The following is a 139,912-nucleotide window of genomic DNA, read 5'->3' as shown; positions in this document are numbered from 1 at the left end:
TATTTTGTTTTTCTCCTTTTAGTTTCTTAAGGTTGGAACTTAATTGACTGATTTAAGACCTTTACTTGCTTCTAATGTGAGCATTTTGTGCTATAAATTTCCCTCCCAGCACTGCTTTAGCTGCATCCCACATATTTTGATGTCTTACATATTTACCTTCTTTCCATTGCTTATATTTTAAAAAATTTCTCTTGGAGGGGAGGGTATAGTGGTTGAGTGCGTGCTTAGCAGGCACAAGGTCCTAGGTTCAATCCCCAGTATCTCCTCTAAAAATAAATAAATAGATAAACAAACAAACAAACAAACCTACCTAATTCTCTCTCCCCACCTCCAAAAAGAAATTGCCCTTGAGGCTTCCTCTTTGATCTATGGGTTATCTAGAAGCATGTTGCTTAATTTCCCCATGTTTGGAGGTTTTCCTTTTGTCTATTTGTTACTGATTTCTAACTTGATTCCTACATGGTAAAAGCATACACTCCGTGTGATTTCAGTTATTTAAAGTCAGGTAAGGTTCACTTTATGGCCCAAGCTATGGTCTACCGTGATGAGTCTTCCATGGGTGCTCGAGAGACTTCTCTGGTTTTCTGATGGCATAGCAGCAGACAGGAGTTCAGACTTCTGCTCCCTGATCTCCTTAAATTCTCCTGGTCTCCATCAGTTTGGTTCTTCCCAAGCTCCTTGGGGTCAATGAGAATATACCAAGTACTTGGGGCGGAAATCAACCTGCTGGCAGGCCCACTGTCATGGCCCCATCGGGGGTTCAACTACTAGACCCCACCATTGTCAGGTCTTTGCATCCATGTGTCCCACCCTCCCCCGACCCCCGTCCTGCCCACAGTGAAGACAGTGCCACACTCGGCCTGTGTTTCTCTCCCCTCTTGCCTGCGGAGTGGCCCCAGCAGATGCAGCTGGTAGTGGAGGGAGTGTGAGAGACAGTCCGCTGCAGTCTCCCCTGCAGAAGGTTGAAGTTAATTATTTTTTCACATTCACCCAGATCATCTTTCACGCTAAATGGACAGTGTGCAAGTAAGGTCTTTGTGAGTCATCTAAATATAAAAACATACTTGGAATTAAAGTTTCAAGGAACATTTTATACATTCCTTACAGAACTCAAACCAACCAAATGGCTTTTGCTCAGACTCTCCAATGTGAATGTTTATATGTGGACATGAAGCATGAGAAACGTCAGACTTGGCTTAGAAACTGAGCAAATGGCAGAATCTCTGGTTTTAGGATGGAGTGGTTATTTGATCTCTGTGCAGACCTCAGCATATTTCTTCTTCTTTTTTCCTCTGGAAAGCTATAATTTGAATTTAAGAGCAGTAGTCTAGAGCAAAATGCTGATCAAAATCAGAAAACCGTGTATTAGGTCCTCTCGTGAGTGAGGCACCATGTAAAGCAGGCCCCAGCATCCATCTCTGAAGACTTGAAGCACGTTTTCTGACCCCAGCATCAGTCCTTCGTGTATTATTTCTTCTCGAAGATCTCAGGACCCCCCAGATTGCCTACCTTCTTAGCCATGACCAGCTGTTTTTTCTTCCAGAGCTCCTTTTTTCCCAAGATTAGCCTCAAAGGGAGAAACTCCTGCCATTTTTGAAGCCAGACACAAGCCTTTTCATTTTATGGGTTTCCATTGTTCCACATGGTTGAGTAACGGGGAGTTCAATGTAAACAAACGTTGGAAAAGTACAGAAGTTGAAGAACTTACCAAAAGTGCTTTTTTTTTTTTAACCAAAAGTGATCTGAAATAGTGTCCCTAGTAAAACGCAGCTGAAGCTGGGAGCCCCACCAGCCCCCGTCTTGGTTGTCATGGAGTGAGCCTGGCAGGGATGGGGAGATGAGGGGTGGGCAGAGCGTTGTCAGAGAGAGCCTGGGGGGCCTCTGCCTTGCTTCCGTCACTCACTCCACTGGCTCTGGCTCAGGGGGAGCTTCCTTTCCCTGCCCCCACCCTCGGCCCCTCCCCTCTTCTCTGGGGCTCAGACACCCCCATAATCTTACTGGAGTAAAACTTTGGGGCCCTGGTCACTCATCCAAAGGCCTGCAGGCATTTGAAGCTGGTCATTTATATCCCCAGATGAGTTCTGTGTCTGGCGCCTTCACACAGGACATGTCACTTGAGCTTATTCCCTAAGTGTCATGGACGAAGGGAGTTAACCGTGGGGGAATCGGAGTAGCTGTTGCTTCATTTGCAGGAACGATCAGGCTCACATGTAAGTCATGACTCCACATCAAGTGCAGTAACATGAGTTTGAGAAGAGGTTCAAAGAAAATTCAAATGATTACTAAAGGTCTGGAAAGTAAGACTATATTAACAAGTGCAAACACGCATTTGTTCGCCGCATAGATGAGAGAGGATCTTTTCAAGCTTGTCTACAACCCGTTTTTTTTGTTTATTAATCACTGAGCCAAATCAAAATGTGGTCAAAAATTTTTTTTAAAGACTGTATTTTAAAAGGTGGCAGAGTTCATCGATGTTGGTTTGGTACTATTAATAGTTTGGGATGATTCTTTGGAGGATAGTGTGCCTACGTGTCCGTGTCTGTGTGTGTGTGCGCGTGTCCATGTGTGTGTGTGTCCGTTTGTGTGTGTCTGTCTGTGTGTGAGTGCGCCTGTGTGTGTGTCCCTGGTGTGTGCGTGTCCGTCTGTGTGTCCCTGTGTGTGTGTGTGTCCCTGTGTGTGTGCTCTGTAGGGGGTTTAGCAGCAGCCCTGGCCTCCATCCACTGGACACCAGAAGCATTTCCTCTCCCCTCCGGTTGTAACAACCAAAAAAATCTGCCTGGGGTACAGTCACCCCCGGGGAGAATGACTGGGTTAAAGGAGTTAAGATATTCAGCACAAAGAAGAGCTTTTAATTACAGTGTCCAAATACACAAGGGGGTCTCACACTGGTGACAGTCAGCAGCAGATTCCTATTTCCACTGAGAACAGAGGAATTTCAGCCCATAGGGTTTGGATAAAACAGAGCTCATGAATTTCTTGTGAGGCTTGTTGCATACCTGCGTGGGCTGCTAGCAAGGAAGGGAACTCCGTCCTCTGCCCGCCTTTGGATGAAGTGATTCTGATGCGGTCATTCCTTAGAGGGGGGATGTGATGGCCCTTTGGGGGCCTCTGGCCTGAGTCCTTTCACTGGGGACAAGACAGGAGACTTCACGTCGTGTGCTCACACCAGCGATCAGATGGGACTTTTCCAGACAACGTGAAAGATGAGCGTTCTTACTGTTTGGATATTATTAGAAACAATACAGTAATCCATAAAATCGTCCTTCACTGTTTTCTTTTGAAAATACTTCATAAGGGACTTGGAGGAAGTTTGATGGGCTCTGTGTTCCATCTGGTTTCATCTTCCTCTGAATTATTTATTCACTCTGAGTGGGGAGAAGCACTGTGGGTGCTTTTTAAGAACCACAGGGTGAGACTATGAGTCTGAGAAAGGAGAGTGTGGCTTCCTAGAAAAGAAGCTGTTAACAAACAGAAAGAAAGTGCCTGATGCCTTTTTAAACTTATTTATATTCCCACCTCATTCCAGAAAGATTTACGGCTGAGTTCTCTATAATGACCAAATTTTTAAGCTCTTAATTCTACAGTAATAGTCGTTACTTAGCAATGCATGACAAAGAATTCTTGACGCCTGTAATCAGACAAGTGCTTCAGAGTTCTGGTGCAGTGCAGAACAGCGATGCTTTGTGCGTCTTGGCTGTCTGATAATAGCTCATTCATTTAAATATATGAACGAGTCAGATGCTTACTTGGTTTTTAATTATTTTATTTAATTTTTTAAATTGTTTGTTGTAGTGTTACCTTTAGGGGACTTAGAAATAGCTTCAAATGTATCATTTAGGTTTCTTTCTATTGCAAGTCACAGGAAACCCACTACAAACTGGTGTAAGGAGAAAAACAGAACAGAACGGAAATGGAGAAGAGGCTTTACTAGATCTTGTAGCTAAGAAACCCCAAACTTGGCTGGATCCCAGACTTTAAAAAAAAGTAGATTTTATGGTCATGCTCCACGTAGCAAGATGGCCCCAGAATTAAAGGAGAGGCTGCTTTTCTAGTAGCTGGAATGAGCCACGTGTCCAGCCCTGAACCAGTCACCACTGTCTTGGGAATGTGGTGTCCAAGGAATAGCTGGCTAGGCTTGGTCACAAGTCGCCCCTGGATGCAAGAATGGAGACCCCAGCCCCAACCACATGGACTGAGAGGAAGACTAGATTCCCAAATAAAACCCAGAATTGTGACTGGAGGTGGAGGGGATGGGTGTCAGGCACCCAGGGACAAACGTCCTTCACACACGTTACTTGCATTTGGGTATTTCAGCGATTAGGGTTAGATTTTGTGAAATGTGAAGATGCCACATTTCCTGAGTCAAATGAATATGGTGGGTGCAGATTTTCCTCACTTGCTTTCTATATATAGGCAAGTATAAGTTTGTATGTCTGTAATTTTTAAAACTTTCTTGTTTTGGGGGTGGGAGGTAATTAGGTTTATTTATTTACTTTTTTTTTTTTTTTTGTAGATGTACTGCTCCATTTGGAAGTTAAGGTTGGTGCCACCTATGTGGGTTCCTGCTGCAAGGAATTTGAGAGGGGCTAGACACGGACGTGATCACCAGTGGCCAGTGATGAAATCAATCGTGCCTACCAAATGAAGCTTCAGAAAGCCCTAAACACAGGATTTGGAGAGCATCTGGGTTGGTGAACACATCAAGGTACAGGAGTGGCGGGCCAGTAGCTCCGTCACCCCCCATACCTGGCCCTGGGTGTCTCTTCTGCCAGGCTTGTCCTGAGTCGTGTCCTTTGTGAGAAATGGTGATAGTCAGCGCGTCCCTAAGTCCTGCGAGTGAATTATCAAGCCGGGCAGAGGGCGTGGGAGCCCTGGACTTGGAGCTGGCGAACAGAAGTACCGGTACCCGGGACCGGCCACTAGCACCTGAGGGTGGGGGTGGTCTTGGGGGTCTGAGCCCCTAACCTGTCTGCACTGACGCTGGGTACCTACTGTCAGAATCACTCAATGGGATGGAAAGTCCCACACATCGGGCCTCAGAAGTGCTGTGAGGAGGGAGATGTAGCCCCATTTTTCCTTTGGGAACCAACTTGTAATTCTAAAAACTTAAAAAGGATCACACAGTCGTCTGTCTTTCCTGTGCTATACCTGACGGTAACCGCTACGCCATGAGAGGGTCTCCCTTCGTAGGGCTGGTCCAGCTGCGCCGTGAAGCAGGCCCACAGGAGCCAGACACTGCAGGGCTTCCCCCTCCGGTGAAAGGTGGGTGTGAGCAAAGACCGCTAAGGGCTCTGGAAGCCCCGGGGCAAAGCCTGGCGGAGGACTTCACAGAGGGCGGGCCAGCCTGGGAGTGCCTGACCCCGCGGAGCCATCCCAGCGTCACAGAGAGGGGCACCCGGGTACTGGGGCTTCGTGACGGAAGCACACAGAGCCGCTTAGTAGTCACACCAAACTGAGCCGAAGCCTGACTGAGCCTGCGGATGTGAGTTTACAGACCACAGAGGTGACAGAGGAGTCTTTTTAAACAACACCAGTGGCGTGCGGTGAGCGCAGTTCAGACTGCGGATAAACCCTCAGGAAAAAATGACTTCCATTTCAAGGAGAAGAAAGTGAGGGTGACAGAAGCAGAGGAGGAGCCCACAGCGTAGAAGAGACCCAGAAACCAAGTGTAATATGTGAGACTTATTTGGCTCTTGACTTAAACTGATTGTAAAAAAAAATTTTTTTTTAATTCTACAGCTGCTAAGAAGGCTGTCTCTACTAAAGGAAAAGACAGAATCACAGACCCCACCCCGTCTCTGACTTTTTTGGCATAAATATTGTAATTACAGAGGAGTACCTTTTAGTTAAACCCTCTCGCCTGCAGTTAACACCATTTAAGAGTCAGCACATCAGACCTCACGGATCACTGATTCTCAGACTTCGCTGAGTTCACGGGCTCGTCTCCCAAGGGCAGGCGTCAGTGAAGCACCGAAGGCCTTCGAGACTTGAATAGCCGTCCTGGGAGATGGGGCAGATTGCTCCCGGTGAGACAACGATAAAGCTTCCTAACTACTGTACCTGGCCACGTGTGGACCGGGGCCAGGACTTCCTGTTACTGGAGGCGTTTAGATAGAGAGTGGATGGTTACCTGTCAGGGATGTTGTTGAAGGGCCTTACGCCTTTCTGCCTCCTTTTGGATTTCAAGTGCTTGACATTAATCTGGAGAGTGAGCCTGGGAGACCAGGAGGCTGTCTTGTTGCTTTGCAGTCAAAACTGCACCAAATGGCTTCACTGGTTTGAAATATTTGCTCTTCTAAGCTCTTGGTCATTTATATTAAAACATGCAGAAAAAACAAACAAACACTCCAAAGACAAAAAACCAGATTGCCTCCAATCTGGCCAAGCCTGCCGCAGTCCCCTCTACCAACATATTATCTGGGATCAGCTCTGAGGAATCAGACGTGTAGAGACTGGGGAGCTCAGGAAACTCATCAAGTAGGTTATATTTTATTTCTGACGCCATTTCCGCCGGCCCAACCACTAGTAGGCTTTTGCCTTGAGTACAGTCTGGGGGCAGGGGGCTCTTGGCACAAATCCGGGCCGGCGCGCAGTAAACGCTCTGACACTGGCTGTAGCCCGGCTGTGGGTCTGCCTGCACCGCCACGTGGGGGCTGTCACTTTTCCACCTGAGAGTTCAGGGCAGGTCACAACCCACAGTTAATATTGAAAAGATGTAAACATTTATGTAAGTGGTCACTGAAAACCAGCTTTGGTTTCCAAGTTTTTTCTTTTTTCTTTTCTTTTCTTTTCTAGCCCCAGACCCTGTATTTAAGTGAAATCACCCTTCAGTATAAAGCTGAAGGCTTCTACCCACATCCCCGACTTCCAGGCAGTTCTGCAGAATTCCTACTGTTTTTCAGAATATTGACTTCAAGGATAAAAATTAAAACATAAGCAAAAACCTTAAACTTGACATTTCTTGTGAAGGCTTATGTTCATGCTCTTTAAGAACATACATCTTCTTGCTTCACATAATAATAATAATACCATATTTTATAACACTTTTAACTTTGGGTAGTGCTTTTCTATGAATTATATCAGATTTTGTGGTCTGTGTGCCCCCAATTTTAATGTAGTCATTTCTAATTTCATGGTCTATGTCTAAGAAGAACATTTGATATTATGACCTATTCACGGACTTTTCTGGCTGTTTAAGCAATGCAGGCTTTCTGCTAAGTAGATCTCTTTTAAGCAAGTATGAGTTGATAGTTATTTTCCTGAAGCCCTATTATCTATCATCTGTTACTGACTGACCCACCCACGTGCAACAAAGGATTACTCAACATATTAACATATGCTGTAATAAAGAGAAAAATCCCTAATTCTTTAAAATACTTTTATATAAGCTTTCAGACTATTTATAATCTATTTTAACACAATCATTTAAATTCCCACAGTATGTCATTACACTGCCAAATTGAATTTAAGATTTTTTTTTGCAAAATGCATTCATTGTTGCTTGTATTTATTACTATTAAGGGATTATGACCAAATGCTAACTGGTCGTGGAGTAAGGGAATGATGTGCTAAAGTGGATTAAAGTATTAAACTCAGTTTGTGAAATCACACTGAATGTATTACCGTCCAAATTAAGATTAAAAGTGCAGAAGGTTCTTGTGATGCAGCAAACAATGAAAAGTCAAAACTGGAAAGGCTTTCAGCCTGGAATGAATCACCGCACAAAATGAAAAAGGAAGAACACCCACAGATTTCATTACTTGAAAGAAAAAAAAAAACCCCACCCTCTTTTACAGCAGGTGCAGGAAACGGCACGGGAGATTTGGGCAGTTTTCTTCTAGGGACAGTGACTTACTTAACTTGAGAAAGGTCTTAAGCCCATGAACCTCTGTGCTTAATTCTAAGACGTTCCATTGCTGAGATGAACCATTTAAACGAGTAACTTTGCTTCTTTTTTCTTACAACCAGAAACACTTGTCCACTGTGGAAGATGCAGATGAACAGAAGACAAACATCAACATACGCTCACCTTCCAGAAACAGCCACTAGCAGCACGTTTTAAAGCTCTACTGAGATTCACACACCACACAATTCACCCACGTTACGTCTGCAATTAAATATTTTTCAGTACATTTACTGGATTGTACAACCATCACCACAATATAATTTTAGAACATTTCGTTACCCCAAAAAGGAGTCCATTAGCCATCACTTCCCATTTTCCACACCACACATCCCCCTTACTCAGCCCTAGACAAGCACGCATCTCCTGTATCTATAAATTTGCCTATTCTGGACATTTCATCAAAGTGAAGTCACAGTATGTGGTCTTTTGTGACTGACCCCTCTCACTCGGTTTAATGTGTTCAGGGTTCACCCAGGTTGTAGCATGAATCAGCACTTGACTTCTTACGGCTGAATACTCCTCCAGCGTGTGGACACGCCACATGTTGTTCATCTGTTCTTAGCGGACGATGGGTTGTTTCCACTTTCCGATTGCTGTGAATAACACTGCTATGAATATTCTCCTTCAAGTCTTTGTTTGAGCACCTGTCTTCAATTCTCCTGGAGTCTCGGGCTAGAATTTCTGGGTTGCATGGTGGTGCTACACTTAACACTCAGGGAACTGCCAGACTGTTCTCCAGAACGGCTGTGCACCGCCTCACAGTCCCGTCAGCGACATGCGGAGGTCTCGGTCTCCTGCAGGACACTTGTTACATCTGAATTTTTTTTTTTTCAACAGCCGTCCTGGTTGGTGTGAAATGGTATCTCCTTGTGGTTTTGACTTGTGTTTCCCTAATACCTAGTGGTGCTGAGCACCTTTTCTTGTGCTTATTGGCCATTTGTGTGCCTTCTGTGGAGAAGATTTAACCGTTTGACCTTTTACAAATGGGGTTACTTCTCTTTTTACTATTGAGTGGTAAGACTTCTTTCTACACTCTGGGTATAAGGCCTTATCGGATGTATGAATTACAAGTCGTTTCTCCCATTCTGTCCGTTATCTTTTCACTTTCTTGATGGCATCGTTTCCAGCACAAACGTTTTAAATGTATCTACTTTTTCTTTCGTCTCTTGGGCTTTTGGTGTCATATCTAAGAAGGTTTTGCCTAACCTGAGGTCATGAAGATTATGCCTATGTTTTCTTCTAGGAGTTTTAACATTTTGACTCTTATATTTGAATCTATCCACGGTGAGAGAATTTTTGTGTGTGGTGTGAGGTAGGGACCCACTTATGTTCTTTTGGACATGGAGATCTAGTTGTCCCAGCGCCATTTGTTGAAAAGACTACTCTCTTCCCTATTGAATTTCCTTGGCAGCCTTACTGAGAAACTGACCCTAAATGGAGGGGTTTATTTCTGGACTTCCAATTTTATTCCACTGATCTGTAAGTCTATCCTATGTAAGTACTGTTAATATTTGCCATGAATCCTTCCTCAAATTTTTTCCTCTCTGTTACTATTATTTTTTCAAAATAATTGGATCATACCAACCATACAGGTTTTAACTTACTTTTTAAAAAAGAAATCATTAATATCCTCTCATTTCAATAAATATTCAACATAACTTTTAATGGCTGCCTTTTATTCCATTGTTGATTAATTTTATTCCATTAATTAAACAATATTAGTTAATTCCCTTTTGTTTAATATTTAGGCTGTTCCCACAATAACATTTTTTCCAAATATGTAATTTAAAAACCCCAAAATATACCTTTATGTGTATCAGTACTTAGTTTATAAGGAAAACCTAGAGTGGGAATCGCGAGGCATGAATATGTGTAAGTTCTTGACACACCTGGCCGTTGTGCTGGCTGATGAACAACGCACAAGGGCCTCACTTCACCACACCTTCCCTGCAGGTGCGGATGGTCATTGTCAAGTCTTCACCAATTTTAATCCCCTTTTTACATGGACTTATACAAAGAGGGACATCTCAAAACTAATAGTTTTCTGATAGCTTGACTTAAAGACAAGTAACCATCTTTTCCCCATATCTTGAAAATCTCAAAGTTCACTGTTATTTTCATTTCCTGTATAAAGTATTGACTTGTATTGCTTCATAAGGTAACCTGCCATTGAAAGAGAATATTTCAAATTAAATAACCTCATGAAGCAGCCCATGAGACAGAGACCACAGACGTGGTGTCCACGCCGGCAGGGCAGTGGAGGTTGGGGGAAGGGGCCCTTGAGGCTCGGAAGGAGTCATGCTTTGGGTAGTTGCTCCTGTGAATTTAAGTGCGAGTGACCAGAGAAAAGCAACCGAGCTTTGGAGGATCCAGTTGTAGCTGATCATGAACCTGTAGGGTGGACGAGGCAGGTATGAATCGTGACTTTCTTGGATCAGATCCAGGATCCACCAGTAAACAACTGTCTTGTCTCAGCCAAGTGCATTAAACTTTGTTCCTCAGAGTGTCCATATTTGTAAAATGGGGACACATTCATTTAGTGAACGAATGTGTATCAAGTGTCCACTTGTACCAGGCACAGTTCTTGGGGGTGGAACCAGGGTGAAAAACACGAAGTCTCTTCCGTGGTGGAGCTGGTGATCCCTGCACCTGCCTCTTAGGGGTGCTGTGGGGGTGACATGAGATTTAAATTTCATCAGGCTTAAGATGCGTACTTTTTTCACACTTTAAATCTCTGAAATCGACTTGCATCTTACAATTAATTGGCAGGGTGTGTCTCTTTTTTAGTGCCACATAAAGTAATGGTGCATCTTACAATCAGTGGGGTTTCAGGTTCACTGAAATATGATCAAACTTGTAAAAGCCTAATAAAGTGTCTGAAATCCAGGCTGTACATTGCAGCACTGCTTTCAATAGCAAAGAAGTGGAAACGACTCGGATATTTGTCAACTGGAGGTGGAGCTGTCATACAAACGCCCAGGGGAGCACGGGGGAGGGTGAAGACCACTGTAGGTGTCTGGGATGCCAGCACCAGGACGGGTTGCTGAGCGGACAGAAGTTACTGTCCTGTGCTTCTGTCTACCTAGAAGGCAGATCTGCTGTTTGTGCACATCTATAAAACGTTCACTTACGTTTTCAGAAATAAAAGATAGACAAAAGTCTTTTGACACTTGCTTTTCCATCGCCATGTGATCTAACTTCCTCCCCTTTGAATTCCCAGAACACTACCGCCAACATCTTCTTTTGTCCTTAGCTGAAGATGGTGTTTAAAGTAAGGGTTTTGGCCCTTTTGGGGAGTCACTCAGTTTCTCTGGGTCTCTCCCATCTGTAAATGTTATTAAACTTTGTTTGCCTGTCACCTGTTAATCTGTTTCACATCGATTTAATTCTTAGACCAGCCAGAAGAGCCTAGAAGGGTGGAGAAAAATGTCTTCACCTCTGACAGTAGCTCAGAACTGGTCTATTTTTTTCTAACCATCCAATGACATCATTGTAAGTTCAACTTTTAGGGTTAATGTAAGGTTGTAAAACAGACTTAGTCTTAACTAGGTACCTCCTAACTTGGTGTCCCAAAACCTTCATTGTCAAGAATTATGTACTTCTGTGAATACGTCTGTGGCAGGAGTTCGGGCAGAAGTGATAATACTGATCACTGAGATCATAAACTCCATGATGTGTTCAAGATTCATAGGAAGATGTTTCTGAAATTAATAATAAAATATGCATCATGCTATTGTGCATGTTAAGTTCACCTGCGAAAGCTTTTCTCTCCCTGCTGTTTGGTGGTCAGTGCAAAGCCTGCATGTCAGCCACAGCTGCCTCCTCTCCCCGCCATGTCCAGTCCGTCAGGAAGAGCCGGTAACACCGCTTCCTACACATCTCCTGATTCTGTCACTCCTCTGTGTCTCCACGGCTGCCACCTTAGTTCAAGCCGCCATCTTCTCCAGCCTGGATTCCTGCCTCAGCTTCCTGCCTCAGTCTTACCCCCACATGTGGAGTCTTCTCTCCACACGGCAGCAGGAGTGAGGAGTAAGCCATGGTTGCCATGTGCCCCTGAGACGTGGGGCCTTTTGTTACCACGGCGTAACTCGGCCCACGCAGACAGCGCCCAACTTCTTTCAGTTCCTCGGACGTGCCAAGCTCACAACGGCCTTTCTCCTCCTCTTCCCCTTCCTGTTTCGGTGGCCCCAGTTTCCCTGCAGCCTTCAGTCTCAGTTTAAGCTTCACTTCCTCCGGAAGGCTGTCTTGTTTCCCCATGTCTGGGTTGTGTTCCCGCTCTCCACGTCCCTGTGGCCTCGCACACGTCCCTGTCACAGCACTTACCACGTACCTGTCTCCACCCTCCGCAGCAGGCCGGGTGAAGGCAGGGGTGGGGTCTTTCTTGTTCGTCTTTGTATTCCTAGCCTTGCCACGTGATAGCTGCCAGAAGTCCCCTCAGTGAGTAAATATTCAACTTTAGCACTCGAAGGCTTTGTCATGCTACTAGTAAGAAAAAGTCACTGGAGACAGAACATGGTAGGGTCCGCGTGGTGGCCGGAGCCACTGTGATGACGCGGGGTGGGGGGAAATCTCTCCGGCAGCTGAATGCTGTCAGCCTGTGCTTTCCTGTCTCCACCCTGATGGCAGTGTGCGCGGTCTCCCAGCCTCCCATGTTAAAGGAGCAAGGGGTAGCTCTTCACTACCAGGTGTGAGACAGACAGGCCTGGATGAAAGAATGACGGCGTGACTACTCCCGAACGTGTCTCCGCCGCACCAGAGAAGCGCCTGCAGGCCCGTTCACGTCCCTGCGGCGTTGCTGGTCCTGGACACAGCAGAAGGCAGACTTTCAGAATGACTACGCAGGATGTATGCATTCCACAGCTCTCGTCTAACTGAGTCACCCTGGGCATTGTCCCGGCCCTCCCTGCCATAAAGCCTAGTGCACAGCAGCAATGCATTCCTCACGCCATCTGCACTCTCCGCGTGAACTGTCCGAGGGGTTTCCGTGGTCCCACAGGTAAACAACCATCCTAAAGCGTGTCGGTGAAGATGTCTTGTGAAGAAGGCAGAAGCTGCAGCTTAGGTTAACTGGACAGGGTTCTGGTGAGACCTAAGAAGAAAGCTGAATCCGAGCTCCTTATTAAAGGGCACCCGGTGGGGTGGAGCCACATGGGACACGCGTGTGGTGTCCTGAGGCTGACTTACCAACTTCGAAAGATGAAGGGCTTGATGTTAAATATTAGGCTTCCTCTGGCGTGCCTCACTCACAGGCAGGTACGGGCTGTAACTAGGCTGCACATTAAGCATGAAGCATCTCACGTGTAAAGACAGACTAGTTTCCCGAAAGTCATAATAAGAACAGGCATGTACGTGGCAAGTCCCCAAAGCGCCTGTGAGAAACCGACGAGAGACGGGTAGGGCTTTGGGACACGTATCAGCGTGAACTATTTCTGCGGTTTCCAAAGGATTAGGACATGCTGGGAACGCTGGAAATGCTGGTTGGGACCAGGTCTCTTGATTGAAAGTTCTGGGATGTGGTTTTAGAGCCAACATAAAGACCCCAGGAGTGTAGTCCCGGCGATTTAGGAGACAGAGCTGGGCGTGAGCTCCTGCTGTTGCACCACTGCCTGTGTGACCTCGGGCGAGGTGCTTAATCACCTGTTTCTCCATTAGTGCAGTGGGGATAAAACACCCATTTATACGAATGAAACACGATCAAGTTTGTGAAAGGCTTTGCATAACGCCTGGCTTTAGAGAGTCTAATTAAACAGTAATTACAATCAAGCAGAGGTCTCCAATGAAGAAGGGGGCTGCCCTGTAAGGTAAGAAAGAAGTGCGCTGCCTCTGTAAGAACTTAATAAGTCAGCTGGCCCCGAAGCAGGGTGCTGCGCACAGTCCCCTCTGCCTGGCTGCGGGGAGTGCAGGCTGTGCCTGGGCCCCTGCGTGCATTCAAATCTAAGATTCTATGACATATTAATGCCTGATTGCTTTGCAAATACTGATTCCAAAATAAAATGGCCCCAAAACACGCATAACTAAAATTGCTGAAACTATAGGGAGAAATGGACAAATCCACCATTTTTTTTCTTTTTGAAAAATAGAAAAGGCGTTTATTGGCTTACACGACAGTGGACAACAGGGGGCCCACGAGTGAGAGGGGCCACAGGGCTGCAGACCCACTGTTCCAACGGCAGGTTGACTGTTTGATCCACTTTCTCTGTTAATGGGCGAGGGGCATACTGACAGGCAACTCTGAACATGCATGTTAGTAAAGAGACAGAAAATCTCAACAGCAAGTGTGACTTATTGCTGTACATCACTGCGCCTGTCTACCTGATGGTGGAATCGGTATTCTTCCTTGGCTTCGAACATTTCTAAAAATTGATGGACTACCTCGGACAGCAAATCTCAAGGATCTCTGATTCTCTGGCCACAATGCAACAAATATATATGCACAAAACATAAATATAAATATATTTTGAATTAAGAAAGTCTTTAAATAACTCATTGTTTAAAGAAGAAATAATAGACATTTTAAAATCCTGGAACTGAATAAAAATACCATATTCCCCATGTCATTCTTTGACGCTTGTATAACCACGAATCACATGAGAAAGGAAAGTTATAGGTCCATCTTATTTATAAACATACACTTAAAAACCATATGATCCAGCAATCCCACTCCTGGGCATATATCTGGGGAAAAGTGTATCAAAAAGACACGAGCACCCCAGTGTTCACAGCAGCACTATATACAACAGCCAAGACATGGAGACAACCTAAATGTCCAATGACAGGTGACTGGATAAAGATGTGGTGTATATATATATGTATATAATGGGGTATTTCTCAGCCTTAAGAAAAAATGAAATAATGCCGTTTGCAGCAACATGGATAGACCTAGAGATGATCGTATTAAGTGAAGTAAATCAGAGAAAGACAAATATTATATGATATATATATATTATATATATTATATGATATCACTTATATGTGGAATCTAAAAAATCTAAAAAAAAATGATACAAATGTTATTTACAAACCAAAAATACACTAATAGACTCATGGACACAGAAAACAAACTGTGGGTGGGGCAGAGGACAGACAGATTAGGAGTTTGGGATTAACAGATATACACATTACTATATATAAAATGGATAAACAACAAGGACCTACTGTACAGCACAGGAAACTAAATTCAATTCTTTGTAATGAGCTGTAATAGAAAAGAATCTGAAAATATACATATATGTGTATGTGTATGTATAACTGAATCATTTTGCTGTATACCTGAAACTAACGTTGTAAATTGACTACACTTCAGTAACAAAATAAGAACTTTTTAAAAAACGGCTACCTGAAAAATAATGATACAGATGTTATTTACAAACCAAAAATAGATTCACGGACATAGAAAACAAATGGTGGTTACCAAAGGGGAAAAGGCGGGGGAGGAATAAATTAGAAGTTTGGGATTAACAGACACACATCACTATATATAAAATAGATAAACAATAAGGACCTACTGCATAGCACTGGGAACTATATTCAATTCCTTCTAACATATAATGGAAAATAATCTGAAAAGAAATGTATGACTGAATCACTTTGCTGTACATCTGAAACTAACACTGTAAATCAACTGTACTTCAATTAAAAAATAGGAATTGAAAAAAAAGAAATACGTTTCTGTCGTTAGGGTAGGCAAGGATTTTTTTCCCCCTAATTTACTTTATTTTCTGGAGCAGTTTTAGGTTCACAGCAAAGTGAGCGGCAGGTACAGAGGTGTGGCATCTGCTCTCACACGTGCACAGCCCTGTCCTGACACCCCCCACCAGAGGGAACCTTTGCTGCCACTGATGATCCTGCACTGACACATCACCACCCAGAGACCGTCGTTTATGTCAGGATTCACCCTTGGGATCGTGCGCTGCGTGGGTCTGGACAAATGTATAATGACGTGTATCATGCAGAACTGTTTCACTGCCCTAAGCATCCCCTGTGCTCTGCCCATTCGTCCCTCCTTCCCCTCAATCCCTGGCAGGACAAGGAGTTTTTAAGACATCAAGGTTGCTAACTACAAAAAAAAAAAAAAAAAAAAAGAAAAAAGACAAACTTAATTACATTAAATTTAAGAACATTTATTCATCAAAACACGGTGTAGAAACAAAGAAAGTGAAAAGATCTTGGACTAGGTCCTGAACTGGGGGGAGCGGGTTGCTCTAAATGACATTACTGGAACAACTGATGAAATTTCAGTGTGGACTGATACTACACATCGGTATCAAATCACCGTTAAACTACCTACATCTGAAAATTATTCTGTGGAAACATGAGAATATCTGTTTTTTCAAAGATGGATGCTACAACTTACTCCCAAACGGTTCAGAAAAAATAATATATAGTCTCATCCACACAAATGCAGCAAATTGTGAGTCTGCGCAAAGGGTACACATTTACTGTGTTAGTCCTGTAAGTTTGATTTTTTTTTCAAAATAAAAAGTAAAACATTTTTTAAATATTTGAAAACACATAAACAGGGAGAAAATACAATCCTGACTGTTCTCACATAATTGACAGAAGATTGTTCTCTATATTATGGGTTTAAAACCATTAGAAAAGGAAGAGAAACAGGAATGAACAATCAGCATATGGAAAAATGTTCAGTGTTATCAGTAATTAGGGGATGCAAATTAAGACCATAATCAGGTACCAATTTATTCTCAGTAGACTAGCAAAAGTTAAGACGCTTGACCCATGACAAGGACTGGAGAGAATGTGGAACAACAGGAGAGGGCTGATGAGTGCTGGTGCAGGAGAGACTGGTACCGCCACTTTGAAAACACCTCAGCATCGTCTGGTAAAGCTGTACGCCCCACCCCTCTGACCCAGTCACGTTGCTCCCAGGTTCAGGGAGACTGGGCACAACCACAGTGGGCGTGCACAGGATTGGTCCTGCCAGTCTTGTCAGTCACCACCAGGAGAAGACTCAGGTTTTGCAGAGAACAATCCCACAAATTACAAACGTGAAAACACCCAGGAAAGCACCCTACTGTTTCCTTAATTAACTGTGTCACGCACCTCTGTATCTTGTTCCTTCGTAATTTGGGCTGCATACTCCATAAGCTCCTCTTCATATGACAGTGATTTCTGTACATTAGTTTCTATAGAGAGAATGAAAAGGTTATCTTTCTTTTAGCACGATTTATTGGACATTTTTTATTTTTAATATTTGGGATGTAAAAAACATGTCTTCACATCCAGGCAGACTCACTGTAGTTCTGTTATAGGTTTGTGACCTACAAACTCAGGAAGTCTGATAAATTTTACTTTGTGTGATTCTCATCAATGAAGAAAAAATGTAAAGTGCATTTATAATCATCTAAGAATGACTACATCCCTAATTAGAGAAGCTCCATCTGACTATGCACTGGTCAGAACTGGGTCCCCTGATACAATTTGCACATCTCGTGGGTTTTTACAGACTCGCTTCCAGCTCCTTTCTTTCACTCTGTTTCGCCCCCAACACGCACATACCTCCGGTGCTGGGTGCTGGAGAACACACGTCTGTTCCGGCGTCTTCCTACTCTGGGACGAAAAGCAAGAGCCTGGCAGTAAAGACTGCAACCCTCATGCGTACATCCCACCGAAGTGAAAATGAACGTACCTCCAACTCAGCCCGCCTTCGCTCCATCCCCAAATGCCTGCAGCCACCCATCAGCCCACCTGAGAGGTGCTGGAGGAGGGCACGCAGGATGTGGAGAAACTGGTCCTAAACCCATTTAGGTTTAAATGCCTTTCTTCCATAGATTTTACAAAATCATATGACCGTATGCACACGTTACCAGCCTCCTCTTTCAGGATAGAGGAGACCCACGGGCGTAAGGGGCCCTGAAACTCAAATTCCATTAGCCTCCAATACTACTGGTGACAACTCAAGTGTCCGCAGAAAAATGAATGAACAGCTATACACAAACTAATTTACAGACACTATGTTACAGTGGTGGAAATAAATGTTCTACTGCTTGCTTGCACTTAGCAACTTGAATGAATCAAGAAAACATGTTGAATATAAAGCAAATCCCACAAGGCTAGATATGTATGTTATTTTCACAAAGCTCAAAAAAGACACTATATATCGCTTAGGAATGCATCCAACGATGATGAAAAGACTAAACCGGCGGGGAGACACAGCTCAGGTCATCGGTAGCTGAGGGAAGGAGCAGGGGTAGAACGGGAGGTGCGTCAGCCCACGCTCCGCGCCGATCGTGTCGCGGAGTCACGGACCGCGGTTTATCAGCCTGCTTTCACAGGTGCGTATCTGTCCAGCACGTCACTTCGTACGCATCGAGCATCACATTGACAGCGTGTAAGTCATCCAGCGCAGGTCCCCGCTTCCGCTCCTGCACCTTCTCCCCATCGCGTCCCCACTGCCAGCGGCCCGGGGCCCGGACCCCCGGGGGCCCAGGACGGGATCGCCGGCCTTTCCTCTCGGCGCCGGGGTGCCGAGCGGCGGAAGCACCGGGGTGCCGAGCACGCACAGGAAACCTGCCCCGCCGATGCCACACTGACTCCCGCCAGGTGTGCGTACATCAGGGTTTCGGGCCGGCCTCCGCTCTCCGCGCCCCGCCCCGCCCCGCCCCGCCCCGCCCCGCCCCGCCCGGCTCCCCGCTCCCCAGCCCGCAGGTCCCGCGCCACCCTCGCCTCTCCCCCTTCCGCCCCGCCCGCTCGATGACGTAGTCCTGCAGGGGAGCCCCGCCCCCGCGGTGGCCCGCCTCTCCGCGCGCTGCGGCCCCTCCCAAAACCTGGAGAAGTGGATTCTGCGCTCCGCACCGCCCCCAAGCTGCAGGGCGGCCGCGCGGCCCGGGCGTATCGGCCGGAAGTGCCTGAAGGGTGGGCCGGCCCTGAGCCGGAGCGGAAGCGGCCGCCATCTGCGCGGGTGAGCGTGCACCCGGCCCCGCGGCTCGGGCCTGCCTTGCGTCCTGCTCCTCTCGCGAGGGACCCGGCCGCCTGGCCGCGGTGGCGGCACGGGCCCTGGGCAAACCCGCCCCTCGCGGGCGTCCCCTCCGGCCTCCGGGCCAGACCGCCCTGCCCACCGCCTGGCAGCGCCGTGACGTCACGCGCCGCTGCGTGCGGAGCCGGGCGGCGACGCCCAGGGGTGGCGTCGGGAGGAGCGCGGCGACCCCCGGGGTTGACGTGGGGGGAAGCAGGGCAACGCCCAGCGGTGACGTCGGGGGGAAGGGCAGGAGGGGGCACCGGCGGGAACCTGAGCCGAGCCCGCCCCTCCCCGCCCCGTGCCGCCCCGGTTCCGCCGTAAGGACCCGTGTCCCGAGCTGTGCGGCTCGCGTGCTGCCGCCCCTCCCCCACCCCGCCCCTGACCTTTCCGGAGACCTAAGGAGGTGACTCTACACCCTCACATTTTTTTTTGGATTTTTTTCTGAAAAACGGACTCTGACGATATATCCTAAGAAATTTTTTTGAGAGTAATGTTTATTAGTGTATTTGGCAGGCCTCAAATTAGGTTTAAGGCCTGTTTCCCAATTACTATCGTTTACGAAAGCCTGTTTTCGGTGTGAATGGAAAGAGCTGTGGCTGCGAGGCCGCCCTGGAGCTGGGGCGCCAGTTCCGTCCAGTCACTTGGCCTCCAGGTGCAGAGTCCTCCCCAGAACTGAGTCCGCCGTGTGACGCCCAGTAACATAAGCGGACCGCGCGCGTATGTCTGTGTGTCTGGGTATCTGTGTGCGTCTGTGTCTGTGCAGCTGTGTGTGTGTCTGAGGGGGGAGGCTGACAGCCTGTGCAGGCTGGTGCATGCGAGTTCCCCTGCGAGGTGTTCAGTCGGTGCCAGCAGCACAGTCACCACCTGTAGGTGTTACTGTTTGATTGATTGTGATTGATTGATTGATTTGTGAACATGTACGAGAAGGGTTTACGCAGAGTTTGGGCGATGTCTGGTATTCCAGAGCGCAGTCAGCCTCAACAAGCAGAGGTGAGCTGTGTGCAGGCGGGTGCAGTGTCCCATAGTCGTGCCCATGAGGAAGGGGCCTCCGTTCCCGAGGGAGGTGGTGGGTGAGTGAGCGCTGCTTTCTCTGTGCCTTTGAGGCAAAGCCCAGGTCACCCGACTCCACGGCACCCCCAGGGTACTTTGTTCGTGAACTCTGTGGAGGGTAAAATAAATCTCATATATAATTTCCTCCGCAGAGTGTTGAAGGATGTTTGTTCCAAGATCCCTGAAAGTCAGGAGGAGCGCTAATGATGACGGCAGAAGTTGCGCAGCCAAGAAAATTAAAGCCGAAGCCGAAGCCGCTGGACTGGATGCAGGCGGAGATGGTCCGGCCGACGCCCCAGGCACAGAAGGGGCCGCACCGCTAGCCTCTCAGGGCCCAGAGCCGGGCCCTCTCCCGGGCCCCGCGGGCCTGGCGGCCGACGTGGCTTTGGCGGGACCTGAGCGGGGTGTGAGGGACAGCGATCTCCCCGAGGAGCCCGTGAAGTCCTTCTCCAAAACCCAGCGCTGGGCGCGGCCGGGGGAGCCGGTGTGCGTCGTGTGCGGCCGGTTCGGAGAGTACGTCTGCGACACAACAGACGAGGACGTGTGTAGCCTGGAGTGTAAGGCCAGGCACCTGCTGCAGGTTGAGGGGCAGGCAGGGCAGGCGGAGCCCAGCGGTCCGCAGGAAGCAGGTTCTGAGCCGGCGGCTCCGCGTCCAGCCGCTTACGTCTACACCGAGCACGCCTTCATCTCCAGTCTCCGGGAGGACCAGATTGAAAACCTTCGAGGGCAGCTGGGAATCGTAGTTCAAGGGCAAGGCGTCGCCAGGCCCGTGGTTGACTTCGAGCATTGCGGCTTCCCCGAGGCCTTGAACCACAACTTGAAGGCCTCAGGCTACGAGGTCCCCACGCCCATCCAGATGCAGATGATTCCCGTGGGACTTCTGGGCCGAGATATCCTGGCCAGCGCCGACACCGGCTCTGGGAAGACGGCTGCCTTCCTTCTTCCTGTGATCCTCCGAGCTCTATTCCAGGTGAGTCAGAGCTCCGTGTGCCATGCTGGGGAAGCAGTGATGTATTTCCCGCATCATCCTCACCATGTCCGAATTGCAACCTGAAGCTGCATACTTGGGCCTTTGGTCACTAGTGCTGCTAGTGATTTTGCTTCTGTGGTAGTTTGTACGAAAAAACATGATTTTAGAGGATTTTTTATTGTATTGAACTAATGTCTTCATTGACGGCTAAAAGACAGCTTTCTTTAGAAAATATTTTTCTTTTTAATACATCTTCTATTCAAAGAGCAGGCTTTGGCTTTGGGGGGATCCCACTGACCAGATGAGCTGTGGTTTTTGTGTCAGTTTAGCCTCCTTTGCATTTGTGTTTTGAAAAACCTGATACTGAAGTTGGAACACTATTGTGGAGTTTGAAAATAAACCACTAAACGTGATCAGTAGTTCGTCCTAAATTGATGCTGCCTTGCCTTACTTGCTGGTTTAAGGTGTATAAAGCGCTCCCACACGTAATTAGTTTAGAGGACATCCTGAGCAGTTGCTTGCCAAGGATTAGTGAGTGTGTGAGGAAGGAGTGAGAAATGTAGGCAAAGGAGAAGAGAGAAAGGAGCAAGTTTTAGAAAACTGAAGAGTAGCAGAAAATAACATGATTTTTTAAAAAAGAAAACACTAGATGTTGGAGGTGAAACTTGATGGAAGCCCGGAACCTCACAGGACAGGAAACAGAGCGTTTATGCACGTGAGGTCTTTGGAGCAAGAAATGAGTGGCTACAAGAACGCGTGGGGGAAATTGCAGGCAGAATTCAGGTTTCAGCCAGGTTTCCGTGGCCACGGGCGTTTCTCTTCCCAGGAGGGTGGCTCGAAGTCACAGAGTCTAGCTGACGCGAAGCCAGACCTCGGCTTTCCCTCCCTGGTCGTTGCAGACGCCTCTCCCTGGCCCAGTTTTGATCTTTCACCGTGTATCTGCGTTATTTAAGAGCAGGGTGCAACTCGGATGTTTCTGGAGAAGAACTGTAGCAAGCAGAGGGCAGGAGGGCTGGTGGGACCGCTTTGAGAGGGAAGGGCTCCTGGAGCGGCTCGGAGGTTGGTCCACTGCCGCCTGCACTGATGGCGGTGTTCTCTTGTCTTTGCAGAGCCGGGCCCCGTCCGCACTGGTCCTCACCCCCACGAGGGAGCTCGCCATCCAGATCGAGCGCCAGGCCAAGGAGCTGATGCGCGGGCTGCCGGGCATGAGGACCGTGCTGCTCGTGGGGGGCTTGCCTGCCCCGCCTCAGCGCCATCGCCTGCGCCAGCGCGTCCAGGTGGGCTCCCTTTGACGGAATGTCCCTGAAGGGTGTCGCGAGCAACGTAGGAGCTAAGGCTTTCACTTGAGGAATTGGAGTGTGATTTTAGATAGCCTTTAGATTCTTTTTTTAAAAATTTTTTAAAATTTATTTTATTTTTGTCGGGGGTGGTAGTTAGGTTTACTTATTTATTTTTAGAGGAGGTACTGGGGATTGAACCAAGGACCTTGTGTGTGCTGAGCATGCACTCTACCACTGCACTGTACCGTGCCCCCACCCTAAGATTCTTGAAGTTTGTTTCCTCTGGGAGGAAAGGAGCGTGCTTTATGGAGTGCCTCCTGTTCGCCAGAGGCTGCGGGAACACCCACCGGCTGCTCCCGGAGGCGGGTTGGCGTAGCCCCTTTTCTGGGCCATGTCTGAGGACCACGGCTGATACACTTCAGCGTGTGATTCCCACAAAGCAGGACGTTACCCTTCATGATCACAGTCCAGTTCCCGACGCTGGCGTCACCGTCACCGCTTTGGACCCCTCAGGTCTTGCTCATTGTCCCCCCAGTGTCTTTCCTGGCACCAGACTAGAGTTCAGAGCCATTTATTGAGTGTAGCTGCCGTGTCCCTCTTGTCTTCAAATGATCTTTCCTTTTTTCTCGTGGTCTTCGCCCTTTTGAGGACTATAAGCCACTTACTGAGGGACATCCCTCAGCGGATCGGATTCCCATCTCTGACGGGAACGTCAGGGGGGGCCACTTTGTTCTTTCCACTACATCCTTTCACGTGGCACTCGTTTCAGTTTGGCCTTTTACTGCTGAGTAACTGTAAAAGTTATTTTTGCCCTTTGTATTGGACAGGCATTTTGGGGGGAGTACTTCAGGTTGTGACTTTACCGAGCGTCACCAGACTTCCTCCCTAGTGTCTGCATCAGCACAGACACATGGCTCCCTGTTGTATTTAAAGGGTCGTAATCTGACCAGCGGAAGTACCTTCAGGTCCGTTTCTGTGTCCTTTTGTCCTAGCCCTGTCCTTCCAGCACCTCTTACTTCCCTGCTAAGGGAGGTCCGGCGTTTACCTCGCCCTTTCCCCGCCTCAGGCCGGGGCTCTTCCTCCCAGAGCCAGGCCGGTGCTGTCTGTCCAGAGCAGCATTCAGAACCGAGACCCGGTGTCTCCCTGGGCTCGTTGCTGCTGAGCTGTGACTGCTTCCAGGGCCTCAGTGAAGAGAGGCAGGCGCCTAAGCGGGTGTATCTCTGTGTCTGCGTTTGTCCAAGTCCGCGTGTTCACGCTGATCCTCCGGTTCTGATTCGTCCCCAGATTCATGTCCGGCTTTCTGTTCTAGCCCTGGCAGTGAGCAGCCTGCCGCCCATTGTCCTGTACGTAGCTGTTTATTTGCCCAGCCCCCCTGGGTGCCACCACTGTCCCTCCCCCGCGGCGAGGCCTTCCTCCCTGGACCCCACCCTGCGCACCTGCCAACCCCCACCGCCCTGCTTTGAATCCCCTCTGGGTGCCCGGCCTCACAGACACCCACCCTCTGGGGGAAAAAGTAACAACCGTCTGCCTGCTCAGCAGAGCTGTCTTTCAAGAGTGAGGGCAAAACAAAGACCCACTCAGATGATCAAAACTGAGAGTTTATTGCCAGTGGACCATCTAAAGGAACTTCCAGAGCAGGGCTGTTCTGCAGATAAAGAAGATTCTAAAGGGGAAGGTGGGGGTGGGAGGAAGCTGTGCACCAGGACAACATGGGGCATGGGGCACGGGGCACAGCCAGACAGGGGTGGCCTGAGCGAACGATGTGACAGGAACACGGTAGATACCAGCCAGCAGGAGCACGGGAGTGTGGGAGAGGTGGGGTCGCCTTACAGCGTTGCCCTCGATGGTTAAGAACAAGGGAAAAGTGTCCACTAGCTTTATATTAAGTTATATTTTTGTTGAAATTCAAGAGAAAGCACTGAAAGAATGAAAAAATTAGTTTATAGCTTCCAGGCCATCAGAGGGGAAAATGGAAGAGAAGGAGGAACTCAACTCAGTCATGGAAGTTGACGTACTGTTTGTGGGTGTCTGAGGTCCTGGGGACAGACCCCTAGCCCGGACGTGTCATCACCGCAGCCATCTCACCATCACGCTGGTGTGTGCCTGGAAAGGGGGTGCAGCTGAACGCGTTAGATGGTTTGTAACTCTGCCAGGTCACCCCAAGCACGGCCTCGCTTAGCCTCATCGCTGTTACGATCCTTCCACTTTGTGAGGACAGAACAGACACTGTTATTAAATGCGGGCGCCAACATCCCTGCTGAAGTTCGTTGGACTCGAAAGCCCCTACTTTTAACCACGATGACTATATTAGAAAATTGTTAAGAGCCTTAATCAGCCTTAGAATTCATTGTGCCCAGGCTCTTAATTTAAAAATGAAACAGCAGACGGAGAGAGGCTGAGGAATTTGCACTTGTTCACGGAGCCAGATAGTGGTCAGCATGCTCAGAAGGCCCTCCTGGTCTGGCCCCAGCCTCGTCCCCAGGCCTCAGCCTGCCTTACTCCCTGCACCCCGCCCCCCATGTCAGCCTCCCGGCCTCCCAGCCTCACCGCCCCTCCTCACCTTTCCCGGGTGCCCTCCCCTCCCGGGACCCCAGTCTTGCTCGCTCCCACTGCTCCTTTGGGTGTTAGCTTATGTCTTGGCAGGACTGGGCAGACCCCCCGTCCTGGTCCCTGGGCTCGCATTGTTGTGCTTCTTCCTTGTGTCATGACTTTCATGAGAGCAGAGACAAAGCCTGACTTACTCATCACTGAGTCCAAGTACTTAACACGGTGTCTGGCAAATAGCAGCCTCTCAGTAAGCACAGAATGAAGAAGTGAATGAAGGAATGAACACTATCTAATTTTCTAATTTGCTTTTTCTCTTTTATTCAGGTTATCATAGCAACTCCCGGGCGACTTCTGGATATAATAAAGCAGAGCTCTGTGGAACTTGGCAGTGTGAAGATCGTCGTGGTAGATGAAGTAAGTAGTGGTGTTTAAAAACGTAATTTTATGTAATTTAGGAAAAGCGTTCATAGTTATATAATTGCATTGTGTATTCAGGCATTTTCTCCCCAAAAGGAAAACAATGTAGGGATTTTTTTTTAATTGGCAGTGGTGGTTCTTAAGCTGGTTCCAGTGTAACAGCACAGCAGAACCCAGGTACAGTGCACTTAACTTACAGCGGGGCTGTCTTTTACTAATTGATGGAAAACGTAAATTCAGCAGGTGTACTGTATTCTCAGTGATAAGTTTTTCAAACATGCTGCCTGTCATTTGTCTGCAAAAAAAAAAGCATCGGTGGCAGATGGCTGTGAGCAGGAATTTGGGGAGTAGTTAACGATGTGTAGCCTGACGACTTGTTTTTCTGTATGGACACCGGTGTCTGTGGTTGTGACTTTTCTGTGTCACATAGAGCAAGCAGGCATTTTTATACTTTGGGCATGCTTGATACGAAGTGCATGTGTTATTATCTGATGACACTCCACCCCGTGGACGAGCATGAGGACACACAGCCACGTGTCGGCCGTCCTGCCTGTACACGCGACCTGCTGGCAGTGGTGTGGCAGACGCCTGGCGTTACCCAGCACCCAGGAACCTGGGCGCCCGGTGCTGACCGCTAATGGCAGCCAGGCCTCCTTCCATGACCCCAGTAAGTCGCAGCGGGACGCCAGAGGGTGCGGAGGAAGACCCCCAAGAGGGGGCTTTGAGCCTCTACCTCACCTGCTGTGAGACCTTGGGCCGGTCATTTCGTGGCAAGGATGAAGTCATGACTGTGAAGACGTCTCAGACTGCAAAGTCCCATATAAATGTAGAATAATATTACTCAGTCCTTTAAATAGTGCTGCTAAGTCTGTGTTTTCCTGGCCTGGCTGTCAGTGGACCCGCTCACCCCAGGTTATCATCACTGCACCCCTTACCATGTGACGGGGCTTCCCTTTGTCGACAAGCCCGTGTCCTCGAGGTCTCCCTTCTCAGGAGCCTGTGGATGGCCCTTGGACAGACTTGGCTCACACACGCCTCTCTTTGCAGTATTTTCATGTGTTAATTTGTAGAGATACATATTTTACCAGTTAATCTTTTGTCTTTTGATGTTGTGGTATGTTTTTCTGTGTAAAGGGTTTTTGATTTTTTACGGGTTTTTTTTGTTATTGTTGGGGTGAGGTAATCAGGTTAATTTATTTAGTATTTTGTAACAGAGGTGCTGGGGCCTGAACCCAGGACCTGGTGTGTGCTAAGCAAGCGCTCCACCACTGAGCTGTGCCCTCCCGTCGCCTGATTATTTTATGTTCTTAACTGTATCAGCCTTTTCTTGGGTGGCTCTGGGTCTTCACGACTAGTGGGACTAACTTGAAAATGGTTTTATTTCAGGCCGATACTATGTTAAAGATGGGCTTCCAGCAGCAAGTGTTTGACATCTTGGAAAATGTTCCTCATGACTGTCAGACCGTCCTGGTGTCGGCTACGATTCCCGCCAGCATCGAGCAGCTGGCCGGCCAGCTTCTGCATGACCCCGTGAGAATTGTCGCTGGGGAGAAGAACCTGCCCTGCGCCAGCGTGCGCCAGATTGTTCTGTGGGTGGAAGACCCCGCCAAAAAGAAGAAACTATTCGAAATCTTAAACGTGAGTGGTGGCGTGGCCAGCCCTGCTCTGTCGATCGGGTTTGCAGGTCCCTCGTGCTTGAGAGAGTGTCTGTTAGCTGCAGCTTCGGGGGAGCTGGTGTCGGTATTTGATAGCAAACTGCTTTCCTTACTTCAGAATTCTCTAGGGTCCAAACAAATTCTTATTTGTGAAAACGCGGTGTAGACGCAGGGTTGTTTTCCTAATTATAGAAAGGCATTTAAATATTAAGATTATTGCTGAAGAATTTTTTTGTTTCAGAAGTTTTTAGTAGCTTTATGGATAAGGTAAAGACAAATTCCTTGCTGGCTGTGCCTTCTGTCCTTGAGAAATAGGGTTTTTTTAACACCAATTGGCTTAAGCAGAAAATTTTCAAGTCAATAGTATGTACATGCAAAGTTACTTAAAAATACAGTATTAAGTTAAATATAGTTTGTATTGACTTTTGAACAGTATTAGAAATTATAAATTGCACTTGAAGTTTTAGAATTGTTTTTGCAAGATTAATGACGTGGTGGAGAAACATGGGGGGCTGTCCAGCGTTTGGCTTCTCTCTGTGCATATTTTTTTTCTTGGTGTGTATTTTTATTGAAGTTTACAATGTGTCGGTTTCTGGTGTACACACAGTGCTTCAGTCATTCACAACATACATGTATTTGTTTTCATTTTCTTTTTCACCATAAGTTACTATGAGATACTGGATGTAGTTCCCTGTGCTGTGCTGTATAAACTTGTTGTTCATTGGATTTTGCGAGAATCCTCCTGTATTTCGAAGTGAGAGACCGTCTGCCAGCGCTCAGTGGGCTTCGTGCGGGCCCGTGGGTTTGTGGGTGTAATTCTCGGTGTGTTTGTGGGAGGAGGGGAGCTGTGAGACTGTCCTCCGCCTTCTTGGCACCTCCACACTGTGTGCGCATTTTAACAGAAGCTGCCTTTTTCCCTTCTTAACACTATTGATAAACCTCTTGGTAAGTGGCTTATACCAATGCTTCCAGAAAAACATCCCATTATAAATCGCATTGTGTGAATCGTTTCAAATACATGTTTTTAATTTTTCAGGATAAGAAGCTCTTCAAGCCTCCAGTGCTGGTGTTTGTGGACTGCAAGCTGGGAGCAGATCTGCTGAGCGAGGCAGTTGAGAAAATCACAGGCCTAAGAAGCACGTCTGTGCACTCGGAGAAGTCACAGACAGAAAGGAGACACGTGCTGAAGGTCTGACGTGGCATTCTGCTCGCTTCTCTTTGCTGTGAACCTGTTTTGCCTCGTTTTCAGGAATCACTGTGTTACCAGCTGTTTTAAGGCAGACCCTTCTCAGTGGCCGCGAGGACGCCAGGAGAGCAGTGACTGCGGTCTCTCGCTCCTCCTGCTCAGGCTGCTGTGTTTTGGGGGCAAGAACGGTGCTCCTAGGGGTCATCCACTACATTGATGAGTGATTCCCAAGCCGTCGTTTCTGGAATTAGGTCACTCTGGGCTGGGGCAGAGCAGTAGCTCACCTTTGGAAAAGGTTAATAAATTAATAGCAAACATTCTTGGCGGGGGCGAGGGGGTGAAGTCAGAAGGAATTTAAGTGCCATGCGTTTCTCAGGTGTACTGAGACCTCCACTTCCTGCAGAGCAGGTGCAACAGCAGGACTGAGGAAGGTGTGGGGAAGGAAAGGATAATCTAGTTACGTAAAACTGTGTAAGAGAAATCCTGAGTAATGAATTTGTTGCTGTTTTGGAAAGGGGCTACTTGAAGGAGACTATGAAGTTGTAGTGAGCACGGGGGTCCTGGGAAGAGGCCTGGACCTGGTCAGCGTCAAGCTGGTCGTCAACTTCGACATGCCGTCGAGTATGGATGAGTATGTGCACCAGGTAACGGAGTTTATTCGTTTCCGCTGTTTTGCTTATGAGTGTTTTTGGGTCAGGCATTGTCCGTGGAATGGTAAGTTGAAAAAAAAAAAAAAAACCAGGACGTAGAAGTTTATATATTTTTGCTTCTAAAATCTATACATATATAAACTAAATTACATTTTTCAAAACTGCATGGATGCCCGGACTGCATTACAAATTAGTTGGAAATAATAGCCTAAAATGTTTTTAAAAATGTAAGTAGTTCGTTTTTGGCTTAGTTTTATTTTCTTTATATTTTCTGTTTTCCTTAATGAGCGTATCAAATGGCTTTTGTAGTCAAAAGAAGAGGGCTTTGTTAAAAAGACTTCTAAGCCGCGGCCTCTGGCCAAAGGAAAACCGCTCGGTTGAAGTAGCTGTGTCTTAGGAGTCGACTCGTGCCCCGTATTTCACCTTGTAAAGTTCTGTCCGCTTCCCGTGCTGCCGGAGATCACAGTGGCTCCGCTTCCTGGCAGGACAGAGCCCGCCCTCGAGCCGCGTCATCTCACTGACCGCTGGCCGCCCGGCTCCTCCTCCGGCACCTCTTACAGACGCTTGAAGTGAAGCCTCCTCTGAGGTCCTTACAGCCACTCTGGGTGTCCCGTCTCCTGGGATCACCCCTGAAATGCTGCTGGCACCTGGCTGCACTGTGGCTTTGTTTTACTGAGACTTACTCTAGCAGGCGGCCCTCTCTCTTTTCTTCTTCTCACTTACCTGTGCGTCGGGGATTTGAGTATTCCACAGGACTTGATTGTTCCAGTAACCGAAGCTGATTTTCTTGCGAACCTTCAATGTAATAATTCTGGATGGAAGTCTTTCTAAAATACTTAAGAAGCATCTTTACACCTTTGAGCGTCCTGGTTATAGTCACTTGGCCGTTTCTTGCTGTCACAGGGTCGGCCCTGGGCTGGGCGGTGACCCACAGGCCCGTGCTGTGACGCACAGTGGCCTGGGGGGTGTCGGCACGTGTAGGGCTTCTTGCCTCTGCTCAGAGTGGCCCCGGCCTTCTGCTCTTCTAGTTCTGTCTTTGGGTGTTTTTTGTTTTAATAATTGAAGTACACACACATAGTGACAAGTCATGCCAATAACAAAAGACACAAAACGGAGTCAGTCTTTGCATGACAGCCCTCCTGCCTGCGAGTGGCCCCCACAGGTAACAGCAGGAGCCATAAGTGCACATGTGTGTGCACAGACACCCAGGTGACGTGCACACCCTGTCGCACTTCCCACGTAAATGGGACCACGTTACACCCACAGTTCTGGGCCTGTGTCTCTGAGACGTCTTTCCTCCTCAGCGCACACACCAGGTACCACTTAATCAGTGCTAACATGAGTTGAGTCTGGGCCAGGCTGGTTCTGAGCTCTTGTGTCTTCATTGTTGGATCCGGCTTGTTCTGTTACGGTGGCTCCATGCTGTGTGTTGTGTGGATGCGCTTGATTTATGTAACAAATCCTTTACTGCCAGACAGTCATGTTCCCGCCGTATTGCTACCGCACAGCGCTGCGGTGACACGCACGCACGCGGCCCCGGCGCCTCTCCTACAGGCGTGTCTGTGGGAGGTTCCTGGTGGGGAAGCCGCTGGGCCAGATGGCATGGGTATCTAAAATTATAGTACGTGTTCCCACGAGTCTGCTCTTTGATTTTAGGGCTGGCACGCTGCTGGGGACATGATTTTATATTGTTGACACTAGCTGAGAAGTCTTTCCGAATTTGGAGACTACCACGGTGGTTTTTCCGCAGCTTTGTATCTCAGTATGAAATGTCGAGCGTCAGTTATGTCTCCACAGGTACCGTGCACGTGCTTACAGTTCACCGGTTTAAAGTGTGCAGTTGACTGGTTTTTAGTGTATTTGTAGGGTGGTACAACCATTCAGTCAGTTTTATAAAATTTTCGTCTCCCCAGGAAGAAACCCCAGGCCGTTCCCCGTCGCACACACACGCCCTCAGCCTTAGGCAGCCACTGCCCCACTTTCTGTCCCTGGAGTTCTCTCTGCTGGGCTTTCAAGGGAATGCGGCCGCACAGTGTGTGCTCTTTGGTGACGATCTGCTTCCACTGAGCGTACCGTTTGCCAGGCTCACCCCTGCTGCAGCATTTTATTGCCGAGTAACAGCCCGTTGTGAGGCCATACTGTGTTTGTGTGTCCATTCCCTCGTTCCTGGACGTCTAGGTTGTCCCCAGTCTTCGGCTGCTACAGTCATGCTGCTGTGAACATTCAGGGACAGGCCTTCACGTGGACACGTGTTTTCACTGCTGTCAGCAGACGCCTAGGAGTGGAGTTGCCAGCTCACACAGTGGCTCCATGTTGAACATTTTGAGGAACCACCAGACTGTTTTCAGATTTGGCTTCTCGTTTTACATCCCCACCTGCAGACTGTGAGGTTCTGGCTTCTCCACGTCCTCTTCAGCAGTTACGTTATCCGTCGTTCTCAGTCTGGCTGAGCTGGGGGTTATGGGGTGCTTCTGGTCTGCGTTTCCCCGGTGAGCAGTGACGTGGGGCCTCATCTCATGTGCTCGTGGGCCGTTTGTGTGTCTTTGGAGAAATGTCTGCTTAAATCCTTTACCCGTTTTTAAACTGGGTTGTCGTTTTGAGTTGTGAAAGGTCTTTATGGATTCTAGGTGACCCTTGTCAGATACATGATTTGCAAATCTTTTCTCCCAGTCTGTGTGCTGCAGCTGTTTTTTATATTTATTTTTAGTTTTATTGGAACAACTCAGTAACATGGCTAAATAAATCAGGTGGCAGTAAAAGCTGATACGGAAAAACAGCATTTCCTCTCTTGCTTCTGCCCAGTATGGCTCCCTGCAGGCCGCCCTCCACTTTGTTAGCGGTTTCTTCTTTTACAACGTTAAAGATGTTCTGTATATTGGCAGGAGCCATCTATTTACTATTTATTTAAATAATCCGAGTGTAGACTAAGAAGCACCTTTGCGTCATTACCCCCCTATACTCACACACACACACACACACACACACACACAGGACTGAAACGCAAGCTTCACAAACAATACTCACTTCTGTTGTATGTGGTCATTTTCTTATGTGCTTTTTGGGCTGTCTCCCTAAATGAATCCCCGCGGCCGCCCACAACGTTGGTCGCACAGACATGCTGAGATGCACAGCACAGAAAGTGCTCCTGAGGGAATGTTAATCTTAGCGAAGCCTCTTTACATACCCATCTTCATTTTCTTTTGAGAGACGTTAAGATTTTGTAATCTTGGTTGTTTTGAAAATGTCCTTTGCATTTCATTTCAGATTGGAAGAGTGGGGAGATTAGGTCAGAACGGAACAGCCATTACTTTCATCAACAACAGCTCGAAAAGGCTCTTCTGGGACGTTGCGAAGCGCGTGGGGCCCACGGGCTCCCTGCTCCCCCCACAGCTGCTGAATTCGCCTTACCTTCACGAGCAGAAGAGGAAGGAACAGCAGAGAGACAGACGAACTCAGAGTGATCTGGTCACAGGAGCTAATCTCATGGACATTATTAGAAAACATGATAAGAGTAATTCTCAAAGATGATTTGTTGTCCCACTTTGAATAGTTTTTATTGTGTCTTGTCAGTGAAATGTCTGTGCAGTATTGCCGTTTGGTTTCAATAAATGAGACGTGTACAGGAAGCAAAAAATTAACATGATTTAAAAATTTTAATAGACTGTCAACTTATACGGAAATGTTGTATTTATTTTCCTGTTTAATTTTCAGAAATTAAAAACAGCGAACAGCGTCAGAAAGTGAATTACTAAATAAAATTAAAAATTATTCTCTCTGGAAAAATTCTTTTTTTTTTCAGTATATATCCCTTGTAGCTACTGTCAGAACAAGAAACCTGCACAACCAGGCGTCCGACTCAGATGGTGCTTGCTGTGTTTGACACACACTGTGCTGCACGCACGCTGGCACCTGGGTTATTGTTGAATCAATGAGTGTTAGGAAGGAAACAAATGATAAGAAGGGGAGACGTGGTCAGTGCTCCTTTTAAAAGAAGCATGAAATAATCTTTTCTTTCTCAGTTTTCCTTTCAGCTGGGTAAACATAAATTTAGTTCCTGTTTAACATGGGCTGCTGAGATTTCCGGTCAAGATGGGTGAGTAGTAGGGCCACGAGCTCACCTCCTCCCACGGACACAACAGAGCCACAGCCGACTGCTGGACAGCCGTCAGTGAGAAAGCCCAGAACCTTCCCCAGGCCTGCCCAGGGCCTGCCTGGAGCCTGCCTGGAACCTGCCCGGGGCCTGCCTGGAGCCTGCCTGGAACCTGCCCCGGGCCTGCCTGGAGCCTGCCTGGAACCTGCCCGGGGCCTGCCTGGAGCCTGCCTGGAACCTGCCCCGGGCCTGCCTGGAGCCTGCCTGGAACCTGCCCCGGGCCTGCCTGGAGCCTGCCTGGAACCTGCCCCGGGCCTGCCTGGAGCCTGCCTGGAACCTGCCCGGGGCCTGCCTGGAGCCTGCCTGGAGCCTGCCTGGAACCTGTCCCGGGCCTGCCCGGAGCCTGCCCCGGGCCTGCCGAGAAAAATCTGCAACTGGAAGCAGAGGGAGCCATGGCAGGAGGTCGGAGAGATGTGCTCCCGATATAATCGGGCCCCGTACACCCCAGGTGGGAGACCCACAAGCTGAATAATTAAGCCGCAGAGGCCCTCCCACAGGAGTGAGAGTTCTGAGCCCCACATCAGGCTCCCCAGCCCAGGGTTCTGGCTCTGGGAGGAGACCCCAGGACATCTGGTTTTGAAGGCCAGTGGGGCTTAGCTCCAGGAGCCCCACGGGACTGTGGGAAACAGAGACTTTACTCTTACAGAGTTTACAGAGAAGCTCATGTGGACCACATCCAAGGGCAGAGGCAGTGATTTCATAGGAATATGGTCCAGGCCTGCCTGCTGGTTTTGGAGGATCTCTAGGGGACATAAGGGACGGCTGCGGCTCACCCAGGGGACATAAAAGCTGGTGGCAGACATTCCGGGAGTGTTCATCTACATGAGCTTTCCTGGAGGCTGACATCTTGGTTTGCTCATTAGCACCAAGACCTAGCACTACCCAACAGCCTGTAGGGAAGCCTCAGGCCAAACAACATAGAGGGTGGGAGCACAGCTTCACCCATCAGCAGACCTCCTGAGCCACAAAGGCCTCTAGACAGGACCCTACCCACCAGAGGTCCAGGACCAAGCTTCACCCAGCAGTGGGCAGGCACTGGCTCCTCCTGCCAGGAACCCTGCATAAGCATCTAGTCCAGCCTCATCCACCAGGGGCAGATACCAGAAATAAGAAAACAACATCGCAAAGCCTGTGAAAGGAATCCACAAAAACAGGCCAGACTCTGCCCTGGGACCGGCTGGACCCTGACCCTTGGGTGACAAGAGAGGAGTGTACTGCTGGGACACATAGGACGTCTCCCCAGAGGGCCACCTCTCCAAGGTCAAGAAACGTAACTAACTTACCTTAAAAAAAAAAAAAAAAAGACGATATGAGGCAGCAAAGGATTATCTCCCAGGCCACGACACAAGGTAAAATCCCACACGAAGAACTAAGTGATGAGGAGATAGGCCATTTATCTGAGAAAGAGTTTAAAATAATGATGGCCAAGATGTTCAGAGAACTCAAGAGGAGAACAGATGCACAGAGCAAAATTTTTAGCAAAGAGCTGGAAAATACAAAATACCATAACAGTTGAAGAATAAAATCACTGAAATGAATAACACACTAGAAGGAACCAAGAATAGACTAAATGAGGCAGAAGAACGGATCAGTGAGCTAGAAGACAGATTAGTAGAAATCACTACTGTTGAACAGAAAAAAGAAAAAAATGAAAAGAAATGAGGATAATTTAGGAGAACTCTGGGACAACATGAAGAACACTAAGATTTGCATTACAGGGGTCCCAGAAAGAGGAGAGAGAGAGAAAGGACCTGAGAAAAATTTTGGAGAGATAATCACTGAAAACGTCCCCATCTTGGGAAAGGAAACAGTCACCCAAGTCCAGGAAGCGCAGAGAGTACCACACAGGATCAACCCAAAGAGGAACACACCGAGGCACATAGTCATCAAACTGACAAAAATTAAGGATGAGGACAAAACATTAAAATCAGCAAGAGAAGAGCAACAAATAACACACAAGGGAACTCCCATAAGCTGGTTTTCCAGCAGAACTGCAAGCCACAAGGGAGTGGCACGACATTTAAAGTGATGAGGGGGGGAACTTACAACCAAGAACAGTCCCCAGCAAGGCTCTCGCTCAGATCTGCTGGAGAAATCAAAAGCTTCACAGAGAAGTTTTTGTGTGTGTATGTGTGGTTTCACAACAACTTTGTGTGTGGGGGGGGCCGGTAATTAGGTTTATTTATTTACCTACTTACTTGGTGGGAGTGCTGGGGATTGAACTCGGGACCCTGCGCCTGCTAGGCATGCACTCTGCCACTGCACTACGCCCTCCCCCTCATAACATCCTTATGAAGAACATTGCCACCGACTTAAACTATGGCTCTCACTGATTAATTTACTTTAATAAATCTCAGTTGGCTTCATGAACGGACATATTTTCTGATAGAACTACACTGTTTTCTTGTGGCAGGCTGAGCATTATTCAGGTTGTGCCCTCCTGTGGAATTAGTGTCAACACATCCCTTACTGCCATGTTGTGTTTACTGCTTCCCACAGTCCACACAGCTCCAAGCACAGGGTAGGTTTGGTACAAGAGGGGACATGTCATTCAAGGTGACGTTCCTGGCAGCCACACGCAAACTGACTGCGGACAGACAGGGCTCTGCTGTCTCCCAAACACACTTAGGGGGACCCCAGAGACTCTGAGGTCACAGTGCGAAAACCAACCAACGATAATTGAGTCAACACTGCTCTCTTGTTCTGCTGTGGAAGTGAGGACCGATTTTAGAAGGGCACGTGTCGTGTTGTCCGACAGAATTACGAATGAACCTAAGACAAATGTTTACTGTTCCAGTGTGCTTACAGAGAGTCATTTGTAAAATGCTTACAAACAGTGATTTTAAAATTTGAATTTTGGCTTTCTGAAAAATTTGCATAGCCTTACTTTTCTCATTTCATCTCAGAAAGATAAAAAGTTGGCAAAGCCTCTTGCAAATTTTCCCTTTTAAGCAGGGAAATCAGTCAGTGCTGCTGATCCTTAGCTTGTCTCCTCTGTGAGGTGAGAAGGTTGGCTCTAAAATTCTCTGAACTACAATCTACATGTTCTGTGCTTCCTGCTTTTAAAACCCTCCTGTCTGGAATGTGCTTTGGAATCACACAGGGCGGCAAGTCTAGAGGAAGCTAGGTTGGCCGGGAGTTGCTCATTATGGAAGCCAGGTGCTTGGTCCGGGGAAATTCATTACTATCTGCCCTACATTTGATGTGTTTAAAAATGTCGTGCTCCGGGGGAGGGTGCAGCTCAGAGGTAGGGCATGTGCTTAGCAGACACGAGGTCCTGGGTTCCACCCCCAGTCCTTCCATTAAATAAATAAATAAACCTAATTACCTCCCCTCATAAAAACAAAAAACTTGGAGGTGGAGCAGATAAAATAGTGCAGTCTGTAATAAAAGCACGCGTCCCACCCTTCGCCCTGTGCCCCAGTGGCGTGTCTTCAGTTACCGCTGAGCCTCTGGCTCAGATCCCGCCTGTCTGGAGTCAGGCTGACCACTTTCCTCATCAAGAGCCGGTTTCGCCCTTTCCGACTCCCTGTTGCCTGTGTCGTGCTCATGATCAGGGACACGGTCCGCTCATCCTTTATTCTCCATGTCTGCTTAGTTGCCAAGTCCTGTTCTTGCTTCAAAACACCCACATTCTCACGCTCCCCCGGACGCCCAGGACCCCACTGCCTGGAACCTGGTTATTCCAGCCGCTTCTGAAGCTGGCTGTTCTGATGCCAGGACCCGCACTCGGGGTCTCCTGTGCAGAGCAGGGGGACATTTGTGAGTATCGTTTCGCTTCTTGCCTGATGTCTCCTTGCTCAGAAGTCTTCGGCGGCCCCTGGGGACAGCAGCACCAAGTCTGAGTTCCTCTGGCATCCAGATCCTCCTCCATCCGAGGCCCCGTTACAGCTTTCTTCCCTGGCTCCCAGCCTGGACCATCTGCTCCGCTTCCCAGGATGGCACTGGACACCACTGCTGGGGGATCACACGGCTCACCCCACCTTCCGGGACACGTCCAGTACCCATCATCAACGGGGCCGTCAGGAACTGCCGTGTCCCTGGCGTGCCCCCATCACCCAGCGCCATTGAAGGGAAGCCAGGATCCGCTGATGGAAGGACAGTTAAGTTAGAGAGGGGATGTTTCAGTGGTTTTTTTTTTTCTATTTTGTTTCCTGGTGGTGTTTACAGTGGAATTACAGAGGATTTTAAGGGCTTGGAGTCAGGAAATAACAGGAAAGCGAATTCTGGAACCAGGGCAGCATTTTAGAAGTGACCAAGCTGCCGCAGTGTGGGAGGCTGAGAGCCGCATGCGACCGGCCAGGGCTGCTGCTTCGGGGAGTGGGAGGGAAGTGGGGCCGTCTGCGAATGGTTGTTACGGTTTTTCAGACATTTCACACAATTAGCTCATGACTTTCATGAATTAAAACGTGTAAAAGATGCAGAAAACTAATTGAAAATGACATTTTACATATCCGTGTGTACACGTGTGTGTCCGCAAACGTGCACACACACACACACACACACAGGTGTCTTTGGAGGAACAGCACGAAGGCAGACGTGTAGCCTGTGGGGAAAGCTGGGACACGTCCACGTCACAATACGTCCTTTTTAAATAACGGGCATATTCCATATTTACTTCTTTATGGGTAACTGGGTACTAAGTTTCCTTTCATTCCTTTAGATTTGGGGATGGAGGAGGAGTGTGGAGTTCGTGTGCTTGTAAGTAGTACTACTTCAGTGTCATGTTATGAGGAAAGACAGCACCGTGCTAGTTAAACAGGTTGTACACTTGAGCTCTCATCTGTAGATGTGGACCAGCCCACGTGGAAGTGCAATTCATTCAGGCCTCGGGGAAACCAAGGACTTCAGCTTAGTGATGTTGGAGAGCTGTTACTGCGTGGGGACGCGCTTTGGATTTCTTTTTTAATAAGAGGTCATTGTAAATGATTCAAGGGAAATTCCTATGGGTTTTAAAGAAATGCCCAGACTGCACGTGTTCTGGGCACATCAGTCCAGGACCTGGAGAACTGGTTTAGGCTCCCAGGTAAAGGAGGGCGAATGGCTTTGACTTTCCTGCCGTCTTCTCCTTGTATTCAGTGTGCACTGAGGTCATGTAGTGTGAAGGAAAAGCCAGGCTGGTCTAACAAGACAACTCACAAATCTAAGAATGTGAAAGAAAAGCTGGGCTGGGCTAACAAGATAACACACAAATCTAAGTATCCGAATACTGATCTGAGTTCTGCTGGACTAACTTGTAAATCTAGGTTAATTAGTACTGGTTTGCTGTTCATGTTTTTTTGCTAGCCAGCTCGGTTTTCAAAGAGATATCTGGCTTTGGAATGTTGGTTTGATGCCTCCCTGCCTCCACTTTTGTGATAATGATGCTGCTAAAGCTGTTCTATGCCTATTGGCCGAATACCCCAAGCTTGTACTTGACCCTATAAAACCTCACGCGCACGTCTTGGAGGTGCCCAGAGCTTCGGAGCAGAAGCCCCTCTGAGGCGTAATACATCTGAGTACTCCAACCCTCTGAGTGGTGCTTGTTTCTTGGCTGGCCTGTCGTTTCCGTAACATTTCGTCTCATGGAACTGTACACATCCTTCTAAAAAAAAATCTATACAATGGGATTTGTAGGATTTCCATTTCCTTTAGGTGTAAATGATGCTTCTGAAGCTTTTTTTTGATTAATTTCTGAGTGTGGTTTCAATCTTCGGGTCATAATATTCTCAAAGAATAAATTTTTATTAATCTACATTCTGTTTTGCAAAAATATTGCTTTTTCCAGTTTTATTCTGCAACTGAAGGACTACATACCTTTTGTGAGACTAATGAATCCAGCAGATTTATGTTTTTTAAGAAATGCAAACAAAGAATCAGAGATACGTTTATAATAACCACTTTTTCCAAAACCAAAGTATGGATGCAATCTTAGTAGATTTCTTTCGTAATACAACACATTTATAGGATCAGTCTTGCACAGGTTTGAAGTCAGTAGTGTTAGCTATACATTCATTAAATTGCCAGAAAACCATTGCAAATATTAATGTGACCGGGACTTGAGTCTACAGGTTGTGCGGTGACCTGTTATGATTTTCTAGACCTTGTGGTCCTTCATGGCTGTGAGTAATGTACACAAACGTCTTTTAGAAAAAGTCAGGCTCCTTAATCTATAAGCTTCGGACCAAGAGCTTTTGAAAGCAGAGACCATGAATCAGAGGCTTACGTTAGCTTTCACTACCAGCTTTTCTAATCTTGAAAAAATGCTAGTAACTGGAGGGTTTTAGTTCATTGCTTTAAAATTTCTAGTCTCCCATCTCCCCGCCCTGGCTCAGAAACCCCCAGCCCCTCCCCTAGCCCCTCCTCATTGGCACCAGTGCCCCAGACCCATCTGCCCGTCTGGCTTCCTCACGATTACCTCTGGTTCACATCTGAAGGACTCCGATGAGTTCATTCTTACTGGAATTTGGGGAAAGTGACTTAAACTTTTTTGCACTTTTTTTTTTCTTGAAGAAACAAATGTGGTATTTTTTAAATTTTATTTATATTTTGGTAAACAAAGTTTATTCTAGGAAGAGCAACTCACTGAGAGAGACAGCCGTTTTAAAATTTACATATATGTGCTGTTCATCGTTTCTAAGAACAGTTCAGAGCTAAATGTTTTATTTGGATACATGATAAGGTGGTGGGATTTTGTGGACCAGGAAACATGGAAGGATAAGAGCTAAGTGCATGGAAGGCCACGTACTAGGGAAATGTTCAGCTTTCCTGACAACCCAGTACAGATAAGAAAACTGAGGCGCAGAGAAGGGAATGAGGTTGCCGAGCAGGTGCAGCTTCAGGGCCTCCAAAACGTGCTGTGAGCAAGGCAGCAGATGCCCCCTGCGCGAGCTTTCGCGGCGGCCCCGGGCTGGTCCCTCGGACGACCTGCCCCCCTTGGAAGGCTGGCCAGCACCCTGAGAAGCTTGTGATGGACCCAAAGCGCCGTCTCCTTGCTGAGGACAGAGCAGACATCCAGACGTCTGTCCAGTCACGTGGCTCCGGCCCCAGAGTCATCGCAGACCTGGGGGGCCTCCTGACACCTCGGCCACCCGATCAGTGATTGTCAGGTGTCACCTCCCCCACCCTCTTCCCACGTCTCAGTCAGTTATCAAATCGCGTTGATCCTCAGCGTGTCACGTCCATTGCCTTGTTTCTGCCCCGTGTCACCGGGTTCCTCTTGGCCACACACCTGCCCCCCACCCCCGTAGCCCCGCCCTCCCCAGGCATGCGCTCTCACAATCTCCTTCCGCGAAGGGGCTTTTATCTTGAGCGTGAGCTTCGTGAGGTCTGAAGGCCTGGTTCTGAGCTCGGGTTCCATGTCCATAAATCACTGAACAGCCCCAGCCGAGGTTTCACACAAACAGGTGGGGCAGGCGGGACGGGTTCAAGTTCAGCGCCCGGTACCGAGCGGGCCAGAGCATCACCGCCCCCCCCCCCCCCCCCCCCCGGGCAGCCGCATGAGGTCAGACTCTGGGGCAGGCAGGCCGTCAAAGGTGGTGGTTTTAGGTGCGCTGAGCAGAGTCAGGGGTCGGGGAGAGGGAGGTCCGGGGTGGGGGGCAGTGAAGAGAAAGGGGAGCCCCCGCCACTGCATATTTTGTTTCTTTTTCTTTCCACTTTCTTGTTTAGCTGGCGGGGGTGGGGGCGGTAATTAGGTTTATTGATTGATTGAATGGAGGTCCTGGGGTTTGAACCCAGCACGGCCTGCGTGCTGGGCATGCGCTCTGCCGCTGAGCTACACGCCCCCTTCTCCTTCCCACCTATTTCACTTCTCCAGGAAAGCCACTCCCCTCCTGGAAAAGGAAGCAGAAAGACTCCAGCCGGAGCCGAGGGGCACAGCAGGCTGGGAAAGCTGGCGTTTCCAGAGAGCTCTGTCTGTGGGTGTGAAAGGCAGCCTCCCCTCCTTCCTCCCCAGGACGCCCGCCGGGTGGGGGGAGAGTCGGAGCACAGCCGGGAGGGCCCAGGCCAGGCCCGGCCCCCAGGCCCGGATGCTCGCCCACCTCCCGGGCAAGGCAGCCCCCCTGCCGACCGTGCGTGTTCTGATGACCCCTTGCTGGTGCCCTTAACACAAAGGGAGAATGCGTTCACCGTGTCCCCGGGGAGGGAGCTGAGTTTACGGACGAGCCTGAGGGCAGGAGTGTCAGTGCCACCCTCCAGGAACAGGCCGGGTCACCAAAGAGCCTCCCAGTTTAGGGAAATGAGCAGAAACGAGGCTAATGAAATTCAGTCTCAGGAAGCCGCACGGTCACGTGTTAAGGAGACTCCATCACGCATTTAAATGGGGGCCTTGACCGGGAGAGCCGTGAGAATAATGAGGAAAACGCCCTGGGGCAAAAAACGGCAGCCTCCAGAGCGCTGTCGCAGACAGGACTTCCCGTCCTTCCGGAGGTGGGGAGGCGCCGGCCGGCGGTCCTTCTAGTCTAAAATCCGGCTGCAGGCCTGGGCTCGCGGCTCCGCGGGGAACCTTGTGCTGCGCGGACAGCAGGAGGAGCCAGAGGGGAGGTGGCCTGGAGCTCGGGGACGTGCTGTAATATTTTACAAGGCATTTTCACCCTCTTCCCAAGCTGGGCACAAGAAGAACATACTTTGGCTCCGGCGTAACCAGTTTCAGAGAGGGGTCCTCACCAGCCTTTTTAAGCTTTCGTCCTCTTGCTGAAGCGGTACTTATCTCTACTGTGTATTTTTTGCAACTAAGCTTCTAAGTTAATTGCAGGGAGAGAGCAGGGAATTTTGTGACTCCCCTTTGCCAGGCAAAGCAGTAAAGCTGCTCGTTTCTGGTTCTCCCAAATCTCTGTCTCCGGGTCTGAATTCGTCTTTCGGGGCACAGAGGCGGGGTTTCCCAGCAACAGAAGGAAGTGGGGAGGGGAAAGATAGGGGTAGGGGGTTAAGAGGTTATACAAATTACTGTGTATAAAATAAATAAGCTACAAGGCTATATTGTACAGCACGGGGCGGTAGCCAATAGTTTATAATAATTATAAAAGGATTGTGATCTTTAAAAATTGTGAATCACTATGTTGTACACTTGAAATTTATACAAGATTGCAAATCAACTATACCTCAATTTAAAATGTATGTTCACTATGTATTGAAATATTTCTGATATGTTGGGCTAAATAAAATACGTTATTAAAATGCTACCCTTTTCTTTTTACTTTTCTTAATAGCGCCACGGTAAGATTTGAGGTTCACGTGTGGCTAGTGTTACCTTGGACGGCCTTGCTTTAGACTTTCAACCATCCAACCATCCAGGGCACAGACTGATCAACCTGAAGTGTGTTTCGCTCTCCGTTTCTCGGGAATATCGTCTCAAACTGCTCAGGCCTAATTGTTGTCAATTGTTGTGGACTTTCGAGGCCAATGAAAGGTTGTAGGACAGAGATTCAATTAATAATATTGAAGAAATGCAGCTGGGAGAAATAAAGGACTCAGTGAACAGACTCATTCTTTGGGCACTATTTCATATGAATTAAATGAAACCCATGAAGTCCATCCAAACCGACTCCCCGGCCTGGGAAAACACTGTCACCACAGAAGACAGAAAATACCGTCATTATCCATCTCTGTGTGCTGGAGGGACCCGGAACCAGTCATCCAAACAGAACACTGAACTCTTGTTGTGCCCCAGACCATCAGATCTGAAAAAAAAAAAAAAAAAAAAGAAAGAAAGAAAGAAAGAAATGCAGAACTGTTTCTGATGGTGGATTTCTTTTCTTTCCTGAGTGAGTCAGAGAACAGTCTGTGGTCTAAACCAGAAAGAAAGGAAAAAAAAAAACCAATCCTTCTGCAAACAGGCAGAGGCATGTGGAAGCGTGTGGAATTGCTCATGAAGCTGCAAGGAAGTGACCCTCCCTTTCTCTGGCTGGAAAGGCTGATGATACATAATGCTTGCAGGCCAGGTGGCCTCTAATTTGACAGCCGCCTTCTTAAAGTCACAAATAAGAGAAGCAATCGCTTGGCACAGTCTTTTTAATACTGTTTTTAAATAAGAAATAATTTACATGAACACACAAACTAAAAAGTGATTATAAAAACTAAATGTCTATCAGTTTAGATAAGTCTAGACACTCCCGGGGTTACCATTTACCAGTATCTGATTATTCAGTGATTATAAACTATTTTGGGGTTCAGATGGACAGCTGAGTGATCTCTGCATATTCAATAGCCTTCCTAAAACCATCCAATATCTCTTTTTAAACTTGTTGAGGGAGGGTACAGCTCAGTGGGAGAGCACGTGCTTAGCGTGCACGAGGACCTGGATTCAATCCCCAGTGCCTCCATTAAATAAATAGATAAACCGAGTTACCTCCCCCTCCAAAAAAAAAAAAAGTTAAAATTAAATTAAACTTGTTGAAAGTTAAGAGACACAAAACTCTTTCATCCTCCCCTTTAGAAAAACTGCTACAATTCTACTTGGAAGAGTTGGCAATGTTTTTAGCAGGATGTCAGAAATGACCTTGGGCCATGTTGGCAAAGCACAGAGGGGAAAAGGCAGCTGATCCAAGGTCAACTTGGCCTTTTTAAAAAGTTGTTCTTCCTAAGTGTGCCGCAGAGCTCCTTTATGTAGGAACAGGTTACCCGGTAGGCTGTGGGGCCCACAGCAGTCCTAAATCTTACTAATCTTCTCTGGAATGAAACCAGCAGGATTCAAAGAGAAAAGGGTGTCTGGGACATTTCCTAATCCCTGAGTCCTTTCCCTTTTCTATTAAAAAACGATTGCTAGCTTAATGTCATTGTTTCTTTTTAAATTCCTGGCAGTGTTGCTAGATGTACGCAGGGTATGTCACTGAGTGATCGTAAAGATGTCATCAGCGCATCAGAAAGCACAGGCCTGTTACAGTGCCTGCTTCTAAGACTCTTGATCTAACGTGCACTAGAGTTTAGAAAGAAAATGCAAAATGTCACAGATATTAAGCTACCTTTGTGTTAGTTTAATCCTTGTGCTAATCACAGGGCCACAGAAATTTGAGAACCAGACAGAATCTTTGTAAAAACCACAGTTCAGGGTAGTGATGCAGAACACAGGCGATGGCGCCCAATTCTTTGAGCCCTCAGCTTGGCTCTATGACTTAACAGACCGGTAATCCCAGGCGAGGTAGCCAACTGCCTGGAAACTGAGTTTCCCTCATCTACAAAACAGCAGGAATCACAATAACTGACCCTGTCTTATGGGGGGCTGGGGGGCTGGGGATTGAATGAGAGGATGTGCGTGTCCTGCATAAAGAAGGGACTTAGCAGTAATGGCTGGTTTACTGGATTACTGAATCTGGTAGCTGAGGTTCCCGGGTGAGGGAACTGCACTGGGAGCCCCGCCGCTGTCCCCACCACTGAGCTGCGACGCAGCCTGGCTCTGACGTCTCTCCTCCACTTCCGCTTTGGACTTCAAATTAATGTCCATCATCCTGTTGCAATTCTTTGTTGTGGACCCCAAAATGCAGCCGAATATAATACCTACAAAGTGGGAAAATAATATGCTCAATTCAATAATTCAAAAATTATGAAACTGGATAAATTGTAATAGATTTGTATCCTGAGACCAATAATTAGAATGAGTTAATCATTTTTAAAAATCTGAACATAATGGAAGGCTTCAAGTGGGCTTGCTTGACTGCCGAACACTTTCTACGTTTTCTTTTGGTTTGTCGCCCTCTGATGGATCAAAAAACCACTTCCTTTTATTTTCAGAATAACTGGATTATTTGGGATAGGTTTTGCTCCTGTTAGGAGCTTATCTGTTGTCAGCCTGGTTCATGTTGTGAAATTTCTAGAAAACTGTCTTTCCTGGATGGGAATCTCTGCAGAGGCTCAGATTCAGGGAGGGCAGAACATTGGCTCTCTGGCGCTGAGAAGAACACGCAAAGACACAGGAGGCGTGTTCAGAAAGGGACAGGGGGTTTGGATGGCTGAGAATAAAGTACAAGAGACTGGGGGTGACAGGCAGTGGTCAGAGACCAAGTGGAAGAGTGAGCAGCAACCCAATCACAGGGCCTTTTAAGTTATGCTTGAATCTCATTTTGTAGGTAATGGGAATTGTATTAGTTAGGATTAGGCTGCAAAAACAGGAAACTCAAATAAGTGGCTTTTAAAACATAAGGTTTATTTCTGTCTATGTAACAGAAGTCAGGAAGTAGGCAGTCCAAGGTCTGATATGGAGCTCCCTGGCATCAGGGATCCAGGCCCCTTCCAATTCCTACTCCATCCTTAGGATGTGGCCTTCATCCTCATGGTCCAAAATAGCTGCCAGAGTTCCAGCCATCATTTGCATATATCCCATTGGACATATACATCTACACGCTAATCTCAATTTTCCCAGGAAATACACTAACTGATTTCTACCTCCTAGCCAGTATTTCCATTTTGTTCCCTAGCTCCCCATTTCATTAGAAGAACAAGCAGTGAAACGAGGCTGAGGAGGTGCAGGAGACTCTGAAACTGAGGAGAGAGTTCAGAAAACACCAGGAGAGTAATTTAAAATGGGGCGGTGTCTGGTCATCTAAATGCTGCACAGAGCTCAATTCACACAAGCTTGGCAGGTTGGCTTTTATAAGAGCCAATTTTTTTTTCAGATGAGAGAGATGCTGAAGAGGGAAGGAGGGGGTGGTGCCGCAGGGAGGTCTCCGGGGAATGTGGAAGATGGATCCAGGATCCAGGTGTGGGGCTGGCCCTGAGGAGCAGCAGGGACACCTGTTGCTCCAAGGCCAAGGGAGACAAGAGCTTAAATGAAGAAAAGTTTGCAGCTGATGGTGAATGAGATCTCAGACTAAGAAAGATTACCAACAGTGTTACCTTAGATGAGAGAAGTATAGTTGGTTCTGATTTTATTCCGATTTAGGGAGGCCTTATGTTCCAGGCTATGTGTGTTCAAGTTTCATACACATGATCTATGCTAACTCACAAATATCTGAGTTAACTACGCACAGTCAAACCATATTGCAATTTAAATTTACATACAGTAATGTGCCACATTTGAAACTGTTTCATGTGCATTTCACATGCATTACCTAATTTGATTTTTCTAGCTATTACTGATGTATCATCTCTTCAATTTACAGGTCAAGAAACCAAGAGTCAGGGAGGTAAAAGTAATCAGAGTGGCAAGCAGGTTTGATGACTTCAGATCCCCAAAGGAGCTATTGTTTAATGAGTCAAACATGAAAACAGGTTTGAACAATTGGGCATTTAAAAGAGCTGCTGCATTAGCAGTAAGGAAGGACTCTCTCCACCTGAGCTGGAGGGCAGAGCCCGGACGTCGTATGCGTGTGGTAGGGGGCGTCCTGGACTACAGGCCACCCAAGCTCGCGATGAAAGGAGGTTCACCCTGGCTGCTCACCCTTCAACCTCGTGTGGCTGAATCTGCATTTTCTAGATTCCTTTTTCTTCAATCAAAAAGTACAAAAGAGCTCAGTTCTAAGAAAGTTCTAATCAAATTGAAGCAAAATGGAGGTTAGGACTGCTCCCCCTTGGAGATAGTTTTTTCTTGCTCTCTCCTGATTTTTCATACAGTCCAGTGAGTCCAGTACAAAAGGACTCCCCATTTCATCTCGTGGTTATTTCTGGGGATTAAATCGTAATCCTCAGCCTTCATAAAGTCAGCTGCATCATTACCATCACTGACAGCCTATCAAATGCATGATCGCAGCCCCTCAGCGCTGGCCGTGAACAGGACTTTGCCACATTTTGGAGGTGTTATTAGGCGATGCAGTTGAGTGGGTTACATTAACTGAGTGTAACCCCATGCCCGGCTCTAAGCTGAGCACTTTGCATTCGCTGACTTAATCCTCATGACAGCCCTAGCATGCGCAGTCCCCAGATGAGGAAGCTGGGGTCCCCAGGAGTGACTTCTGCTGTGGGTCAGCTGTGGGCAGGATTTCAAGAAAGACGCACCATCTTGGTGTAATACATAAAAGAATAAGAGATACTGCTTTGGGGAAGACCCCTGGTTCTCCTTGCTTGCTGCAAGTAATAAATCCTTCCTTCACACACACACACACACACACACACGACAGAAATCCCTCTTTTGTAACCTGGAGGTGGCTCACAGACAGCCCGTGATTCTGTGCAGTATTATTCCTTTGGCTGGAATTAAATTGGGAGTTTCTAACAGAAAGAATGAGAAGAGGGAAGTGTGGCTGGTGCTCTAAGAAGGTCCTCTTGAGAGTTCTGTGTGGGGCCTAGGGAGACAGGGAGGCAGACAAGGCCTGGCTCCATCTAGGGCTCAGAGTCTGGGGCAGGGTCTGGTCTTTAGGCCATGCACTGTCTGGTTCTAGTTAATTGGTAATTGTAACTTTAATTTGTAATTTTTTAAACAATTAATTTGTAAATTTAATTTAATGACCCTTAATTGTTGTAATAGAATTATTTTTCCTTATTAAAAAAAATTCTTTTCTTTGCCGAAGACACTGGGGATTGGACCCAGGCCCTCATGCATGCCAAGCATGCGCTCTGACCAGGGAGCTCGCCTCCTCCCAACTCCTGCGGTTCCATGGTTTCCCTCATTTTGAACCATTTAAAACATTCTCTCAGGGTTGGCCATTGGGAGTTTTTTCCAGTTGGGGGTGAGGGGGCAGGGGCTGCATGCTTTTTGGTTTCCACTGAAATATTTTCCAAGAATAAATTTTTGTAGTGCAGTTACTAGGTCAAAGAATATGAGTATCTTCATGGCTCTTCCAATACAGTATCATGTTGCTTTCTAGGCGGACTTGCTATTTACTCAACAAATATTTGCCAAGTGTTTTTTCTATATCAGGGCTTACACTAAGCAGGCGGGGTCCACTATGAAAGGGTGGGGTCCCTGCCCTCGAGAAGCTCATCCATTTCTGTCACTAGAAATGTGTACTTTAAATTTTGATGCAACATCACCAGCACCAAAACTAAAAAGCATTTTTTTTGCTTGTACCTAATTTATTTTTTCACTTGCATTTAATGGCTGGATTTTCCATTCTATATTTTTCTGAATTATTTTTGTGTGTATTTTGTCCATTTTTATATTTTATTTATTTTATTCTTCTATTTGTAACTTTATTTTCCTTGTGTAATTGAAAGAGATCTTTGCATTTTCTGTCACATTTAGTGTATTTTTCTAGTTATTTACTACATTTTAGTTTTTTTGGGGGGTAATTAGGTTTACTTATTTTTAGAATTGGTACTGGGGATTGAACCCAGGACCTTCTGTATGCTAAGCATGTGCTCTACCACTTGAGCTATACCCTCCCTCCGCTACATTGTAGACATTTTGAACTATACATGTGTTTAAATTATTTATGTATTTTGAGTTTGTCAGTCTTTTCTTGCCATATTTTCTTTTGCTTCTAGACTTGATTATTTTCCCATAGATCTGATACATTCTTTTTTCTGATGGTTTCTCTATAATTTAACTTTAATATTTTTAGAGTGATTTTTAACAGTGAGTTTTCGCACGAGTATTTTATCATCCATTCAGTTTTTCCATCCAGTTAGAGTCAGTTCTGGTTTCCCTTTCCATCCCATTGAATACATTTCCATTAGCTGCCTTTTTGCTGTTTAAAAAGTAAAGCTGCTTTATAATATCTGCTTGAGTAGAGTCCCTCTCACTGACCTGATTTTTTTCAGCATGTATTATTATTATCATTTTTTCATGTTTCAAAATCTTACTGGAATATTTTTAGAAACTGAGTGATACTTGACGATGCGCGCTTTGGAATATACTTAACACCACTTGCTAGTTGCTGATTTTTTGAACTTTAAGTCTAAACCTCAGTCCCTCATCTGTACTGGGGATCATATTAACATGTACCTCGTAAGACTTTCAAGATTAAATGAAAAAATTCCATGTAAGGCATTTAGCACCCTTCCCAACTCCGGGTTTTGCACAAGAAATACTGGAAAAGGGTGAATGTGGTTAACTTGGGGGCAAACAGCCACTTCCGCACCAAGAAGTCCTGGAGGTAAGGCGGTAAGGTGGACGACTGCTGGTTTCATCCTGAGGCTGGACAAGCGCGTCGCTGTCGCTCTCCTGGATCCAGCACACCTGAGAGGCGCCGGGGATGCTCCGCGCCCGCAGCCCGGGAGGGCGGGGCCCGTTGCCTAGGAGACGCGAGCGCGGGTCGGGGCTCGGATCCGCAAGACCGGCGGCGCGCTTCCGGGAGGACGTGCGTGCGCGGCGCCCGGCAGCCAATCAGAGGGCGGGGCGCGCATTCAAACCGCGGGCCGGCGGCAGAGGCGTGAGCGGCGCGGGGCGGCCTGGGGGCTACGAGGTGGGGCCTGCGGGGCCGGGGGCGGAGCGCCGGTGCGGGGGTGGGAGCGGGGAGAGCGGCTCGGGAGTCGGGGCGGGGCGGGGCCCCGAGGAGGGACAGGTCCCCGCGGAGGGGCAGGGGCGGTGAGTCTGTGTGGGGGTGTGTGTGCTCTCCAGGGAAGGCGGGGTCCCCGAGGAGGGGTTCCTGGAGGAGGGCCGGGGGTCCCCGAGGAGGGCTGGGGGCGGCGGGACCCGGGCCTCGCTCTCCGCGCGCGTTGACCCCTCCGGGCGGCCGGCCGGCCTTAGGGGCGGGTCGCGGTCCGGGCCCCGAGGTGACCGCTGGGAACACGTCGCCGCGTCTGCGCCCTCTTCCCTCGGGTCTGACCGCGACCGCCGGAACAAGCAGCCGTCTCTCTCCGCGTGAGTAGCTGACGGCTTTCAGCTGCGGAGCAGGTGCCAGGGATCTTTTCTTGCCCTTTTATTTCCACAATGGGAAGGTTGCTTACTTTTAGTGGAAGGGTTGCCGGGAGATGCTTAGATCCTGGCGAAGTTTTTGGTAATGGTTGTTACTGATTTAGAACTTTAAAAGGCTTACCTTTTAAAATGAACCTCGATTATTTTGTTCCTTCAGAGCAATAATCTCTGGTGTCGACTTTAAAAATACAGTAGCCACTTAATTATATTATCAAAAAGAGTTTAGGTGGGACTAGCAGAGGACTGCAGTTCAGGACCAACTGGAGGAGAATGGGCGGCTCAGAACAGAAGAGGGGCGTCCCTGGATGGGCACCTCCCAGATACTGTGGGCTGGGTCCAGACGCCTGCAGTAAAGCTAGACACATGAATTTTGTTTCCCAGCGCATATAAAAGTTTTATGTTTATGTTATATTGTAGCCTATTGAGTGTGCAGTAGCGTTATGTCTGAAAACAATGTATATACCTTAATTTAAAATACTGTCTGATAAAAATGCTGACAATTATCTGAGCCTTCAGCGTGTCATAGTAATAACATCAAAGACCACGGATCACAGATCGCCGTAATGAGAAGAATACTAATGAAAAAGTCTGAAATATTTTGAAAATTGCCAAAATATGACACAGACATGAAGGGAGCAAATGCTGCTGGAAACTGGCACTGACTGACTTGCTGATGCAGGGCGCCCAGGGACCTTCAATTTGTGAGAAACGCGGTGTCTGTGAGGGGCAGTAAAGCAGAGGTCTGTGTGGAGAAAAGGAGAGAACTGCATGGAAATTCAGTGGAGGAGAGGGACCGTTGGGGTGGTGGCGACCTCCAGGTTACCGGGTGCGTATTTCCTCATTGGCTGAGCCGTTGCCAGGCGAGGAGGAACTCCTCCTTCCTCTTTGCCCTAGTATGTGAGGCAGGTTCTTCCCAGAGTCTGTAAAAAATGACAAGACATAAAACATGAGTGCTCAGTGTGGGGCCTCCCGGCTCCGTTTTAAATGAGTTTTCCTTTATTTACTTTCACAAGGAAATAGTTTGATCAGGTGTCACTTTACAAGTTAGAATCAGGTATGCAAGTTTCAAGACTTGTTTACATCAACATAACCAGTTTGAGAGAGAGCCGACTGGGAGCCCGCCCTCTTAGCTGTCACTGCGGTTCTCGTTTCTTTAAAACATTACTGCTGGGTAGGTATTGTTGACACGCATTTGCATGTGTACCTGTCTCCCTGCTGTCTGCCTGCTAGAGGGCCGGCTGTCTACTTAACTAATGTTCCGTAACTGTTCTCAGCACAAGCGATTACTTACAGTGTGTTTCAAGTTTACTGTCTGAGGTTCTTATGTGGGAACAGTCTGCCTTGTGGCGCCTCTCAAACTCCCGTCCACGAGGCGTTGCTGTGTGTAGCGTGTGTTCCCAGGTGTCACGGAGATGCTCCGCTGCCACCTTTGGCCTCCCTGCTCGGGCGTCCGTGAGTCCCCATCCTTGCTGTGAGTACCCATCCTGCTCCCCAGCTGGAGGTGCTTAAAAAGGGCTGCTGATGAGTACTCCTTTCATTTCTCGCTGTGTTAAAATACACGTGAAGTTTACCATCTTACCCACTTTCAAGTGTACATCCTTAAAATATATTCGTGTGTTGTGCAGTCATCACTACCACCCACCCCCAAAGCTCTTGTCATCTCGTAAATCTAACTCTGCAGCTGATAAACAGTGACTGTCCAGGTCCCCCCGACCCCCAGCCCCTGGCAGCCGCCGTTGTGCTTTCTGTCTGTATGATTTTACCTGCTGAGTACCCCAGATATGGGGACTCATCTCTCATTTGTCTTTTTGTGGCCGGCTTATTTCACCTAGCATAATGTCGTCAGGGTTCATCCGTACTGTGGCATATTGCAGAATTTCTTTACTTTTTAAGGCTGACTAATCCCATCGTGGGACTGTCCCTCATTTTGATAAGCCCTGCATTGGTCATGGACACTGGGATTGCTTCCCTGTTTTAGCTGTTGTGAATAATGCTGCTATGAACATGGGGTACAAATATCTCTTTGAGACCTTTCTTTCAATCTTTGGGGCATGTACCTAGCAGTGGAATTGCTATGTCATATGGTAATTTTAATTTTTTGAGAAAACATCCATACTGTTTTCCATAGTGGCCACACCATTTTACCTTCCCACCAACAGTACACCAATGTCTTCACGTCCTTGTCAGCACTTGTTCTCTGTTTGCTTTTTTTTTTATAGTAGCCATGCTGATGGATGTCTCATGGTGGTTTTGATTTTTATTTGCCTCATGATTAGTGACATTGAGCATCTTTTTACGTGCTTATTGGCCATTCTGCGTCTTCTTTGATATGTGCTTTTTATATCTTTTAAGTCTCTTGGCACCTTTGGTCTGATATGAGGGTCACCTGTGCACTACTTCTAGGCTAAAGAAATGAAAATGTCTTTGAAATCCGCAGCCCCCATCAGTGGGCCTGGCATGTAGTGGGAGCCCGGTACGTCCTTGCTGGGTGACGGCTGTAAGCTCTTTAGGTCAGAGACCTGTCTGAGCACCTCGGGAGCAGTATCTGACTTGGAGAGCGCCCTACCCTCATATATTCCTCTGGGAAGTTTCTGTCACAGTGGAAGTTTCTCATATTTTTAAAGCCTGTTTGTAGTCTGTGCAATCTAAATTTATTTATTTATTTTAGCAGATAATTTTGGAACCTGATGCATAAGAAATGGCCGGAAGTCAAGTGAACATCCAGATAAGAGCTTAAAGTTTCTCCAAAAACATCCTTTCTACAGACACCGTGCTACCACGATGTCCGTACACACCGCGTGTGACCGGAGCGCGGGCGGTGACCTGGGGCTCCCTGCCGCCCCAGGGAGGCCGGCTCTGAGCATTGTCGCCCGCAGCCGCCAGCTGCAGCCGGAGTCGGAAACGTCAGCACCTGAGGACGGGGCTGCGCTGCTGAGACCTGTGGGGAAAGCCGGAGGCATCGACAGCACTTACGTAATTTATGCCTGTGAAAAACCAGAAGGTGATCCCCTCCCGCCTCACCCTGCGGGCAGACTGACACTTCAGAGGAGAGTCACAAGGAGCAAAGACTCCTCCTTGCTGGGGGGCGAGCGGGGAGGCGTGGCTGAGAAAACAGCAGAGCCACGGCTGATGCCACAGCGTTGCACTGAAGCAGATGCTGTGGAAAAGCAGGAAACAACAGAAAGTAACCATTCTTCGCCAGAAACTAGTATAAATTGGAAAGTTGTAAATAACGATAAAACCTTTTTTGTTGCACCTTCTGTACCTCCAGCTGCAGACCCAAAAGACGCTGAGGTGCAGGCTGCTGAAAAAAACCAAGGAACATTTCCTGCCCTCAGTGGGGCGGGCGAAGGCGTTGCCCTTGGGTCCTCGAGTGACAGAGCCCCCGTTGGTTCCCGGGGTCAGACAGAAGCTGTTAGATCAGGGCGCTCGGCCACAAGACCTGTTCAGAGCAAGCTGGATGTGAGAGCGTCAGAAACAGGAAACTTATATCTCAGGAGTGCTGGGAAGGATGTGGCGAAACTTTCAAATAAATGTGAAAGCTTGGAAAAAAGAACGCCCTCGAAGAGCCTTATAGAACACAGGTGCACACCGAAGCGAGGCCTGCCTCAGCTTAAGAGCCCGGCCGCATTAGTGCCGAGAAGCCGAGTGCCCAGCCTTCAGGTTAAACAGATGCCCAAAAGTTCTCTGCTCGCAAGTAAGAGGGAAAGGTTGCAAGAAAGTACGTTCCTCCTCGAAGAGGAGCCTGCGCTTCGGAAAACCTCTGCAGAAACAGACCCCTTAAAAGTGGAGAACAGCCAGGTGACAGTGGCGGTCCGAGTCAGGCCTTTCAGCAGCAGGTGCGTCACCCCTGTTTAACCCCGGGCCCAGCGAGTGGCATGGGGTGTGTCTGGTCCCTCTGCCTGGAAGGTCAGCGTGTTGGTGCATCTTCAACCTTGGTGATGTTTTAACAGAGAGAACTCCTAGGTTTGGTTGTAGTATGTTGATTATTTTTGATGACTGGCTGGAAACTTAAAAAAATCACAGTCATCACATTGTGCAAATGTAAATTTCTCTAGGTATATTGCTTTTAAGAAGTCTGAATGAGTTAAGTGCCTAACGCAGTCTGCTTTCAAATCTGTAATGCACAGCGAGATCTTCTAACTTTCCCTTAAAAATGCCGTAGCAGGTCCCTCGTTCCCCAAGATGTCCTTCCAAAACCCAGTCTGGAGTGGTGGCCATCCTCATCGTCCCTGATACGCAGTGGTTATCAGTGCACTCATTTATAATGTCAGATTTTTATGGCAGAAAAGTGTCTCCAATAGTGCTTGTGGGTGAGACCGTCACAGGTTGTGGGTAGAGGGCTGAGAGAGAGGGGCACGCAGGCTGTGAATATGGCATCTTTACATAATTTAAGAGATGACTGGAAAACGTCACAGTCAGTACGTTGAATCTGTTGTGACTTAGTGAGTGGCAGGAGGGCACGGTGACCACTGCCGTGCAGAGGGGCCTCCGGTTTGATCTGAAGGGCCAGCAGTCACACTGTGCTGGAAGCCTTTTAGTGGGATGTGGGGTTGGTGATGAGGGGAGAGACCTCAGCAGGGGAACTAACCGAAGAGCCCCAGGCTGCGGCGGGAAGAGCGGAGCCCAGGACCTGACTGCCCGGGAGGACCACGGGCTGATCCCAGACTCCCGGGGAGGGGCACTTGTCACACAGATGAGGAAGGTGGTTTCCATGGTAAATTTTGATCTAACGCAGAGTTGGGGGCAAAAAGAGGGCTCTGGGGCCAGACACGACTGACAGTGTTTTTCTGCAGATCTCGAGCACGTGGAAGAGTTCCTCCTCAGTCTGAGATGGGAGGAGGGTGGACGTGAAGGCCCACGGTTTTAGGGGAGATGGTCTGGGGTGGGGGGTGCTGCGGATGAGCAGAAATATAACCAGTGGCCAGAAGACACTTAGATTCAAACTTGTGACTAACCGAGTTTGTTGAAATTGCTTCTGTGTTTCTTGCCAGCTTTATGTGGTTTTGCACCTCTAAAATTTCTTTATATTAAAATAAGTTTCTGGGTTTGAACTGCAGAGACGGGTGGATTACAGTAGGCAGGATGGGGATCGGGGAGTCAAGAGAAAAAGGGAAAAATGGAAGATCCTCTAAAAGTTGGGTGGATTTTCTGGACAAGGACTCGGGAAGTCTGTTTCCCCCGGAGTGGTGGCTCGGGAGCTACAGGGGGTGTATTTTGGAAACCTGTTGTGGTTGTTTGCTGGTCTGCATTTTCCACACGAAAGGAGAGAGTCGTCCCGCCTGGGCGGACTGTTATGCATGAGACGGGAGCCAGTTTGAGGCCATTTTTCTGTTCTGTGGGGATAATACTCTGTAAGTAATGACAGCCATTTGGTGTTTTTCTCTGTGCTGCTTTTGAAGAGAGACGACTGAAAGGTCCCCCCAGGTGGTCTTCATGAACGGGGACGAAGTCGCCGTGGAGCACCCGGGCCTGCGACAGGTCTACAGTTTCGTTTACGACCTTGCCTTCTGGTCTGTTGACAAGCGTCACCCCGGCTTCGCCAGCCAGACGGCCGTGTACGCGGCGCTGGCGGCCCCGCTCCTGCAGCAGGCCTTCCAGGGCTACAACACCTGCCTCTTCGCCTACGGGCAGACCGGCTCCGGGAAGTCGTACACGTGCGTTTCAGTGTCAACGTGATCATCCAGACATGTTCAAAGCTTCTCGTGAGAAGCAGCACAGTTTGAGAGAAAGAATGTAGATTTGAAACCGCGCAGCTCTGGGCTCAAACCTCGACCATTTTACATGCAGGTTCTGATAACTCGGGCAAGTTCCTTAATCTCTGGGCTTCTGTTTGCGCCGGAAATTGTTTATCTTGTAAGCATCATTGGCCCCATTTTACTGTAAATTATATTTCTTATGTAAACCGAAGCCCAGAGAAGGTATTTTGGAAGGATTGTTGTGCGAGTTATAAGTAAGTCACTCCGTCGTGGTCTGGTGGTGGTGCCTGTCCTAGAAGGAAGCAGTCTCATTTGATAGCAGCTGACTTTACCGAGTTCTCACTCTGCCCCAGTCACTGCCCTAAAGGCTCTGTTTCTACTTTTCCACAGCGACCCCCCCGCCCCGAATCAGATAGCTCTGTTTATTCCCATTTCACAGAAGAGGGGATTGAGGCTCCCAGTATTGGTCCAGTATCTTGTCCAAGGTCACAGAGCTCATAGGGGTGAAGCCAAGATTTGAACTCGGGCGGATTTGGCTCCAGAGCCCAGGTTCTACCCATGAGCTCTCTTCAGCTTGCCCTCCACCCTCTCCCCACCCCAATTCCCCAAAAAGAATTTGAAAACTGAATTAGTTTGACTTCTCCCCATTCATAATGTATTTTCCAGGATGATGGGGTTTAGTGAAGAACCAGGAATCATTCCAAGATTTTGTGAAGACCTTTTTGCTCAAGTGGCCAAAAAACAAACCCAAGAGGTATGTTCTCATCGTATCTGCAGACCTTCCTATCAGAATAGAAAAGTCAAGTTAGAACCAGAGTCATGGCCACTAAGGAAACACTCAGCAGGAGGTGCTCTGACTTTTGGGTCATCTCCGTGGGACAGTGGTCTGGAGACGGGGTCCAGTTCAGAATCAGTCCTCCCGGTGGCAGAGATGGAAGGTGGTCTTTGCCGCTCCTCCAGCTCCACCTGCTTTATTACCTGGTGGTTGTGCGGGGCTCACAGTGCGCCCAGGCCTTTAGATGGGCGGGCAGGTGTGCAGACCCCTCAGGACAGCAGGGTCAGCGTGGGATGGCGGTGCGGCGGGGAGAGGAGCTGCGGCCTGAACCCAGACTCAGGGTCCCCGCCGAGCGAGCAGGCTTCCCTGCGTCTGTGTCCCGAGCAGCCCACTTGGTCCTTCACGCACTCAGCAGGTGTTTACTGAGCCTGCTGTGGGCCAGGCGGCCTGTTGGACCAGCCTTCCCCAGTTTGCTGGAGCCTAAGAGTCACCAGGAATGTATGGGGGCAGGTGTGTGCGTGTATGTACACTTGCTAAAAATCTGGAGATCCTGATTCAGTCAGTTTGGGGGATAGCCTGGGAATTTATAAATTCCATACCTCTCCTCTGGTAATTCTTATGATAAGAGAAATTGGGGAAATACAGGAGGGTGGAGTTAGAAGGCCCAGACCCTGTAGTTAAGAGAGTAATGGAGAAACTGCCAGTACACAGCCAAGTGCAATCACGAGCCACTAAATCAAGTCTGGTAAATACTACGTTAGGATGGGAGCCGTGTGCTGGGAGAACGGGGCGGGGGCGGGGGGAGGTGGGGTTCCTCAGGGAGGGAGCATCGGAGCTCGTTTTGAAGGAACGTAACAGTTATTAGCTTGTGAAGCAGGGAGCAGCATGTGCCAAGATTTGAAAGCAGAAAAGTGGGGAGCCCTGGGAGATCTGTGAATTGTTTGCTTTGAGCCTGGAATTGGAGAGCAGAGGGTGACGAGGGGGAAGCTGGAGAGGCAGGACTCTGCGCTGGGGGTGGGGACGGCTGTGTGGGACTCGGGGTGGGGAAGGAGCACGACCAGGTTTGTTCTCTGACAAGAAGGTGCTCTGGCCGCTGTGCGGGGAGCAGCTGCGGGGAGAGCCGGGGTCAGAGACTGGCCTGGGGGGGCCTGTGAGCTGCGGGGGCGGGGGGCGGGGGGCGCCGGGTGGGGGCTGACACATCAGGGGCCTTAGTCCGTAGGGGATGGAGGTGGAGGCCGAGGGAAGGGGCTCAGGGCTCGCTGGCGGTGGGTGAGGCCCCGAGAGGGCGCTGAGCCCCATCTGTCAGGCGGGCGGGCGCGGGCGCACTGTCTGACTCTGGCCTTCTCTTTCGACAGCCTCTCTCCTCAAGTGCTGAGGTGGAAGGTCGGAGGAGAGGGGGGACAGACAGAAACGGCCGCCTCTGGGTGCAGAGTCTGGGTGTAGAGCAGCCCGGAGGCGGAGGAAGCCTGGGGAGAGGAGGGTCCCCTGGTGGCTTCCCGGGGCCGGGGCGCCCGGGTTTGTGCGGAGCGACTGCCCGCGGGAGGAGTGGGGCGTGACGGTTAGGGGCCTGGGCTTTGGAGACAGGTGGAGTTTGAATCCAGGTTCCAGCACTTGGCTGACGTGCGGCCCCGAGCAGTTCCCGGGGCTTCTCTGTGCTTTAGCAAGAGAACAGGGCGCTGGTGGTGGTGCCTTTCTCACAGGTGTGCTGCGAGGCCGAAAGGGGTTCAGGTTTCAAACAGTGCCTGGCACCTGGTGACCCAGCTAAGTGATGTGGCTTGTCACCTTCGGGATTATTCAGGGTGGTAAAGGGGAACGGTGTGGGACGGAGGTGGTGTGGCCAGCTGATGCAGGCGCCTCCAAGGAGGAGGCGAGGTGCGGTCCTCTACAATGTGAACCTCCTCACCTTTCCCACCTCCTCCCCCTGCATGCCCACCTCCCAGGCCCGGAGCCCATCACGCAGTACACCATCTTATATTGCAAAAGCCATTAATACATGTCTGTTGGATTCTGAGCCCCAGTACCTGTGTCCCCAGCATTTGTAAGAAACCCTGTAATTGCATGGTGTCCCCTGTACCTGGTCTCTACCTGGAAGGGCTTCCTTCCTCCCCCAGGACACTAACCATTCTCCACAGCACACATGCAATGCACCTCCAGTTAGAGGGGTAGCGCCCCGAGGATAAAGACAGGGTCCAGGCTACCTCAGACTCTCCGCCAGCTCCTGGAAGAGCACTGTGTACCGATTGGGCCCAGTAAATACTTGGTGCCTTGAACCTCAGTCTCCCTGAAGCTCACCGGAAGCTTCTAGTCCTGTTAGTGCTGGCCAGTGGGTGAAATTTACTTCTCTAACAAGAAGCCATGCTCTCACTGTCACAACGCTGCATGGAAGCAAATTTTCCCTTTTTGGCCTTTCTGCCTGGTCTTTCAGAGTCAAAAGGAGGAAAAGCTCAGCCCTGCATGGTCTAATGATGGCTTTTTGCCCCACTTAGGGAGAGAAGTGCTGATTTAAGGCCCTAACTTAGCAGATGGAGGGTCCGCACTCAGGTCCAGCCCACGTCTCTCATCCTTTGTTCCTCCCTGCGTCTCCGCTTTCTGATTAGTCTTGTTAATGGTCATGATCTCTCATCCTGGCTCTGGATTTTCGGTTGCTCTGTCTTACCTGTTAGAAGGTGTGTCGTATCCTCTGAGATGGAGACGCACGGGCAAGAGCCCTGTCTCACGTCTTCGTGTCCTGCTCCTTGGAGCCCAAGGCCCCGAATGAGGCAGGTTCCCACAGGGCTGCATGAAATCTTACCTAGAAGTTAGTAAGAAATTCAAGGACTTCAGTCGTTGAAATTAAACTTTTATTAAGAGAAAATTCACACACCATAAAATTAACCATTTAAAAATATAAAACACAGTGGCGTTTAGTGTACCCATAATCTTGTGCAACCACCACCTCTACCTGGGTCCGAAACATTGTCACCACCCTCCCGAAGGAGACCCATTAAGTAGCTACAACCCAGGCCCCTCTACTCGAGCCCCGCTTTCTGTCTCTCTGGAGTCACCTCTTCTGGACAGTTCCTGAGTGGAATATCATGTAACACGAAGTCCTTCAGTGTTGTAGCGCGCACAGACCCTTCATTCCTTTTTCTGGCTGAGTAATAGCCAGTTTTGTTTATCTGTTCATCAGGTGGTGGGCCTTAGGCTGTTTCCATTTTTTGGCTGTTTCAAATAGTATAATTTTTATTTGAATTTATTTGTAATTCCTTTGGTAGACAGGAGGGAATTGCCAAGTTACTCGATAATTCTATGCTTAACCTTTTGAGGAACTGCCGTCTGTTCTCCGCAGCAGTTGCACCATTTGACGTTCCCACCAGCAATGCTGGAGGGTCCCATGTCTCCACGTCCTCCTCAGCGTTTGCCGTTTCCCACGTCTGTGACTGTGACTGTCCTAGTGGGTGAGAAGAGGTTCTCACTGTGATTCTGATGCACTTCCCTGATGCCTGGTGGTGCTGAGCACCTTTCCATGTGCTTGTTGGCCATTTGTGTGTCTTCCTTGAAGTGTCTGTTCAGTCCTTTGCCCATTTTTTAATTGGTTGTTTGTCTTTCTGCTGAGTTGTAAGAATCCTTTATATATTCTAGATACTAGACCCTAATCAGATATGATTTGTAAAAAACGCAAAGACTTTTAAAATAAATGGTGTGCTCTGTTTCTGTTCCTGCTAGGTCAGCTATCACCTTGAAATGAGCTTCTTTGAAGTATATAATGAGAAAATTCATGACCTTCTGATTTGTGAAAATGGGCAGAGAAAGCAAACAGTAAGATTAAAAAATTGATACTTGTTTTTAATTTCTGTTTTTATTGATGCACATCATTATATTAATTCTCAAGATGATATATGGCTTAAAGTTTTACAAAAATGCTATTATATGCAAATGCTTGTGACCTACAGTCTAACGATGTTATTTTATAAATAAGCTGAACATTATTGTTAATGGACATTAAGCTAGTTATTAAATGTAACCTCATTATACTGAAGCAAGTATTAAGTAACAGTTAAAGATAAAACATTCCAAGATTTAGTTGGATCACTTATGTCAAATACCAAATTCCTAAAAGTCTATAAAGCCAAAGGGCAGTGAAGTTTTAAAAGACTGTATTGGTATTATAGAATATGTATTTCACTGGGATATTTTACAAATTGATGTCTTATAGATAATATTTTCTGTGAAATGGAAAGCTTCACAAATGCATAAGCTTAAAAAAAAATCCTGCTATTAGAACTTAAATTTTTAATTTTGAAAAGGACCGTGGAGAGCGAGAAGCTGACAAGGTCACGCAGTCGGCTGCCGGCAGCACCAAGAAGCTTAGCAAAGCCTGACATTTCCTTCTGTGACTTCTGTGTGCTTTAAAATCTCTGGTCACAAAGTTTAAAATGTACAGTGCAAACCTGAGAAAAATGTTAACTGTCTGAAACTGAACATACTTTGGAAAGCTGTTACAAGCATAAAAGGACAGCTTCAGCGGGAGGGCTGGGGAGACTGACGCTGCGTGCAGTGTCGTCTTAGTGCCTGCAGATCTGTTCTCCTGAGAACCTTTATATTTACTTCTGGGCAAAGTAGAGACAGATCTCTTTACCTTAGACCCAAAATGCAGAGAGAAAGGCCACCTGAAGTCCCATTTTATAAGACGTTGTCCTGCTCTCATTGCTGCCGTGTCTGCCCCACAGCTGCGAGTGCGGGAGCACCCCACCTCGGGGCCATACGTCGAGGGCCTGAGCACGTGAGTGGGCCGGGGGGGGGTGCTGGGGCCCAGTGCGGGGTAAGGGGGCAGGAGCAGCACCACGCCGTCCTTGGTGGCCTCCCCCGCTGAGTCTTCTACCCCGAATATTAGCCTTCTCTTCTCAAATAGAGTGTTGGCTGCTTGCTGTGTATTTGTTTATATCTCTCACAGCACCTGTAAAGTGCCTCTCATAGAGCAGTAATTACCCTGAGTGTGAAATAGTGACCTTTCTCCCTCCCACTGCGTACCCAGTAAGTTAAGCCTTCCCTCTCCAGCTGCTTTTTTATCTATTACTTTTAGCTGAAGAGGGGAGAGGGTGCTAAATGAGTTCAGTGTTGAGAGTTAGAAATATGCTGAGAGTCATTTATTTGCCTTTCAACACTCCAAGTGCTTTTCTTAATGGAAAGGGAAAGTCACCAGTTATGGATTCAGCTCCATTTAGCAAGTCTGGGCTTGCGCTGAGACCCGTACACACCAGCAGACCCGCACCCCTGTGCACCTGTGCCTGTGCATGGGGGTTAAAGTGTATCTTTTACAATGTTAACATGCTAAGGTGCTTCATTACATTAAGAAAAATCATACTTCTTTTAATTTGGTAAAATTGAAACATTATTTTATTTCCTACCATTTAGAATGGAGACCATGAAAGATTCTGTAAGAATCAGAATAATAGTATCTATGAATTATTCCCTTGTGGTCTTCAGAGAGTAATTATGTAATTGACAGGTGGTGGTTATTTTATGAGAACAAGAGTGTGATCATCATTAAAACTGATTTTGTCTTTTTACTTTTTAAAAATAGGAATGTTGTCAGTTCTTACTCTGATGTCCAGGTAATGCTGATTGTATTTTGTCTTCTTTCCAGTAGATAGAGCATAATTATACATATTCATAAGAATAGTTCTCCTTACTTGCTGTTTGTATAAATAAAGGTTAATTTTGTTAATTTATAATGAGCTGATTTTGTTTGTGTACACTTTAATCAAAAGTTACTCTTTTAAACTAAAAACTTAAACTGACCATGATGTCAGTTTAGAGTTATGGAAAGTGCCTTTTAAAGGTAATATTTCGTGATTCAAATTTCTGTGACAGAAAAGTAAAAATAGACAATGGGAATACAATTAAAACAATTTTTTGGGGGGGGTGTCTATACCCCTCCAAGGAATACAAATTACTAAGTAAACATTTGTTAGCAATTTTATTTTATAAACTGGCTATAAATGTGTGTATGTTTGTTTTTCTTTAATTTGTTCCAGTAAATTGCAGTCTGCAGCCCTGACCCTCCCTCCCCTTCCTTCCCAGGTTTGGCTGGAGCTGGGGAACAAGAAGAAGGCCACTGCCGCCACCGGGATGAACGACAAAAGCTCCCGCTCTCACTCGGTCCTCACCCTGGTGATGACCCAGACCAAGGTGCGTTTTTGCGTGATCAGCTTCTTAGGTGAGATAGTAAATATATTCAAGTTTCATGTTTTCCTTATTAGTTCTTTAAATCAAAAGTAAAAGCACAGCTGCATAAATCCATCACCTGACTGGATTCTAGGAAGTACACACAGTAACTCTGAACAGCTTTTGGCATCTATGGCAGTATATTTTTCTCACCGTCTTAGGAATCAGTGGCGTAGGATCATTAACTTGTTATGATGGTGCTACTGTCATGTCAGTATATGATAATGCAGTATCAACAAGACATGGTAGTTGTACAGTATTTGAAAAAACATGTCAGAAAGAAAGATTTTAAATAATTGAGCCATAGGTTCCACTACTCAAACAAAGCCCCTCTAATCATTTTGGTATATAGGCTTTCAGTTGTTTAACAGTCACACCTAAACAAATTTACAAAATCTGCAACAACTTTATGTTATTAGAATTATTTGCAAAATATTATTTTTCATAGCTGCATAACATTCCACTGACTATTAAAATTCCTCAGATTTTTCTCTGCTGTTGGACATTTATAAGTGTTGATTTTAAATACTTTGCTGTTTTACTTTTGGGATAAACAGCATCTTTGTACATTAAACTTTTTCTCTGTTTGTAGCTGCTTCCTTAGTATAATTGAGTAGTTGTGAATTTTAGCCCATAAAGTTATTTCTTTTATTTTGACATAGTCCAAGCCCTGCTCGACATATCCTTACAAATTATCAGATTTAAGAAGGATTAGTTTCAAAAATAAATGAGTGCTTTGTAATCTTGTGTAGCTGTTTTGCAGACTGATATGATGGCAGGTCAGAATAGAGTTCAGGATGTCTTACTTAATATCTTCTGCTCCAGACGGAATTTGTGGAAGGGGAGGAGCTGGATCACCGAGTCCGGAGCCGTGTGAACCTGGTGGACCTGGCGGGCAGCGAGCGCTGCCCCATGACGCAGACCAGCGGGGAGCGGCTGAAGGTCGGGGGCTGTGGTCACGTTGGCGACACATTGCCGGGGCAGCATTTTAGGCGATGCCGAGCTGAGCATCTGTAACCGAAGAAGAGTCTCCCTTCCCCTGCACCTTGTGACTGTGTTGCTGTGGGTCAAAGAGCGATCTGTGGTTCTTGGCTATGACTGCTTTTTGAAGAAAATTAGTGGATTTTAAGTCCTAAGCAAGTTGGCAGTTTATGGAGGACAGTATTCACTCAGTGATTGTATGAGGGAAGAAGTATATTTGTGAAATAAGTTTATTACTGAGCAGTTACTTTAAAGTGTTTTCTCTCACCCACAGGAGGGCGTGAGTATTAACAAGTCCCTGCTGACCCTGGGCAAGGTCATATCTGCCCTCTCGGAGCGAGCCCATGGAAAGAGAGTTTTCATTCCTTATCGCGAGTCTGTTCTTACATGGCAAGTAGCTTTGAAGCATGAAGGATTGTATGGAATCCAGTGAGCGCTGTGGGGAAAGAGCATAGGTGACCTCCCGTGACTCTGGGCAGAGAGGAGTGGCGAGCGCATGAGTTCTAGAGCCAGGCTGCTGGGGTTGGTCAGCCGAGCTTCCTGCAGGCTGTGTGACTTTGGGCAGATCACCTGGTGGCACTCCCGCCTGCCTCCTCGTCTGTAACACGGGGAAGATCGGTGTCTGTGTCTCCTGGAGAAGGCGAGGGTCACGTGATGCGCAGTGTGTGCTGTGTGAGTGTCAGTGATGGTTATGCTTACTGTGCCCGGTCGCTGGTGCCTGCGCACCTCTGGTGTCGCCAAGCACGTCGCTGTGGGTGTAAAGTGAAATCGGGTGGTCTCACTGCTTAACACGCGCTGGCCGGCAGGTAAGTGTCCAAAAAGTGTCTCATTAATGAATACGTGTTTAGCCTCAGACACGCTACATTCGGATTGCGCTGTGTAGATTTCGTATGCTCTCCTGGCAAGGACCGCATCCCAACGTGACAGCGGTGCACCCTCACCTCTGACGTAGGATGCTGTAATCGCCACCCCAAAGCCCACAAGAGGAAAATCTTGATTTTTTTAATTCCTTTTGAAAGTTAAGAATAATTCATTCTGCATTAATAAAGATAGGGTTTTTAGTCTCATACTCTTTTTTCCTCTAAAATAAGGCTTTTGCAATATCATAGAAAACAAAGTTTGTATTTATACGTTCATTCATTGTTTCCAACCCTTACTGAGCAGCTGCCTTAAATGTTGTGGCAGCACGGGAAATGTGGGTGACCAGACACGGTCCCTCTCCTAGAGTAGCTCCCAGTCTAGCATGGGGAGAGGAATTTTGCTAAATATTTGATAATTAACCATATTTTAAAATCACAAAACAATATAAAAAGTGTGAGAGAAAATAAAGTGCTCACAAGATCTAAAAATAGCTGCAAATACCAAAAAATTCTAACTGGTTCTGGAGTGGAGACCGCATTGCTGTATCATGTCCCGTTAGCTTGCTGCGTGTTTCTAGATGATGACTGTTACCAGGCTGTTGGAGAAGCAGAGTGTGACTATGGCTTTGCTTCCTTGAAGGCTGCTGAAAGAGAGTCTGAGTGGAAACTCGAAAACCGCCATGGTGGCCACCGTGAGCCCGGCGGCCAGCAGCGTGGAGGAGACGCTGGGCGCGCTGAGGTACGCCACCCAGGCCCGCGCCATAGTCAATGTGGCCCGAGTCAACGAGGACGTGAGCGCCAGGCTCATCAGAGGTGAGAGTTGCCGCGGCGTGAACTTACTTTGCAGGGGTTTCGTCTCAGAGGTTAATTTCAGTCGTGAAAACAAGCCATTAAGGAAGGCTCAAGACTCCTCTGTCCTGCCTGTTTATGGTAGGTTCCAGCCACATTGCCTGACTCAGGAAGACAGACGTGGGGACAGAGGGACAGAGAGTGAACAGTGAGGGGAGAACAGTCAGAAAGGGTGTAGAAATGGGAGGGGAACCGCCAGCACCGAGCGCTGTGTCCCGGCCGAGCCGTCCGCACGGGGACCGCAGCCGCTGAGACCCTGGTGTTGTGTCCTGTCCTCTGTGGCCTCTCCTTTGCCTGCTTGTCTTCATTCACTGGTCTGAAGGCTGTTTGAGCCCGGGTTCCAGCGCAGTCCTGCGTCTTCATGCGCAGTGCTCCCTTCTGCTCACCGCCTGCTTAGGATGGACTCAGCGCCCGCAAGGAGCCTCGGCTTGTCCGCTTTCTCTGCTTATGGGGAGCATTTTCCACACCCCTCTGTCCTCTGGCCTTTTTAGCAGCAGAAGGTGAATCGGTCCTTTAGGGGTGCAGGCCAGAGAGAAGCGAGCTTCCCATACCGTGGTCCATCTTTCCCTCTGAATCCCCTCTCTCTTACAAATGGGACCATTTTCATTAAAAATAAGTATTCTGAACCGCACTTGAAACATCTCTGATCTTTGTGCAACGTGTCCTTATGAGTGTGGTTTGCCTGGAAAGGCTCTGGTTCACGTCTGTCAGGCCAGTGTAATCAGCACTGCCCGCTTCCCTTCTCAGAAGTGTCCCACTTTGGACAGTTTGTTACACCGCCATCCTGTTTACGAAGGAGGAGAATTCATTAATACAGGAGCAATTTTTCAGGTTCAGGCTAGGTAGAGATTCATAGGTAAGTAAAATAAAATTTCTGTAAATACTCTGTTTTATTAATATTTAAAACTTCAAATAAAACAGAAGATTGGAGGATTACGTGTAGTGTGGAAATTACTGTATATCAGACGTTATTTAATCATACATCTTTTTACAAATGTTTAGAGCTGAAAGCAGAAATTGAAAAGCTGCAAGCGGCTCAAAGAAGCAGTCAGAATATTGACCCTGAGCGATACCGGCTCTGTCGGCAAGAGATAACGTCCTTAAGGATGAAGCTGCACCAGCAGGAGAGAGACATGGCGGACATGCAGAGGTGGGCTCTGGCCGGCGCGGCCGGTGGCAGGGGCGCGGCCGGGCTGGGGGTGGGCTGAGGAGGCGAGCGTGTCCGCCTTTCTCCCTGCCTTCGTGTGAACAGCGCGTCCCCGGACGCTTACATTTTAGATGTTCCTAAGTGGTGTCCTGATCTTTACTGACTGTGTCTTGATTCTCAGTCTTACACGTCTGGATGTTTTTAACTCTGCTATTTTGTTTGTCTTTGGAAAGAATGTGGAAAGAAAAATTTGAGCAAGCTGAAAAAAGAAAACTTCAAGTAACAAAGGAGTTACAGGTATCCTTTCAACTCCCTAAACTGATCTGAAAATTTGGAAGAGACCTGCCGGTAAACGTGCTGATGGAGTCTCTCCAGCACTCGCTGCGCACTGACTGCCCAGAGCGCTGCCGTGGAGAGGCTGGTGTGCAGGAGCTGTGAGACCACGGCTGTGGCAGCCTAGCGCCTGCAAGCTGGTCGGAAAGTTAAAATATAAACGAACTGTCTCGCTCCCTTCATGTTGGTTCAACAAATATTAAACGTTTTCGCTGCGCCAGGTGTGGGGGAGGCCAAGGCGAAAGCGGTGCGGTTTTGGCCTCAGAGAGCTTGAGGTCCAGAGGCAGGCTTACAAAACCTGAGCACGTGCCCGGATCCTGCGGGACTGGCTAGGTGAAGCCTGTGCCGCTGCCGTCTGCTGGGCGCTCGGCGGGTGCACACCGGTGGCGTCTCCCAGTTCAGCCTAACGCGGCGGGACGTGGGCAGTGGGTGGAGAAGCAAGAGGCGGGAGGAGTGACCCCTTTCGATGGGTGGTCCCTGGGAGGACATCAGAGGGAAGGGTCTAGCGGGGTTTTGTACGCTGTGTGGGACCTGCCAGGCTACCAAAGCCGGCATTTCTAGGCAGGGAAATACCACGTTTAAAAGCACGAAGGCACGACACTGCCTGACGTCCAGAGAATTGGGAAGTGCTCAGTGAGTGCGGGCGACAGAGATCAGACTGGACAGAGATGTGACATTTGGATTGTGACGAAGCGAGGGTGTGGATTTAGGGGATTGGGGCCACCAAAGGGTTTTCAGTGGAAGGAGAGGGACAGGAGGAGACTTTGTCTGAGTGGACTCCTCTGGAGAAGGTGTGAAAGGTGGAATTAGGGGAGGAAAGACTCTGGCTGGGAACGTTGCGCTCTTGGGGGGGCTGTGGTTACGGGGAGAGATGAGAGTGGCCTGTGGAGGAGCTGGACTCCAGGGTAGAGAGGAGGTGAAGCTGACAGGCTCGAGAGGTTTTGTTTTTTGATGTGTATGTGGAGACACAGATGGAAGAGGTGGGAGTGATGCCAGGTTCCTGAGAGGTGTGCACTGTGTAGTGGTGAGAGAAGCCAGGTGACATGGCCGGAGGAGCCCCTCCGCTGTGGAGACGGCAACGCCCAGCACAGGCACACTGCGGGGATGCCGGGCGGTTTGTGCGGGGCCAGGGTCAGCACAGCCCTGGAGCCTGAGGAAGTGTGGTGGTCGCCCACACGGCGGGTGATTTTAGCATTTGGCGCGGACCATTCACTTCAGGTGGATTTAACAATCCGTGCCTGTAATTCAGGTTAACTGCTTTTCTGATTACTTCTAGAAAGCAGGCATTACGTTTCAAATGGACAACCATCTGCCAAACCTGGTCAACCTGAATGAAGACCCTCAGCTGTCGGAGATCCTGCTGTACATGCTCAAGGAAGGGACGACCACGGTCGGGAAGCGCAGACCCAGCTCCAGCCATGACATTCAGCTAGCGGGGGTGCTGATTGCCGAGGACCACTGGTACGTTCATCGTCTCAGAGAGGCACCTGTTCACTTTTCAGCAGGTTTCCAGGTCTGGGTAACTTCGGTTTCCTTCACACGAGGCATTCATTTGTACGGATTGTTTGGTATAACCCTTCAAATGCATGTTTCAGCCACGAGAAACCGACGGGGTGGCTGTCTGGTAAGCAAGGCAGGTCCGTTACTCTGAACGCGAGGTTGTGAAGCAGTCACGCTCTGGCCGTGACCGTTGGCTGAGGGACAGTGTCTCTCCTTGGAGTCACAATCATAGGCATGAAGCGGAGCTTCTGTTCACCATGTGTGGCAGGCGCTCTGGCTGGACGGACAGATTAAGAAGTTTCATTCACGGGAATTGAGCCAGACTGTATGCATTGCTGGGACGGTAGTGTGTGTAAACCTCTTCGGCTCCGTGGTGTGTTTTCAGGGCTTACCTGTGTCGATGCTGTCCGGTCCCACTGCTGTGAGGAGCTCTGCCGTGCGACTTCACTTGTCTGCTTTGTCGCCTACTCCACGGTAGGCGTTCGGGCGGTTTCTCGTGTCTTGCCCGCCCCGCTGCTCTGAGTTCTCTTGTTGGCGTCTCCTCTCCTGGTGCAGACGGGAGGGGCTTCTCAGGAGCAAACTTCCCGCGTGAGGAGCTCAGGCGTGCCCTCAGGGCAGCCGGTGGGAACCGGGCGCCAGGCCCCTGTCTCCCCAGCGTGCTGTGTGAGTGTGATGAGTCCCCACCCTGTGGTAAAGTCACCTTAAAATTTGGGACGCACCGTCAGTCGTGCGTCTCAGAGATGAGTGGCATCGGGCTGCGCAACAGGACGTGTGCGTCCACCTCTGCGAGGCAGCTGCGCTGCGTCTCCAGGGCGGCTGTCGGTTCTGCTGCCGGTGGCGCTGGGGGCACCTGCTGCTCCGCATCCCTGCCGGCACCTGGTCCTGCCGGACTTTGCGCTGCTTGGCTGGACGGGAGATGGTATCTCGGCGTGGATGTGTTTTGCATTTCTTTGACTAATGGTCGTCATGTATTCATTGGCCATTTTAGCTGGTAAAGTAAAGAAAGAGGGGAAGTTCAGGTCTAGCTTGTGCCCTAAAGAAAAGCTGCTTGGAGTCTGGCGTTTGTTGGGCCTGGAGAGATGTCTTATGTTGATGGAGGACTCAGGTGGAGGAGAGAAGCGGACAGGCAGATCCAGCTGGGGCTCTTAAGGGGAGACGGTGGTGGGTAAGGGGCTTGGTGGCTAAAGCCAGATTGGGGGTATCCAGAATGCTAGAGAACGCCACGGGCTTTTGATGGCAGAGTTGGCAGACCAGGAGGGAGGAGGCTTCTGAACAGACCTGCGATGTCTCACCCTCCCTGGCTAGGACACGCCTGGTGGGAGGGAGCTGCGCCGCTCGCCCCGGGTTCCCTTGTCTGGATGCTCGCGCTGAGCTCTGGGTCTTCCCCGCGGCTCTCGGAGCCTAGTCTAGAGCGAGAGGCTTTTGTTGGGGACTCGGCTTTTGCTGCAGTTTGCTCTTTCTTTCTATCCAGTTAATCCAAAGATGAGCTGGACTTTGGAGTTGCTTTCCTGTTTTCTGAATAAAAAGACTCAAAGGGATCTGTAGCATTTAAGGCTGATTCTCCACAGGAGCGTCTCACACGCGGGGTCCAGCTGAGCGGGTGACCCAGGGGTGTGCTCTCACCTCCGCGCTTCGCCTTCTGTGCTGCCCCAGTTCTTGCCCGAGGACAACACTGCGTGCGCCATTGTTAGAGCTCGTATATAAAGCCAGGAGTCAGAAAAGTAAAAAATGACGCCTGACACTGTTTCATTCATAAGTAAACCACTGCCAATAGTTTAATGTTTTTTCCTTTAATTTTTTTCTTTTGGGGTGAGGGGAGGGTTTTTTTTTTTAAGTAATTATAATCAGAATACAGACAATGGAAATTCTTCCCACCACTGGTGGATCGCCAGGCTTTTTCACCAAAAGTTCAAAATCTAGCTGTAGGAAAATAAGAGAACTTTCAGGTGTCGTCATGGATTGATGTGGACCTTACACCAAGGAGGAGCCGGGGCGGACTGTCCGTTTCTGCTTGTCCGTGCTGCAGCTGTAAGTGTGCCCCTGTCTTCACAGCACCATCAGCAATGTTGATGGCACCGTGAGCATCACCCCGGTGGGCGAAGCAAAGACGTACATCAATGGGAAACTCATTTTGGAACCCACGGTGTTACATCATGTAAGTTGGCTGCTGCTAAGTGTGAGAAATTTCTTGACTTTGGGGATGGAGTTTAATTTTTTTGAGCCAGGGTCTCCTCTGTAAGGTCCATAGTGAACCAGATGCAGGGCTTTGCAGCTCCTGTGGCCTCTGTCCTGGCATCTCACCAGTCGCCTCCCTTTGGGCAGAGACCCAGGCCCTCTCGCGGCCAGCCGGTGCCAGGAGGCTGCCCACGTGTCCGGTAAGAGCGGGTCTTCGGAACCAGGCCAGACCGGGTTGAAGCCCGGGCCCTGCCATTTGCTGTGTGACCTCTGAAAAGTTACGATGTGAGGGCGATTTTGTGTCACACGTCAGGACACTTCTGAGAGCATTTTTTATAATAACTACATTAGGAGAACAGGTGTAAGCCATTCTGTTGCAGGCAGAGCAGGACATATGGTCACTTCATGTGCGTCCTGTCTCTCAGGGAGCGGTGAGAGAGGAGGACATGAAAGAATCCAGAAAGTTCTTAACAGAGTGTCTGCAGATAGTAAGTTCAGCAGGTGCTTATGTATTACTGTTACTGCTAAGCTCTGTGCTTGATCTAGTTTCCTCGTTCCTAAAACTGGGGTAATAACACACGTCCCACTGCGTGGCTGTGAGCCGCCAGGGAGGCGGCGTGTTTGATGGAGCTCCTACTAAGTGCTAGCTGCTGGCCCGTAGGCCTGTCATTAGTGGCACTAGGTCATGCTCACTCCTGGGCGTAGGGATTTGTCCCGTGCAAGTTCTGGTTCAGACTCACCTCAAGTCGTGCATTTTTTGTGTGCTTTAGGGTGATCGGGTGATTCTTGGTGGCGATCACTATTTTAGATTTAATCACCCAGGAGGAGTCCAGAAAGGGGACAGACCATCCGGTAGAGAAACTCTTATGAGCAAGGGTGCAAAAGACTTTGAATTTGCAAAAAACGACTTGCTCGCGGCCCAGAGAGGACAGTAAGTATTATTGCTGGCGTGGAGCAGTGAGCATGTGGGAGAGGGCGCCGGGGTCAGGATCTCCCCGCGTTCGTTCACCCGGCGCACGTTTCCTGAGCAGGTGCTGTGTACCTGCCCCTGTACCAGGTGCTCGGGCTGAAGAGGGCACTGGGGACTTAGCTCCTGCACTGGAGGAACCCATCCTCTCTCGGGACAGACAGACAGACAGAGCCCTGCATCTTAGAGGATATGGATGATTACAGAGTTTTAGGCAGACGTGAGACAGACATGATCAGAATCCCATCTCCAGAGGGGCCGCCGTGCCGGGTGTGGAGAGCGGAGCCGAGGGGCAGGGCCCAGCCTGCAGGTGCGGCTTGTGGGCTGTTGAGGCGCCGTGAGCGTCCGCGTCTGAGTCGGGAGAAACGTCCCGGAGGAGGAGCAGCAGGGCTGGGTGGGCAGGGAGGGCCGGCAGGGGCTCAGGAACGACTCGGCGGGCCGGACGGATCCGCTTTGTCACCTTTTGAAAAAGTCTGAACTTCATTTGCCCTCTTTTTTTTTAAGTTATACAATATACTAACATAAAGTTCACCTTCTTAGCCATTTTGAACGACAGTCCAGTGGTGCTAAGCATATGCGCGCCGTTGTGCAGCCATCACCGTGTTCCATCTCCGGAACTTTCTCTTTGCTTGACTCAGCCTCCGAACCGCTGCACAGTGGCTCCTGCTCCCCCGGCCCCGGGCCCTGCTAGCCCCTGGCCCTCTTTCTTTTAATATTCTTACTCTATTTTCAGTAAAATTGGGTATGGAAATTTCTTTGCAGTACAGTTGTTAAAGCATTGACTTGCTGAGAAGAAAGCAGCTTTCAGTTTCCCATGATCATCCACCCTTTTCCTCCTGTATGTGGAAAGGTGACAAAGCTGACTGCACGTTTTGACTTTTGTTACCCCAAAACTGGGCTGGCCTCCTGGTGAGTGTTGAGCCAAAACACAACCAAACCAAAGATGGAAGAAAGAAAGTTTATTATGTGCAGCAAATAGGAAGAACGTGGGATCTTTCCCAAAGAGCATCTCAGCAGGACTGGGACTAAGCCAGGGGTACCTGCATGTTCCCGAAGGGGCCTGACTGGAGCAGAGTTCAGCGCAGAACGGGGCGGAGTCGGCAGAGTCGCGGCTTCAGCAGACTGAAGTCACGCAGGTCAGGGAAGGCCAACGTCCCTCCTCCCCGAGGTCCCGGCTGACCTGGGGGTTGAGCCTTCAGGCCAGTCTTTCCCCTTGAAGCAGAGCTGGAGTCTTCACAGCTGATGTGTTGTCCTGTTGTTACCTCTCTTGTCTGATGACCGTTGTCCTCTTGTTCCCCTAAGATCATACTCCTGAGAGCTGTCCTAGGCAGGCGTTGGGACCCGCCTTAGGTCCCAGAGTGGCTTAGGCCAAAAATGGCTTCTCTTCCATCAGAAAGCCATGCCTGTTTCTCTCCCCAGGGCCTCTGGGGACCCCTACCTGCCCACAGAATGATTGCAGATGACTGCGAACTGTGTCAGTCTCTGCTTTGTCAGCTTGTGGGTTAGGCTTTTAGAGTCATTCCAGGACACTTGTAACCAGGGACCTAACCGTGAATTGAAAGAAACTAATATGTGAAGTAACTTTTGCTCTAAACATCGTTAGTTTAACATAAAATACCCACACTTTGTGTTTACTGTAATGTCAACTGTAATATTTACTGCAGTGTTCACTATAACATCATTTTTACAAATAGATATTTTATATTTTTATATAAGTTAAAATACTTTTATATAACTTAAGCAGTAGAAAAAACATATTTGCTTAAATATCGGACATCTACAGTAGTAACTAAATTAGAAACCATATTTTCATTCTTTTACATTTTCTTTGTGTTCAGTTCTAAAGCTAGTAAAAATTTAAGAACACTGTTGACAGAATATCAGAAATTAAATTTTAAGAGTTGAACTTTGGTTTAATTGAAAACACCCTAATATGACTGAGAGCTGTTGTAGTTTAGGAAGAGTTCTTGACGACGTACCTTGCAAATATTTTGCTACCTTGCAGACTTGAGGCGGAAATAAAAGAGGCACAGTTGAAAGCAAAGGAAGAAATGATGCAGGGAATCCAGATTGTAAAAGAAATGGCTCAGCAGGAGCTCTCTTCTCAGAAAGCTGCGTATGAGAGCAGGATCAGCGCCCTGGAGGCCGAGCTGGTGCGAGGCAGCTGCGCTCTCTTCCTCGGCTGGTGCCCCGGGTGACGCGCTGGCCGTCTGCGGGGACGCTGGGGGCGTCAAGGGCCGGGCGTGTCTGACTTCTCTTGGGAAGCATGCGGGGGTGGGGGGGGAGGCTCTGGGAGAGGAGGGCAGCGGGGAGGCTCTGTCCTGCTGGCCGTCCTGCGCCCCCAGAACCCGCCTCAGGACGGGGCTCTGGAGGGTCTGGCTGGCAGTCGTCTTTAGTGGGTCAGTGGGCCCGGACGGTGGGGAGGCCGCAGGGCACCTCTTCTTTCAGTGAGTCAGCGTCTTGTGCGTTCGTTTGAAAAAAGGGGCTTTTGTAATTTTTTGGTATTATTTTTGAAGAACTGCTCTGTATTTTGCTCTATTCATTTTTTATTACTATTCTTTAAAGAAAGAAGAATCTCAAAGGAAGAGAATGCAGGAAATAAATAATCAAAAGGCTACTCACAAAATTGAGGAACTAGAAAAGGCAAAGCAGCATTTTGAGCAGGAAGCACACGCCAGCAGAAAGCGCTTAGAGATGGAGGCTTTGGCTACAAAACAGGTAACTTCATTTTGAGGAAAAGCTGGGTTTTTTTGGTAAAGAACTTACGGTATCTTGACAGGCGTCGGCCAAAGCCAGGTCCCCACGTGAGAGCCCGTCTGGCCCCCAGATGTGCTCACACAGCATCACACTGATCTTCTCAGAGGGACAGCTGTGCTTTCCAGCAAGTCCATTCACGTTTTCTCTTTTCCGTGGTCAGCGGTGCTGGGGGACGTGAAGGAGAAGTGACACCGGGGCAACGTGCGCGGCGGGGGGAGGAAGGCACAGCTCTCACACTGGTCACCTCCGGTGCCAGGGGGGCGCCCCGTCTGCCTGCGTCTGCCGCCCCTGAGAGCTCATGGCCGGGCCTTGTCCCCCCAGTCCTGGGGGCTCAGGCGAGAACAGAGGCTTCCTTCAGGGGCCGGCTCACAGAGCCCAGTCAGGAGGCGGGAGTGTGGAACCAGAGGCCGTTGGTGAACCCGGCGGCCGCCCTCCTGTCTCCGCTGGTGGTCCTCCAACCCCTGCCGGCCCAGCGGCCCAGCACCCCCGTGAGCAGCGCGGACCCTCGGGCTGCTCCAGGACCGCCGCCTCGGGCCCAGACTCTGTTCTTACCAGTCCTGGAGGGGCTCTGATGGAGACCGAGGTTGCAGAGCCACCGTTTTAATCTCTGCTTCGATTTCTTACATCTTAGCCTTCAAGTTTTACTCTCAAATGAAGGAAATGCTCCCAGTCACCCCAGAGCCCTGGTAACACGGGACGAGTGCGTGTTGGCAGCTCCAGGACGCAGAGTGGCCAGCGAGCCACCTCAGAGAGTTTTAAGAGAAACACAGAACTGTTTAAATCTTGGGAACAATTATTATTAGTGGGCTATTACAAGGCTTATTTGTCAAATGAGATTTTTTTTTGGTGTGCTTTTTAGTCAACAAATGTTCTCGAATATGAGCTTTTTTGAGTAGTTTTTTTTCCTTTTTTCCCCTGAAGGTATTTATGCTCTTATTAATGGGACAGAAAAGGTTAATCTATGCCATCAAAAATTCCTCATGAGTTTGTTGTGGGGAAAAAAGTCATTTTATAAAAATACTTCATACATCATTTTTTAAAAGCCTTTTATGCTTACTAAAACACGTAAAATGGGTTAAACCTTTACGCTTAGTAAAACGTGCTGTGAAGTGAGGATTATGTCGTATTACCATTATCCGTCTTTTTCACAATTTCTCTTTCATATTCCTGTGTGTGGCTCTGTATGAATGAACATCAATTAGGCTCTAGAAGACCACCGGATCCGCCACGCAAAAATTCTGGAAGCTTTAGAAGCTGAGAAGCAAAGAATTGCGAAGGAAGTACAGATTCTACAGCAAAACCAGAGCAGCAGGGACAGGCCCCTCACAAGTGAGTGCGCGGTGCTCTCCCCAGGCATCTCCTAGGGCCCTGCGGCGCTCCATGCAGTGGCTGAGGTGGCAGCTACCTGTGTGTGTTCGAAACGTTTTCTTCTGGATGTTGCTGGGACTTTCATGTGTCTAGATAAATTTGTGTGAATGATTATTTTTAGAATATTCACTTTTTAGAACATTTAGTTACTTAAGCAAATAGTAAACGAAATTCCAAGTATTATTTTAATGTGGATCATGCTTTTTAAAATGTCATAATCTCATTTTATGAGAATTATTATCCAAATTGTGCTCAATCATTGGGTGCTTTGTTTTCTTTCTCACTTGGGAGTTATGTTTTGGTAACTTGCTACATTCCTGTGTGGAACACAGCAAGTTTTTCACGTAAACTTTTTTTTAATTATAGAAAATTTCAAGCAAACTATAGAAGTAGGGAGACTACTGCAATAAACCCTCAGGCAGTCCTGTCCAGCCTCAGCAGTCCCCACCCGCGTGCAGCCTTGTTCCACCTGTCCTCTGTGCCTGCCTCCCTGGCCCGCGTGAGCAAAGCCCGGACACCCTCCCATCTGGCCCGGGAATGCTGACTCTGCGCCTCTAAGTTAGGGTCTCTCTTCTCCGTCACTCTTTGAAGCATAACTTTGATGTTATTATCACACCTAAAATACAGTAATTTCTTATACTCATCAAATATCTAGTCTGTATTCAGATTTCCTGGATTATTTCATAATTTGTTGATCTATTTGGGTTGCTTGAATCAGGGCACAGACGTGGTCCACACCCCGTGTTTGGTAGGCGTGCCTCTCGGTCTGTCCGCTCGCTCTCCCTTCTCTCCCTGTCTGTCCGCTTGTAACTCATTTGTTGATGAAATCAGGTGGTTTAGTGTTGAGTTTCCCAGATCCTGGGTCGTGCTAACTGCATCTCCCGCTGTTGCCTGGCGGGTCCCTCCGCCCAGGAGCCTGTGACGCGCCCGTCATCCAGGGTCAGGGCTTTAGCGAGGACGCGCGTACTTTGTGTAACTTTGAAACTATTGCTGCTCTTTATATCTGCGGCAAGAGGTAATACGTACATTGGATTAACATACCTTTTTATTCCTCTTAGGTCTGAAAACAGTGCCTTGCAATGAATACTTGATTTTTTTTTTAATCCATATGAATAATGACTTTTATCTTTCCAAAAAATATTTTTAAGGTAATACTGGTTATAGGTTTGACTGAACAATATAGAAAATGTTTATGATAAAATCTTAAGTTTAAATTAGGGACATGGAATTGTGGGCTGAGATTTGTCTTTATGTCCTGACGTATCTCTGTCTGTGTTATCTATCTCTTTTAAAAATTCAGGCAAAATAAAAAAGATTGTGGTTCTATTTAAGTTAAGGCTATGGTATACTTGACCTAATACTTTGAATATATTAGAAACTAGAGGAAAAAAAGAAAATCTTTAAAAATATTAGAAGGAGAAGCATTGTCCTTGGCGTTTCCTCTCTTACAAAGTCTTACCCTTTCTCTGTGAACTTCAGTTTTCTTCCATGTCTTCTTCTGTGAAGCAGCTTTTATTTCGCCAGTGGGAGCTGAAGAGACGTTTCTCAGATACCCCTTCACCTTCTGTGATGCGCAGTCACAGCCACTCACTCGAAGTCGTTTTCCCCTCGGAGCTGAGCTGTCCCGCGGGTGGTGTGTGTTCACGTTCGTGCGTGGGTCCTGAGCCTGCTGTCTGTGCTTTCTGCCAGTCCAGCCAAACTGGGGCTCCATGAAACTCTCCCTGATGATTCAGGAAGCCAACGCCGTCAGCAAGAAGTTAGAAAAGAACTATGTTTTTGGCAGGTGAGTAGTTACCTTAATTGTCAAGTACTTCTCTGCTTTAGATTAGTTGACCTTCATATGATTTTTTTTCTTTTGGCTTCTCTGAAGGCACAGGGTCTACAGGGCTGGTCTGGGAATGAGCGAGCGTCAGAGTCCCCATCGACACTTCAGGCCCCCGCTCAGGGCTCACTCTGGAGGGACCCAGGCTCTCAGCAATTAACATACTAGTAGATTTTATAAACAGAATAATTTTAGATATTTTTGGAATTTACTAATTTTCTTTTGAGTTGAAAATTTATCAGTATTTCATTTTTAAAAAAATACACATTAGGATTTTTCATTAAAATCTTTTCATATGAGAAGTCATTTCAGTGTAATATATACCGGACGTGAGTGCTGCTCTAAGAGAAACACTTACCTGTCGGGGGACTGAAGTAGGAGACTGGATTTTCACGGGAGTTACTCTGATTCAGAAAACTGCATGCATGTGTTTTAGGATAAGCACGGTTCCTTTGGTTTTTCTTTCAGACACGTTGTCCCGGATAAAGGAGGTGGTTCTGACACGTGTGTTCAGGTCCGAAACCTGCAGCTAGGGGTCTCAACCGTCTGGAGTCTGGAAAAGTTTGAATCTAAGCTTGCGGCAATGAAAGAACTTTACGAGGTTTGGAATATTATTAAAATCTCTATAAACTTTTTGAAGTAAAAAGGATAAAAGTGACATGTTCTTATTAAAGAAACTTTGGCAGGTGAAATAAAAGGCGCTCCACACTGCCCAAACCGACCGACACCCATGTGTACTTCCTTCCCTGCTGCCTGCAGAAGGGGTTTTACGGGTTTAATGTCGTTATAACTGTAATAGAGAAACTTAGTGCTGAATATATTCAGTTACAGTTGTGTTTTAAAATCTTACATTTAAACGTAAGGGAAGAAGGACTTCGACAGGTGGCTGTGTGCGTCACGTGAGTTACCGCCTGCGCCCAGCACTGCGCTATCCCGTGATCACGTTTACCCCCTCAGGGCCGTGAGGCGTGTCCCTGACTGTTTGCTGCGCTGAGTCGCAGCTGCTAGTTGTGCGCAGCTCTGCACACGTTAGTTCCTAGTGTCCTAGCTCCTTGCCGTCTTTCCTAAAGTGGTACCAAAAGTACACATGTTCCGTTAGACTTGCTCACTGACAGTTTGCCTGCCGGAAGTACTGCCTTTTACCAAAGTTGCTGGTTTATTTCACTTTATGTTTTAGTGACTAGTGAATCTGGGGGCTTGACTGTTTCCTCGTTGGTAAAGGATGTGTGCATGTCCTTTGAATTTTTTGGCAAGTGAAGTGTGGGTAATGAGCTAACCTCTATAAGGTTCTTAACATATTTTGATAATGAACCTTTATTTTATATTCATTCTATACACTTTTCCCCCGGTTATATGTTGACTTTTCCTTGGTTTCATTTTGTTATGCAGGCATTTTTAATTTGGCATATTTGAAGCTACCTATTAGTCTAGAAATAGTATCCATTTCTGAGCCTTTTCTTCTAATTCTTTTTTTTTTTAACATTTATATCTTTGAATTGTAGAATTTATTATGGTGTATTGTGAAGGGAATGAACCTAAAGTTAATTTTTCTCCATATTACTATGTTATTATCCCTAAAACATTTAATAAATAGTTGCAATATAAATTGTGAGATATCTCACCATTAAGTAATGTAACTATGTGGAATTATAGTCTATGCTACTTAGAATAATAACAAGAATGAAGACATTGTATATAAAAACTTGAAGAATCTGCCAGATTACAGCCTTAATGCTTGAATTGTTTAATGGAAAAATGAAAATAAACTAAATGGTTAAGTCAATCTAGAAAATAATAAACTAAAACAAAGGAGAGCAAATGAAGGAATCATTAAAAATAAAAGCATCTCCCCAGGCAACAGAAGTAAGAGCAAAACTAAGTGAGTGGAACCTAATCAAACTTACAGGCTTTCTCACAACAAGGAGACCATAAACAAAATGAAAAGACAGTCTAGGGAATGGGAGGAAATATTTGCAACCAAGGTGCTGACATGGGCTTAATTTCCAAAATATACAAACAGCTCACACAACTCAATAACAAAAAAACAACTCTACCAAAAAATGGGCAGAAAACTTAAATAGACATTTCTCCAAAGAAGACTTCCAGATGGCCAATAAGCACATGAAGAGATGCTCAACATGGCTACTTACCAGAGAAATGCAAGGCACAACTGCAGTGAGGTGTCACTTCATACCAGTCAGAATGGCCCTCATTAAAAAGTCTACAAACAATAAATGCTGGTGAGGGTGTGGAGAAAAGGGAACCCTCCTACACTGCTGGTGGGACTGTAAATTGGTGCAGTCACTATGGAAAACAGTATGGAGATTCCTTGAAAGACTAAAAATAGACTTACCATATGATCCAGCAATCCCACTCCTGGGCGTATATCCAGAGGGAAATCTGATTCGAAAAGACACAAGCACCCCATTGTTCACAGCAGCACTACTTACAACAGCCAAGACATGGAAACAACCTAAACGTCCAACGACAGACTGGATAAAGAAGATGTGGTATATTTATACAATGGAATACTACTCAGCCATAAAAAAGAATGAAATCATGTCATTTACAGCAACATGGATGGACCTGGAGACTGTCATACTAAGTGAAGTAAGCCAGACAGAGAAAGAAGAATACCATCTGATATCACTTATATGTGGAATCTAAAATATAATTCAAATGAACTTATCTACAAAACAGAAAGAGGATCACAGACATAGAAAACAAATTTGTGGTTACCAAAGAGGAAAGAGGTGAAGGGATAAATTAGGAGTTAAGGATTTGCAGATACACGCTAGCATATATAAAATAGATAAACAACAAAGTTCTACTGTACAGCACAGGGAATATCCTATAATAAACAGTAATGGAAAGGAATATGAAAAATAATGTATATCTATAACTGAATCACTGCTGTACAGCAGAAACGAACAACATTATAAGTCAACTATACTTCAATTAAAAAATAAAAGCAATAATGGGTAAATTAGAATTAAATTCAAGCTCTGGCCCTTTGAAAAGATGAATATGTGATTTTAGGAATGGGAAATAGAATTTAAAGATAACAAAAACATTTAAAAATTATCTTATATATAAAATTTTATGCTACTAAGTTTGATAATTTTCTAGAAAGAAAAAATTTTCTAGAAAAAGAGGAATTATGAAAGTTAATTTAGTAGATGAACAACCAGGCAATAAATTGAAAAGTTTTGTCAGTGAACTAGCCTGAAAAAAAAGATGCTGATCTCAGTCAGTTTCATAGGTAAGCACTTGAGAACCTCCGGAGAACAGGTAAATCCTGTTTGGTTAAGCTGCTCTAGAACACAGCAAAGAACAGAAATGTCACGGTTATGATGCTAGAATAACTGATCAAAATCAAAACAAAACCCACAAGAACTGGAAGGGTAATTCAGAAGAGAATTCCAAAGCCCTCCTAACATGAACAGAGCTGTAGTAATCCCGAGTGAAATGTTGAAAGTCAAATCTGCAGTTGTGTTGGGAGAATACTTGCAGCACGAGTGAGCAGGGTTAGCTCCAGGGACGGAGGGTGTGGTCACAGTAGAGAATATGAAAAGGCCGAGTAGAAGCACAGCAGAGCCGACAGTGTCCACCTCTGCCTGCCGGGTTTGTGACGGGTTTACCTTTTTTTCCTTTGTGTTTGTCTGTATTAATAATTTCCAGATTTTCTACAATGAATGTGAATTGCTTGTGTAATTAGAACAACAGAAAACTGTGCTGAGGTCATTTAATTCTTGCCTGACTTACACGTTAGAACCTGGTAGATCAGTTGCCCTCATTTATCACCTTACATTCTGCTCTCAACTGTTGGTTGCGATGTGCTTTACTTATTTTTACGTATAATTACATGTTTCTGAATCAAGCTCTATATAGTATTTTGCTAGAACTTTAATTGGTGGCTTTAAATATTTAGATTAAAATAAAAAATTACTGTCAGGATCAGTAATATTCAACCAGGAAGTGATTAAATCTTAATGTTGTCAGATTATTCTTTTATTCCTCTCCTGAGGAGCCTATCCTTTTTGTTTTTATTATGTCTTCTAAATCCCAGTTTTATTACTTCTAAATTATTGAGTGAGCTCTGCTGTGCTTCTTAGACTCTTACTATTTCCCAGTGTCATGTGATTTTTAAGCTTTTATTATGAATGTGGTTCTTTCAGGCTTATCAGATAACCTTGCTGATTTTATAAGTGAGACAAAGTATTTAAACTTTTTTCCTTAGTTGCTAAACATTTTAAACCCACAATTAATAGAAACTATGTGTTTTATGTTTCTCAGAGTTACAGTAGTAACAGGAGTGAAGATGTCTTTTGTGACCCTGCAGACGAGTGGGAACCTGACATTACGGATGTACCAGTTTCTTCATTTTCTAGAAGGAGGTAAGGACACTCGGTTATTGGCTTTCTTGTTCTGGGTGAACATGTGTATGATTTACTTTTTAAAGAACTGTCTGTTGTCACGGCGGGTGTCTGTGAAGGGAGCCCCGCTGTGGCACGTTGCCGATCAAGGCACAGCACTTAGGGCATCACCCTGAGAACAGGAGGCAAAACCCTCAGTGTGTGACCAGGTGAGTTTCAAGAGCAACTTACAATACCCTAAGTCTCATTTCCTGTAGAAGTGAACAGTGTTTGTTACTTTATGTATTTATTTTTTAATTGTTTATTACTTAAAATTACGCTTTCACAGAAACTTGGCACATTCTGTGATACTGTGGTGTGAGCTGTACAGGTTTAAATGCCGCTGGGTTGGTGTGAGCACCACAGAACAAGACACCATGGCGATAGAGGACTTCTGCTTATTAATAAAAATGTCACAGACTTCCACGGTGAATAGATGCTTTTCAAGTGGAAACTGGCTCTGCTTACAGCCCGCACGCTTAGGTTACAAAGAGGCAGAGTGGTGTAACAGAAGGGCCTTCCTCTTTGATTTAGTGTTGCGCCTTAGTTTGGTTTTTAAACAAATACTTCTTTTTAAATACTTAGTTCGGTTTTTAAACAAGACCACTGTCTGCCATGCCCAAGGGTACCAAGATGAACACAAAAGACTCCCTGTCCTTGGAGGCCAGGACTTGGGAAACGACAGGCCTGAGCCGTTGATGAAGCCCTGAGCTAAGGCCAGGCGGGAATGGAGGGGCCAGGTTTTGCCTGCACTCGGGACGCAGAATCCACGGGATGTGGTGGCCGGTGTGGGGTTGATGGTGGCGCGGGCTCCAGGGTGAACGATGGTCCCAGCATGGCCAAGCGGCTGGGGGAGCGCAGTGTTCCCTGAGCAGGGCGGTAGGAGGGGTTATCTGCGGACGTGGTGAGCTTGGGGTCCCCAGGGGTCATCCCGGTGTATACTGGGGTCTGAAACTTTGAAGAAGGGCTTAGGGACTTTTCAGGATATCAAGGTCAACGGCATCTCGTCCAGCAGAAGCCTCACTGGCAGGAGCGTCTGCTGAGCACGTGTGAGCAGTGTCTCCTGCAGTACCTTCCACGGATCCCCTGGCCCACCCCCACCTCACGGATGGGGTAGTGAGGGCGTCAAGGGGCTCAGGGACGTGTCCAGAGCCACGTGGCTCATCAGAGGGGCCTCACATCCAGGTCTGGTGACTCCAGACGTCCTGGTTTCTCGACTGCTGTGCGTGCTGTCTCTGGCACACGGAAGAACAGCATTTTCTGGTGACACTTTTTTTTAACTTCATTGCCTTTAGCTGCAGGTCAGAATCCATTTGGGTTTCTAAACCTTTTTAGGCCTTCCTTGTTTTTGACCAGGCTTATTGTAAAGTCGTTTATATGAAATTTCCTCAAAGAAGTGGAACGACTTGAGGGCGACCTTTTCCCTGTTACTTTTGCTTTGTTTACTGCATCCTGACTGCTAAGCAGAGTAAGAAATAGTCAAGAGCGAACAAGCTATTCATTTATGTGCTATACACGTAACAGCCAAGCATTTCAGGGTGGAAGAGATACAGAGCGTGCTCTTCCCGCGGATTCTGGCCTCCTTGAGTGCGCCCCTGCGGGGTGGTGCTGTGACACGTCCCAGGCTCCTACGGAGCCCTGAGAGCTCATCCGTGCCTTGCGTGGCTGGGCCCGGATGTGGCGTCTTGAGGCTTCAGTTTTCTCATCTGTAATTTGGAGACGGGACGAGGTCACCTGTGAGGCCCCGTGTCCTGGGAGCCCAGGGTCTGTAACGTGGGACTGGTGGTGGTGATGCTGTGAGGACTCGAGATGATGTTGCACACCTCCAGCCTTGTAGACGGCTGTTCAGTAAGTGGCCGCTCGTACTGTTGGGAGCCTAAGACACACTGAATTATGTGAAATCTTGGAAAACAGAGAGGCTATGATTTCTGATCCAACACCAGTAAACAGTGATACCTGCAGGTGATTTGCCGTGAGTTGGGCTCTGGCACTAAAATGAGCTAAATGGTCCTTGAGTAGAATTGGGTGGATGGGCTTATGCTTAAGCCAGTGAGGTGAGCCTCCCAAAAATTCAAATCGGACCTACAAATTCATTGGAGTATGATTTATAAATTCCTATCGATTTAAAAATGACTAGTTTCTTACTATTTTATTATGAACTTTACGTGATAAGAATTGTGGATCAAACATGAGTGTTGATAACATGAAAGTTAGTGACTGACAGCTTGTATGTGCTGACTTTGAGGATAGTGATTAAGGAATCAACAGATGTTTAACTTGCTACTGAAGAATCAAAGCTTAACATTTCCTAAGATTTTGAAATCAGGTATTTTAATTTGGCAGAGATATTTTTGACAACTTCCGTAATTTAAAAGTATCATTTTTTAAAAAGCTTGACTTGCTCTTGGTCGAAGCCTTGCGTGTGAAGGCTCAGCCTCAGAGGAGTGTCTGTGATGGAAGGTGGGTGTGGAGCCACCGCAGGGCCGGGCGGGGAGCAGGGAGCTGCTGCGGGGCCGGGATGTGGGGCTGCGGGCGGTTTGGCAGCCTGTGCATTTTGATATGTGCTGTTGACAGTTTAAAGTAAAATTTCCCCCGATATTAAGTAAAAATTCTTTGAGAGGAAGGTGACCGGTGTATTTTTATTTGCGTTTGAACGTTGTTTGACTACAGTTGAAAGGGTACGTTTTCCTGGTCCACGCGTGCTGTGATGACGCACCCGTCCCTGCCACTGCTGAGTAAAAGCTGTGGCCTGTGAGAGCTGATGTTTTCCACTCCTGTTACCAGTCACATCTCTGCTTGTCCTGCAGGAATTCATGGGGAAATTTTACATTTGAAACATTTAGGCAACTACAGATAGAAAGCTTTTGTTTAACAATCTTTTCAACAAAGAGTTTTTCTTGGGTGGCTGGGGGTTCTGGACTTGGAACCGAGTCACAGCTTGGAAGTTTCTCTGACACACGGGGCTGGACCTGGAGTCGAGACAGTCGAGCACGGATGGTGACGGGGAAGTGGGCGGGTTCTTCCAGCAGCAGGAGGAGCAACGGCAGAGGCTGGTCACCCTCGAAGGTAGGGGGCTGAGTGTTTCACCCTCGAGCCGAGGGCAGGCGGCGGAAAGAGGACCTGAAGGTGAGGTCTTCTGTCCTCTTGAGCCACTGTTGCACCTCCCAGCACCACCTCTGCATGCCGCGCAACAAGTGCCTGGACCCAGCCGGCCCCATCTGATACCCTGCCCGGCGCGGGGTGCCCAGGCCAAGCCCACGCTGCCTTCACTGGCACCCAGGGTCATCTGGCCCGCACGCCCAGCCTCGGGCCCGCTCCTCCTCCCAGACGGTCCCTGCGTGTGCCATCCTTCCTTCCATCACTAGGTCTCCCCGCGTCCTGTGCCCGTTTCTAAATCGCTACCTCCTCGTTACGGCTGACTGTCCTCATCCCCCAGCGCCCTTTCTCCGGGAGGCTCTCCTGGCCCCCGGGCACTCGCTTGTGGAGCATAGCGCTGTCTCGTCGTCATTTGCCCAATTTCTCTCTTTTCCTGTGGACCTTGTGCCGGCGAGCCTGGAACCCACGTCTGCTGTTTACTCCGCCCAGTGTCCAGAGCCTTTGAAGAACAGGGTCGCTGACCCTTGAGCAACTCGGGTTTGAACTGCGGGTCCTTGTCAGTAGCAAATCCTGCAGGGCGGCTGGACTGAGGGTTGGATCTGCGGGCGCAGAGGAGCCTGGTAGCAGACGGCTGGCTCCGTGAGACAGATTTCCGTGCTGCGGGTCAGCGCCCCAAGCCCTGTGTTGTTCAGGGCCAGCTGTGCTCTGTGAATGTTTATCCTACTCCCCTGGTTAACTGTAGGCTTAGAATAACACCTGTAAGGGGTAAGATTCTTACTCAGTGAACCAAATTGATTTAGCGCTGGAGGACAAAGTTTCCCTGGAAACACACGCGTGGGCGTCCGTGTTCTTTAGAGAATGTGAAGCGCACGTCCCGATCGCCGTCCCGCCTGGCTGGTGACCACTCTCGCGGCGTCTCTTCCAGGAGCAGGAGTCTGATGAAGAACAGAAGGGTTTCCAGCTGTCTGCTCGACATCGCGGCCTGCTCAGCCCAGGACGCCCGTCCGTCACGCTCATCAGGTACCTTCCCACCCTGTTTTGCTGGGCCCTGAGAGAAGCATCCAGCCCTGTCTCTGCCACGGCCTCGTTTCACGTCCTTGTGCAAATAATTTCGTCTCCTGGAGGCGCTGGTTGTCCGTGGGAGGGGGGAGCAGGGCAAGACGGGAGGGAAGACTTCCTTTTCACAGCGTACCCTTTGTTTTCTCCTGAATTTTACATAGTATGCAGGTGTCGTTCATTACAGTTACTTTAATAATGAAGTTTAAAAGAAAAATAAGGCACTGTTCCACTGAGTAACTATTTTATGCCAATATTGACTATAATGTTAATTTTCACGAGAAGAGGGGGTGGGTGCACTGTGAGTCTGCACGTGTAAGCACTTCTAGTAGTTAACGTCACCACCCGGTGACAGTGACTACCGCACAGCGACAGAAGAGAGCCAGCTGCCGATCCAGCCCAGGTGCGTCCCAGAAACACTATGCTGAGTGAAGCAACTAGATGATGAGGAGCGTGTAGAGGGTGAATGTGCCCGCAGGAAGTTCAAGGACAGCCAAAATGCAGAAGCCAGAGCAGTTACGAAAAGCACGGCTGGTCAGGCGGGAGCCTGCTGGAGGGGCGGGGGGTCACGCGGCATGCGCGTCTGTGGGGGGAGCCCTGCGCCAGAGGTCTGTGCACGTCGCAGAACGTCGCCGGCGCCTTAGTGAACAGGGCTGCACAGTCGCCACCAAGCAGTCTGCTTGATCAAGGCACGTGCGATACGAGTGGCCGCGAAAGAAACTACGACTCGTCTTGACTTTAAAATAAAGGCACTAGGGTTTCCTTTTTTTAATCATCAAAGTATCTTTTAGGAGGATCACTGTTATCCTGTTACTCGTTTAAGGTAAAACAAAATATGCTATAGGCTTCTTGTTCACCAGCAAAATAAAAGGTGGTGTGTCTGTGGGAGCAGCTTCCTTACTCAGTGTTGTCTGAGAGCAAGGTGCTTTATGAAGGTACCTTTTCCAGACAACTAAACCTGTCTCCTCAAGGCTCATTTTTAAGGGCCCTTTAAAAAAGTTATGCTACTGAGAGGAAGTCAGAAATAGAAGAGGTCTTTGCTGGCTTGTGGGTCCCTGCAGAAGGAGCCGGAACCCCGTCCTCCTGCTGTGGGTGTTTAGTGGGAGCCTCCTGGGCAGCCGTGCGGTCGGGGAAGGGAGGCGGGGGGTGTGCTGGGGGCACCCCAGCTTTGGAAAGTCGAGCACGTGTCCGAACATCTCACCTTTGGGGCCCTATTTTGAAGCTGAATTTCTGCACATCTTTCTGAAGTGGGGGTGCTCGATTTTAGGGTGTGTTAGCACAGCTGTCTCGTCAAACAGACGCTGAAATCTACCTGTCCGCGGTGACGAGAGTACAGTCATTGCCATCGTGGTGCTGGTGCGTCCCCGGCAGTGACAGGGCTTGGTGCTTGGCAGCCTTTCTTCCTTCTCTGCCCAGATCAAGCTCTCACCGTGGCTCTGGACTCCTCCCCGTCCCCACCCTGTGCCTCCGTTTTCCGTCCTTCTCAGTCTGCTGCTCTTTGTGCGCCCCTGTAGTCGCCTCGTGTGGTGAGTGAGCCCGTGCTCCCGCGGCAGCGTTCTGGGACGAAGCTGCCTCCAGGGGCTGCAGGCGAGCTCTTCCAGCTCTTCCACTTGCCTCTGGTTTGGACAGAGCTTAGAAAATCGTGCTGGACGTCTGTCTCCCCAAGATGTGGCGGGTTGGCTGTGGATGGCCCTTGGCTGCAGCCTGGCTGACTGTGGTGTCCCTGGAGTAGGGCCTGGGGCCGAGAGGTGCCCCCGGGACGGCCCTGTCATCATGCTCTGCGCTGTCCCTGCCCTCGTGCCCAGCTAGCGGGTTGATTTCATTTATTTCACTTGTATGTATTGTGTTTCTGTTCTTTCATGCTCCTGCCATGGGTTTCACAGTTCGCAGTTCCTTAGGTGTCACCAGAGTAAGTGAAGAAGATTAAACCAGTGGTTACGTGGGACATTTGGATTCCCCGTTATCTGTATCCACAGCTACCAAGCTAGGGATGGACGCTGGTGGGGGGCTGCCTCCTCCGTGGGACTGCGACTTCCCTCCGGCGTGCAGAGGCGTAGCCCGCTGTGGGCCCACTGGCCCGTGTTTCCAAATCGCTCGTGCTAACGCCTCTGTTTGAAAGTGTTGTCCCTGGAAACGAGGCTTAAGGTGGCTGTCTTCTGTCGACACAGGCTTAGCAGGGAAGTCGGGCACCGTTTACCCTGGTTCTGCAGAATCGCCTCTTCCTGGAGTTTGCAGAGAGTTGATTGGTTCATCGTTAGAGCTTCTGGGCCAGAGTTACGGTGAAGAAAACACCGTGGCAGACAGCCTGGTCAGTAATCTCCTGAGAATCTGCGAGGGCATCCTTGCCGTTTCCAAAGCTCACGAGGAACAGGATGAGGACAGTCAGTGTGACGGTGAGCAGCCTGCGCCCGCACGCCCCCTCCGGGAAAGGCCGCGCCCTGCCCTGGGCGGCTGCCAGCCTCGTCTGAGTGTGTCACGTGTTCTAACGGCGAGCGTGTTGAGCTCTCTTATCTGGAGCTTGTTTCTTGGAATAACTCTCCTTCTTCTTTCAAAGTGTTCTCCAGCGGGGCCACCCAGTTGCTCACCGTCCAGGTGGCGAGCGCTTTTGAGCAGCTGGTGGTGCTGACGAGGCTCTGGCTGAGGGGTGAGCTCCCTGGAGGCAGCGCTGCGGCTCTGCCGGATGAGCTGAGGCAAGAGGTGAAAAGACTAGGAGGCTGCTTACAGTTATTTCTGCAGGTAAAGTGACTTGCTGAGCATCACTAGAAGAATTTGTTGGCTCAGGAAGTATTTATTGACTGTCTCCTGTTCGCATCTTGCCCCGAACTAGACCTGCGCCCCAGGCGCGGGCAGCCCTAGTGACGCACGCAGTAGCTCCTGTAGCCCTCAGCCCAGCCGGCGGCCGGTGCTGGTCTCCGCGCCCTCAGGGAGGACGCTGAGCGCCCGTCCAGGGTCACACGGCTAGTGAGGCAGGTTTGGCCGAGCCCCAGGGCGTGCCACCCGAGCCTCAGCAGGGCTGCCGGCAGGACGGGGAGCCCTGCCCTGCGTGTGGGTTGGGTTCCGCTGGTGCTGAAGGGGTGCCAGCCTGCAGACCCAGGCAAGGAAAGGGGCTTTGTTGTCATCCCTCCCTCCTGTCAGGTAAGATGAAGTCGGGCAGCCAGGATGTCAGACCACAGCTCACATCTCAGCAGAGTCTGGAGTCGGCTGGGTGGTCGTGCTTCCCCGAGTCCTCGGGGCCCAGGCTCCTCCTGTCCCTGCGCTGTGCCTGGAGTGTGGCCCGGCTCCGCGGGAGCTCAGGTCACACGGTGGCAGACCCGGTGGCCAAGGGCGGGGCCGCCAGGGCCTCTTAAGGGAGGTGCCTAAAGTTGCCGTCGACGTTTCCACTTACATGTCTTGGCCAGAGCCTCCGTGCGGCCCCACCAAGCGGCAGGCTCGCTGGGAAGGTGGTCTCTATTCTGGGCAGTGTGGGCCGGGGGACCAGTGAAAGGTGGCCACTGTGGAGGGAGGGGCGGACCCCGGGGGCCTGGTCGTCTGCTGTGGCCCAGGCTCCCCTGAGAGAATGCCCGTGTGCGGGAGAGGGGATCGGGCTCACCTTTAAAAAGGAGCAGTCAGGCCCCCTAGCGCAACGTTCCAGAAAACCTGGGCGGGCCTTCTCAGGCCTGCCACGAGCCCTCCCCGGGCTGGGCCTGCAGTGGGGCTCAGTCGTACCAGCCCCTTCTTTCGAGGGGGCAGGGCTCTGATGTCGCCTGGCAGACGGGACAAGTGGGGACGTGCCCCGTTGCTCTGGGGCACCCGAGACCTTCAGTTTGCATGTTTCAGGCACCCCTCCCCACTTTTCCCTGGTAACAGAGCGTCTTTGTTCCCCGTCCACCAGACCGGGCAGACCCGGGGGGGCCCGGGGAGGAGCTCGGGCCACCCTTCTCCCACTGAGCGCCCGGCAGGCCCATCTCCGTCAGGTCACCGCCTTCTTACCTCCCAACTCGTGTGTGTGTGGAAGGTCTTGGGGGCCTGTATCTGAGTCATTTTATGCCATGGCTGTCGTGTTGCACGTTTCCTGGTTCTGCCCAGACTTGGGTGACACGCAGTCGCTGTCGGTGAAGCAGGCTCCGTGTTCCCCAGGTGGGCCTCTTCTGCGCCCGCCCTTGTGACCTCGCGCGTCCGGTACCCTGGTCCTTCTGTCCTGCAGGGCTGCTCCTCAGACATTTCGTCAGTGGTGAAGGAGGCTCAGAAGCAAGTGACGCAGGCTGTGCTCCGAGCTGTGAAGCGCGTGGGCCAGCTGGCAGCCCTCAGAGGGACCGAGCTGCACCCTCCGGAGAACAGCGACAGGAGGGCGGCTGGGGGCCAGGTAACCAGCCAGGCCGGGCCGCTGTGAAAACTTCATCCGATAATGGTGCCACTAAACAGGATGAGTTTTCATTTTCCAAAATGGCACACACTTTTACTAGTTTTGCAGGAGGATCCACAGCTGTTACAGGCTAAGTGGGCTGAGCGTGCCCGATGGTCTGGGTCCTCTCCGCACCTCTGGGGTCTTTGACTTGATGGTACCGTGTACTCTGAGGGTTTGCTCAGCCGACCGACACGGGAGGAATGAAATTACATTCTCATGTAATTCTGAATGTGTGTTTGCTTGCTTTAACTGTTCATGCTGCTGCAAACATAGTGTGATATTAAACGTGACCATGTTCCAGCAGCAGCAGCGCTCTGCGGTGATAAACATTTTCCAGCGTGTTATCTGTGGGACACAAAATCACAGGCTTGCTGACTTTTTCCCTTTATAGACTGTTAGTTCTCTTATTCCAGCTTTAGTTGAATTAATAAACTTGGAATGTATTACAGTCCTAAAATAAGCAGAAAATATAACTTAATTATTTGATAATTTTTTAAAAATATAAAACTTGAATTTGCCAGTTAACACTTGGAACGTTTCTCTAGGATGATTTCATGGACGCCCTCTGTGATGGCGTAGGCTTGGGGCTGGAGCATCTGCTGGATTCTGGACTCAAAAAAGCAGAAGTGTTAGCACGTGAACTCCTGCGGCAGGACACCCCCAGCGAGGTGAGAGGGACAAGAGAGGGCTGTGCTCAGCACCGGAGGTGTCTAAGGTTGACTTAAAAATAATTTAACTCAGCGAATGAGGTTTCTATAAATTTATCTAGTTTAGTTTGTGTTGAATTATTTTTTATTGATAAGGCCAGTGACATTTCCCGGTTACACCTGAGCGCTGCGGCCTCTCCGGGCAGTGCTTTGCTGGACCTGCAATGGCTGGTGTCAGCGGGGATCCAGGAGGACAGAGTGTGTCAGTGATGCCTCGTGTCCACCTTCTGCTTGTCTTTTTCCTCCTGGTCTTTGTCCACATGAGAGTGGAAATGACCATTCGTTGATCCAAGGGGTGTTCACATCAGTTGTTCCCTATCAAGACGCAGAACCTAGGAGACTGTGGGGGACTTCCTAGACACGCCTGCCCGCGCCCCCGGCTAACTAACATGAAAGCAGAGAACCTGTGCTGTCCCCGAGGTGGCCCCTGGGGACGGGTTGGATTTTGTCATTGAAGACCTGTGTGTATGAACCGCCTGTCACCTTCCAGCGGTCGTTTACCGAGCCACTCAGTGTCCTGACCCTGTTTCCTCACCTGTCCTGAGTGAGGACACCTGTGTCACAGGCTGTGGGCTGGTTGTTTATTAAGTAACTCCTGGCAAGGGTCCCTGGACGGGGTGCCTTATGCAGAGCAGTGCTGACCTCGCTCGGCACCTTGCAGCATGGGGGTCACTGCTGCCCCGTGGTCTGGCTGAGCTGGGGACCCAGCCTGGTTGCCCCGAGTCAGGGTCTGCATCCTGCCTGCCGGGCTCCCAGACTGCCTGCCGCGTGCGTCCTGTTAACAGTACCGCGTGGTGTATGTAAAGGCTGCTAAGATGGTTGATCCTAAAAGCTCTGATCTCAAGAAAAAAATCTTGTAACTATGAGGGGACGGACATTAACCAGACTCACTGTGGTGATTATTTCATAATAGGCAGGTTTCGTGCTGTACACCTGAGACTAACACGGTGTCACGTGCCAGTTACTTCTCAGTAAGGCTGGTAGGATGCGTGTGTAAAGCTCTGAGGGCATAATTTTTGCTTCATGTATTAGTTATCTCACCTCCTTCCAAGGGAGGTTTTGGAAATTTCATTCCTATAGATATTTAAATAGGCAAATGCTATTACCAATGCTGTAGCAAACTGCAGAGGGTCTCCGCATTTAATGCAGAATCAACGAGCAATTTACTTGGAAACTGCGCTTCTGTGAAGCAGGGGCTCGCGCTGTGCGATCGCAGTCTCAGGAACGGCGCTCCAGGCTCACTCTGGACTAGAACGCCGCTCCCTGGCAGGGCCCACGGAGCTGACCGACGCGTGCGCTCCGCGTCGTGCTTGTGCAGTAACACGCTTCAACATTCTCTGTAGGTCACCAAACGGATGAAGGCCAGTGCCGTGGGGTTGATCGCATCCCTCGAACACCTCTTTACTGAGTGGAAAACAGTAAGAGAAGCTTTACGCTCTGTGTTTTGTTCTCTTTAGTGTATGTGCTCTCTTGGCTCCGGCGCGGGGGCTCTGCCCGCCGGCCCCTCTGCGCGGTGCAGTGGGGCAGGCGCGGGGGCCCCTCAGGCGTCTCTCCGGGATGTCGTGACTTACGTCTGAGTGATGACGACACACTGCATAGAGATGGGCCAGCACGCGCGTATTCTGTCTGCGTCTTACTGCTGCTCGAACTTTGCTTGAATAGTCAGCGTAGGCTAAAAAATTGTGTTTAATAATCGGTATGTTCAAAGGTTTTAAGATACAGAAAATTAGACATCTTATTCTCATGTCGTAAGTAAACAGAAAAATATAAACCAAGTATATAATCAATGTATTAAAAAGCAGAGAAATTTCTATGGCTTGAAAATGTTTAAATAAAATGAATGGGAGATATAAAGTTAAACTCTTAAAAATGAAATAAATTTTCCTTCTATGATATTGGATAATAAACGGTATTGTTGTATTTCATTCTCATGTAATAGGATGATTGGACTTTGCGTTAAAATTAATTAAAATGTTTAATTTCTTTTGGAAACAGTAGCTGTTAACGCTGTAACTCGGGCTTGCCTGCAGAAGCAGCGTCACGCGCTGTGAGGAGGTCAGACTCGCTTTTTCTCAAAGGCCCGAGTCTGGCAATTAAAGTCGCTCTGATGAAGACTTACTGCCACGTAGCCTGTTACGCATTTTTTAAAATAATCACTTTATTTACACAGAAGAGTTTCAGAACGCAAGAAGAAAATTCTGGATACCAAGACTTGAAGAAGATGGTTAACCTTGCCCCAGAATTCTTGAAGTTAAAACGTGGCTTAGAGCAAACCATTCAAATGACTGTTTCTGCACTGAGAGGTGCGTATCCAAGTGGAATTTATAGTTAACCACAGTTTGATAGTTTAAGTCTCAGACGCCTTTTCATTTCTAGTCTGATTCTTCAGCTGAAGCCTAATTCATCGGCATGAATTACCTGTAGGAGCTTGTGGCTGGGTCCCCACTTAATAGACATAAGCCCCTCGGCCTAAATAACTAGAGCCTGAAACCCGGGCTGCTTACTTAGCAGCCGAACGGGATAATCTTAAGCAGCTTGAAGCTGTCTGGAGAGGGTGGCTCTGGTTTAAGTGCCTCTCGGGTCAGCACAGCACTAACGCCTGGTGAGAACCGGAAAGGCTGATCGCCTCCTCCTTCTCCTCCTTGTCTAGGCTGCCGTGGCGACGTGAGCCTTCTCAAGAATTGTGTCGAGAGTCTCTGCAGCTCGGCCAGAGCCGTCCAGGCTGGGGGCCCTGCCTCTGCCCGTAGCTCTGCGGGGAGCGGGGCTCGGGGGGACCACGGGGCCCTGGGGTCTCTGGCCACCTCGCTCCTCTTGTGTTTTGAATCTGAAGAAAGACTGGATCTGCTGGAACCCTGGGACATGTGTAACCAAGGCCCAGGAGCAGAAGGCTGAGCGCCGTCTGTGGGGGCAGGCCCGGGCCGGGGGAGCGGGGGTGGGTGCCGGGCGTGGATGCGCAGGTGGCGGAGGCAACCTCAGCGCCCGGCGTGCGCGCAGGAGCCTTCAGCCGCCGCCTGAAGCAGGCGCTCACCGCACTGGGAGGCTGTGGCCAGAGTGAAGGTGGATGGCCATCTCTCTGACTGTTCATGCTTCCATTTTAAATCTCTTTAACCCTGATGTGCAATCTCTGGTTGGTTCATTACCCTATTTCTAAGTGGATTTTATGGTTATCGTGGTAGTTTTAAGTTATTTTCTTGTGAGTGGAAACCTTTGTGTCTGTGCCTTCTCTCTGCAAACCATCCAGAAATCTCATCACAGCGGTGTGGTGAGATTTCTGGTGAAGTGGCCAAAACAAGTTTAACTAAGGCAGCTGAACTTGCCTGGCTAAATCTAAGTCTTTTCTTGAAGGATTATTGGTTGGCATTTTGCGTGGTGTGTTCAGGGCACAGTTTCCTGTTTCTTTCCAAATTGGAAGTAGCTGCAGTGTCATGTATGCTAATGAAACGGCTTGTCGGCACAGTAGTTTACTGCATCGTCTATGGGGGTTCCATGTGAGAGGCTGTGTGAATGTGGTTTAAAACCAGCCAAAGACTGCAGACTCACACTCAGCTGCTGGGTGGGGTCGGGAGAGCCGAGGCTGGGTCTTGATAATGCTTGTTCTGAGGAAGGTGTGAGGAGACAGCTTGTGCGTGGCCTGATGCAGATTAAAGGTCCTTGTGACATCCCACACCTTAAAAATACCTTTATCTCCAATCAGGTAATAAAGGTAACATTCTACTTTGGGGAGCTCCCATCGAGGAAATGGGTTGACATTTTTGACAGCAGGAGGGGGTGCAGTGACTGCTCGGTGACAGGAGCAGCTCGGGGACGGACGCATCTAAACCACCTGGTCCCCCCCCCGTGCCCTCTTCGCTCGCAGATCCCACCGCACCACACCTGGCGGGGCTGGTGGGGGCGAATGTTGGTGCCGGGGATGAACTGGATGGTTTTCTGGCTGGGGAGTTGGTTCTGATACGGTGACCATACTTATTTACGATGTTAACGAACCACGTGCTGTGTTTAAAATGGTGCGGTTTAACACGTTTGCTTTTGTTTTCTTGTTTTATTTTTGGCATTTGAGCTTGTATTCTTGCTGAGGCTCTGTATTTGTAATAGTCAGTGCTCTGCCAAGCAGCACCTTTGCTGTCAAGTTTACGAGCAGGTGTACTTACAAGGTTTTTTTCCTGAAGGTTGTTCCTCTTTGGAGAACTTCCTAAAGAATTAGTGTGATAGTTTTTATCTTAATGTTCAGTATTTAATCTCTACTTTGTTTTCTACACTCATGACTTCACTAGTCAAAAGCTTTTCAGTCTTTGTAAAATGTGTGTGTGTATATATATATATTTATACCCTGGATTGTTCCACAATATTTGAACAATGGTGGAAAATACATTTGCTCTTAGAATCGTGTGCTAGTAAGACGTGTGGTAATAAAGAGAATGCTTTTCGTAAGTCTCGTCTCTGGTCTGAGGTCTAACTCCTGACAAGTAGAAAGTGGGTCGTAAAGCCCGTGTCCGCCCCCTTCCCCGTCACAGGCACGGGGTCCCGTCATTACGCCCACGAGGTCGCCCTCACGGTCTCACGCCTCCCGTCACCCAGCGGGACCAGTTCCGCGACTCCTCCTCCAGGGAGGCCACCCGTCCGCTGCTGGCTCCCTGGCTCCCCGGCCCCGCCCACCTCCGGGAGGCTCTTCCTAAATTTGAGTTTATCTCCTCGCCTGCTTCTACGCAAGAGCTCTCAGTGCGCGCTTCTGCCCACAGACCAGCACCGAACAGAGATCGGCGTCCGACCCCTCCCGCCACAGCCGCGTGCACCCCGGCCCCAGGTGTGGCTGAAGTAGGCGTGCCCCGCACCACGCCGTCCGGCCCCGCCCGTCCTGCACAGCCTGGCGTTACAAAGGCTCAGTCTGCTTAACTGAATGCTCGCGCCTTCTCACACCTCCTCCCGCTCGGGTCCCTGCGCGATGCCGGGCGTGGCTGGCGCCCTGACAGTGCGGGTGGGGGGCGGGCGTCGTCGCGGCACAGGCCCGTCGCCCGCAGGACCGCAGGGCGGCGCCTGCGGCCGGGACGTCCTCGGAAGGACATCTGGGGAGGCCCGAGCCCACGGCAAGGCCTTGGACGGGTTTAGGCCAGAAGTGATCTGGCGTTTGGGTTCCAGGAGGATCGCTGCGTGTCGGGTAGTGGATGGAGGGGCTGGTCGGGTGCTGGGAGGCGCTCATGGAAGCGGGTGGAGACGGGAGTGGTTCCCAGAAACAGGAGGGGAAACGGACCAGATTGGTAATGTGGTGACAGGAGGGTAATGAAAGAGAGGAAAAGACTGGTATCCAGACGTTCGGCTGGAGGAGGAGGGGTGTGGGGGGTCACTCATTCCCGCAGCTGCCGTCACAGTGTCACAAACCTGAGGCACGATCTGTCTTGCAGCCTGGAGGCCAGAAGCCCAAGACTGGGTGTCAGCAGGGCGAGGGCGGGCCTGGCCCAGGCCCCTCCTGGGTGTGCAGACGCCCGTGGTCCCGCTGCACGGCTGTCTCCACACCTCGCCCACCTGTTAGGACGCTGGTCCCTGCTGCATCTCATTTTAACTTGATTATCTCCCAAAGACCCACCTCCAGACAGGTCACACTCGTGTTTTTCTGTCTGCCCCGGCCTGACAGACTACCTGGCGCGCCCAGTTCTCTTCAAGTCAGCTTTTTAACTGAAGAGTGACGAACGCATCACGTGTCCTGCAAGGGTGTTCACTGCGTGGAGACAGCAGGGTGGCCGCGGCCCGGAGGAAGAAACAACGTGACAAGCCCCCAGGAGCCCCGGAAAGGGGCCCCCGCCCGACGTCTCCAGGCCGTTAGCTGTACCTGCGTTTGGACTGCGCGCAGACGGGCCGCACCTGGGAGCTCCGTGTCTGACCTGCTGCGCGGGGTTAGCTCGTGGGTGGAGCTCCGCCGGGTGCGGGTATCACGGTTTACCGTGTGCCTGTGGATAGACTGTGCACTGACCGCCCTCCCTGCCCCCGTCCCTGGGCTTGCCACCTTCCAGCGCCTCCCCCCGAGGCAGGGGCATTCCCTGCCCGCCTCGGCCGTCGGACGTGCTTCGGCTGAAAGGAGGTGAGCAGGAGGGACGCAGACGGCCGTGGGAAAGTGCGCTACTAGCTGCGAATCCACCGTCGCCACAGACAGGCTCGTGCAGGCTGGTCCTCGGGGGGACGAGACACGTGAGGCCGGGGTCTCGTTGACAGACGTTTAATTCCCCGGGTGTGGTCATTACGGTAGTGCTGACACGGACGTTCTTGAACGTGCCTGTCGGTGCACACGTCTGCAGTGCCCCAGGTTGCTCAGTGTTTTAGCATTTAACAGGAAGGTTCTCCCGCAACTTCCTTTAACAGTTTCACTGTGAAAACACACCCTACCCCCTGAGTGAAGGTAACGTCTGTTTGCTCTTGGTTTCACCAGGCCTCTGGAGAGAGTCATGCTGATCGCAGACAAACCATCCTGGGGCAGCCGCCGCGCAGCTGCCGTCCTCGGCCTCGTGGGGCTGGCAGGGCGGCCGCGGGGGCGGCCGCGGAGCCCGGCCGCGCCTCTGCCTGTGCGGGCGAACAGGGGGGCCGAGTGTCGCATGTGCCCCTGACGACCGTTCGGCGCCACATCGTCCCGTGAGCGGGGCCTTCCTGAAGCTCTGCCTCGCATCCCTGGCCCGTCGGCCTGACTGACAAGTCGGCCATCCGGGCACTCCGGCCAGGCAGGCAGTGCAGGCTCAGGTTGGACTGACGTGGCTGTGAACGATGCTCCACGGTGGAGAGCGGACCCGATGTAGAGAGTAGCTGTGTGTGGCTCACGGCCCGGGCTTGGCTGAGGCGGCCACGGCGAGCCCGCAGCTCTCGGGAGGTGAGATGTATTCCAGGAGTAAATGATCCTCGCATTTCATTTTGCAGGATGTCAGCGGGGGCACCAGCAAACTGACCTCGAGGAAAGTTTTGCACATAAAGAGCAACGGGCTTGTCCTGCAGCGGCTGCCGGGAGATAACGGGGGTGGGTGGCCGCGGGAAGGCGCGTCTGTCCTCTCTGAGCGCCGGAGCTGCGTCCTCAGAGGGTCTTGCTCTTGACCTAACGTTTAGGTAACAAAGTAGCAGATGCAACGTGTGAATTGTCAGCAGCTTCTACAAGACTCTGGGGATCTGGAGAGCAGCGGCGGCAGAGGCACAGGGCACATGGTCCAACGACCGGGGCCAGTAGGTGGTTCAGGTAACTCAGGGCCCAGATCGGGACGTGTAGCCGCCTCCGCTGCCCAGGAGAGAGGCGGCTCCGTTACGTCCACAGACGCAGTGCTGACCAGACGAGGAAAGGAAGACTTCCCTGGTGACTCTCAAGAGTTGTCCCCAATGTCATTTCAACATAAAAACCATGATCAGTCATCATTAAACACTCATTCGTTACCTCAGTCCTCACAACAGCCTTGCGAGTTAGCTACTATCATTATTTCTATCTTAAAGTTGAGGAAAATAAAGCACAGAAAGGTTGGGGGACTTGCCCAAGGTCACACAGCTGGTGCCATAATGAACACAAGCGTCAGGACGCAGACGTTCTGACCCTGACGGAGAGAAGAGGCCCCAACACAACTGCACATCAGCATCACCCGGGGCTCCTCGAAAATAACCCTCCGCCGAGGGCCCCGACCCCCAGAGCCCTGACCCCCAGAGCCTTGACCCAGAGCCCTGACCCCCAGAGCCCCGACCCCCAGGGCCCCGATTTCACTGGGGTGGGGTGGGGACGGCCCATACGTTTTTAAACCTCCCCAGACATTTTCGTTGTGCAGGTGAAGAACCACCAGCTCAATACCTTCCAACAGATGGTCCTTGTTTTCATGATGATACTTTAGTGCAACTGCACCAAAAAAAGGGCAGAACCCACTCTTCAGTTACCTCCAGGGAACAAAGCACGTGAGGGCCCCGGGCTGCAGCCTTGCCGCCTGGGTCACGGGCCGCTCATGGCCGACACTATGGGTGAAGACACCCAGAGCAGGGGTCCCCAGGGGGCACTCAGGCCACCGTCATCCCGAGGGACCTTCCGGCCAGCGGCCACACAAGGCCCTGAGACTCTGCCCCTTTTCAGAGTAGGAAGGGTTTTCTTTTAAACCTAACACCCATTTTGGGGAAAGATTTAAAAAACTACCCCTTATCTCAGAGCCAATGGGTATCTTGTGCCAACTGCAACGCCTTCCACGGTCTTCCCAGTCCTGAGAGACGGAGCTGTGTTCTGTCCTCTCGGGCGGCGGGGGCGGGGTCTCAGGGCTGTCCTGTCCCGTCCGGTTGGGGCTCCCTGTGCTCCCGGGCCCTGCCGTCCCTGTGCAGGAGTCGTGACACGGCCTCTGCCCTGGCCCCTGCTGGCCGAGGGCTCAGATGGAAGGCAGCCCAGGACGGCTCACCCGCACGTCCTCCTAATCTGCGGTGAAAATCAGGGAACGGCCGTTCTCCTGCGGTTTTCTGCTTAACTAGCCCAGGACAAGAGTACAAACTAACACCCAACAGTGCAAACTCTTGAGTATGTTAACGTTCCTAATGTAGCACAAACATATGAAATCACCAGAAACTGACCATTAAACTTTTCAGTGCTGATTCCGATTGTAGGTGGTTCTGAGTAACCGGAGTGTCTGCTCTACTGCCATTTAAATGCTGAACGGGACTATAAAATTCGTATGGATGATTCTGGAAACTGAAACTGATTAGCTTTTTACAAATAGGATTGAACTGAATAAATCAAAAATGTTCTTGAAACCTTAATTTCCTCACAGCCATGTGTGTTACACACCGCAGATTTGTACATGGGATCAGATAACAGTAGCGCTGCGGGGAAGTCAAATCGCTGACGGGCCTCTGGCAGTGCTGAAGCCAGGTCCAGACAGGGGAGAGGGGTCTGTTTTCACCCTGCAGACCTGCTCCCTTCTGGAGGCAGAGGTGACTGGGGAGGGCAGGGCCGGGAGAGGCGACAGCCTGTCCCTCCTGCCCTTTCTGCTCCCTGAGTGGGAGTTGGCTGGCTGTCCCCTGGGGTGCTTCTTGGCATCTGTGGGGCCTCCCTGCTCTGCAGGCGCAGCCCCTCACCCTCAGGGACGTGACTCGGCCTCTGGGTCTCCTGGCGGGGAGACAGCAAGGACTCCACCCCCAGGAAGCCTGCCAAGCCCTCGGTTATGGGGTCTTTAGCCAACTAACAGGCTTGCTGACAGGTTAGAGAACCCAGCTCATGTCTCACTTAAACCAACACCGATGTGTTAATTTGTTTCTGAACGCTTGCGATCACCTCCTGGGTTGGGTGCCCGGGGCAACCTTCCAGCCTCTGCTGCTTTGCCCCTGTCACGTCAACAGGCCTGAACTTCCTGCTGCAAACCCTGGAGGACGGTGGTTTACCGGGTCCAGGAGAGGAGGGTGACCCAGGGCCCGAGAGCCTGGCAGGGCTGCCCAGGGGGATAACAGAAGTAACAAGGCGCCTTCTCAGCCACCCACTGCCCGGGACGGCCCTGCTTGGGGAGAACCACCCGCTCACAGCGGGACACGCAGGCCCTGTTCATTCCTCCTCGCGAGGTTCCCGTTAACCTTACCGCCTCCTCCTTGGAGACGAGGGCCGGGCCACACGGCTCCCGCCTGGCAGGGCTGGGGCGTGCACCCTGCACTCCGGGGCTGCGGGAAGCCTCCTGCGCGACTCTGCCTCGGGGAGGGAGGTGGCCAGGTCGCCAGACTGGAACGAAACACCGTGTTCCGGGCACACGCAGCTGCTCCGGGTGGCGTCCCACCTCCACGCTCATCCCGGGTCGCCATGGTAACCGCTCCCCGCCCGCCACTCAGGGCCCTCGGGGACTTCAGGTGTGAAGCAATGCTGGCAAAGAAGAATACCTGTCACCCTTGAAGGTTTAAGAATCTAAACCACACGCGCAGCTTGAAACAAGCTTCATCACCGTCAGGCCCCGCCAGCCGCACGGCTGCCCGAGAGGTCAGGCCAGGCCACCTTCCAATCTTTCAGGACAAAGGAGACCCCACACACTGGACCTGCTTCCCCTCCGCTCTAACAGCACGTGGTCCGTCCTTCCCTCCTGCCACTGCTTCCAGGTCTCCTGCTAGTGGGGGAGCTTCGCTGTTGGTGCTTTAAGTTATGAAGTTTGTTTTTTAAAAATCTGGTCTTCTGCTGACTCTTGCTGTTCCTTAAAGGGGCTTTGCCCATCTCTCCTTCAGAGCTTGAGGCGGTGTTGAACCGTGAGGCAGCTAGTCTGCTGCTCTGGACTCGGTCCTCCTTGTTTGAATGGTGCTGCCTGGTCCCAGGGGCGAAGACAGAGCAGGGGCTGCCCTGGGCCGGGACAGCCACCGGCAGTCACTGATACACGTGTAGTGTTCCGTTGTGTATACAGCACAGCTCCTCTACTAGGCGTCTGTGGGTGGACATTGGGCTGTTTCTGTGTCTTGGCTGTTGTAAACAGTGCTGCTGTGAGTATTGGGGTGCAGGTGCCTTTTTGAATTAGTTTTCACCTTCTCTGGATGTACGCCCAGGATTGGGACTGCTGGATCATATGGTGAGTCTATTTTTAGTTTTAAAGGAATCTCCGTACTGCTCTCCACAGCGGCTGCACCGAATTACACTCCCACCTAGTGCAGGAGGCTCCCTTTTCTCCACACTCGCCCCAGCGTTTATTGTTTGTGGACTTTGTAATTGGCCGTTCCGACCAGTGTGAGTGTCACACACTCTACCCCTTCCTCATTGGTCTGCGATTTAAATAATAAAGATAAATGCCCTGGTACCTTAAATATTTGAGGACCCATTTTATAACCATTGCTCTATTCCATTGATCTATATTTATTCTCATGTCATTACCCCATTGTTTTAATTAATGTGTCTTTAAATTGGTTTTAATTAGGCAAATCCTCCATCCTTTTCTGCCAAAATTTCCCAACTATTCTCGACTGTCTATTTTCTCAGATATATGTTAAAATAATGTTGTCAAATTTTAAAGGATGGAATTGTATTTGAATTTTATAAGCCTGTACGTCAATAGAAATACAGTGTTTCTCGGTGCATTTCCCCACCTCTCTTCTCGGGGCATTTCTATTTCTAACCCAACACGAAGACGTTGAAGAAAATTGGAGGCAGGTAGCAGCTCTCTCGGGGGACCCATACTGAACGGGACGTATATCCTTGTCAGAACAATTAGAAAGGGAAAAAACATCGGCAGATGCCTTGAAACCTACCAGTTAGGTGGGCAACTGCGGAAGGAGAAGCTACACACACACAGGGACATCAAGGAGCCAAAGTGGCTTTAACTGTCAGGACGACGCTCAGGCTCAGAACCGCCACGCGCCGAGAGGGCCTGCATCTCCTAGGAACCCGGAGGGCTCCCGCCTCGGGTGTGGGGGCTCCGCGGTACGGACACAGCCTTGTGTTCTGCGCTCCCCCCATTCTGTGGTTTGGCGCGTCGCCTGAGAAGTCAAGCTCCTCACTCAGCTGAGTCAGGGTCAGAGCCGGCGATCTTAGGAGCAGGCACTGCTACTTAGAGCAGCCAAGACCTGGAGGCAACCCAAACATGCACCGACAGCTGACTGGGGAGAGCTGTGGTGTATTTACACAGTGGAGCACCGCTCAGCCATCAAAAGGAATGAAATAGTGCCATTTGCAGCAACATGGATGGACTTGGAGATCATCAAACTAAGTGAAGTAAGTCAGACAGAGAAAAGACATATCATATGATATCACTCATATGTGGAATCTAGAAAAAGGACAGAGATGAACTTATTTACAAAACAGACAGACTCACAGACATAGAAAACAGACTTGTGGTTACCAGGGGGAAGGAGCTGTGGAGGGGTAAATTGGAAGTTTGGGATTAGCAGATGCAAACTACTATATATAAAACAGATACACGGTGATGCCACTGCAGAGCACAGGGAACTATATTCAATACCTTGAAATAGCCTATAATGAAAAAGAATATGAAAAGGAATGTATATATACGTGAGTGTGCGTAACTGAATCACGATGCTGTTCACCAGAAATCAACATGGTGTACACCGACTATACTTCAATAAAAATTTTTAGAAAATTAAAAAAAAAAAAAAAAGATGTGCTGGACGGCAGCTGTTGCTTGATTTCACGGAACATGCCACCTTACAGGCACCCTGAACACCAATGGAACTTGAGCATTTTAAGCCGCCTCAGAGCCAGCGGTTTCTCCTTTGGGCTCTCCCAGCTTCCGTGGAAACCCCAGAAGGAGACAGAGAAAATCAACTCTCTTTAAGTTCTCTCTGATTTGATGAAGACTCTCCCATGAGGGTGTGAATTAATTATAAATGTGAAGCTTCAGTTCTTTATTCCGTCGTGGGAGCCTTAAGTTAAAATGACAGCCACGCAGGATGTCTTTATTGTACAGAAAGAGCAGTGTTTATAACTTCAAAGGGTCTGCCTCAGAGTCGGCCTCGGTGGGGCAGACCCGCTGCTGGGGCCCTTGACTGGTCACTCATGCTAGATCCGGCGAGGGTGGGGGGCTCTGCTCCACGCAGCCACTCAGGGTCCCAGCCCCCCACCTTCCTTTAGGTTCTTGGAGTCGCCTGCTTGGCTAGCAGAGGGGAGAAAAGGAGGCTCCCAGACAGGAGGTTTTAATCGGCCAGGCGTGGACGGAATGTTCCAAGGGCAGAGCTTGGTCGCATGGTCACGTCAACCGCAAAGGAGACAGAAATGCGATCTCATTGCGCCTGGGAAGAGGAGACACAGAGTTTGGTGGGCACCGGCAGCTCCTGCCGCAGGGCCTATTCATGCGTTCATTCACGCGTGGACGTTTGTGGAAAAGAAGACACGGGATTGCACGGAGCTGTGTGTTCTGAAGACCACATGGGATACCACGTGTGAAGCACCCCCCACACTTTCCATACATGTAGTAAATGACCTGCGCCCTGCTCATCACATAGTACCTTGTCAATGTTTATTGCTAGCTCTTTCTGCGAAGTCACAGAATTCGCCCACTATGCGCTTTCCTCTCAAATGTCAAGGGTGGATTTGTAGTTCTACTTTTCATGTTTGCAAGTTAAAAGGCTGTATCTTTTTCTGCCCATTTATCCAAAATAAACAAACAAGCAAGAAAACAAACAAAAAAACCCCCTTAATCCTTCAACGTAAATGGTTTCTGGGTTCTATTATGGCTCATTTGTATTATTCACACGGAAAGAAAAGATTAATTTGAGGGCTGAGAAGAGATAGCCAGTACAATTAGTGGAAATATTGGTGAAAGGAAGCTCATGGGTTTTCCAAAAAACACCCAGAATTTGAGGGGCAGTCCTGTCATCCCGGTAGTGCTCACACCGGCCACTAGATGGCAGCATCTCACAGGAATTTGATAGACTTGTCTTGGCCTTGAAGCCCTAACTTCCAAGTAACTCAAGACGAAAGTGGGGCGATTAAAACAGTCAATTTTTTTGGTGCTTAATATAGTGAAAACAAGTATCTCCAAACTCTCTCAAAAAGTCCTCTTGTGACATTTTATACCCACTCTTTCTACCTCGAGGCCAGGAGGAGTAAGTCATTGACGTCAGGAGCGCGCCGCGAGCACGCGCTGCGGGGGGGGCGCTTCCCGAGGCGCCTCCCGAGCGCCCTCCGGCCGGACTTCGGTCCTTGGCTCTCCGTGCACTCGTGGGAGCCGGTCTCCCCTGCGGCGGCTGAGAGGAATTCTCATTTTTCCCTGGTGGAGCGTAATGGAATGAGGCAGTCGTGTGGCGCCTTCCCCCGAGCCTGGAAGCCAGGGGGCAGTTCCGGGCAGGCTCTATCTTCAGCGATGGTAGCACTGCTCCTCCTGGCAGGGAAGCCAGGGCTGCTGTTCGCTTCCTTCTATGAAGCCTTGTAATGCTGAAAATATCTTGCCACCTTGGTTATTACTCCTAAGAAATGAGCATCGTCAAGGACACTGGAATCACTGAAACCAGGGCTGCGGGGAAGCCTGGGTCACTGCCTGAAGGGCGGCCGCCCGGCTGGGAAGCTGGCTCTTTGACCAGGGCCGCGTGGGAGGCAGGAGCCGGCCACCTGCTCTCCTGTTTCTCAGGTGGAATTATTTCCACGGAGCATTCAGCCTCCACCTTCTCCCCTAAGTTCTCTGTTTAAACCTCACTCAGTCTCCACTTTAATGAGACGCAGCTTTCATGGTTTCAGCCACTGTGCTGGGGCCTCACCTTGAGGCGGGAAGCCCCATAATAAAGACCAGCAGGACCCCCAGGCAGGGCCACTACTCTCCTGCCAGCACCATCGGTTCCCTGGCCCAGCGGCTTCATCTCACTTTCTGCCTCTGAAATGGCTTACTTCTAGGAAAGTGGAACTTACCCCTAAAATTCTATTGGTTCCCTAAGCTCACTCCTGATTGGTCCATTTGTAGTACTTCATTTGCATGGAGCTCACTCCTGATTGGTTATTTCTCTCCCTCCTGATTGGTCCATTTCTACAAGGCTTGCTCTGATTAGTCAACTTCTGTTATACCTTATTTACATATGATGTTGCAAAGTGTAAACTGGCAGCATATAAAAGCCTGTGTAAAGGTTCCAAGGCGGTCCAGAGCTCGGAGTGTTAACTCCTCTGGGCCCGCTGGCGTAATAAACCTTGGCGTGATAAACCTGAGTTCTCCAGCTCTCCGAGTGCTGCTTGGTCTCTCGCCCGGATGCGGGTTGCTGTCACACTGAGCTGTCACACTGAGCTGTATCATGTTTTTCTGCAACAGCCCCACGGCTGTCAGGCATGTGGGCTTTGTTTTGTGTGTGATTGGAAAGTTTCCCTAAAAGAGCATTGATATTGCTGCAGAAAAGGGCTTTGGTCCCAACTATGGGATCGGGTGAGCTTGTGCCAGCAGAGACCATCTGAGAGCTGAGGGTCAGGCTGGGCGATTCGCTGTTGTGCTGGCTGGACACTGGTCTCTATTGTGTACTGTTAGGTGGTGGCGATTCCCGGGGAAGATGAGGCTGCTGCGAGCAACACGGCCCATAAAACACGTTTATGACGCCCACGGCGGCTGTGATTCTGGAGCGCCTCGGTGCTGGGCCTGAGGGCCACCCTGCAAGTCCCCACAGGGAGCTAGACTGCCAGCAGGCTCTCCCTGAGAAAAAAGCACCAGCTCCCGGGTTCTTCTCCTTCCACATCTCCTCGCCCCCCGCCTCCCGTCCCCACCCCCTCTGTCTCCTTCATCTTTTCTTCACCAGAGACAAGAAACCATCTCCACGTAGATTCTCTGTTTTTGGGTCCACCATAAACACATCTCTCTTCTCCATGGTCCTCAGTATTTTGAGGGAAATTCTCCAAAGGAATTTCACCATGCATTGGAATGTTTCTGTGACCAAGAGCCGTGTGTGACGTATGGCAGCGTGGCCACATGCACTGGTAAATGAAATAACCGAGGCAGATGTGCTTGTGAAGAAAGGAAAGCATTTCGATTTCTGCTCACGGCTTTTCCCTGCTTCGTGTTCGAGGGTCCCATTGTTGCCAGAACCTGTCCTGCATCACTTTAGGGAAACTGCCCTCCTGCCGCTGGGTGTGGGAACGCACCCCATCTCTGACCTCCAGTTTTTGTGTCTCTGGCTTCTCCAAATCTTTTGGGCTCATATTTAATAGGCCTGTTTGTGTAAATCAACACCTGTAAACTTTTCACTTGGGGACCCGGAGCTGGTATTTTTGATGACCCAACGGACAGTAAAAGCCGCCTCCACGGCGGGCAGACTGAGTGATGAAGCTCCTGCTGAGCCATCCCCGGCCCGAGGCTCTGCGCACCCCGCTGCCTGTGCCCCCCAGTGAGGAAGGAGCTGGGACGAGCAAGCTGCCCCGCGACGCCGGCACCGCAAGTGCACGCGCCGTTGGAGACTCAATCCCAGTGCCCATGGCCTGGGAGGGTGGGAATGGGGGGCGGGCTGCGTCTGATCGGCTCTATCCCCAAATGCGTCTTTTGCTGAATCAGTCCACTTACTAACAAGCTCTGATTTGCTCCTGTATCTGTTTCTAAGCAAACGCAGGAACAGACACGTTCCTGCATTCGTTCTTCTGAAGCCGGGTCAGCAAACCAGACCTGGCCCCGTTGCTGGTGATTGTCTGGCCCCACACTGAAGGTGGTTTTATACTTTTAAATGGTTAAAAAAAGAGAATATCTTGTGATGTGACAATTATGGACATATGAAAACATGAGTTTCTTGTAACCAGAGGTCAGCTGGAACTCGGTCTCCCTTCTCGTGTGTGCTGTCCGGCTGCTCTGGGGCTCCCGGGAGCGGGGTCCTTGCCACAGAGACATGTGCAGCCTGCGAAGCCTGGAACAGGCCCCCTCCGGCCCTTTGCAAAAAACTTTGCAGCTTCCTGCTCTAGAAAAACAAAGGCTGCTTCTTTGTTCACAAGTAATTTCTCAGAATGCAAGTCCCCAAGGCCTGGGGGTCCCTTCACGGTGGTCCCTTCTGAGCTGGTTCTGGCCTACTTTTCCTTTGAGGGGCCTTCAGACTGGGTGATTGTCCCCTTGAAGACCTTTGCTCTGGGAGTATTTTTGCCTAAATGTTACCTTCTGATGCGGACACACACTCTTCATTGGAGGAATCCGCAGTCAGTCCCTGGCTGTCCTTTGAATCATCCAGGAGTGTTCATAAATCAGTCTCTGTATGTGGGGCCATGCGAGTCCAAAGTGAAAGTTCAGTTTACAAATGGAGAACCTCCCTCTGCTATTTTATAAAGTTAAGGTTTCAGTTGTGAAAGCCAGTTCTATTGGGCGCGCGATTCCTTTCCACACGTGTTTGTTGAATGCCGGCAAAACGCTGACCGCTCAGGTGAGGAGGGTACAGCTCAGAGGGAGAGCATGTGCTTCACATGCATGAGGTCCTGGGTTCAATCCCCAGTACCTCTGCCATAATAAATAAACCTAATTACCCCCCCACCCCCAAAAAAACATGCAATTACATCTGAATAAAACTGGATGGAAAAAAATTTTTTTTAAATGTTGATTGCTTTGGACACTGTCTCAAAAAGGAATGAAACAGTGTTCTGCTTTCTGTGATACAGAGAGACAGACCAATAGCGTTGGACAGAGTGACCCCCCCCTTCCCAAATACACTACTATCTGAGCCCTCAGTTCTGGGAACTAGTTAAATATGCAGATCTGGTGCGCAGTTGTGTGGAAACCAGAAAGCAGGGACAAATAAACCACTCGCCTTAGTGCCACCTCGTGCTCCTTTCGGAAATGGCTCCATTTCTATTGACTAACATTTGGGGGCGTGGGGGAGGGGCCTTCAATCTTGTTTTTCACTAGAAGCAGCAGCATCACATGGAGGAGTGCTCCCACCTCTCCCCCAGTTCCTGGCCACCCGGGTCTCCGTCTACACTGCACACAGGCGCTGGGATGCGGAGCTGAACCCACTCAGCTCCCAGTGGAGGGGCGGCTTTAGAAACTTAAGAATATTGCAAACCGGTTGATATTTTGTTCAGACAACATTGGAGCTAACAGTTACCACTAGAAAACTGTCACACACAAGTGGGACAATGTCTCAAGAAAAACTACATATTTTGGCCACATCTACATCCTATTAGACGTCATGGAAAGGTGTTACTTGGCCAGTGTAGTTCCTGCTGGGGAGCAGGTGGAAAGTTAAGTGATTACACATTGCATTGTGTTGATTGGTTACAGGAGGATGGAAAAATCCCAGGAAAGGTCTTGGTCTGTGTCCTTCACGTATTAACAGGACAATGAGAACTGACCTTTTTTGAGAAAAGGATCGAAAAACCCACTGACAGCCCCAGAAAGCCTTCTGATCTCATCCTGCACCTTCAGGCAGCTTTTAGTGTCGTTTTGATGGCCCCAAACAGAGAAATTGTTAATTAGTAATTTGTCATTAAAACCTTACAAATGCTGCATGTTAGCAAATGTGAGATGCCGCAGTAAGACGCCTAGTAATTCCGTGCGCCACTGAGAACAAACGTCTGACACGTAAACTGTGCTGTGCCTTCGGTTGTCTGAAGCATTCTGACTCCACTTAAGTGAAAGTGTTAAGACGCATGCAACTTAGAGCCAATAAAACCCATCTCTGAACTTATTACGCAAAAACCAATTTGTCTTCAGCCTTAATTTGAAGTGAAATCATGGGGTGTGCGTGCACCATACTTGCCCAGCTGGCTTTCGTCAAGCCCTGAAGTCCCTCCTCCTGGGATGTGTCTTTTGCCCTCCCCGCCCTTGACGACAGACGCAGGTGGCGATGTCACAGCCACGTCAAAGCTGCCCGTGGGAACTGCCTTTTTAAAAATTCTTTTTAAAATAAACGTTCTTTTATTTGTTTGTTCTCATTTTTTAATGGAGGTACTGGGGGTTGAACCCAGGACCTTGTGCGTGCCTGGCACGCACTCTACCACTGAGCTACACCCTCCTCCCTAAAGATGCTGAGATTCCTAAAAGGCTTTTACAAATGTTGAATTATTTTCACTTTAAAGCCTCACCTAAGCAGTACGCGAAGTGGGAAGCACGTCCGCCACTGAAAGGTATAAAATGAAAGGTGAGACTCTTCCGTCTCTGCCCCCTCCGTCGCCCCCCTCGGCCGCATAGGAAGAAAGTCCGTCATTAAACGCTCCTGCTGTAGTTGACACGGCGCGGCGGGGTTGGCAGCTTTCCAGCCATTTCCGTAACAGCGCGCGGGGTTCTGTGCTGGGCGCGCGCGTCGCTCTCCGGGCTCCCCTCCCGCGCGGCCGGCGCGCCCCGTGCGGCTGTCACCACGTTCGCTCCCCCCGCACCCACTTACCCGGGTGCCTGGGATTCACATGGGGGCTGTCTGTGGTTGTTTCCCCTTGCGGTAAAGCCATGTCTTTACACGTGTATTCTTGTGTGCTCGTGTGTGATTATTCGTAGAGCACAGAGCCTAAAAATGGAATCTCCGGGTTTAAATGGGTGTGTGATCTGAGTCTGGGTAGGTGCCGACGAGGCCCTGGGGGGCTGAGGAGCAACGGGAGTAAAAGGAGACCCGGCCCTCCTTTGTGCCCTCGCGCTGCTTTCTTTCTGCCCCATCATATCAATACATTTTCCTTTTGAAAACTGAGGGGTGACACTTGACAGCCCGTGAGGTCTCTCCTGGCTGCTGTGTTCTGTAAGCCTGTGATTCTGAAATACGGAAGCTGGCTGGTCCCACCCAGGCGGCTGTCCTGGTCAGCGTGTTTCAGGGCTGCGTCCCACGGTGGGGAGGTGCTTGTTCTGAGACAGTGAGGCATACCTTGAAGTCAGAAACTGAATGAGACAGTGGCACTCGTAACAGCCAGCGCGCAGCCACGTCCGTCTTAGCAAGTTGTCTCCCAGTAACGGGTGGAAGGACACACAGTTTTCAAAGACATTTAGACTTTCTAGAGCAGTTTTAGGACATGAGCAAAACCAAGGAACCAACACATTTTGGAATAAATTCTTGCAGAGATCCGTGCTGTTGAAAGGACATTCCTGAAGGCGCCTCCAACCTCCCCAAAGTCCTGAGGCTCCTCTAAAGACCCAACGGGTGTTTATTTCTGAGACGCTGGGAGACCCACAAACCCACTCCCTCACTGAAACACGGTCACAGAAATGTATTTTCCAAGGGAGAAGGTTAATTAAAAAGATTTTTAAATTTTATTAAAATTTTTTTAGAAACTTGAAGTGCAGTTGAGTTACAGGGTTGTGTTAGTTTCAGGTGTACAGCGAGTGATTCAGTTATACGAACATTAACTTTCAAATAGACCTTCTTCAACTTCTAAACATAGAGAAAGACACTTCCCTTTACTTTTATGTATAAGATGCAGATTCTTGAAAGCAAGGTGACTGAGGAGGTTTTGTCTTAAACGTGCGCTGTTTGTTTATTCTGCCGTCGTCTGGCATGTCCGCGGGGCCTCGTAGTGCCCGGTGTCACACAAAAGCAAACAGCCGTGTTGCACTCACGACCGGGCTGAGATCAGACAACAGACTGGCTACAATTCTCTGCCCCCTTTGCTCTAAGAAAACATGACCCTAAATCCAAACCAGCTTTGGAATAAAAGACCCCACAATTATGACACAGTAACAGAGTTCATGCTATATACAGTTTGATTGTTTCAATGCTCCCCATCCGTCCGTTTCCATTTTACCTGCTATTTATCCGCGGTAGTAAAAAGTCAAGTGGAAAATCCACTCTTTGGTCTATTACGCACAACATTCATTTGCCCAGCATTTCTGGCAGGATAAAACTAAATTCAGTGGAACCCTCTTTCATGAGCCTGGCGTCTGAACCTACAACTAACCCTCCTGGCAGTGTAATTGTAATCGCAGGCCTTTTCCGTATGTAGTCGCGCTTCCCCAGTGAGGCCTGGGAACCGATCTGCATCTGAATATCTGACCAGGCATCCCAGGACCCCTGGGTTTTTAGCTACACACACTCGAAGAGCATCTGGTACTTGCACTCACGGAGAGCCCGCTGCCTGGAGCAGAAGCAAACCTTGGGTTCGGGCTGTTACTTATCTAAACGGTTCAGTAGAGATTTTTAGTAAACGCAGCGAAACATGCCCATGTCAGGGAGGGAGCACTAGTGAACTCTAGCATCCGTGCCGCAGAGAGTGACCGACCCAAGAGGGGGGCATGCCCCATGTCCATCCCGAGACCCCACAGGGCTATGTTTCAGAGGCTGGATACAGAAGACGTCTCCCATTGGGTCATTTCCTTCAGAGCCAGCAGCTTTTATTCTTCTCAGCAAGTGTTTAGAGCAAAGTGTTGATGCTTATTAATCTGTTTTTTGTCTTGCAGACGTGCGGACGTGTGATTGGTGGCTAGCTCGCTTGTCTGACGGGCCTCAACGTCGTCTGCGGGGCAGGACGAGATTGTTACACTGAACAGATCTGTTTGGTGTTGTTATTCTTTGTAATTACCTTCATTAAGTGAAAGCACGTGTCAATCAACTTTGAACTTTAAACATACCAGTAATTTGCGAGAAAAATGCATTTCTCTTTCCTGTAGGCACATGTGTGCTTGGAGACAAGTATGCACGTCGGTAGGTAGACGTTCGCTGTATCAGAAGCGTGCTTCTGCAGCTTTCTGAATATGTAATTTCACCCTGGTTGGCATTTGAAACTTTAAACAGAAAGTGCATGCGTGTGTTACATGCTGACTGCCTGACTCGGATGTTCCCGTTAACACTCCCTGGGTTCCCCACGATTTGTAAATCTGATCATTCCAGCAATCGCAGTTTTCTGCCGTAGAAGCACACATTTTATTTTTAACAGCTTTATCAAGATACAGTTCACATATCATACAATTTGCCGATTTAAACTGTACAGTTCACTGGTTTTTAGCATATTTGCAACCATCACCACGATCGATTTTAGAACATATTTTTCACCCGAGAAGACCCGTGCCCACTAGGTACCCACTCTCCCCCGGCCCGCCCCCGGCCATTGCTTACCTTCCTCCTGTCTCTCTCGATTTTCCTTTTCTGCAGATTTCATGGAAATGAAATCCTACAACACGTGGGCTTTTGTGAATTTTCACTTCACAGGTGTCATCAGGGCTCATCCAAGTTGCACCACGGACCAGTACTTCACTCTCTTTTAGGCATGAGCAATATTCCACCGTAGGGATGGACCACGTTTTGTTTATCGGTTCATCAGTCGATGGACATTTGGGTTGTGAACAGCACAACTGCGCACATGGTGCACGAGCTCCTGTGCGAATACGTGCTTTTATTCCTCTGAGGAGCACATCTCGGGGTGGGATTGCTGGGCCAGACGGTGACTCTACGGCCAACCTTTAAAGAAATGCCAGGCTGATTCTCACAGCAAGGAAGCACCTGTGTCTGCAGCAAAGCAAGACATTGTAGAAATGCCACGGCCTTTTATTCAACGAGTTCCGCTTTTCACCCAGACCTTCTCCCAGAGCTGCTCCCATGGAAGAGGTTCAGCACAAACTCGGCAGATGAACTCAGTTCCAACTTCCAATCCTGTTTCTTCCTGCCCCAGAACTTTCAGGGCACAGGGCGATGACCGCTCTGGCTACTTCTTGCTGAAACGGGGCGTGGCCCCACCTCCACGCGGGGAAGGGACACCCAGCTGGAAATATTCCTGAGTTCCAAGTCCTGGATCCGAGTCTTGTATGATTAAGATTTCAGTCCCTTAGTCCACCTTTTTGGTACCGACAGACCCAATTAGATAACTAGAGCTTTAAAAGACAAAACCGATCCCAGTCCTGAGGCGTTCAGGAGAACGAGCCAGCAAGCAGCCTGGACCTGGCGCTCTGGGGGAGACGTCGCCAGCTGCCTACTTTCACCTGAGTAGGTTTTTACTTTCGATGTGGTATTAACATAGCTAGTGGCCACCACACGGCTCCTTTTTTCTGCCAACATCTGATCTATAGCACTATTATTGCCTAAAATTTAATAGTTACAAGAGGAGACCTTGAGGTCCTAAGGGTGCAGCTCCCAGCAGACACTGCTTTGGGAATGGCTGGTGGTGTCCCAAGTTGGCACAGCTCAGAAAATTTGAGTCCTCGACAAACCAAGATGTGTCTAAAATTACGCCCCTGATGGCCACCTGTTTTACCTTGAAAGTCTGAACCACAGCCACTCCATTCTGACTCCATTCAAGTGAGTTCCCCTCCTCAAGGCCAAAGCAGATGGACCACGCATGTCCAGCAGGCCATGAAGCAGGCCGACTGGTCCATACGTTAAACCAGGCCTGAGCCAGCGCGACCTCCCTGCACCTCAGAGTGCGCAGGTTCTTCCGTAGTTCCCCTTTTGATCGCAAATCTTTCGGTAAAAAGCACTGATGACTGAAACGCCTGCCCCTCGATGCTGGGCTGGTGGCTCCCGCCCCCGGGTCCGGGTCCCGCCCCTCGGTGCGAGGCTTCCTTTCTATCTGCCTAGCTGTCCACACTGGGGGAAGCGAATCAGACCCCGTGAGCAGGCGCAGAGGTATGCGGACGGGGAAGCCCTTCGCAGGCCACGGATCTGCCCCCTTGACACCCAGCTGTTAGGCGAGCATCGCGCGCGTGCTTCAGCAGCAGACTTAAAGCCGGCAGCGACGCACACCCCAAGTTCTTGCACTCGGACTCCATTAGAGAGTTCTCTTCCTAGCTTAAACTTTGGGGGCAAAATTGATAGGGAGATAGAAATTTGGTAAACAGTCCAATTAAAAACCATAGATCAAAAGCCAGTAGTAGTTCAGACAAAACCAAAAAAACCACAACCACATTCATCAGTTTCCCCAATCCCACGTAGTCAGTCTCTGCTACCAACAGTTCCGTGAAGTCAGAGTCTCCGTGACACCCCTTAAACTTCTTGCCCAGCTCAGCAGTGCGGTCCGAAAGGAACCTGCGCTTGCCAAAAGTCCTCTTCGATACAAATCGTCCTGAAGATGAGGCAGTCCCAGAAGGCACCAGGAATGACAGAAGAGCCACCAAGGCCAGGCAAAGGATCCGATCACCATGTCCTGGACAGAGATGCCTCATCAAGTTGCTGTGACACACAGCACTCTAGGGTAATGGCCAGAACCACGACGGACGGCATTACGGACCCAAATTTCAGAAACTCATATATAGTTTCTAGAATGTCTGTATTAATAACATTTACCCATGCCATTTAATCTAAGCAGGCTTATCGCTCATTCGACAATGTTTCCCACGTAATTTAACACACCGACCAATCCTAGTTAGCTTAACATTCTCCTCTGAAATTCCTCCGGGGCCCTCCGAAACATCTCAGAGTTAGCTGACGTCAAAAGGACTTTAGTTAGAATTTGATAGGAAGTCGGTCAAAAATATCAAAAAGTTTCACACAGTCTGTCATCAGAAGCGTCCTCAGTGAACCTGTTTCCTTAACTGAGAGGAACCAAATCTAGCCCTGCCCCCGCCCACTGTGAGTAATGAAACCCACTCACCCAGTCAGGGCCCGTCTAACTGCAGCCCGACCACGCACAGGACCTCCTTGTTAGGGCTCCTTTCTGTAACCTTTCCACGACTCCCTGCTTCCATGTCAGTCTGTCCCTTATTCTCCCATCTAGAAACACCATCTCTAGGACCAAATCACTTTCTTTTCCTTTAATGAACTGTCATTCCATTCCTCACAACCTCCCCCACCCCCGCTTCTTTTGCTCAAAACATATATCCTGTTTTTCTGTTGTATACTGAAACGTTTCTTTATTATTTTTAGCAGCTTTATATATTTAAATTAGAACCCTCAACTCTCAAAAAATCTCAACTCCCAGTGAACGTTTCAGTATCTTATTTTGTTTGAGAATGACCCAGCTGTTCAACTATTCAGTAAACTTCCATCATTTAACTTAATTTAGCCCAAGTCTAAAATTTCAAGTTACCAAATATTTGGTGAGGTGATTTTTAAGTAGACATTCCTAAAATATAATTATTTCTAAAGGGTTCACCCAGAAGCTCTTATCTTATTTGCATTTAATTCACGTATAAGGATCTCATCACACCAAATTATGTTTTTCCTTTCTGCTGACAAACTGCGACAGACACAACATGAACTTGCTGACCTTCAGGGACAACAAGGAACATGCTGCTGTGCTGAAGGCACCACCAAGCTTCAGCGAGCTTCCATGTCGGGTATCAACTCCATGTCGAGCAGTTCCTGGATCAGGTAAACCTGAAGTTTGTTCTGTCTGGCTCCTTTTATATTCAGAAGTGCTCAATTTGTAGGCACTTACTTTTTAAGTCAATTAAATAGAGCTCATTTAAAGTTAATTTTTTTAGGTAAAGGCAGAACCAGAGATTGCACGGTTTCTCTGCTTGAGTTTTAAAAACCTCTTTTTCCTTGAGAGCCCAGGAAGGTCACCTACATCTCAACGACGCAGATTCCTCCTCCAGCTGCTCTTACAAGACCCACCGTCTTGGCTGTTTTCAGGGATTTTTTTCCAGGTCCCATAATGGCACTAGACTATATATACATGTTATGCCTCACATTTTCATGCCTCACCTTCAGCAAAACCAGGAAGAGAAACCAGGCTTTGGACGCAGCTACTAAGACACTCGCACACACAGCCCCAAGGTAAAAGCCAAGTTGCAAGAGGCCCACTTTGATACAACAGCAGAGCCACTGGGGCCGCTGTTCTCCAGGTCCCAGGGAGTCCTGAGGTCTCCCCGTGTTACACTAAAAATATCATTTCCTTTCATTTATGGAAGCACAGTTGAAGACCTCCTAGTTTTGCAAAACAGACCCTACGGGGACTACAAGGCGGAACAGAGCTGTGACCATCCACGCTTAATGACTCACGGCTGATGCTCCCAAATATCAAGCAAACAACGATTACAACAGCCTCTCAGGGCCCAGCTCCCAGGCCCCAAAGGGAGACTCCCAGCCAGCGCTCCCTCAGTCCAGACGGGCAGCGCCCCGACCCGCGGCCCCGCGGCCCCTGCGAAGCGGGGCGGACGCCCGAGGCCAGGGAGGGGCGGCCCGGGAGCGGCGAAGCGGCCCCGCGTGTCGGCCCGCGGGAGCCCCGTGCTCAGGAGCGACGCCTCGGCGGCAGCGCGGGAGCTGAGGCACAGCACGCACACACCGCAGCACGCCGCTCCCGCCCCGCGGCGGCGGCGGCGCGCCCAGCCCTCAGAGAGGACGAGCCCCGGGCGGCTCTGCCCGGAGGGGTTCCCAGCCCGCGCGCGCGCGCGCGCGCCGGCGCCTCACCTCCAGTGACGCGGGTGTGGGCCACGCGGGTGGCGCTCCGGCCTTTTCTCGGCTCCAAACGGCCTTGGGCGGGGGCGGCCGCGCCTCTCAGGCAGCGCCTCCCAGCTCCTGGAGCGAAGGGAGCTCGGGCCCGCAGCGGGGCCCCAGGGAAGGGGCCCCCACCCCCCCCACCCCCCCGGGGGGCGACCTGCCATGGGCGCAGGCTCCTCCCCAGCTTCGCCACAATTCATGCGGAACACGAGGTTGTGTGCCTGGCACACAGTGAGGCCAAACAACCAAAATGTCGGAGTCTGGACCAGAGGGAGGCTTACTGCAGGGCCGAGCAAGGAGAACCAGTGACTCACGCTCAGAAACCGCGAACTCCTTGAAGGGGTTCAGCTGAGCCTTCCTACAGGCCGGCTGAGGGAGGGGCGTCCCCGGGTGTGCCACCAGCTGTGACCACTTCTCTGGTTGGTTGAGGGTGATCAGTCCTTAGGCACCAGGAGATCTGGGGGCCACGTGCTCATGATCATCAAGCAGGTAATTTCTTCCCTTTGGTGGTCGTTTTAGCATCTGAAAAATTCAGGAAACCTGCATGAGATACTATGATCTGGGTCCTTCAGAGAAAAGCTACAGCGGAGGACATAGGGGAGGGGTCTGTCCTGTCCCGGGAAGGCCCCAGAGGGTCCTGCTGGGTTACAACCTCACCTGCGGCAGTGCTTCGCCCCTTGACCCAAGTGAAAACCACCAGGGAGCTTTTCAGTGTCACCGATGCCCGGGCCTCCTGCCAAGACCCTGACGGATGCGGTCTGGGCTGCGGCCTGGGCGCAGGTGCATTTGAAAGGCTCCGCAGTGCTTCCTCCAGGCAGCCAGGGTTGGGTGCCCCCGACATAGATGCGTGCTTTTTATATTTCAACAAACATTCTTAAGACAAAGCCCAGTGGTGCTCTCAGGCTGCATCGCAGAGCTCGTCCAGAAGCTCCTCAGAGCCCTGGCACCGGGCCTCTGGCGCGCACTGGCAATGACGGGGTCTGACAGCGGCGCAGACTGGCCTCCCTCTGCCTCTCCCCGGGGGAAGCCGTTCTCTCTGGGGTCACGGGGCACACCTGTTGGGACCCACGCTCTTAGGTGGGAGGGCGGGGTGCCAGGTGGGCTGAACCAGGTACGTCCACAAGCAACGTGGCCTCTCCGGGGCCCGTGAGCCTCTAGCGAGTCCCCATCTCAAATCCGGGAGAGACCCTGTTCCCACAGCCCTTCAGACACAGCCCCGGGGCCTTCGGAGCGCCTCGTGGAGAAGCAGGCCTGGTGCCTGGAGCGCTGCCCTCGGACCCCAGAGCCTCGGGACCGTCCCGGGCCACCTGATCGCGGTCACTGTCTTCCCCAGCAGGGCCTCAGGACCGCTCTACCTGCTTCTGCGCTCAGCCTGTCACAACCCGTTCTCAGGTTAGAGGGATCATTAAAAGAAAATCACAGGCCATCATTCCCTTCCAACAAGCCTGCAAACGGCTTCTCGTCAGACTCAGAATTACCTCCCAGCCCCTCAAGCCTTCCAGGGCCTCGCCCGTCCCCACCTCCCCGCCCTCCCCCTGCAGCCCCGTGGCCCCCGCTCGTTCCTTCGTCAGGTGCTGGGGACGTCGCCCCCCAGACGCTCAGAGGGTGCTTTTCTCTGCATCCCCATGGGGCGACGGGCTTCTTTCACGCCAGGACCCCGTGCTGGCCGCCGAGGTGTCCCCGCTGCCTCCTGGGAGGTCCACCGCGTTGAGGGGGCACCACACACTCAAGGATGCCAAGGGACAAAGCGGCCTGCCGGAAGGTGTGTGCCCCAAGTTCTCCGAGCAGGTAACTCAAAAGAGCCAGGTCAGCACATGAGCGTCTGAAGCGGTCCTCCCGCCGGGCGGAGCGCGGCCGAGGTTTCCGCTTGTGCAAGCAGGTTCCGGGAAGGAAGTAATTCTCTCTTCAGGAGGCGAGCCGCGCACGGGCTCAGCAGTAAATCCAGCGTCTTTCACCAGAAGATGAAAAGGGAAAACCACATGGGAAGTGCTAACCGCACGCCGGCCGCGCCCGTCTCCCCCCGGTAGTGCTTCGGGGCCGTGATCGCTCCGTAACCGCTCTTGGTCTCTGGAGCGCTCTCAGCTCTGGAAAACGCCTGGTGGTCGGTCTACACAGCAGGAAGTAAACCAGTGGTGGTCTGGACAGACCCGTTTTGACATAGCACAGATCTGTCCCCCACTTTTATGTCTCTCAGATATCTTCATGTAAGTTAAACTAGATACAGTTCTAACTCCAGATAATGTGGACACATACAGACTAGAGAAGGAAGCCACCTGTGGTCCCACCGCTCAGAAAAGTGAATGATTTTACACTCCTGTGTGGGAATACTCAACAGAATTTAAACTTTTTTTCATGGTTACGAAAGAAAGCAATGCATCTTCACCACAGACATTTTGGAAAACGCAGAAAACTGGAAAGAAGTAGAGGGGGAAACAGCTCACAGCACAGGTTTGTGGATAAAGAGTATTTCACCCCGAGAGACGTGGGCCACAAAAGCGGCAGGCTGGTTGAGAAACCCCCAATCAAAAACCCCAAATGCAAATGTCCTCCTGGGCCTGAAAGGAGAGGCAAGTGTGGCCTCTCTGCTTCCGCTGTGTCTTCTCGCCTCCAGAAACGCTGGGGTGACTCCGGGCCAGGAGGATGAGCTGAACGGCTCGGAGTCACAAGAGGTGATGGCCAGTGGCATGTGTGTGCGTGTGTGTGTGTGTTGCGTGTGTGTGTGTGTGTGTGCACGCCTGTGCTTGCGGCGGGATGGATGGGGAAGGGAGGGAGCATGCTTGCATAAGCATTTAGGGTGGGGGAGGGCAAGGGGAGGAGAAGGGCGTGAGGGGTGGGTGCAGGCTACAGCGGTGGTCCCGTGCGGGGTCCTGGCTGGTGAGAGGTTGCTCTCTTGGGACATCTTTCAGGCACTGAGGTCCTGGATCTGACCTGGGGCCCCTGGGGTGCAGGATCATCTTGGCCATAAGTGCATTCTCATGAAAATTGTGAAATGAACTCCCAGTTTATCCCTTCCCACCCGCTTTCCCGGCTGGTAACCATACAGACGAGATCTGAGAGACCAACTGCTAGATACAAAATAGATAAACAAAGTCCTACTGTGCAGCACAGGGAGCTATTTTCAATACCTGTAGTAAGTAACCTAGAATGAAAAAGAATATGAGAAGGAATATATGCATGTGCATGTATGACTGGAACATGACGCTGTACATCAGAAATGGACGCAACATCGTAAGCTGACTGCACTTCCATTAAAAAAACTGTGAAATGATCCCCAAGCACGTACGTTATTTTGTCGCTAAGTTCTTGGCCTCACTTCGTTCTAAAGGAATCTAACGAAGCACCTAACACGTTTCTCTGTGACGCTAACGCTGTGTCTCACACGCACCTAGTGGGCATTAGAAGCATCAATATCAAATATCAAATATTTCCAGCCTTGCCTTTTAGCCTTAATGGCCCTGCACTGTAAAATCAGTAGCGTGCTTCTCAAATCTTAGAAGGAATATTTGCAGGAAAGAAACAAACATTTGGATCGGTGAGAAAACAGTAGTTTGTATTTTCTGGAATAAAATATTTTTCACAGAAGGAGATGTTCGTTGGTAGTTGTTGCGAGATGACCCTGTTGGCTGCTCTTGGGGCGTTCTTTCTGCACGGCCAGCCCCACTGCCTTATCCCTCTGTGTTCATTTAGTAGCAAGAAGTGTCCTCTCCAGCCAAGCACCGGGTGTTTCAGGTCCAGGTGCTGGTCATCTAATAATCAAAAGGACGCTTGACTCCTACCACGCGGCCCTTAAAAATCAGTCGTATTTCAAAGACTAGAACGCTCCGTCATTCCTAGAAATTCTTCATTTTTAGTCTGCAAGCTTAAAAAAAATAGCCGTTCAAAATGAAGAAACACGTTGTAGACTAATTTCGTCACCCACAAGAGAGGAAAAAAGTCTGTTCTCTCATAACAATGTTTAAATTTATGTAGAAATGATAAGCTTTGTCCTTTGTCTGCTTAGAACAATAACACAGCCTGTGGTGAGCAGGATTTCTCTCTTGCTAAACTGCCCTAACTGTTTATGACGGCGAAACGAAAAGACGGGTATCATTAACCTTGGGTGCTGACAACTCAGAACTCAGGGGCATGAGGCAGAGAAATGGCAGACGGGCCCCACCCGAGTCTGAGGGCAGATGAATCCTACAAGCCGTCCTCACGAGTTCCTCCTGTCACTGGGAAGGGGTTCCCCTTGCATTTTCACAGAGAGGGTTTGGTTTTATGTCCCTTCTCTCTGAAGTTGAAGTCAAAATTGTTTTTTAGGAAAAAAAAAAAGGATCTATATGCCAACGAAAGTATTTTCCAAGGTTCTAGAAACCAGTTTGTTTGTAAATCCATAATTTACTGAACCGTTTTACCTCCCTTGTAACTGATTCCTGTATAAATTAGAGATGGAATCCTGATTAATTTATTTTTGCCACTGTTCTTGGAGTTTAAAAGCTTTCATTCCTCAAGATCACCCTCTTCATAAATACTGCCAATAAATTTCAGCACAGACGACAGCTCGAACTCGTTCCTCCTTTACAGGAGGATACAATCGGGCATTCTAAAGCAAATAAGGATTCAGTGACCCCAAAAGTGTATCAGATTGAAATCTACCAGTAAAAAATGCAGTGCTACCAGAGAAAATGCTCTGCGGCTGTTCTCTGCTTTGGACGCACAGAGCACCACCACGAAGGTGGGGCGAGATCCGGCCTCAGGCCGGCATGCATTAATTCACTTAACATTGTTTACATATGTTGATCTTCTCATGAGCACACTGCTGAACTACATTAGATCTACTCAAGTCCATTGAGAGTACTGATTTGAGGGGGTGGGGGTGGGAATCAACACAGTGAGACGATCTCTCCCCTCTTAGAAAGCCCATTAAAGAAAACCGAACTGCGCTGACGTAAAGGAGGGTGCTTCCTAGCGTACACCACTTATCGCCGTGATTCAGGAACCTCCACTCTCGTCCCAATCGAATTACCTGACCTTGTCAGGCTTGAATGCCAGTCCAGTCCCAGTCTGCGCAGCGATCACGCCTCTACCAGCTTAAACCCCCCTGTTTAGTAACCAGACGTGGCTGGAAAAAAAAAAAAAAAGGGACTAATCAAAATAGACCTCTCTTGATGATATGTTACCGAAGTGGTAATATTATAATCCAATAATTAAAATGTGGGTGAAAATTTTCGTAAAGATAATTTTCAGTTGCTATGGGACTGGCACTTCAGACTGTTTGAGCTAGCTGAAATATTTTAGTAAAACTCGATAGATAAATCCAACACCCTGAATTCCCTTAATAGCTGTTACGATTCTGAAATTATCTTATTTTAAAGAAATTGCTGAAGATTGGCGGAGACGAGCATGGATGGCTATAATAGAACCTGACAACATCTATGCGGGGGGAGGGGGGAGTCACTATATTTAGAAACGAATGCTGCCCCCTCCCCAACCCCATTCTCAGGTGAAATGTGTGCGTCCCGGGAGCCGGAACATCTGTTTTTCGCTTTTGTTCCTCTTCGCTGAGTTTCAATTGGATTTCCTCGAGCAGGTCCCAGGCCTGTCACCGCGGCCAGGCTCTGTTAACCATCGCCTCTGGTCCCACATTAAGGAGGCGGTTCAGGGCTAAGCTAATAACTCGCCTGCCTCTCTGACTGATCACAGGGATGCTCTCCGCGGCGGCTCTGTCAGCCCCTCTGGGAGGGGGCTCCTCTTTGTCTGCATCTCTGGGGGGAACTGGTCTTGTCCCCCCTGTTCCTGGAGTCACACGTGAGGAGGCAGAACTCACTGCTGCTTCCATGGCCGGCCAAGGGAGGCTGCGCCTGTGTCCCTACCATAAGAGTCGAAGGAACTGCGGGTCATCTGTCAGTGTGTCCTCTCTGCAGGAACCCCAGGTGTCACCATATGTGACCACCCCCTTCTCTCTTCCCCGACCCTGAAACAAAGAAAAGGACCTGCCACCGAATATGATCTAAAGGGGGCTACGAGACTTTTAGATGGAACAGGACTTGAATGTTCTGAATCGTGGTTATGATTTGGCATAAAACCACAAGTAGAAAAGGCCTGCTGCTCCCAGGGCAGTGCACGTGCAGCCCGCGTCCCTGGAAGTGGGCTGGGGACGGTGTTGGAAGGAGGCAGACAACGGTCAAGATGCTTATAAGGTCTTTTATACAATTTGATGGCCTCACTCTACACGCATTCCAGGCTGACCACAAAAAAAGGGGACGTCCACATTCAAGGGTAAATGAATGGCACTTGGGAAGTTTGCTGACTGGCTAGGGGGACGCGTTGAATTTCTTCCCATCCCTACTTTCCAGGTGGCTTCTCAGACAGCAAAGACGCCTGGGCTCCATCTGGCCCGGCAGCCTGGGCATGACACCACCCTGGCGTGACTCCGCAGCTCAGCGCTGGGAGAGTTGAGGCCCTTGGTCCAGCCCGGACTGGCTCTGACCCTGGCAAGGATGCTCTCAGGGGCAGGCGTCTCGCCGGGGGTTCTCCCTGTTGCCAGCCTGGCCCTGGTCCCCTTGTGGCTCTGTGGCTGGGTTTCACCTTGCAGGTCCTGAATGAGTTCCCACCCCAGAGCAATCAGGTGTGTTACCGAGCGGTGGAGACGGCGTTAGAACACAGGGTGCTCTGACCACGTGGCGGTTCTCTCCTGGGGAGGGGGGGCTGTCAAGGGGAGAGGGCGTTAGCCAGATTCTGACCGCTGAAGTCGTGAGTGACCCACGCCTGGGTCTTGCTGAATGTAACAACAGACCTTTGCTCTGCTTTTACTGCCCACTTTGCATACACATTTTATAAGTACTTCTGAAAAAGAACTCACTTTAGGAATTAAAGTGTGAAAATCTGCTCCTTAGCTGGGGTTTTAAAGCCCAGAATTACATTGTTAAAGTGGTTTGAGCTTTAAAGAGAAAATAAATCAGCAACACAAAGAATCACTGGAAGCAGCACTGTGTACAGCAGCCCTGACACAGAAACAACCCAAGTGCCCATCGACAGATGACTGGGTAAAGAAGCTGTGGAATATTTATACAATGGAATACTACTCAGCCATAAAAAAGAATAAAATAATGCCATTTTCCAGCAACATGGATGGACCTAGGGATCGTCATTCTATGTGAAGTAAACCAGAAAGAGAAAGAATAATACCATATGGTATCACTCATATGTGGAATCTGAAAAAAGAAAAGAAGAGGACACTAATGACCTCATCTACAAGACAGAAACAGACTTGCGGACATAGTAAACAATCTTACGGTTACCTGGGGTGGGGGAGGGTAGGGAAGTGGGTGGGAAGGGATAAATTGGGAGTTCAAGATTTGCAAATATTATCTACTATATATAAAAATAGATTAAAAAACAAATTTCTTCTGTATAGCACAGGGAACTATATTCACTGTCTTATAATAACTTATTTATATCTTGTCATAAGCTTTAATGAAAAAGAATGTGTGTACATGCATGACTGGGACACTGTGCTGCGCACCAGAAACTGACACATTGTAACTGACTAGACTTCAGTAAAAGAAATTGTCTTTGGTTTTACAATGATCAGTGAAAATCATTAAAATTCTTCAATAGAACGAAGTATGCAAGGATTTTTATGTTCTTTTTTCGTTAAACGGTGAGCACAAAATAACTTACTGGAATGTACAGACAGGCCCTGGGTGAGCATGCCACTGATGGGGAAAGGGGTATTTTCATAGAACCAGCATTTCCCCATCCCATCTCCATCTGATGTCAATCAAAACATACCACTGGCCATTTAGTTTAGAAAAATGCAACACGCTTGTGCACGTACACCAGTTACTTTATGTACAATAAAGGAATGGGGAAAGGGAAAATGAAAGAGCAGAGAAAACTCTACTGTAGCAGCCAGGATGTGGTGGAGCCAAACGAGGTTTTCTAACTGAGAACGTCTTCCTGGTCTGGAGGAGCAGGATTCTGGAGTCAAGGGGCAGGTTCCCTTTTCAGCAGACACCTCCTGTCTGCCGCTGGAACACATCCATCGTGTCTTCAGCCTCCATTTCCAGCTGTGCCGCTGTGTCTGTTTCACTGATTGGCTGCCCGTCAAATTGGAATCCAATCTGCCTCACTGACAGACCCTGTCTGTCGTCCACAACAGGCTTTCCTCAGTTTACTCAGTGGTGTGTTCCTCTTGATCCGAAACTGCACCGCAGAACCACCCCGCCCCACCGCCTTCAAACCAATACGATCGTTGCTCTCGGTCTGGACCCCTTCCTGGGGCTTTTGTTGGACGCTTCACAAAAGAGGTACCGGGTCCACGCAAGCAGTACCAGGAGCGGCGGAAGCAGCCCCTCCTCCATTAAAAAAATGTTTTGTTTTGAATGATTTCCAGAACGACATACACTATTTCATGAACAATAAATAAGATTTCAGGACTTTGTTTTCCTTTGACACAGTTCTCCGCAGGCACCAGTTCTATTTTGCACCCTACTCTTACCCCCCTTGGCATTGTATCTTAAGCGGAGCATTTGCTATGGTCTTAAATATGACTCAGAGACAAGACTTTTAATGGCTATGTAATATGCCGCCCAGCGGGTGGCCCAGGTTACCCCACAGCGCATACTCTGAAGTTGTTGCCAATGTTTTGCTGGCAAATATGTTCATATGCGGAAACATTTTAATAAGTAGGATTTTCTCTATGTTACTGTCCCAGAATCACTGAGTTAAGGAGCGTACATAGTTGGAGAAATCTGAGACTCTTTAACTCTTCAGTAACAGAAAGAAAGCTCTCTTTCGATGTTTTAGTTTAGCAGAGGAGCCAAAACCTCTACTATGGTGAAGCGGCCTATCTCACCCACATCTTATTAATACATGGAGTGGTTCCTGGCTTATTTCAGAACCACTAAGGTGACAACCATAAAGGAAACTTAAGAGTGAAAAAAAGCACCATCTCATACTTTATGTTCAACACAAAGTCCCCAGGAGAAAAAAAAGTCTGATTTATCTCCCCAGACCGATAAATTTGGCCTGTGAAGATATCGCCGGGAAGGCACGTGGCGTCGGGAGGGCGCAAAATCAGAGCGGGTGTATTGATAGGTCTGTAATGATATGGAATTTATTCTGGGGGTGAGATAAAGCTTAACGGCTCGTAAATAGCAAATTCATTATATTTTTAATACTCGGGTTATATTAACACCATATAACATCTTTATGGTACCATTAGTAGCATTTAAATCCTTGACTCGACTTGACAAACAAACATTTCCAAATCTTGGCCATGAAATGATTAGCCAGGTAAAATGTTTTAATAAATATCATTGAATTAGAACATGGTTGGGTCATAAACTGTCTTATAAATGTTTTATGTCATCTGTTACACTGCATTTTTAAGTGTTAACAAATTAATTTGTTTTAAAGGCCACATCAAGGTGAAAACACCTTGTTTTCACTGAGGCATTAGGCGGGGACAATACATCATGAAGCCATTTCTCATTCAGTCATATCCATGGCAGAAGAGATGTTAAGACGTAAAATGTGGCACGGTTTGTTAAATATTCATTTATAATTTGCATTCATTATTAAATTATGTGTTGGGCCAATCTGTAATCTTACAAATACATACAGTGTCATAAAGCTCTCAGAGTGCACAGTAAATATTGTATAATTCAGTGTTACTGTACGCTTTGACGAGAACGCACAGATGCTCATCAGTAACGCTACTTAATTATCTGGGGGGATCTGATCCGCATTGGTGTTGAGCTGGGTGACTCATTCCAGCCTTCAGTTCACTAAGAAGAATCCATCTGGGGACACCATCGCTTCATGCCCAACGGGGACCCAGCTGCTTACCTAGGGAAACAGCCACTGACTGCATAAAACCACGTCCTCACAGAGTGGTGACTCTGGGCTTATTTCTGGGGGGTCTCAATGACTTCACTTTTGGTTTGGAAGCTTGAGAGTTGAAATCCTCTAAGAGTCAGCCCTTCGAACAGACTTTCCCGGAATACAGTAAACCCCAGGCTAAGCACTTCCCACGCTCCGATAGCCACGTGTTTGATGAGGCCTTATCGCCCTGATATTCAATTTGCATTTGGTAAACTGAAAAAGGGCCTCGTCCCGAGCGAGCTGGAACTGGCGGAGTGGTGATTTGTGTTACAGTAGCCTGGTAGCCGCCCAATGAACCATGTAAAAACAGTTCATTAAAATGTTTATGTGCTTGGCTGGTTAATGCAAAGAAAGCTTCACTGCAGCCTCACAAACCTTGGTAACTCCGGGATGGAGCGCGATCAATGCCGCGCCGGACCTCAGGCACGTGCTTCGCCTCTCCGCGGGGAAAGGAGGACCAGGAAACCTCCCTTTCCTCCTCGTTTCTGTGACTACGTGCTGCAGGTTTTTGCAGCTTATCTGGACCTTTTTCCTTTTAGCTCCTTTTAAGGCAGATGAAATATTCCAACTTCATTTGTAGGCAATCTGTAGTCATTTTTGGCATCGGACCATGACGTGTTGTTTGTAACAACAGTGACTATGTGATGTTTCTGCACATCGGCATGCCGACACCCCTGTCTTTTGTTTGGAAGTTAAACTCTCATGGAATGTCAACTATACTAACCATCAAAAAATAATTAGTGTTGGTGGAGGCAGGGTGTGGCTCAGCGGTAGAGTGTGCACTTAGCATGCACGAGGTGATGGGTTCAATCCCCAGTACCTCCACTGAAAAGCAAAATAAATGAATCTAATTACCTCCCCCCAAAAAACAAACAAAAAATAACTGGCATTAAATTGGAAAACAGATATGTTAATTTATTGACCAGCTAGTTTCTCCTTTTTACTGCAATATGGAGGTGCAAGGACATACTTTAAAATTTTATTCTTATTTATTTATTTTGGGGGGGAGGTAGTTAGGTTTATTCATTTATTTTTAGAAGAGGTACCAGGGACTGAACCCTGGTGTGTGCTAATCACGTGCTCTACCACTGAGCTGTGCCCTCCCCCCGTGCAAGGACATACTTTAAGCCCATGAGGGTAGAATGAGGAGACTGCAACTGTCGTTTCCTCTACACTGACGTTAAAAAAGAAATACTCAAAAGCCACTGGGTCTGTAACAAGCAACGATTTTTTTAAAAGCCTCCTGGTGGGGGCGGTGTAGCTCTGTGGTAGTGCTCATGCTTAGCATGTACCAGGTCCTGGGTTCTCTCTCTAGGACCTCCATTAAAAAAAAAAAAAAAAAAATTAAAAAAAAAAAAAAAAGAACTTCCCTAAAACTAACAAAACACCTATTTTTAATAGAAAAGTGATCCACGCAGACATTTGCCGTTACAGGATACACACAATTAGACTTTCAGAGGGAAGACAGTGTTTCCAGTTCACCTACATAAAGCCTTCCAATCAAAACGGTTTATTCACTAGTTTGGTCTCCAAAACAAGCACGAGAAGAAAATGTGCTTCCAGGAGCAAAGCCAAAGACACGGAAACCATACGCCAGCCGTAGCACTAAGAACCACGTGGCCGCAGGCTCCCTCCTCTTCCCCTGCTGCGCACCGCCGTGGAACACAACAAGCCAACACGCGGCGGAAGAGAATGCGGTCCGCTGTTAACGCTCAAAAGGCGTCAATTAAAATAGATGCTCCTTGCGCACAGCAGACGGCCTCAGAATACACTTCACATTCTGTGTGTCGGTCAAGCCGCGGCGTCTGAAGAGTGTGCCTTGCTGTGCTGTGAACACCCAGACCTGCTGTGCAGGCGCGGACTGGACGGCTGCCCCCACCTGGCACTGGGAGCGACGTTTTTCTGACTCCCAGGACTGCTCCATCTTTGATTAGGGAGTTCTTTGGGGATTTGGTGCTATAGCAAATAGAGGTGAATTTGACTCCAACACACTGTATAGATGCAAAATTATTAGTGACCCCTCGAAGCCAACACTGAGCAAAATTACACATGGCAGTCACTCAACAAACATTTGCTGAATGAACGAATGAAGACTGAAGGAGTAGTCTTTTAAAATCTTTGAGATCCAGTGGCTGCGTCCTCTTATCTGAGAGTTTGAGGCCGGAGGGAGGGAAGCGGAGGGGAGAGTCCACGAAGTTAAATACAAGAAGCCAAATGTGTACCTGCTTTGGAGCCCCGGCCTGGTCTTCAGACGGACACGGGACGCCCCTTGACACGTCTCTCGGCACGCTGCTGGGCGTCAGACAGTTCTCCTCCGTGCGGATTTTTAAAGTAGACTTTGGGTTGTTGAGCTGGGTCTGAAGCCACACCAGTTCAACAGCACTTCACTGAGAATCTCCTCTCAGCATCTGCAGTCGCACATTCCACCAGCCTGCATATGAGATTCGGGAAGGACGTGGGCAGGGGTGCGGCCCCGGCGTCAGCCTCCGGTTATGGATGGGACACTGACACCAGTGCTGCTGATGGACGTCAGTGGCCATACTTGGACTTGGAAGGTTGTTTTGGCTTTAGATGAGACTCAAAGCAAGTTAAGAATCAATTTTCAAAATGAAAAAGGCTACAAAAAGGAATCTATGTCTGCACATGGACGACTGAACCATGATGCTGTGCCCAGAAACAGACGGATTGTAAACTGACTATACTTCAATTAGAAAAAAAAATAATCAATTGTCACCAAGGATGTTTGACTAGAACCTGTGTGTGCACGTGTGCGTGTGCAGCTACGGCCACGTGACGACGGGGCGAGGGGACAGCATGAGACTCAGAACCCGCTCTACCTAAGATCGCGGCTTTCGCTGCTGAGGCCGAAAAAAAGGGATCTCGGATAAGTTTAATTAAGCTTCCTCGTCTCTGGCAGCTGCAGAAAAGCCCAAGTGGGGTGGGGAGGGGAAGGCCTGAGAAGCCTGGGGTCTCAGGTTTCCCTGCGAGCGTAAATGACCCCCAGTCCTGCAGCTTCTCAACTTGATGTGTGTAATTGATCGCCAAACACGATCTCCAGGCTGCTAAGGAAAGGGATATACTGTTGATTAAAGTGATTTTTGTACGAAAGGGTCAGAGACATTAACAAGTTGAAAGAAAGCCTGAGCTCTGTTCTTATTCTTCTAACCTTTGTTCGGGTTTTTTCCCATAATTGACACCACATGTTTACCACGCCTGTTTCGGTCAGACTGGAGGCTGTACTGTGCGTGTCAGAAGCGCTCCGGGACGCGGGCGCTCTGAGAGCGCGGGGAGGCGGCCGCATGCGTTACTGCAGCGCGCGGGGAGGGAGAAAGATTTAAACAAACCCGTCCAGCGCGCCGTGTGTTAAACTGGCTGGCTCATGACGGCAGACTAAAGGAACAGCACCTCTGTGAGGGATTCAAGCGGACATGTAAATGATAATTACCGGGTAATTTTGTTTTGGTTATAATTTGTGGTGTTATTTTTACAACTGACATGAGACATAACGTATTTTCAGGGCTCTGCAAGAGCTAAGCAGCAAATGAAAGCTGTCAGAGAGTATTTGGAGGCGCAGTTACTGAAGAAGGCTGTGAGGTCGCCGAAACGCTGCCCAGGCTGCGCTTTTAGCCCACACGTCCGCAGAATACTTTCCTGAACACGTAACAGCTGAGGACACGTGCCGTCCAGCAAGCCCTCTGCCAAGGCTCTAACGAGCCTCTGATTTTCGTGAATGCAAAACGCACAAGGTGCCTTTCAGAATCTTGCAACATGTCCTGTCTTGCAGTGTAAACATCACCAGGCACTGGATGCTGGGGCGCTGGTCACCTCACCTCCTGATCTCTGGACCCGCCCCTCTCCTTTCCTCGCTTGGCATCTCTCCCCATCTCTCCAAGGACACTGCAGGGTCTTTAGCTCTTCGTCCTAAACTGGCAGCACTCAGATCTGCTGAATTTACTGACCTCTGTCCGAGCCATGAACTGAGACCGACAAGCAGACCACCCAAACTCCCTGCACTACCAGATGGCAGCCACACCCCGCCCTTCCAGCGCGGCGTAATTTCGTGGAATTGACCTCTCTGCTCACATGGCTCTGATTATTTGCTGACTTGTAATTTTAGTTATTTGCGTGCAAGTCTGCTCTTCCTCGCCCGACTGTAAGCCCCTGGACCACAGGAGCGACGCTTGGTGCTTTCTGTGTGTTGTTCCCCGAGCTTAGCCTGGTCCTCTGCACAGTGTGGAAACTCAGTGGAGACACGGGATGTCCTAAAGATAATTGTGAACGCCCAGATTGGCCACATCCCTGGCTGAATCTGCAGCTATTCAAAGTATGTTTCCAGTATCTTATTTCTAGAGATAGGAAATCAAGGAGGGGGGTAGATGTTTTAAAATTTCCGCAGTATCTTGTTTCCAGAGATTTGAAATCAAGATGTTCTATCTTCTTCCACGGAGCAGGAAACAGCTCTCGCGCCCTGCGGTGGCAGCACAAGGCTGGAGGAGTTATAATGATCCTTGGACTCGGAGCTACTGATAACACATTTTATTAACTGGCTGGAGAGCAGAGTAAGACTTGTGGGGGAGAGCAGCGTGTCCTGAGCAAGTCTAACTTCCCGGCACAGAAACTATACTTTTATTTGAGGAATGGCTTTACTGGGGGAAGTTCAACCAATCATTTAATTTCTTTTTTCCCTTAAATTATAAGAAAAGGATAGCTCACAACCTCAAGCGCTCAAATACACTTAGCACTGTAACAGCAGACCTACGTGCGTTGCGCTCCGTTTGCTTAATGGCGACTCGGGGGAAGCACACAAGACAATTGACCTTGTTTCTTTATGAACGTTTCTAACTTTTCCAGTTTTTCTTGACTGTATTTTTTTCCACCCATAGAGATTTAAAACAATAAAATCAGCCATCGAAAACAGGAAAAAAAAAAAAAACCAGCTCTTTCCCACTATTATCTTCCAGAAAAAGAATCCTTTCATTCCTAATTACATTTTTCCTCCATTTCACTTCAGTCCTTGATATTAAATTTTAACTGAGATGAGGTATTTTTCAAATCACAAGCTCAAGCGTGCAGATCAGGTATTTCTAATATGTTATAAGAGTGAAAATTCAACAAGACTGAAGTTGGAAACACGTTTGTGTCTTTTTTTCCGTGCCTAACTCATGTCTATTCTCTATGAAATTGATGTCAAAAAAGTATTATATATTTTCAGCGGGAAATGGAAGGCTGCCCTCCACTATCCTTGTCAGGACGTCCTGTCCCTTTAATCATACTTTTCATTTCAGTACATTGAAATTTCCGTTACCAAGGACAACATCATAAATAAAAGTGTTTGTGAAATTTTACCTGCAGCTCCCCCAACTTTGTGCATTAAGCATGAGACCAGCAGAGAGGTGGTCAAATGTGAAAATTTATAATCATTTATTACGTACAGCTGAAGCTAGGAGGGAATAAAAGCGTGAAGGCATACATCTATACACGGAAGCCAAAAAGCTTAAATGAAAAGTAAAGTGAATTTCTGTGTCTTGTCATAAAGTAATGAGAAGCTAGAGCTTTTATTCATAGCGACCCAAGGTGCATGCACTCTCAATCTAGCTTCAGCAGTAAACGCTTCCCTGATGTATTGCCTGGGACTTACAAAGAAATATTTGTGCTCTGCATAATAGTATAGTTAGGAGAATTACTGCATGGTTGAGAAGGTTCTATAAAGCTTTATAGCCGGTGGTGTTACTGCGATTTAATCACAATGTAGCTAATGTAGTGCTTTAATATCACGGGGTACTTTTTTATTTACCATTTATTAGTAACTGACAGAGTCAATCATCTCCACATCATAAACAAATCATGGAAGGCTTCCACGGGAACCCGAGAATGCTGGAGCAGAGGCACGGCGGCAGCTTTACGCTGCCACGTTTCCTGTAATGAGCTAACCACCAGATTATTATTCAGATCTGTGAAATGCAAGTCTGTACCCTCGTTCTCAGCCCACCGGCCACAGGAAACTCGAGAGCATCTTGCGTCCTGAATACAGTTAGCACTGTGCGTCCTCTGTGCACAGAAATAAGCCATTGATTCAATTCGAGCAATGATAAGAAGTGATTTCTGAATGGTCTTAAAGTATTTAGCGAGAGACTTTTTCTGGCTGCTCTGTAAATATTTTCACAAACATTACCATAATATTAAGCTTATTTTTGTAATTGAAGTATAGCTGGTTTACACGATTGTGTTGGTTTCAGGTGTACAGCATAGTGATTCAGTATTTTTGTAGATTACACTCCATTGTAGGTTATCACAAGACATAATGGGTGTAATTCCCTGTGCTGTAGAGTAGATCCTTGTTGCTCATCTATTTTACATACAGTACCTGGTTAGCTGAAACAGATGCTTTCTCGTTAGAATTTTCTATAAAAAGGTTTTTTTTTGAAGGGGTTGGGTGTAGCTCAGTGGTAGAGCACACACTTAGCGTGCACAAGGTCCTGGGTTCAATCTCCAGCACCTCCGTTTAAAAATAAATAAATAAATAAAAACATTAAAACCCTAATTACTTCCCCTCCCTCCCAAAAAAACCTAAAAAGGTTTTTTTTTTTTTACATTTGAAAACTGAAAGCAATTGCTCTTATACTTTCCATTTATTACATACACTCTTCTTTTGATAGGCAGGTGGAAAGATGGATGCAGACGGTCATCATTAGTGTTAAATAAATCAAGTCACATTAACTGGCTGATGCAAGGAGTATTAATCCAGACTAGTACACGAACGGTACTCAAGGTCCAGCTGAAGGGTCCACTCCTATATTCTGTTGCGGCGATTCTCACTTACAGTTCTGGAATTCTGCTTATGTTACAGCTATTTCTGTCATCATTGAGCAGCCTTTACCTCTTTTAGAGCAAGAGCAGTTGTCTTCACCTTCGAGCTCCTTCAGGCTTTGGGGGCAAGTCCTGCACCAGGAGCCAACCAACCAGTCACTGAAGCTCATTCCACTGCTTAAGGAAACCGCTGGATGCAGGGATGTGACAACATCAGGATTTTTAAACATTGGCAACTTCAAACATAAGCGCTAAGGCTATTTTAGGCATTATAAAACAGTGGTATACTGATCTCATTTTTTGATGAAATTAATTTCAAAATATCACCCGTCTACCATTTAAATGCAGTCTAACTGTATTTTGTTTTTCTCCTTTGTGGTTAATTTTAATTCTTCATTCTGTGCATTCACGGCATACTCTTCAGCGACAAGCAACACTACCTCCCACGTTTTTTAGAAATGGGTACAAAAGGAACTCAAGAAAGTAGACGATGAGACACCGTCCGGGAGCCTAGGTGTCTGAGAATCGTGACAAACCCGAGGGGCCAGCCCTCCATCGAAACAGCACACTGTGAAGAGCACTGCCAGGTGGGGCCCGTGGGGCCGGACGCAGATGGGATCAGAGGGGGACAGCGAGGCGGGTGAGGAACGCGTCCCACCTGCCCGGGCTCGCTGTGTCTGAGGCACACCCTCTCCGCTCCGGAACGTGCAACATTCTATCCCAGGGTGAGCGAGCACAGAACTGAGCAGAACAGGACTGATAAAGTGTGCCCAGAGCCTGCCTGCTCGAGGTAATTTTTAACCATTTTCTAAATACATTTAGCTTCCTGTTACTCCAAGATGTAGAAATAAACTTAAATATTTATGTTAGTGATAACAGAAAATCACAAGTTAGTGCAAAAAAACAACCTTGGGAAGTTCTCTGTCTTACACCAGCTCTCAGGCATACCCTTTGGTTCATGTGAATATCTGTGGTCACCCCTATGTAAATAAAAAATTAACTTTTCAGTGTGTGTTTCATGTGAAGTGTCCATTTGTACCTCTTAAAATTAGAGACTAAGTTAATTTAGTTCACTTTAATACAAGTTTTGAAAGTACTCTGCCAGTTTCTTTTGCCAAGAGGATGTGTGTGCATGTGCACATGTGTGTGTCTGTATGCACGTTATGTGTACAGGCATGTGGGTCAGTGTTTTAGAGGATGTTGTGAAGTAAAAGATAAATAAGACCAGGGAAGGGTAGAGCTCAGTGGTAGAGCGCGTGCTTAGCATGCACGAGGTCCTGGGTTCAACCCATGGTACCTCCGCTAAAAAAACAAAAACAAAAACCCAACCTAATTACACCTCCCGCCCCCCTAAAAACAGTGAGGATTCATGTAAAAGGTAGTTGTGCCTACATTTCTTTGCATTTCTCTAAATAATACAGATTCTGTTTGAGTGTAATGACTCTACATAATCAACACACAGCACTAGGACTGCTGATGTTTAATGACAAGATTTGATGCACAGCAATTACACCATTTAACGTGGCTGTTTAGTTGCCTAGAGAAACGTGCAGCCAAGTAAAAACGGGCCGTCAAACCTTTACCTCAGGTAATCGTATTCATTCACTCAGTGTTACTCACTGAGCATCTGCTTTGTGCCAGGCATTGTGGGTGCAGCCAGCAACCACCGTGGGCCTTAATCCTGGGAGAGGCAGACGCTGGACAGCTAACCACGAGTAAGGTCTCAAATACGTGGCGGGGCGTGCTTCAGCGGAGACGCACAGGAGGCTCGGGGGTGCACGTTAGGGCCCCAGGTGGAAGGTTGGTGGATGGGGCATTTTGGAGATGGGGTCACAACAGAGACACCATCAACTCATCACTGACCAGATCCAACCTCTCCTAAAGGAGCAGACATCTTCCTAAAGTAGAAGGAAGCAGCCTCTGGTGCGGATGGGTCCTCGGGACCCACTGTCCTCCCCAGTTGATGGGGGATCTCATTGCCAGTGGGGGTGGGGAGGGAACTAGTGGAAATTCACTCAGTAGGATAAACACAAAGCAGAAGGTCACAACTGGTGTTTTTCCATGGACTTGAGTCCGCAGACTCCAACGCGCAGGGACTAGTTTAAAGGGGGCACTGGGCTTCCTCTGAGTGCTCTCAGATGAGGTCTCTGATAGCAGAGGCAAAGCTGAGAAGACCTAGAAGAGGTAAAGGAAGTGAGAAAATGTAAAAGAGACTTAGGAAAATTTGGAAAAGAACTGAGAGGAGAAAGGGGAAGTATATGACAACACTTCAGGTTACTATGGGACACATTATGGTTATTCAGATGAATGTGCTATGTCTTTTTGTGGTGAATATTCAACTGAGTGCCTTCAAAGCGCTAGGTGATACGACACGTGCTAGGAACATACGGGTGAACCAACCAGAAGTTACTCCTGTTTTCATGGAGTTTGCAGTCTATACATTACAAAATAAAACAAGGTATAGGAAGAAATGTATAATTAAAATTGGATTTGGCTAGATTACATTGGATGAATGCTATGAAGCAAAGGGATGCTCAGCCCTATGAGAGGATGCTGCAGCGAACCCCACCTGGTCCAGGCCCCAGGGCCCTAGGGAAGCGACACCTGGGCTGAAAGGTGAAACAGTTAAGGGTTCACTAGTGGGGATGGGGCACTCCAGGGAGAGGGAATCCATGTGCAAAGGCCCTGTGGCTGAGAAGAGCATGATGCATTGGGGACACTAAAAGACACTCAGTATGGCTGCAGCTGACAGCAGGCAGGAGCACAGTGAGGGAGACCAGAGGGCACAGAGGAGTCAGACTAGACAGGGCTTAGCAGACCAGGTTCAGAATTTGAGTATTTGCCCCAAGAACAATGGGGGTATATTAAAGAAAGATAAATAATGAGTGATATAATCTGAATTTTGTAAAGACCGTTGCTATCGCTTGAGAAGAACACACTGAGGAAGGGCTTGAATGGATTCAGGAAGACCAGCTGGATGCTACTGCAGTAGCCTAGTCGAGGGCTCATGGAAGTGTGAGCTAGGGCAGCGATGGTGGTGGTGACGATGGTGGTGGTGGTCACGTAGTGGTGGTGATGGTGCTAATGGTGGCGGTGATGGTGGTGGTGATGATAGTGATGACGGTTGTGATGGTGATGATGGTAATGGTGATAGTGGTGGTAATGGTGATGATGATGGTGGTGATGGTGATGAAGATGGTAGTGGTGGTGGTGATGACTGTGATGGTGATGATGGTGATGATGATAATGATGGTGATGGCAGGGAGATCATGGTGGAGGTGATGGTGGTGGTGATGGTGCTAATGGTGGCAGCGATGGTGATGAACATGGTAGTGGTGGTGGTGATGATTGTGATGGTGATGATGGTGATGATGATAGTGATGGTGATGGCAGGGAGATCATGGTGGTGGTGATGGTAGTGGTGGTGGTGGAGGTGATGGTGGTGGTGATGATTGTGATGGTGATGATGGTGATGATGATAGTGATGGTGATGGCAGGGAGATCGTGGTGGTGGTGATGGTAGTGGTCATGGTGGAGGTGATGGTGTTGGTGATGATGGTAATGGTGGCGGCGGTGGTGATGGTGGTAGTGTGGTGGTGATGGTGGAGCAGGTGGAAAGAAGCAGACAGACTAGGCACATAGTTAGGAGGTAAAGTTGTCAGGATTGGGACAAAGTTCCTGATTCCCAGAAGTGGGCGGAGGCAGTGTATGTCCTGGCAGAGGGAGACCTGAAAGAGGGCCAGCTGGATGTGCTTTGAGACAAGCACACAGAGACGTCCAGCAGGGAGCTCGGTGTCTGTGTCTGGAGCTCAGGTAAGTCGATCAGGGCCAGAGGTAAAGATGTGACGGTCATTGGGCTGTGACAGCCTCAAGGGAGGTTTCGGGGTGAGTAAAGCGCAGTGTTTGGGACGAGTCTTGAGAAGTCCTAGCATTTAGCGCTTGGGGGAGGGAGAAGGAGGCTGAGAAGGAGCCGGAAAGATAAAGTCTGGATTCCAACTCCAGCTTCCTGAATTCTGGCATCCCAGGATACTGCGCTATTTCTTTTTATGGAAAAAAAATGATCTCATATTCTACAAACTCTGATCTGAGTCATTTATGTCTTGAGACAAATCTAGATGGTTACGTACTGTTCTAAAATCTTTAATTGAACAAAGATGTGTTGATTTGCAAAGCATTTAGACCACTTCTCTCTCCTGTTCAAAATCCTTCCAAAGGTTAAAGTATTGCTATTTTAGCTCCCGTTTCCCAAGTACAGGGAGGGTGATCACTGCTTCCTTTTCTTACATAACGAGGTAGATGGGAGCCCCCTAAAATTTAGGGTGGGGGGAAGAAGAGGGTGATGGGGGAGGAAAGTTTCTAGGCCCCTTTCCCAGCCTCAAAACCTCTCTTCCCTCTGCTCCGATCTTCGGGGGCCTGACCGTGGTTTACCAGTATTAATTCTTAACATAGAAACAATCATCTCACCTGGGGAGAAACCCACGGGGCAAGGACAGCTTGGGCTCTGGGCTTTTTGGATGGAAGGACATCTGAGGATGCAGAGGGGAAGGAGTGGTGACCATCTGTCCCCTCCTCTGAGCGTGTGAAGTGAACACCCAGGATGCTTTTGTGGGTTTGCTCTGGTACCGAAGGAAAGGAGGGGGCCTGGGTGTCACCGAAGCCGAGGAAGATGTTTCAAGGAAAGGCCAAGTAAGACATGACCTCAAATGTAGCCATGAGCTTCAGGAGATCGTGTTCAGTGGGAGCTGCCTGGGGGTGAAGGGATGGAAGCAGTGCGAAAGTGAGTCGGGAGTGAGTGGGAGGTGAAGAAATAAACAAAAGGACAGATGACGCCACAAATTCAGCTGTAAAGGGGAAGAGAGGAAAGGCTGCAGAAGGGCGGTCTAGGGAAGGCTTCTGATTTGGGGTTTTTGTTGAGATGAGAGAAGCGAGCATATTTAAACCTCTTTGGCAAGGATCCAGGGGAGAGTGTGAGGTGAAATGGTGATGGTGATGGCGGTGGTGGTGGCGGCGGTGATGCCTGCTGACTGAACAAGTGAATGCCTCCCAGTACTTCTAGGCGTCCTACACCTGTCTCCCCATTTCAACAATAAATGCAGGGCAGGGGCTGTCTCCCCCGCACCGTCCACCTGTCACGCTGCCAGACATCCAGCAGGCACGCCATGGATACTTGCTGATGAGCACGTAGCGGCATAGTTGTCATCAGCACTGAGTTTGCCTTTAACTAGTAGTGTCACTTTTCATCCATTTTCTTTCCTTAATTTTGGCTCCCTTTTTTCCTCTCCTTATTTTGGTCAGTTTCTCTTCCCTTGCCTTTTCCTGTGTATTTTTGGTTATTAGTCCTTTCACAGCTGTCTTTGCAAGTATATTTTGGGATTAGACCCTTCATGTTCTGCCGTCTGACTGTACTGGATGGACTGGGTAAGGCAGCCTCTTCTACTGAGAAGACCCATGGCGTCAAGGGTTTGGTTAACACAGTCTGAGCAGCACCACATGACCCAGTATGACACTGAAATACTGACATGTCATCCAGGATTTGTCAGCTGAGGTCACTTCAGTGTGTGTGTGTGCGAGTGTGTGTATAAGTGTGCACATGTGCGCTCCGTCCACACCCAGTCCCTACGGTCACGAGCTAGAAAAACGACCCGCCTCTCCTCTGCGCTTTGCTGTCTCCCTCGCCCTGGGTTAATAACGACACAGCCGTCACACATCTAAGGTTCCCCACGTCTCAGCTTCACTCGCATGTTTAATCACCTGAAAAAGCAGTTCATTATGTTTTATACCCCACTGCCATGAGCATTATTTCTTAAATATGTTTTGATTTAGCTCAACGAGGTTCATTGGTTTTTGTAAAATAAAGTGACAATTACGAGGTGTTTTGATGGGGAGAGTCCCAGCCTCAGAGTCAGTCTTGCTTGCACATCCAGACACGACTATGTTTTAGGTGGGCTCCACAGCTAGGCTTTGAGTTTGTCTGGCATCTCAGCCGACCGTCATCCCCGTCACAGTCACCACAACGCTGTCCTGAGGGCTGCTCACTCCCTGACAGTATTTCCCTTACACGATTCCTGGTCATCACTGCTATCGTGCAAGCTCCCATCCTCCTGACTCAGACGAGGAAACTGAGGCTCGGCAGGAGTGGACTACTTGCTTAAAGCCACTCAACTAGTGGCTCAATTTATAAAGAAGGGACCCTTCCACAAGTTTCCAAAGAGGAACCCGTGTCCCGAGCAGGTGAAGGGTGGCGGGAGTGGGTGGGGATGTCTGGACCCAGCAGACAGCGGGGGAATTGATCCCCCGGCACACGACTTGCTCTCGTGGCTGCTGGGACCAGACTCCCACCAGGAATTCCTAACGCCACGGCTAAGGGAGGTTGGAAGCTGGGATATAATCGTGCCCCACTCCAGGGAAAAGGCACAGCTGGCACGATGCGTAGAGAGAAAACAGGCATGCGGGGGCGAGACTGAGAGGTTTAGGCATGCTTCGTGTTAGGCAGACCACCTGGCACCTGCACACGGTCACCAGGCGTGCCTGTTAAGAATGCAGGTTCCTGGACCTATTCCAGACCTACTTTGGTGAATCCTGGACCGGAGGAGGCTGGGGCGTGCTGGGGGCCATGTGACCACTAGGATGGGGAACCCCTAACTGAGGTAAGAGCCAAGAGGCTGGGGTCATGGACACTAGGAAAGGAGATCGTATAGGAAACACGGTAATTTAATGTGTCCAGCTCAGGCTTCAGAATTCACTCTCCGCACTTGCTTTGTTAGCACACATACTAAAAATAACTTACAAACCAGAAACCCGAAGAAATACAATGACTTATAGACTGGTGGGATTATTTTTGGAAAAAAATCAGGAAATTTGGGAAAATAGAAAGAAGACAATGGAAATAACAGACAATTCTACAACTAGAGAAAGTCCCCACTACTGTTCTGACCACGCCCTTTCCGTCTTTTCCAGTCTCAGTAGATTTATCTAACTGGGGTCACACTCTCTACTCTCTTTCGTCCTAATCTCTTTTGTCTTTTGTATCTA

The 139,912-nt window shown here is 48.9% G+C and overlaps 2 protein-coding genes, 1 long non-coding RNA gene and 1 pseudogene across 12 annotated transcripts; 3 read left to right on the top strand and 1 right to left on the bottom strand.

The window, feature by feature from the left end:
• The first annotated feature begins 18,703 nt into the window (after positions 1 to 18,703).
• DDX59 (DEAD-box helicase 59) lies at positions 18,704 to 32,419 on the top strand. Of its 5 annotated transcripts, none has more exons than XM_032466838.1 (8): positions 18,704 to 18,824; positions 20,084 to 20,901; positions 22,011 to 22,178; positions 25,053 to 25,142; positions 26,532 to 26,783; positions 27,837 to 27,989; positions 28,502 to 28,630; positions 31,901 to 32,419. In XM_032466838.1, exons 2-8 carry the CDS (start codon positions 20,095 to 20,097, stop codon positions 32,162 to 32,164), a joined length of 1,863 nt encoding a protein of 620 aa, XP_032322729.1. In that variant the 5' UTR covers positions 18,704 to 18,824; positions 20,084 to 20,094; the 3' UTR covers positions 32,165 to 32,419. The 5 variants fall into 5 exon arrangements, with proteins under 5 accessions (XP_032322729.1, XP_032322730.1, XP_006183991.2 ...); XM_032466839.1 differs by lacking the exon at positions 18,704 to 18,824 and adding an exon at positions 19,038 to 19,198; XM_006183929.3 differs by lacking the exon at positions 18,704 to 18,824 and adding an exon at positions 19,070 to 19,284.
• An 8,780-nt stretch (positions 32,420 to 41,199) lies between these two features.
• On the top strand, positions 41,200 to 42,755 carry LOC116659359. Its single transcript, XR_004314718.1, has 2 exons — positions 41,200 to 41,464; positions 41,972 to 42,755. It is a non-coding gene; the product is annotated as an uncharacterized LOC116659359 (long non-coding RNA).
• A 6,210-nt stretch (positions 42,756 to 48,965) lies between these two features.
• On the top strand, positions 48,966 to 95,014 carry KIF14 (kinesin family member 14). 6 transcript variants are annotated; one of them, XM_032466832.1, is made up of 30 exons: positions 48,966 to 49,036; positions 52,160 to 53,327; positions 54,891 to 55,145; positions 55,854 to 55,941; positions 59,668 to 59,760; positions 60,672 to 60,724; positions 61,526 to 61,556; positions 62,026 to 62,133; positions 62,995 to 63,111; positions 63,425 to 63,540; positions 64,651 to 64,823; positions 65,862 to 66,009; positions 66,240 to 66,303; positions 67,616 to 67,800; positions 69,892 to 69,994; positions 70,785 to 70,945; positions 72,987 to 73,134; positions 73,547 to 73,699; positions 74,941 to 75,067; positions 76,796 to 76,889; positions 77,397 to 77,529; positions 81,225 to 81,325; positions 85,365 to 85,459; positions 87,664 to 87,888; positions 88,050 to 88,231; positions 89,679 to 89,837; positions 90,425 to 90,547; positions 91,930 to 92,004; positions 92,757 to 92,889; positions 93,237 to 95,014. In XM_032466832.1, exons 2-30 carry the CDS (start codon positions 52,270 to 52,272, stop codon positions 93,476 to 93,478), a joined length of 4,743 nt encoding a protein of 1,580 aa, XP_032322723.1. In that variant the 5' UTR covers positions 48,966 to 49,036; positions 52,160 to 52,269; the 3' UTR covers positions 93,479 to 95,014. The 6 variants fall into 6 exon arrangements, 5 of the variants coding, with proteins under 5 accessions (XP_032322723.1, XP_032322722.1, XP_032322726.1 ...); XM_032466831.1 differs by having other exon boundaries at positions 48,991 to 49,036; positions 52,157 to 53,327; XM_032466835.1 differs by lacking the exon at positions 48,966 to 49,036 and adding an exon at positions 49,208 to 49,434.
• A 29,177-nt stretch (positions 95,015 to 124,191) lies between these two features.
• LOC102506143 lies at positions 124,192 to 126,737 on the bottom strand (annotated as a pseudogene).
• Between the last annotated feature and the right edge of the window lie 13,175 nt (positions 126,738 to 139,912).

Source organism: Camelus ferus, chromosome 23 (genome assembly GCF_009834535.1).
Source record: "Camelus ferus isolate YT-003-E chromosome 23, BCGSAC_Cfer_1.0, whole genome shotgun sequence".
NCBI lineage: Eukaryota > Metazoa > Chordata > Mammalia > Artiodactyla > Camelidae > Camelus > Camelus ferus.
Note: the sequence above shows the minus strand (reverse complement) of the source record. Positions and strands in the feature narration are given on the sequence as shown.

Bases quoted from the DNA above. Each gene is read 5' to 3' on its own strand.
- DDX59 (XM_032466838.1), top strand. From the start codon at position 20,095: ATGTTTGTTCCAAGATCCCTGAAAGTCAGGAGGAGCGCTAATGATGAC. The intron at 26,784-27,836 runs GTGAGTGGTGGC...TTAATTTTTCAG, and splicing joins AACTATTCGAAATCTTAAAC to GATAAGAAGCTCTTCAAGCC. The intron at 28,631-31,900 runs GTAACGGAGTTT...ATTTCATTTCAG, and splicing joins TGGATGAGTATGTGCACCAG to ATTGGAAGAGTGGGGAGATT.
- KIF14 (XM_032466832.1), top strand. From the start codon at position 52,270: ATGTCCGTACACACCGCGTGTGACCGGAGCGCGGGCGGTGACCTGGGG. The intron at 60,725-61,525 runs GTGAGTGGGCCG...TTTTAAAAATAG, and splicing joins TACGTCGAGGGCCTGAGCAC to GAATGTTGTCAGTTCTTACT. The intron at 92,005-92,756 runs GTAAGAGAAGCT...TTATTTACACAG, and splicing joins TCTTTACTGAGTGGAAAACA to AAGAGTTTCAGAACGCAAGA.